Raw genomic sequence first — 116,452 nt, forward strand, 5'->3', positions numbered from 1 at the left:
AACAGATGGAGAGGTGGGACCAGCCCAAGGCAAGGGGTGGGGATGGGGGGTTTTTGAGGACCCTTCCAACCCAACCATTCTATGGTTCTATGATCTTTAAAGTCCCTTCCAACACAACAATCCTCTGGATCTATGATTCTATGATTCTGTGATATGGTTGGATCATTAAGGTCCCATCCAATCCAAACTATTCTATAGTTCTATGACATCTGTATTCTTAAAGCTGTTCACTTCACCCTGCAGAGGGAGAAAGATGGAGGTCTAGCTAAAATGAGATCAACTTTAATTTCTCTGTCCACTGTGTCAATGAAAGGATTTGGTGATTTCCTAAACAAACATCATTTATCATTACTATCTTAGCTGAGCCTAAGGGACTTCCATTGCTGCTTAGGGGTGTGTTATGGAAAATGATTTTTCAGATGACAGAGGATTCTTTGCCCCATCCAGGCTCAGATTTCCCTGTGAGCTGTTCTGCAGCTGAGAAAAACAAACCCACGTAAAGGAGCCACCCTACTTCCTCCCGCTGAAAAATGACTTATTCATGATCCATAAAGGTTCCCAAGTACTTAGAGAGCTCTTTAATCTAGAAGTGAAAGGCATGATAAGTACTCGTGGTTAGAGCTTCAATCAGATGCATTCAAATGAGCTCTTGGATGGAGCTTTCAGCACTGGGAGAGCTCGTTCCTGGAATCAGCTTGTCAGAGCAGGAAGGGATCCTTCCTCAGTAGTGCTTTGCTCAAACAGATCATTGGGTTCCACATGGAGCAAGCATGCGGGCGTTGTTCAGCCCTGGGCTGGGAGATGATGCCCTTAGCACTCAGGCTGCCGGGAAATCAGCCCTTAACCACTTGCCTTTTAGTTTTTTTCTTATGTTCTGCAAGCAGAGGAACCAAAGTGCCTTTGCCCAAGATAAGAGAGGCCAGGTGACTTTCACATCTCTCCCTTCTGCAGGTCCGGCTGCTGGAGCAGCAGAACAAGGTGCTGACCACCAAGTGGGAGCTGCTGCAGCAGTACGTCCTGCCGGCATCCCGGCGCAACCTGGAGCCCGTCTTCGAGAATTTCATCTGCAACCTGAGGAAGCAGCTGGAATGCGTGCTGGGGGAGCGAGAGAGGCTGGAGAACGAGGAGCGTTGCCTGCGGGACCTGGTGCAGGAATACAAGTGCAAGTAAGCAGAGTGCAAAGGGGAGGCGGAGGGTGCTGGTTGCTTTTCAGAGCATGAAGCCAATGCATCTGTCCATGAGTCTAAAAACTTGGGCATAGAACAGGTCTCTGTGCTGGAGTCCCATTGCCTCACACCCAAGACTTGCAATGTACCCATAGGAGGGGACAGGGAGCTCCTTTCCTCACCCTGATACTCCTGTACACAGCAGTTTGCCATATCAATCTTCCCACTTCACCAAACTCTGTGCCTCTGGTGCTGCCCCTGCCCACAGAACCCTTCATCCACATCATCCCCACTGGGTTCATTCATTCGTCTCAGAGGAAATGTGGGAGCAGCTTTTTGATCTACGATGCAGATGTTCCTTAATTGCTCCCTGTGTGCTATGCTCAGCCATAACCAGGACGCTTGGTGGCTGGTTATGCGTAGCCAGGATGAAAGAGTCTTCTCCAAAGAGCTTACAGCCAAGCTCTCAGAAGTTTTCTCTCACTCAATGAGGTCAGACTCATTCTGTGAAAGTTCTTCTCAGACCCAATTACTCGGGCATTACGCACTGTCTCTGCTCTCATTGCAAATGGGAATTGCATGGCTTGCTCAAGCTCCTGACCCCCCCTGGAGCATTTTGGCCACATTCTGCCCATAAACTCTCAGAGTAGAGTCCTGGATGCTTTCAAAAAACCTCACAGGGTTAGAAGGAGCACACCCAGCCTTCAGCTCAGTGCACAGTTTTGCACCTCTTGTGGTTTCGCCTGTCTTGCTGCCACCTCACACCAGCCACCGATACTGCTGGTGTGGGCTATTTAGAAGTGCTGAACATAGCCAAGCAGGGAGGAAAAATAACAACAAAGCAAAAAACAAATTTGAGATGCAAAGTCAACAGGGAGAGGTCCTGGCTTTAATCATGCTGGGCTGTGGAGATGGGACCCCCAGCACTCAGCAGCCCCCTCCCTCTGTTTTCCAACACAGGTATGAAGATGAGATCAACAAGCGCACAGCAGCGGAGAATGAGTTCGTGGTGCTGAAGAAGGTGAGCAAAACCTGGGGGAGAAATGCAAAGCCACAGCACTGCCTGAGCAGGGGAAGCCCAACATAGAGGTGACCCAAGGAATGTGCAGAACCTCATCAGGTTTTAAGCACGGATAATGCAAATCCAGGTAGAGTGAGGGGTTGGCCACAGCGAGAGTCCTGCAAAGCTAACTGAAAATGAGCTTGGGCACAGCCCTTGGTTCTTTTCCCTCTTTTGACCCAACACATGGTTTCTCTTCAGGATGTGGACTGCCTCTACCTGACCAAGGAAGAGTTGGAGGTGCGGGTCGGTCTCCTGCGGCAGCAGCTGGAGTTCCTCAAGTGCATCTATGCTGAGGTAAGAGCTGCTCACCCACTGCCCCAGGCTCTGAGAGCAAAACCAACATGAGGAAAGGCGTCTTCTCCTAAAATCCTAGAACCACAGCCCCCCCAAAAGTCCCTATTGCTATGTATGGGCCTGGTAATGACACTTAGATGCTTTGGTTGTCTGCCACACTGCTGGCTGCAAAGGGAGAGATCTTTTGCATGAAAAAAAGCCCCCCAAATTTGCATCCAATCCATGACTAGGAGCCACTGAAAAGCCTTGATCTTGAAAACCCAGATTATTTTTAGCATTTCACTTTTTTAGCTGGATATGTCAACATCTTTTAGTGGAAGTAATGCTTTCACCTAAAATGCTTTCACCTACCAAAACACAGGGGATGCTTGGTGCTTGCTCTCCACCTTTTCTAACCAACACTTCCCAGCAGCCTGCAGGCATTGGGCCCAAAGCACTTACCCCAGGGGATGCCCAGCCCAAACATCTCTGGCACAGTCACAATGCTGAGCTGCAACCCAGCGAGTCACTCCAGCTGGATTGCTTTGCTCCTTCAGGCAATCCCATGTCGTGCTACCACAGCAAGTCTCAGCTGTTGGGAACCAGTCAGCTGCCTGAAGGATCCTGTGTCCCAGTTGGGCATCCATAGGACAACTGTCCCTAGTTGTCCCCAATGCTCCTTCTTCCCTTCAGACCCTTTAGCTGAGGTGCGGCCCTGTAACTGGCATGGGAAAGGGAATGACCTGTGGTGGATCTTGCAGGAAAGAGCACAGATGGACTGCCAGCTGTGTGACACTTCGGTCATTGTGCAAATGGACAACAGCCGGGACCTGGACATGGAGGGCATCATCAAAAGCGTGGAGTGCTGCTATGAGGAGATTGCCCAGAAGAGCAAGGCTGAAGTGGAGGCTTTCTACCAGACCAGAGTGAGTACTGCACAGGTGGCTATGAAACCCTCCACCAACAAAACACTGAGGGGCACTTCTGTCCTGCACGACACAGCTCAAACCCATCCCTTGGTATTCAGGCACTGTAGTTTGATAAAGAAAAATGTGTCAAAAAGACCCAATCAACATAACACCATAACTATTGCATCTGAAGAATTTCCCACAAAAACAGAACATCATGATCTCCTCTTGCACACCCATCAGGAGCACTGTCCCCTTCCCAAAGTGCCCACATAAGGTCCCATCTCAGTGCTACCTTGGAGCATTGCTGCAGCTCCAGAGAGTCGTCCCCTTCCCTGCAAGGAGTGATTCCCAGTGTAATGTTGTCCCCTTCCCATGCACAGCTGGAAGAGCTCCACAGCAGCCGGGGCAAGTTCTGTGATGACCTACGGAACAACCAGAGTGAGATAGCTGAACTGAACCGCATGATCCAGAAGCTGCAGTGTGAATCAGATAATGTGAAGAAACAGGTGGGTGAAGAGCTGAGCGTTGCACAGGAGGTAGGGTGCAAAGGAACCCCAAGCCCCAGCTCCAGCCTGGATGTGTCATCATGCTTCTCTAGGTGGCCACCTAGCAGAATCCAGTTGGTTTGTCTCTACCAGAAATAATGGTGTCTGTATATTTACTACAGCGCAGTCAACACATCCATTCCCTTCATCCTCCAGTGCATGGCCACTGCAGGTGCCCAATCAAAATCTAGGTTTCTCCACAAGTTTCTAGCTGGGAAACAAGGGGGAAAACTTGCAGCCCTGTGTTGCTATCTCAGCCACTTGTTGCCATTCACAGATCGCAGCCCTGCAGACAGCCATCTGTGATGCCGAGCAGCGCGGTGACTGCGCCCTCAAAGATGCACGGCAGAAGCTGGTGGACCTGCAGACAGCTCTGCAGCAGGCCAAGGACAAGATGGCGTGTCTGCTGAGGGACTACCAGGAGCTGCTGAACGTCAAGCTGGCCCTGGACATCGAGATTGCGACCTATAGGACTCTGTTGGAAGGAGAAGAGAGCAGGTGGGAGTATGCCCAGCTGCAGCTTGCAGCAAAACCCAAGAGGAGAGGGAGTGGGGAATGCTGGGTGGCTGCAGTTCCCCGTGAGTGCAAAGAAGAGCTCCTTCCCATCTCCTTGTGGGTACAAAGAGGAGCATTGCTCCTTCCCGTCTCCCCATGGTGTAAAGAGGAGCATTGCTCCCATCCCCCTCTCTCCCACTCAATGCAGCTGCATCGCACTGCTGGAGGACAGACAGACAGGAATGTGACATTCCACCACCTGTGGGTTTTCGGGTCCAATCCGCAGCAGTTCAGTGCCAATACAGACAACCCCTGGGAACGCAGACAAGCTGAAGTACCCCCAGGATTTCTAAGACTGGGCAGCATCTCCATGTGCATGCATGTCTGGGGAGCATCCCCTTAAGCACATCTCTGAGACGTTGCTTTGTTTTTTACAGGATATGCACTGGCAACCCTGTGAGCGTAGGTAAGCCGACCAAGCACCTCCCTTTGTAAGCCCGTAACCCCTTTCATTCCCTTTTACACTTCACACAACCTACCTGTGTGCTGCTCAGCAGTGACCAGACCCTTCTTTTCCTGCAGCCGTGGTCAGCGGCGGCGGCACGGTCGGTGAGTGCCGATCCCTATCCGGAATCGGCGGCAAATGCTCTGTGAAGACCGGAGCCAGCTCGGGGCTGGGTGGGGTGGTCTCATCCTTTGGGGTCAGCGGTGCTGGGTTCAGTGCTCGCAGCGTGGACTGCGTCCCCAGAGTGGGGGGTGGCTTTGGGGCCCGGAGTGCAGCCAGCTGTGTGGGGCGCGAGGTGCTGCCCGGTGCCGATGGGCTGCAGTGTGCAGCCGGTGTGGGCAACCTGGTGTGTGCTGGAGTGGAGCAGTGCAGCCCTGGGGCTGTCATCATCCCAGGGGCGGGGGTGTGTGGAGGGGGCAGCCGGTACAGCACGGCCGTGCGCGTGGTCAGAACGAGCCGGTAGGTGGGCAGAACCGCATTGTATTGAGAAAGAATCAGCATTTCTGCAGTAAAACAGTATTCCCCTTCCTTCTCACAGCTGAATCACACAAGCATGCATTGCACACGCAGTAAGGTCGGTAGTTCTGCCAGAAACATGGTGGTTTTTTTGAATGGTCACCACCCACCTTCTCTCACATGGTGCTCTGGGGGTCAGCGGACCCCCAGGTCTCAGGCAGGCGAGATTTGCATTTCAGTCTGCTGCCTTCGTGGCTCTTTCTGCTCAGCCCCTTTTCCAAGGGATTTCCTGTCCCCTCACACAGCAATTGCAAAAGAACAAAAAATTTGCTCATCAGAAAGAGCAGCCACATCTTACACTGCCCCAGATGAAGCCGCATCTATTATTTGGCTCCTTTAATGACACCTGAAAATCCAATTTTTCCTGTTTACGAGAGGGTTGGTAATGGTTATGTAAATGGGCCCAAGTTGCTACACCAGGTTTGGTAGAGCAGATTTTAATTACACGCCGACGAGCACCTTATATTTCTGTAGTTAAATGCATGCATTGTTTTTCCTGTGTGTGTACCAGATAGACGGATTTAACGCTTTTAATGTGTAAGTGAACAGTTGATTACCCTTCGCTTACTCCAGACTTTCAGCTGTACCTTCAATAAACTACATGCATTATTCAAGCCGCACTCCACAGGTTTCATTTCCCTCCCAGCATTACCAAAGCAGTGATGTCTTCTCAGACATGAACCTCCAAATGGGTGGAGTTTGTAGTTTGCAAAGTGTTAACTAAGTCCTTAGACGCTGCCTGCTCTCCTTCCCCACGCATTTTTGCATAGCCCTGTTCCACCAGAGGTGAGCAAATGCACAGCTTCACTCGGGACATTGGGATCTCACACGCTGCAGGCAGAACACAAGGCAGGCAGAACCTTGTTTAAAACAATTGGCGCAAAAAAAAAAAAAAAAAATCCCACACCCCACCCCTGAAACCCTCTCACAAGAGCAGGTTGATTTCTAAATGAAACAGATGTCTGTCTTTGCAAAACACAGCACCAGTGGTGTCCTCAAGCACCACGCCTTTAAAGCACAGCCTGCACCAGGGTCTGCAGGATGCACAGGGAAGGATGAGCCCTCAGTGCCCTTTTAGGCAGTTGAGATTGGGTGATTTCAGGCTCCCCAACCCTTTGCTCTGTGCTGGGCTCCTGTTCCCAAGGCACCGTACCCCTGGAAGGTCCCCACATCACAGCTGGATGGACAGCTGGATGTGGGGAAAACTGCCATCCCCACGGGTGCAGAGGGATTGCACTGTTCCTTCCCATCTTCCCATCAGTTAATAGAGGAGCATTGCTTCTTCCTATCTCCCATGGGTGCACAGAGGGGCTTTGTTCCTTCCCATCTCCCAGAGGTGTGGAGGGAACATCGCTTCTTCCCATCTCCCCATTCTCAAATGCATGGTGCCTCCTGGAAAATCTCACAGGACAGCTGGTATAGTTTGCTGTGTGGGTGCTTGGCACAGCTGGATGCATACCTGGATGAGGACAGATCAGCCATCACCATGGCCCCCTCCTTCCCCCCACTCTCCTGGGTTCCACCAAACCCCCCCAGGACATCTCTGCTTTGAGTTCCCCTTTGGAGAAATCCATTTGGAAGCAGATCAGGGTGCAGGCAGGTTAATTTACCTTTATATTGCAAACTGAAGAGGAGTGAGTGTTGCAATTTATTTCCTGATCCACTTCCTTGGCTTCACTGCTGACTCACGGCTTGTCTGCCCCATCTTTCCTGCATCTCGCTCCACAGATGGGGAAGCAAAACCATCCAGGCTTGGTCTGCCCATAGTTTCCACCAGGGGTAACCACCTCTGCTGCCCTCATGTTGCATTTGCGCTTGCTGTGTCTTGCAGGGATTTTCTGCTGGAAAGCAGGGAGGTTCTATGGGATGTGTTCACCTTGGAGCTGATGGCTGACTAATTTTTAGTGAACTGCATGGCTTAGCAGAAATCTGGGCTGTGGAGTGGTGGAATCCAAAATAATTATCCCTTGCAGAAAAGACAAAACCCACCCAGCTAAAGACAGTATCTTCCCAAATGGTTATCTATGGCTGTTCTGATTCAGTGTTCACAACTTGGACTCCATCTTGTTCGTATGTAAAACATCCAAACAAGGTGCTGGTGCCCCCAGCAGCTCATAGTTTATGTCGATCACTTCCCTGCAAAGAAAAACTGCACCACCAACCAGTTGCTCCCCATGGTACCAAAGCAGCCTGGCATCTCTCACATTTCTGGGTAAAAACCTTTCATCAACTCTGCCCTTCTCAACTCTATCTATTGCAAAACCCATGGCTGCTTTCCTGAAGGAGAAGAAAAGGTCAGGAGTCCAGGTGTAGGATTTTGGGGGCTATTTTGGGGCTAAATCTTGCAGGATGTCACTCCTGCAAAGGATGTGAACCTTTGTGGGAGCTGATCTGAAAGGACAGATGTGAAAAGCCACATCTGGGTGTGGAGCCCACGACCAACAAGAAATGGGGCCTTTCTTCCAGCCCTCGCATTGCTCGCATGCCTTACAGACAGTGGGCTGAAGGGAGAAGAGTGTGGGAGCCCCAGCTGACAATTCCCTCTTTCTTCTGGCGGCCGCACCCTTAATGCCATTATATTCATTCAGCTATAATATCTGATCCGAACCCGTTTGTCAGCTTCAGGACAATCAGCCTTCGCTGGGGTCAAGCCAGTATGAAGACAATCTAATTTTCCCATCACACGGAGGCTTTGAATTTTATGCAAATAATGAAGGCAATGGGTGTTTGTGGATTTCAGTAGTATCTCAGGTTGCTTCAGCCCAGTGAGCAGCCCAATGTGCTCCAGCCCAAGAATTTCAGTGGGAAATTCAGTGTGAGCAACCAACTCCCTTGGTCAGAGCCCAACTGGCAGCATTTCTCCAGGGATAATTGCCGATGTGGTCTCATGTATGCAGCAGAACACCAAGCACCTGCTTAATTTCTCTTCCAGTGGGACCTCAGCTCATGCTTAACAGCTCTGCAGTTCTGGGGCACATGAGCATATTGCACAGAGCATGTGGAATCCTGTCCTGCAAATGCAGAAGCAGATGTTTAAGCACCAGTCATGCACACAGCATGGGATATCCACCAGAACAACAAGCTGAAAACTTAAATTTGAAGAATAAAATATTGTAAACACCACAGTTCCCTAAAAACTGAGAGGCCAGAAAGTGCCACCACACCCCGCCGGCTTTGCTCTTTTTTCCCAAGGACTTCAGAAAGTAAAATAACCAGAATTTGTGGGAGGATTCTTTTCATGCCAGTTAAATCTTTGCTTTTGGCAGCATTTTGAAAGGTTCAAAGATCTTTCAAAGCAATTGCAGCCTGTAAGAGAGCTAGAAACTCAAGACCGATTGCTCCTAGTGCTAAGCATGCAAATCACGCAGTTCCACAAATTTGGGCAAAATATTTTTTCAGAAAATTTGCCTCTTTCATTGGCACGTTTTTAGGTTGAGGTGCAAATGCATCACAACAACATCACCTGTAGGCTGGGAGCAGTGCAATGGGCACCGCTGGGTGGATGGAGCTGTCTGATGGATTTGCTAGTATCGCCAGAAATGCATTGCAGAAAACTTGCCACAGATGAAATACCTGGCATTAAATGACCAAAATGTGAGATGACACTGAAATGCAGCAACTCAAAGGCAAATGATGGATTGGATCTCTCTGTGCTTGGGTCTGGATCAGCTCAGATTGGGTCTCTGCCTGACGAGTGTGAACAAAGACGACAGGAGAAGTCAGAGCCCTGAGGAGGTGTCAGTCCTCATGAACATCACTCCCTCACTGTGCTTTCATGCAGCAAAGTCCCATGCAATATTTATCTTCAGCTTTACTCATTTTAATTTCAGTGCCTTTCACTTGAGCTACTTTGGAGGAATCTCCACTAAGCTCTTTGGTGATCTACTGCATCTTAAATAAGGCAGGGGTATCTGGGTAGATATTTCTCTTCTTCGTCTTTTTTTTTGTTTCCTTTCTTTTGCTTCGTAGGGATGAAATAAAACAAGGCATCTGTGCAAGCATGCTTTGCAGTAAGGTTGAGTGATTCTTGCCAGAAATCAGTTAGGTAATGCTTCTAGCTGAGCAGCTTCATGCTGTCTCCAAGAGGTGTTTTTGGGTGCAATCAGTTTAACAAGTTTCAATCAGACAGCTGGCTGCCTGGCACGTCAAAACCATGAAGGCTCTGAGTTGATCTCTGGACTTCCATGCAACCAAGCCCAGATCCTCAGGGGGATAAAAAGGGCCTCCCCCTGCTTGCTCCTCTCACAGAGCTGCCCACTCACAGATTGCTGTTCTTTATTGTGATCAGCTGCTGCCATGAGCCGGCAGACGTACAGCACCAGAGCTGGGGGTGGAGGGCGGTCATACAGCGCTGCTTCAGCCATCGTTCCTGGGGGCAGCAGGGCTGGCTTTAGCTCGGTGTCAGTGTCACGATCTGGAGGAGGTGGTGGTGGCTTTGGAAGGCTCCTTGGAGGAGGAGGAGGTGGCGGAGGTGGTGGAGGTTTTGGCAGCAGGAGCCTCTACAGCCTCGGTGGTTCCAAGAGGATTTCCTTCGGTGTTGGAAGCAGCTTCCGGAGTGCTTTTGGAGGTGGTGGATCTGGCCTGGGAGGTGGCAGCGGTGGTGGCTTTGGTCTTGGTGGTGGTGGAGGGGGTGGTGGCCTTGGACTTGGTCTTGGTGGTGGCGGAGGTGGCGGTGGCCTTGGACTTGGTCTTGGTGGAGGCGGAGGCGGAGGTGGCGGTGGTGGCTATGGCTTTGGTGGAGGTCCTGGCGGGCTTGGCTTTGGTGGAGCAGGAGGCATGGGGGGACTTGGAGGGATGGGTGGTGGCAGGGCTCCCTTGGGTTTTGGTGGCCCTCCTGGCATGGGCACCATCCAAGAAGTGACAGTCAACCAGAGCCTGCTGGCACCCCTCAACCTGGAGATCGACCCCAACATCCAGCAGGTGCGCAAGGAGGAGAAGGAGCAGATCAAGACCCTCAACAACAAGTTTGCTTCCTTCATTGACAAGGTGAGGTGTCATCAAGTGCTATGGAACTGTAAGAGGGAGAAAGACAGAGCTGTATCTACAAAAATACGGCTTCAGGAATCTTCAGTCTCTTGCATGTTTCCTAAATATATGTCAAAAAGTGATATACTTCTCGACAGCTATAAGGCAGAAAATGAGATACTGAAAACTAGAGGCTTAGATTCAGGTTTTGTTCCTTGAAAATAAAACATGCTAGTTCAAATATTAGTAAGCCAGTTGCTTAAGCAAGCTGTCTCTGTGAGGTATTATAGCAGAAGTGTGGGTCCTTATGTCCAGTTTTATTGCCTGCAAGCTAAAGCCCTTTTTGCATAAGTTCAAGTCCTTTCTTGGCTTTTCCTTGGATAAGTACCTTATATATAGTGTAAATGAGCAAGAGGCAAGGCAACTTAACTGCCTTTGACTTGTCTTGTAGTGCTCAGATCTTAGCTTTAATGAAGGAAGATAAATATCACCTACAAAGAAGGAAAAAAAGATTTTAAAGCAAGCAAGTGGTGAAGGAGCTGAACCCACATTTTGTGATGATTGCTCACCAGCTTGCTGAATTACACTGTCTCTCATTAGAACTGTCCATCAATGGAAAGTTTGCTTAGCTACTGGATAGGCTAACATAGCCCTAGATAGTCCAGGTGATATTGATAACTGGACTTAATGCTCCTGGTTTGGGATTTACTGTGTCTGTGCTGTGCATCAGTCCCAGTTACTGACTCTTGGCCATCGGCATTTATCTTCTGCTAACCCCTTTTACTTCCCAATGCCCAGGTTCGCTTCCTGGAGCAGCAGAACAAGGTGCTCGAGACAAAATGGACCCTCCTGCAGGACCAGAGTCAGAAAAACAGCACAGGCAAGAACAACCTGGACCCACTCTTTGAGGCTTACATCAATAACCTGAAGCGGCAGCTGGCCAACCTGCTGAGCGAGAGAGGACGCATGGACGGGGAGCTGAAGAACATGCAAGACCTTGTTGAGGATTTCAAGAACAAGTGAGTGCCTGTTTGGTGGCACATCCCCGCAGCCTGGGGTGAAATGTGATGCAAATTGTTCAGCTTAGCATTAGGCAGTAGGATTAGTCTCACTTAGAACTAGTTTTCTCAAGGACAAACATCTAGCCTGAGATATTCATCAAACTTTCTATGAGAAAGGGGAAAAAAGTGCTTTAGTCCATAACATGAGACCGGATGAACCTCCCTGTAAAGCATGGCTCTCATGCCGTGCCTCTCCCTTCAAAGCCCTTGCTGCCTGGCATGGCAGAAGAGTGCTCCAGCAACATTTCTCCAAGCAGAAAATGCAGGTTCCGCCAGGACGTGGCAACTTGCAAATGAAAATCATCTCAAGCTGCTTTATGTAAAATGTCACTCTCAACCCAAATCATCTTGCAGTCCCACCTGTACAGCTGCTGTGCTTGCCGAGGTGTGACCTAGCACAGCTGTCTCTTTATCCCTGTAGGTATGAAGAGGAAATCAATCGACGCACAGCAGCAGAGAATGAATTTGTGGTGCTGAAGAAGGTGGGTGAGATGAATTGTATGGATGCCGAGCCATCCCAAAAAGTGCAGTAACAGATAGGAGATCTCATAGAGATGCATCCTCATCTTTTAAAGTGGTGTTATAGTTTTAGGAGAAAGGAAGGAAAGGAGCTGAAGGAGGATGAAAGTCAACTCTTGACACCAAACTATGCATTCATGCTTACTTGAGCAGAATAGATCATGTAGATATAAAGATGCTGAGCAATGCTGGGAAATGCATGTCCCAAGGCCAGATGGACTGCATGCTGTCCTTATCCTCTAGCAAGGTAACACCCAGCACTTCTCTTGGCCAAGAGATGTTCTCATGGTGGCCTTCCAGGAGCTTGTGCCAACCACAGCTTCTCCAGTCATGCATTACCACTGCAGCAGCCTGTCCCTGAGACCGACAAAATCTTGGTAGAGCCAAAGAAGAGATAACAGGCACTGCAGATGTCCCACAGCTGTTCTTTTCCAGGATGTGGATGCTGCTTACATGAATAAGGTGGAGCTGGAGGCCAAGGTGGATGCTCTGACTGATGAACTCAACTTCCTCCGAGCCCTCTACGAGGCGGTACAGACACCCTCCTCCCCTGACTGTTCTGTCATCACTCCCAGGCAGTGACAGCCACTACAGATGGCATTTTCAAGGTAAGTGTAGCTGGGTTCCCATGTGCTTCCCCACAGGAGCTGGCTCAGCTCAGCACACAAACGTCTGACACCGCTGTCATCCTGTCCATGGACAACAACCGGGACCTGGACCTCAGCAGCATCATAGCTGAAGTCAAAGCACAGTATGAGGACATTGCCAACCGCAGCCGGGCTGAGGCAGAGGCTTGGTACCAAACCAAGGTGAGCATGCTTGTAGGTGTACTTGTGGGAAGAATTATTGCTGTCCCTGCGTGAGGTTGTCTGAGCCACCTGGACATCTCTGAATGTTTCCTCTTCTGAACCCCAGTATGAAGAGCTGCAGGCCACGGCTGGGAAGCATGGGGATGACTTGCGCAACACAAAGGGGGAGATTTCTGAGCTCAACCGGCTCATCCAGAGGATCCGAGCAGAGATAGAGAACACAAGGAACCAGGTAGGAATGGAAAAAGAGCCCTATTCTGGTGTCCCTAAGCATTACAGCTCTGCTCTCTGCCACCATGTGCTGAACAGAGAAATCAGCAGCCACAGAGCATGATGTACCTGGAAGGGTATTGCTGTGTCATGCATCAAGCCAGGCTGGCTTTGCAACTGCAGGACTGTCACATATGGCTGACTGACCTCAGCCATAACCATTGTTCATGAAGACCCCAGCCAGAACGGTTTTCTTCCTTCACTGAATCATAGAATCACAGAATGTCTTGGGTTGGAAGGGACCTTAAAGATCACAGAACCATAGAATGGTTGGGTTGGAAGGGACCTCAAAATCCCCTGTCCCACCCCCAGCCATGTACTGGTGCCACTCCTCCCTCCATCAGCGGCCCAGGGACTCATCCATGGTTTTAAGCACCTCCAGGGAAGGAACACCCACAGCTTCTCCAGGAATTGTGTTGTCTTACTCTTACCCAAACAGAAAAGCAGAAGTCAGGATTCTCTGTTGTCCTCTTGCAGTGTGCCACCCTGCAAACAGCCATCGGAGACTCTGAGGAGCGTGGGGAGCTGGCTCTCAAGGATGCCAAGGCAAAGATGATGGAGCTGGAGGATGCCCTGCAGAAAGCCAAAGCAGATATGGCCCGGCAGCTGCGTGAGTACCAGGAGCTGATGAATGTCAAGCTGGCCCTGGACATTGAGATCGCGACCTACAGAAAGCTGCTGGAAGGCGAGGAGAGCAGGTGGGAGCAGAATCCCTGCAGAAATAAATAGCAAATGTCACTTTTCCACTCTGAGAGTGTTGGCCCCCTTGCCTGCATCTGCATTTTGCTCTAATGTCCCCTTTATTTGCTCTCCAACAGGCTGAGTGGAGAAGGACTCAACCCCATCGGCTACTGTAAGTAACACAGCGCATGTCTTCTTTGGGCCCATTGAGAGTAAAGGAAAAGAGAGGTTTTACCCAACTGCTCCATATAAGACATTCAGAATCTACCAGAACCCTTAGTGACTTGGGGACAGAAGTTGGGTTCAGGCCCTATGGGTCCAAGCCTTGATGGTGGTGCTTTCTGGAACTGGCTGACCACCAGATTAGATGTCCAACATTCTGTCTGTTTTTCCCTTGCAGCAGTGATCAGCTCCAGCTCTGGCACAGCTGGTGGAGGAGGAGGATTTGGTGGACTGAGCCTAAGTGGAGGTGGCGGTGGAAGTGGATTTGGTCTTGGAGGTGGCGGTGGAAGTGGATTTGGTCTTGGAGGAGGCGGTGGAAGCGGATACAGTCTTGGAGGAGGTGGTGGAAGCGGATACAGTCTTGGAGGAGGTGGTGGAAGCGGATACAGTCTTGGAGGAGGTGGTGGAGGCTACAGCTTTGGAAGCGGAGGAGGACTTGGACTTGGAGGTGGGGGTGGTCTCGGAGGTGGGTATGGAGGTGGCAGCGGGCTTGGGCTTGGAGGAGGCAGCAGCGGAATTGGGCTGAGTTCTGCAGGAGGGAATTTCAGCTCTGGGAGCGCAAAAGGCACCAATCCAGGTGTGAAAATCGTCTCCAAAACTTCCTCCAGCAAAAAGAGCATAAAGAGCCAAAGCCTGAAGAATGCCTCACAACCCGAGTAAAGTGATGCTGCCAGACCCCTTCCCCCAAAGCCATCGCTGCTGCATCACTCCTGTACCGCTCCCGCACCCATCACCTCTCTGCTGTAGTTCTTAAGCATTTGGGTTCCACCTCAGGAAAGCAGCGAGCACAAGCTAACTTGAAGCACCAAAACAGGTTTCAAAGGAAAACACAGGTCTACAAGATTTTTGGAATGGGGAATTTTTTTATTATTGTTTTTTTTTTAATGAGGGTGAGCAGCCTGTAATTGCGGCTAGCTGATGGCCCTCAGCAGCACAGATCAAATAGCAACTCAGACGCAATAACTGGGTTTTACATTCATTGTTCTGGCCTGCAGAAGCCCAGGGACGGGCTGGGAACATGGCTTCCATCCAGGCTGCTTCTCCCTTCTCCCATGGCTTCTCCCAGGCTGCTGGAACAAATCAAACTCGTCCCTTCAAGTCAAGTAACTCATCTTCACACATTTCCATACATCTGTGAGGGGTTTTTCTGCTAAGCAGAAACACTCTGGGAGGCTTCTGAAAGATCCCAGGCAGTGGTTTGCAAGCTCAGTGCTCCTCTTAAGACACCCTCTTCTAATGGCAACACATGAGGAGACACTTCTAAGTTACTGAGTTTGATGGAAAATATCCCTCTTTTCCCCACCTGTGGCTGAGCTTTGAAAAGTGCATTGCTTCCAGATGTGCTGAGCAACCACACAGCATCTGGAAAGATCCCTGAGATGTCCACAGAACCCTGAACCACTCTCACTTCTGTCCTTTCTCTTCCTAAATAAATGTTTGTCCCATAGCAGCACCTTGCATGTAACCTTGCAAGTGCATTTTGTCTCCTCTGATGGATCCCAAGCAGGTGAGAAAGACCTTGTTCCCTAAATTATCAGATTTTTGGGATTGTTTTAAAAAATAACCAGAACACAGAGGTTTTCAGCAGATCAGCCTTTGCAGTTACATTGGGTTATTGTCTTGCTTCATGCTAGGTTTTGTGGAAATGGCTTTAAAAGTGCTGAGATCACCCCAACGCCCAAACCTCACTGACTTCCCCCATGGTGTCAGCAGCAGCAATCAAGGTAAAAGCCTGCTGAGACAAAAGATCCCTGCAAAAATTCACACAGAGGGCCACGTCCATGCTGCTCCAGGGGGACCTCATCCGCTCCATGGGGTATGCGTTTCTGGGCCAAAAGAGATGCATTTGGATAAAAAAATGCATTCATATCTCAGCCCAACGCATGGAAAATGTGGCAATCAGGAGCAGGTGCCAAAGGTGCCCCTTTCTGATGGGATCTGCCCCTGTAGTGCTCCACTCTGCCTTTATTTTGATGAAAATACCAAAGAAATTTGCAGCTTTTTATACTTCAACGGTAGCAAAACAATGCTATGTTTTCCTTCCTCTCTCTTTTGGGAACGTGTCCAATAAAACAACTGTAATGTATTTGTTCCTGAGTGCTTTTCTTCCAAAGCAGAACCAGCAGAATGAGCCTGCAGAAAACTGAATGGGGTGAGGATTTGGTTTCACTTTAGGGAAAAAGTTTCAAAACTGAAAAAGAAAATGCAATTAAATGCTTGAAATCAGGTGCGTGCTGTCTGAAACTGAATCGAGGTGTATGGGAAAAGGGGAGGAAGGGGGACAAAAAAAAAAAAATCAGGCATTGTTTTCTTCTTGGATCATTAGGATTAACTCAAAAGCCTTTCTTCCATAAAAGAGGGTTTGGGACAGCTCTAAAAGCTCAGGCAAAAGTGAAAACAGGAGAAATAAAGGTCACACAGTGTTTAATTTTGGCTTTCTCAAGGGACACAGAGTGCAGGGCTCTGGGGGAGGATGTCATCAGGACAATCTGCGCTGAGGGTGGTTTTGGTGATGGAGCAGAGCAGCCTATGATGCCTGCAGGTTTGGTGATTGTAAAAGGGGAAGGAGAAAAAAATAAGAAGAGAAAAGAAAAAAAGAACCCTCAGACAAACCCTCACAGCTTATTGCATTTCAAAGGGCCAGATGCTTCACTCTGCCCCCTCCATCCCCAGGGCAGGCGCGTGCGCCCAAAACCTCGCCAGGAGCCGGCAGCACCGAGTGAAGAAGCACCACCCAAAAATCAAAGGAGCTGCAGTGAAAGAGACCAAAATCTGGAGGAAAATCCCCTCTTCTCAGCCGTCACAGAGGACGGTGTTTGGGGCAAAGAGACCAAAAATGAACAAAGGTTAAAAATAAATGGTGAGTCATCTCGGGTTGTGCGCCCTGTGCTAAGGATAGAATCTGCAGAGATTCTGCAGAGCGTGGTAGGAGTTAATGCAGCTAAGGATGACCTAACCTCAGCTCACCTTACACTGCGAGCGTCTTTTATGCCAAGGAGAATAAAAAAAGCAAAAAAAAAAAAAAAAAAAAAAAAGGAAGAAAAAACAGATAGGGCCCAAAAGGGAGGAAAGGAGGTGGGGATGCCCAAAGGGAGCAAACGCAGAAGCCCTGGGCAGCTACAGAGAGAGCAAGGAGTGAGACACTGCAAGAATTCTCCTCGAGTTCTGTGCCTAACCAGCTCACTGAGCCCTTTGTAATATTCCACTTAATTACCACTGTCTGCAGCAACAGGCTTTCCTAGAAGAGCTGGGAGGTAATGAGTGCCTTGCCTTGCCATGAAGCCTTTTTCTCTTTGTGTTAATTACAACACTGTGCTTGGTTCCCAGGTGTGACTTTGCATAGCTCTAGGAGCCAAAGGCATGCTCCCCGCACTGCTGCTTGGCCCCTGTCCATGGCTCCATCTGCAGCGATGGACCCATCCACCAGGAACCCAACCTCTGCACACGTGCTGTTCTCCCAGCACGATTTATTTCATGTCAATAGCCCCGGCAGCATTCCTGGAATTGGCGTTAGGACTGGGTTCTACAGTCGCTGTGCATCGCTGTGAAATCAGAGCTCCTTCAGCTTCGGGATAGGTGGGTGTGGGCTAGGTTTTCCTGCAAAGATTTGGTGTTTTCAGTGCCTCCATTCCTGAGCTGAGAGCACCCCCTCGCTACAGCCTGGCCCCACTCCTTTTGCTCACCCCAGTGCGCTCCATGCCCATGACTCACATCTTTGGCATCATGCAGTGGATGGCATGGATGAGGGTTGGGAGAGCTTTTATGATTGCAGCAAGGAAATAAATAAAACAAAACAAAACAAAATAAAATAAATAAATCAAAAATCCCTTCTGCTCAGGTTCTTTCAAGTTCCCAGACAGAACAAACGGCAGCTGGAAACACATCAACAGAAACAAGCCATGAGATGCCGCAGATACCCTGGAGCGACTCATCCTGGATTATGTTCCGTACTTATTGCTCACGTAGCCAATTTTTTAAAATCTCTTTGATTCAGCTTTATCTCTCTGCTGTGTGCTGTTGGTTTATCTGGCACACGGATGGCAGCTGGGCTGGGTCTGCGTTGCAGATGGGTTTGGGTGGGTGGGGGATGTGCAACTCATCCCTTTGGGGTCACAAGAAGAGATGCCATCCAGTGCTCCTGCACCATCCCAAAGCCCCACTGCAGGGCAGATTCAACCTGAGCTCAGGATCAAGGAGAAAACCATCACAGATGATCTCAGCAGAGCGAGGGAGGGGTGGGAGGGAGATGGGGGAGAAAGTGGTAAGTTCCCCTCTGCTGAGCGCAGTGACGTGGAAATGGCGGGTTTGAGGGCCAAAATGGGGGGAGCAATACAAAACAGCTTCCTAGGGAACTTCTGAGCCCTCAGTTGGCTGGAAGGCTCGGAACAAGAACAACTCCCCAGTAGCTCTGTAATATCCTCTTTAGAGGGGTCAGCACACAATTTAATGCAGTTTCATGTTATTTTGGAAAGGTGAGTCCCTTGCTGTCTTTGAAAACAACAACAGTTGATTTCTCTGTTCCTCCTGCAATGGAGAGACAGATTTTTACTAAAACAACCAGCAGACACCTCCCACTCAGCCCCTTATCCTTCAGAGCTCTTTTCCAAGAGGAACCAAAAGTACAGAGCTGGGAAGGAGATCCTCCTCTCCCGCTGCCAGCTCTCCCTAGGGCACAAAACCCCAAATCAGGCAGTACTGGGGACATCAGCCCCCATTTTTTTCACTATGTAACACAACACAGCCCTAAATCAGGTGGTCTGTGGGACATCAGCCCCCATTTGGTCACCATGTAACACAACACAACCCCATACCAGGTGGTCCTGGGGACATCAGCCTCTGTTATTTTTATTTTTTTGCATTCAGTGTGCTCAATCCCAAATTTCCTCTCACTTCAGAGCAGGGAAGCTTGCTGCAACGGGTGAGCTTGGCATAGAGAACAGGATCTCCTGGGGCTCTGGGAGCTTCGTGCCGCGTCCTGCTCGTACCGATCCCGTCCAGTTCTCCTTCGGTGACTCAGGGCTCTGGGGGTGGGGGGAGCTCCCTTGCTCCGTTACTTTCTTGCCTGCAAACAATGCATTTTTCAGCGCCTCGCCGTAGCCTAGGTGTGTTTGACAAGGCAAGTTGCTGCAAGGCACGTCAAGTTCTGAATCCCCGTGCCAAGTTTTCCAAGCAGATAAAAGAGGAGGCTCCCAGGCTCTCCCATCACAGGGGTTTCTGTCTCCGTTGCCCTCTGCTGCTCTGCTGCTGCTCAGCTTCTATCACCAGCTCTTTCCCTCGTTCCTGCTCTTTGTGTTTCCAACTGCACGAGCCATGAGCCGGATCTCATACAGATCTTCCACCGGAGGGGGCATGAGGGGCTTTAGCTCAGGTTCTGCTATCGTGGGAGGTGGCAGTGGTACGCGGAGCAGCTTCAGCTCCGTCTCTGTCTCCAGAGTTGGAGGAGGAAGAGCTGGAGGCGGAGGAGGCTTCGGAGCCGGTGGCGGCTTTGGCAGCAGAAGTCTCTATAACCTGGGTGGAAGCAAGAGAATCTCCCTTGGCGGAGGGCTGCGGAGTGGAGCTGGATACGGCTTTGGTGGAGGATCTGGCTTTGGTCTGGGCTATGGTGGAGGAGCAGGCGCTGCTTTGGGCTTAGGAGGAGCTGGTGGTGGTGGTGGCTATGGGCTGGGAGGATTTGGGATGGGAGGTACTGGATTTGGTGGTCGTGGCGGCCCCGGGTTCCCCGTTTGCCCACCCGGTGGCATCCACGAAGTGACTGTCAACCAGAGCCTGCTGGCACCCCTCAAGCTGGACATTGACCCTGAGATCCAGAAGGTGCGGACACATGAGCGGGAGCAGATCAAGACCCTCAACAACAAATTCGCCTCCTTCATCGACAAGGTGAGAGCTGTGTCTCAGCCTGGGCACATTCCCTTTTGCCTCAGGAAAGAACAGCAGGAAGCTCTTTCTTTGGATTCAGGGCTTGCCTGAACTAATCCGTGCTTGGCTGAATGTTAAGAATTGTCCTATGCTCTTTGCAAGGACAAGATCTCCAGAGCCTCGTTTTGCTGACATAGCAAATCCCCCTTTGCCTAAAAAACTGCCCAGGCACTGCGTGGATCCTCCATGGATTGTGAAGGGGCAAAGTTCCTCCACAAGATACCACCAGTTTAAACCATTAAGGAGGGCTGAGCATCCAGCGCAGAGAGAAACACGTAGAATTGCAAACGCGGATGCTTGGCAGCTTGATAACTCTTGAAAATTCTCCCTAAGCTGTTTATGCTTCTTTGGAGAATTCAGTGCCCTGAATTCCTGTGGGAAGATCCTCATTCCATGCTCTCCCTCTTCTCTTTCTGGTGGGTTACAGTCATTTTTTGTTTCCCTAGGTGCGTTTCCTGGAGCAGCAGAACAAAGTGCTGGAGACCAAATGGAGCCTCCTGCAAGAGCAGGGCCACACGGTCACCAGGAAGTCCCTGGAGCCCCTCTTCGAGTCCTACATCAACAACCTGAGGCGGCAGCTGGACAGCCTGATGGGGGAGAGGGGACGGCTGGACTCGGAGCTGCGGAGCATGCAAGACATGGTGGAGGACTTCAAGAACAAGTAAGAGATTGCGCTCTGTAGGTCAACAGACAAGAAAATTGATTTCAGAGGGGCTGGGCTCTGTGGTGCATGCCTTGTGCTCGCACTGGGCTCTTCTTGCAGTTTGCAAAATGAACACAGAGCAGCAAAATTTGATCTTGGTTACCTCTATTCACGTTGGGTTTCTTGCACACAGGTTTGGCATTTAGCACAGGACACGCTCATGCACTGTCATGGAGCCATGATCTGAACTCTTGGGCTTCCCAAAATATCACCTGTAAATAGTAAAAAGTGTAGCTCATGACCGCACTAGACATGAAAACAGGGATAAAACATGGCCAGCTCCCCAAATCCCTAATTTTCTGTTGTAGCAAAGGAAATCTCAACCTTTCCAAAGGGGCCCAGGCAACCGCACATGCTCAGCCTCGCTTAGTTCCAATCACATGGAAGATGCTCAGCTCTTTTCTTTGCCCATTGCCTCAGCTCCCCTTAAAGTAAACCTCTGGGGAAGGCTGTCAGCTTCATCACGCAGCAGAGGGGGATGAATCATTTCTGGGACGTGTTGGTGGGTGCCCACTGGCTCTGAGGACATTTAGGTGCTTTTTTTAGGCACGGCAATCTGTTTTCCAGCGGTGAGAACAGTTTCTCTCTCATGCAATGAGATCTGGTCAACTGTAAGTTTGAGTAAAACATCCTGAAGTACAGGGACATGGTAATATTAGAGAGCTAAGTGTGTGAATAGCGTGTGATTTTGGGGATGGGAGCTAGTTAGATCTGACAGGACGGGCTGACACAAACCAGCTCCTGGTATGTTGTCCTTGGGTGCATTTCAGGTCTTGGTATGAGTTAGAGCCTTTTGCAAGCATCAGCTAATACCACAAAGGGCATTGTCTGGATCTTGGAGTACTGCCTGGGCAAGAGAACATGTTTTATTTCAAGTCTGGATCTGGTTCCTCATCCTCAGGCTCATTTTGACCTTGCCTGCCGTCCACCCAAGCTCCAACTGCAGGAGATGCTCACCAGCATTAGCTGGAGGACTGGCACAAACCTGCCTTTCAAAGCCAGCTCTTTGCCACAGCAGCCCACATGCTTTGTCGGCTTTCTAGCTAAGCCCTGCCCTGATTATCTGATGAGAGGATGTTGCTCAGAGACATAAAAAGTTCCTCATAGACATAATCTGAGGCTTACTTAACGATCTGCCCTTGCACAACCGTGGTTAAAGAATCACAGACTTCTCCTTTTTTTTTTCTTTTTTAGTAAATTAAATGCTGTGGTGGGTTATTCAGGGCCATTAGCATTATTATTACATCAAATATCAAACGGTCGCGTTGCTAGGTATTACAGTCCAGCTTCACTGAAAGCTTTTGCACATCTTTGCTTTGGGCAAACGTCTCTACGAGCGCCATGCCACGCAACCCTGCATGAGCTTGGATCTAAAGGCAGCAATTGGATTCTTTAGATTTCAGCCAGGTCTTCTCACACATGGAGTCCTTGAAGGTTCAGCCTCAGTGTCCATTTGCTCTATATCTGCTCTGTAAAGAAGCGGGATGCAGGATGAATCCACGAGCCACATTGAGTGACGTGGGACCCATCTCTGCACTCTGTGGGGTTCTTTGCTGCTGCCCAAAACCTCTCTTATCTCTGCAGGTATGAGGATGAGATCAACCGGCGCACGGGTGCAGAGAATGAGTTCGTGGTGCTCAAGAAGGTGAGTAAAGAGGGAGTGAGGGAAGGGGGAATGGAATAAAAGGGCTGAGCCCAAGCAGAGCTGCTGGGAGATGGGGTCCTGCGGCATCACAGCAGGGTCAGGCAGTGAAATACAGCGTAAGCACAACCAGGAGTGGGTAATGGGCTGAGTATTGCTCCGATACCCACAGTAAGGGAGCAATTCTGACTCCAGTCAGATCCCCATGAATCTGAGCTTTGCTGTGGGTTTGCACCTGAAGCTTTGCTTTGCTTTTCTTTAGGATGTGGATGGTGCTTACATGAACAAGGTGGAACTGCAGGCCAAAGCAGATGGGCTGGCAGATGAGATCAACTTCCTGAGGGCTCTGTACGAAGCGGTGAGCAGTCAGTTCTCTGCACGACGTCCCTTGGCTCTACACTCAGTTCTGCACGGCAGTGAAGGAGGAAGCATCGCTGCCTGTTAGAAATCACAGTGCAGCCATAAGATAGAAAACTGTGGATAAGTAGAATCAGAGAAGAATTGTAGACTCATAGGATCATTATGGTCGAGAAAGACCTCTAAGATCATCCAGTCCAACCCCAATCCATCTCACCATGCCCCCTAACCTTGTACCCGAGTGCCACATCTCCACGTTTCTTGAACACCTCCAGGATGATGACCTGTGCCAAGAGAGATAGAGAGAAATGCAAGAAATTGCATCTCTTGGAAGAGCTCTGAAGCCATCTTATGGTTTCCACTGCAGAAAGCAGACAATTAACTCATTTTTTTCTATCTTCTGCAGGAATTGTCCCAGATGCAGCAGCAAGTGTCTGACACCTCCGTGGTGCTGTCTATGGACAACAACCGCAGCCTGGACCTCAACAGCATCATCGCAGAGGTGAAGGCACAGTATGAGGACATCGCCAACCGCAGCCGAGCTGAGGCAGAGGCTTGGTACCAGAACAAGGTGGGTGACAGGGACCACAGATGCTACATTATATTAGCTGAAGGGAACCAAGGAAGGACCTCAGCGCTGCACAAGAAATTGAGTAACGTTCTGTGCACGTTGCAATGGGTTCTTGCATACAGATTGCCATCGCTTGCTGGTGGACCGCTGCACAAGACAGCAGACTTTCCCTGCTGTGAACCCAACCCACCTTGATTCTGGGCTCACAGAGCTGCTGGTAGACCTGGCCTTAAAAACAGGGCACTGCTCTTTCCCTTCCAGGCTCCTAAAGCAGGTGACAACACATAGGCGCTCTATGCAAGGCACAGTTTGCCAACTCTGGACTAAGCAATGTGCTCAGAGGTCGCCCTCAACCTGCACCCAGACTTGGTACACACCATTCCCAGCCCCATGGTCCCTCACCACTGCTTTCCTCCTTTCTGCCCACCAGTATGAAGAGCTGCAGGTCTCAGCTGGGCGCCACGGCGATGACCTCAGAAACACCAAGATGGAGATCTCAGAGATCAACCGGATGGTGCAGCGGCTGCGCAACGAGATTGAGAGTGTGAAGAAACAGGTAGGGGGGATGCTCCTAGCTTTGGGCAGGGATGGAAGCCCATGTCCTGTATTGGCAGGCATGGCCATCTCTTTTCCCTACTGGAGAATGTCCCCTGATGTGAGGATGTGCTGTGATTGCTGTTTTCTTGCTGGGGAAGCAAGCTGTGAGCTATTGCATCATGCCAGCAAAACAAAGAGATGCAGATTCTGCTCATTTTCACGTGGAACAGGACTGTGGCTCTTCAGTCACCCACCCTCTGACACCTGTCTGATAGCTCCACAAATCCCAGTGCTATGCTGGAGCCCCCCGGTAGCACCAACAGTACCACAGGACTGCAGATTTGGGTAGCCCAACTTAAACAGCTATCTGCTTCCCTCTGTTTTAGTGTGCCAGTCTCCAAGCAGCCATCGCTGAGGCAGAGGAGCGTGGGGAGATGGCCCTGAAAGATGCCAAATCCAAACTGGCCGAGCTGGAGGATGCCCTGCAGAAAGCCAAGGCAGACCTGGCCCGGCAGCTGCGTGAGTACCAGGAGCTGATGAATGTCAAGCTGGCCCTGGACATTGAGATTGCAACCTACAGGAAGCTACTGGAGGGCGAGGAGAGCAGGTGAGTGAAGAATCCCTGCAGACATATCAGCAAATTTCACTTTTCCCTGCATGCTGCATCTCTCTTTGGGCCCAAAGCCTCAGCTCACCCCAAGGATCTGGAGCATAAAGGAACATAAAAAAAGAGGGAGGAGATGGGTGTTTTGAAATGTGAGGTTTCTAGGAAAAGTTGGGTTCCTTCAGTTGTTGGCATTTGTTGCACTAAGAAAAATGAGAATTGCCACTTCCACATGTGATGCAGAGATAGCCCAGCAGTGGAAGGACCCTATTGAAGGACAGGAAAGTCTAATTAGACAGGCCTCCAGACAGAAATCGTCCCCAAACTAGACGACTCCCCATTTAGATGGTCCTCCAACTGAGTGGTCTCCTAGATGAATGATTCCCCAATTGCATGTTCTCCTAATTAGATGGTCTTCCAGTTTGAAGGCCCTGCAATTGGATGGCCCCTCAGTTGGATAGTCTCCCATTCAGATGGTCCCCCCATTGGATAGTTCCCCAACTGAATGCTCCTGCAGTGAGACCCTCCCAGGTACCACTGCATCTTGCCTGTGTTACCTCCTCCTTTCCTCTTTTCCACCAGGCTCGCCGGAGAGGGCGTTGGAGCCGTGAGTGTCTGTAAGTATCTCCCCCTTTCCCAGCCTTGTTTGCTGGGGTTTGTCCCCCCACCCTGGGGATCTGCAAGACGCTGAGGTGGTCTCACTCATCCCTGTTCTCTCACAGCTGTAGTGAGCAGCTCCAGCGGGATGGGCTACGGCAGCGGCATGGGAGGAGGTCTTGGAATGGGCAGTGGTCTCGGCATGGGTGGAGGTCTCGGCATGAGCAGTGGTCTCGGCATGAGCAGTGGTCTCGGCATGAGCAGTGGTCTCAGCATGGGAGGTGGTGGCAGCTACACCATGAGCAGCAGTGGCGGCGGTGGAGGATTCGGGGGCGGGAGTGGAAGCTACAGCTATGGTGGAGGCAGCAACTTCAGCTCCAGCAGCAGCCGAGGGGTCAGCTCCAGCACGGGAGGCAGCGTGCGGATCGTTTCCAAGACCACTACCAGCAAAAAGACCATCAGATAAGGATGGTTCCGGCCAACGGTGTGTTTCCTGCCTTCCAAAAGCAACGTGCTGCCTTACCAATCAGTGCTGTACATAGCTGCGCTGCGCCCTCTCCTTCCTCCGTCCTTCGCCAGCCTCTCTCGGGGTACTGGGGGGAGACCAGGACCCCACTGCGAGAATCTGGAGCACCTTTGGCCAAAGCACAGGTTGTAGCGGGTCACCAATGGGGCTTTGGGAACTGGCACGGTACCTGATGCCAGCCCTCCTCCATTCCTCCTCACGAGATCATGTATTTAATGCAAAGCATTTAAAGCACTTTGCTGAATGGGGGGAGGCCACATGCATTTGTTTCATTCGCCCCACAGCAAGGGGACAGCCCTGTGAAACCTCAGCCCCGGGTCCTTGGCAAGGACAGGAGCCCCAAGAGGCTCTGCAAGCCCCTAATCACATCACATGTTACAACCTCCAAACCTTTCAGCTGCAATTAAAAGAATTTTCCAGCCCCTTCTATTCTCTCAGGAACCCAGGGGAAATGTTACTGCTTTCTGCATACAAGAATTGCCACTGATCTCCAACTTCTTGATCCATGGCTATAGCCTCTTCATTTCCTACCATACTGTGTTGTCCAATAAAGAGCATCTGTCATTTTTAAAAACTGCTGCTTCTTGGCTTCATTCTCTGATGGGAATTGGTTTGGAGACAAAAAGGCTCCAAGGAGGCAGATATCGTTGCAGCCTTCCAGTACTCACATGGAGCTTGTAAACAGGAGAACAGCTTTATACAATGGCAGGCAGTGATAAGACAAGGGGGAATGGCTTTAAATTAAAAGATAGGAGATTTGGGTGAGATGTGGGGAGAATATTCTTTACTCAGAGCTGGTGAAGCCGTGGCACAGCTGCCTGGAGACGTGTGGGCGCCCCATCTCTAGACGTACTCATGGCCGTGGATAGGGATGGACAGCTGATGGGGGGGTGGGAGCAGCCCATAGAGGGAGAACTTTGGGGTTCCTTTCAACTCATCCATTCTATGATTCCGTGATCTTTGAAGTCTATTCCAACCCAATCATTGTGTGATTCTGTGATTCTAAGAGTACTACCTTGAGCTCGGGGCTAGGACTCATACTCCAGTGTGGTTCTGGGGAGAGTGGGCTGGGCAGAGAACTGAGACAGAGAGAGGACAAGCTGCTTCTGGGCAAGACAAAAGCTGGAGGAACCCCACCATGGGGCTGTCTTTTTTTCTCATCCCTGCAGGAGTGAGAAAACACAGGAGATGGGGAAAGGAAGGTGATTGTCAAAGTCTTGGCCAAGATCCTTGAGTTAGCGTAGGCATAGCATGGAGCAAACCTTACAGCAAAGGAGCCCAGTGCAAGCATGAGGACCACAGCCAGGACATCAAGAACTGCACTGAGGAGGAGGGGGCTCTGCACCGAGCCCCTGGGAAGGGAAATGTCACCCCCTAAAGGAAGGAGGACAGTACCAGCAAAGAGCAGAAAATCCCCACAGCCCTTTGGAGGGATGTCCTAAGGTGAGCATTTCACTCCTTCCCAGTATCCACCCACCATCCCACATGCCCTACCAGCTCCAACCATGGGTACCCCAAAGGAGGGGGGAGGAGAAGGAGCAGCCCCACTGCCAAAAAGCCAGAGGTGTGCAGGCACCCGACAACCCAGCCTGCTGTCTCCAGTAGGTGGGGACCCAGAGCAAGGGAAAGGCACAGAGCTGGCTGACAGGCTGGAAGTGTTGGTCCTACCATGCAGGGTCCCCTCCAGACAAGGTTTTCTCCTAACAAAATTATTATTTTTAAAAAAACTTGCAAATGCATGCAGCCTGGAAATGAAGCAAGACACAAAATGGCTTCAGGGAAGGTGACGGAGGACTCAGTAAATCCAGCAGAGGAACAACACCCCTGCTACAATTCACAAGGATCAGTCAATTGTTTGGAGAGCAAAACCCCGCTCGGAGACACCTCCTAGAATATGTGAATAATACTTGTTGATTTTACCTGCTCAGAGAATGGTATTGTTTGTTTTAATTGGGAGAAATTAAATTTTGCACAAGCGCTAGGTCTGTCTGCAAGAAACCCTGAGCTGGAAGCGGTGCTGGTGCAGGATGCTAATCTGAAATCATGAGGTATCCAGCAACTTCACTTTCACTGCAGCTTTAGAATGAGAGAAGATTCACCCTAGGGCCATGAGAAAGGAGATTACAGAATCATAATCATAGGATGGTTGGGTTGGAAGGGTATTTACAGACCATAGAACCATAGGATGGCTGGGGTGGAAGGGTCCTTACAGACCATAGAACCATAGGATGGCTGGAGTGGAAGGGTCCTTACAGACCATAGGACCATAGGATGTTTGACTTGGAAGGGTCGCAGAACCATAGAATGGTTGGGTTGGAAGGGCTCTTTATGATCATAGAACCGTGGAATGGGTTAGAAGGTCATGGCTTGGGTTAGAAGGGTCACAGAGCCCTATCCAGGGCATTAAAGGTGCTCGGAAGGAGCAACAGAATAATTTGGGGGTATTTGGGATTATTTATTTGGGTATTATTTATTCTATATTATTTGGGTACCTCCATGCAAGCAGCTGTGTTGAATGCAAAGCAGGATAAGGATATATACCCACCAAGGTCAGAGGCTCTTTTGGGATGCAACAAGCCACGGGCTGAAAGGAGACCTCCTCAATCTGCAACAACAGCAAAAATAAAAGCAAAGTTACTCCAAAACCCTGAGCTGCACTGGTGTCTCTGTACTAACACAAAAACCAATTATCTGGAGAAAGCTGGTCACACCTACACTTCAAAGTCCTGCACTACTTCCAGCTGACTGGCCTCCAGATACTGCTGGGAACAGGCTCAAAGGACTGCAACGCCCAGCATGGGGCAACACCTATGGGAACGCTCAGGAGCAGCTCATCCCAATTCATTCCTTGGGGAAATGAGATTCAGGGAGGTGAATCCCAGCTCCCTCTCCGCTCCTGGAGGTCTCTGCCATGCCATGCAGCGACCATGGGGTGCAGCGTGGAGAAAGCTCAGGGTGATGATTGGGACTGCGTTAGGTTGGGATGATACGGTAAATTACAGCCAAAACGAGCAGGGTTTGAATTTAGGTTAGCAGCCCAAGTTTAACCCAAAGGCTTTAATTTAAGCAATTAACGTAAATTATAGCCTTGACTTTACTGATAATTAAACTGAGATTAGTTAGTGAACCAACACGAGTCAGTAGGACATGCTCTTATTTTATAAATGTCTATTTTTGCAAAGAAATCACATTAAGCCACTGCTAAAAGGTTCCAACCTTGTCTGAGAACAGACATCCATCGTGAAACGAAGGCTCCCATGGCAAATGCATCCGTGGAATCATCTCACGGTGGATGCTGGGCAGGTGTTGGGGGCAAGTTGTTGAAGCTGCCATCTTTCTCTCTGGTTGGGAAACAGCTCAAATTTCCCACTACAAGGACCTGAGTTGTAGCTACTGCCCTGATGCAGCCAGAATTCATTTTTCTACCCTCAAAGGAGTGTATTACCTCAATGTTAGCGTGATACCAGGCTGCACCTCAGGGATCTCCCACCTATCCCTGGAGGAGGAAAGGAGGGAGAGGGGTGGAAAAGGCTCCAGAGCTGCATTACGGGGCTCTCAGCCCCAGCACAGCTCTGTGATCTGATCAGGAGGAAAAAGCAGAGCACCACTCTGCTTTTTACACTCTGCCAGAGGAGAAGTCCGTATCAGGGTGAGCTATCTGCATTAGAGCAGCAATTTCATCCACATGCCTGGAGCTGCAGGGCACAGGGGAGACACTCCCCCGGGAGCTACCTGGAAACCCAATGTTTCATCAACAGGGCAGGGTGGGGACCCTCTGCCATCACCCATACCCCAGACCTGTAGCTGCAGCTCCTGGTGCTCCCAGTTCTGCCTTTTGTAATTACCTCTCAAATTCCTTCCAGATGAGTGACAACCGCATCACCTCCACCCTAGTGCAAATGTGAAATGGAAAGAAATTAATTTCTTTTTATTTGGTTGGAGGAGCTGTATTATTACTATTATTAACAATGGACTCCAACGCGGTTGGCGTATTCTTTGGCTAAAAAAGACGAGTTTCATATGTAAAATGGAGCCTGAGGGGGGAAAGGAAAGCACTGACTCATCACACTCGTTGGTAACCAAGGGTGGGATTCAGGCTCTGCGCACCCTGAGTCAGCCCTGTGGTGCTGCAGCTGTGCAAAGGACGGGGAATCCCTTTGGTGCTGATGCCCTCCTGAGCTGCACAGCAACGGGGAAAAGCTTTCAGGTGGAGCCACAAGGGATGGAGGGCACCCCAGGGAGCAATGCCCAAAGCATGACAGGGCTTTGGGTGTGCAAATGTGCACACCTGGCGAATAGCCCCACTGGGACTGCTGCAGTGTGGAAGGTGCAGCATCACAATGAAGGCTCAGCCCTTCATTGAAGGAGCTGAAGGAACAGCTACCAAAATAAACAAAGGATTGCTGCTCCAGAAACACGAGATGAAGCTGTTCGGGGGGATGCTTTTGCGAAGTCACCCTCTTGTGTAATTACATATGAGTCATCTTTTCCAGACCTGCCAGAAACAGAAAGGGCCAGATGCTCTTCTCCCCCCTCAAAATTGAGGCTTTATCACGATATCACAATTTGACTCATTACTTGATCTGCTTGTGATGCTCATGCAAAGCAAACGTTTTCATTGGCACACATGGATGGGAAAGGACAGGGCCAGGTATCTTTGTGCCCAGATTGCTAAGGATTTGGGCAAGAGATCCTGTGGAGCACTTTTCTCATGGATTCAGGTTGATGGGATCCCTCTTTCAGATGAGCAGAGAGCTGATTAAATCTTTGGGGAATGACATCATGTTTATAGACGGGGAGCTGGGAGCAGCCCTGGAGCACTCTATTTCCATAGAGCCAGTGGATTCAGAGCAGCTCCATTCCCACAGTCCTTCCTCCTCCTTAGTTATTTATTTTTTTTCTCATTGTTTTCGTTTCCATCCTCCTAAATGTCAAATTTGAAAGCCTGGAAGCTGGGGGAGCAGCACAGCCGTGACAGAACTCAATGGCAGCAGTGAATAGGGCGTCAAAGTCCAGGTGTGAACAAGAGACTGTGACAAAATGTTCCATTTTCATTCCTTCCTATCTCTCTCTCTCTATATATATATATATTATTTTTAAGAGTCACAGAAAGGTATGTCCACTGGAGCAGGATTTTCAGAAGACACCAGCTCAAGAAACAGCCTATATAGAGATAAAGTAGAGGTAGTTGTGTAGATGTACTGTAGAAGGGGACTATATGGCTTATTTCAAACTAAAAGAGGGGAGATTTGGGTCAGATGTGAGGGGGAAATTCTTCACCCAGAAAATAGTGAGGCCCTAACACTGCTGCCCAGAGAAGCATAGGTGCACCTTGGGCTGCTCAAGGCCATAAACAGACCCTGGGAAGCTGATGGAGGAATGGGATCAGCCCAAAGGCAAGGAGTGGGGATGGGGGGGCTTTGAAGTTCCCTTCTTGCTCAAGCCACACTGTGATTCCGTGATGCTGTGATCTTGAAGGACTCTTCCAACCCAAGCCACCAAAGGATTCTGCGATTCCATGACACCACAAAATCCTAGGATAAAGCAACGTGCAATGTTCTACAGGACTGCACAACGCTGCCCTGCCAACACATTCCTTTCCCTAAAACACCAGGGACTGCAACTTCTTAAAGCCCCATTCACAGAGATGGGCTGAGGAGAGCAGTCCCATGGTCTGAAGATCCCAAGAGCTGAGTGACAGCCACTCTAAACGGTGTTTCCCTCCCGTGACCAGGCTGATTCACTGCAGCTCCCAAACTCTTTGATATGGTGCAGAGTCTGCCCGTCTACAAAGACAGCAGAAGGCGACAGTTATTCCCAAACAATACCACTGTTGCTCAGAACTTGGCTGTATTATTTCAGAAGGGCGTGTGTGCGGAGTGAGTTCTCTCTCCAGAATGCTGTTGGACATGCCAAGCCTAATTAATCAGAAAGACGATCCACCTCATCAAACCCATCCCAGTCTCATAAATGCATAAAAGGGCTCTCCCGAGCCCGTGAGGAGCACAGGTTCATCTTTCTACTTTCCCTCCCACTCCTTGCTCCAGGCCAGCACCTCCACTGCTTCCCTCGTGCCGTAGCATCCACCCCATCCCAAACCAGCCATGTCTCGCCAGTCCACCGTCAGGATCCAGAGGGGGAGAAGTGGCTTCAGCGCTGCGTCGGCCATCGTGCCCGGCACGTGCCGCACCAGCTTCAGCTCACGCTCCGTCACCCGTGCTGGGGGCTGCAATGCTGGCAGTGGCTTTGCAAGGGTTGGAGGTGGCTTTGGAAGCAGAAGCCTCTACAATTTCGGTGGATGCAAGAGGATCTCTGCAGCTGGAAGGGGTGGGGGCTTCTATGGCCCCGCAGGGTTTGGTGGAGGTGCTGGGAGCATGCTGGGCTACGGATACGGGGCATTTGGAGGCCCTGGGTTCCCTGCTGGTGGTATCCAGGAGGTATCCATCAATCAGAGCCTTCTGAAGCCCCTCAACCTGGAGATCGACCCCAGCATCCAGAGGATCCGAAAGGAGGAGAAGGAGCAGATCAAAACCCTCAACAACAAATTTGCGTCCTTCATTGATAAGGTGAGCCATGAGCTTCCCTGCCCTCATGTTTTGATGGGGATTCTTATTGCATGATGAGCACATGAGCTGAGCAAGAAGGAACAGTGATCAGGAATGGGACTGGAAGATGCTTCTGTCCCTGGAACTCCAGGCAGTGGTACCTGCTGTGCAGTGGTTGCTATGAGTGCATCACCCAGCATCTGAGGTTCTCATTTGCTGTGAGGCAAATGGAGAGAGAAAACTCTCAAAGGCAATTCCACCCCTCTGCAGGTGTTGGGGTCTCTCCATTGAGCACTTCAGGATAACAGGTGTTGGGTAGTTAAAGTGAGATGCGAGCAATCCTGAAATGACTAGAAAAGGAAGAGCACAAGGGAAGATATAAGCCTCTCAGTGCTTGAATTTTCCTCAAAGGCATTTAAAGCTCATAATGAAACAGTACCAGCAAGTTGGGACTGCTCAAAATAGCAAAATCTGATCCGACACTTTCTGTCCACTTCATTTCCTCATTAAGCATATTAGATGCACAAGAGCACCTGCTTGATTTCTCTCCTGGTTGAGCAGCTCCTCTTGCTTCCAAGCAAAATGCTGCATTATTCTGCATTATTTCAGAGTTTTTTCAAAGTGGAGGAGCAATGCTGAGAGGGGGCTGAACTGGCACTTTTCTTAATAGGAGTTCCAATCCTGTTTACTCCTCATCTGATTTTCAACATGCTGTTTGCATCTTGCACGCTTATTCAAAGGGCAGAAGGGGAAAGGAAATTAGTTCCAGTGCTTGTTTGCAACACTGAGCAGGGAAATGGCAATCAAATTGCAAATTCCTGCTTCTATCAGAGATAAATTTATCTGTGAAAACCAGTTGGAAAGGGTACTGCAACCCCTCTCTGGTACTGGGACCCCACAAGTGCAAAGGAAGTTCACCTCAATCTCTGCCCTTTCCAAACATCTTCAACATATTTCTTCTCTCAGGTCCGATTCCTCGAGCAACAAAACAAAGTGCTGGAAACCAAGTGGAGCCTGCTGCAAGAGCAGGGGATGAAAACGGTCCGGAACAACCTGGAGCCACTTTTTGAGACGTACATCAACAACCTGAGGATGCAGCTGAACAGCCTGCTGAGCGACAAGGGGAGGCTGGAGGGAGAGCTCGTCAACACACAGTACCTGGTTGAGGACTTCAAGAAGAAGTAAGTCCATGGGAGGTGCTCTGCCCACCTGATGGGTTCAGCTTCCCCCATCCTACCGCCACCTGGGGGTCCAGGTGAGCCCTCCAGCACTGGGACATGGGAATCCCAACAGTGAAGGAATTCCCGACAGTGAAGGCTGTGCCACTTTCTCAAAATAAATGGTAACGGAGCAACAGATCCAAATGCACAAATATTCAGGGAATAATTTAGAATATGATCAAAGGCTTATTAACTAAATTACCTAGCACTGAGAAAAAATTACACGGTAGGTCTGAAAGTTTTGAGGCAGCATGCTTAATTTGCTTAAGAGAGGCTGAAGGGGAATGAGTAACGGCCAGAAAGAGGAGAAAAGGAATAGCAGAGATGCTTTCACTTTTTTTTTTCTTAATGTACTTGTTTTAACTAGTTCAGCCTAGGAAATCGCTCATGGTCTCTTATTCAGATGCAACGTAGGAGAAAAGAACATTGTATGCAAACTGCTGTTAAGGAAGTTCATTCCAGCAAAATAAAATCACCTCCGTCTGCTACCTGCCTAAACAATACTCCCTCTGCCTCCTCCATTAGGTACGAAGATGAAATCAACAGGCGCACCATTGCAGAGAATGAGTTTGTGACACTTAAGAAGGTGAGAGCGCATTGCGGCTCATCGGCTCATGACTCTTTCCATCCACTCTCCATCCACAAACCCATCCGTACTTCTTGATGCCCTCTTGACTTCTTCCCTGTCTTCTTCATGACTTCTTCTCTGCTCTGTTACTGCAGAGATACACACGTGAACAAGACTTTAAAACTCACTGTCCACTTCTCTCACCTTCCAGGACGTGGATGCTTCCTACATGAACAAGGTTGAGCTACAAGCCAAGGCAGATGCGTTGACCGAAGAAATCAATTTCCTGAGAGCCCTCTACGAAGCTGTAAGTACTATCACCCACCTCCCTCCAACAGCCCTTAATTCCTCCCCCCAGGAGATGCTGAACTCTTCACTCTTTAGAACCGTGCAGATAATGATCTGCAGCCTCTCCCAGTTTGGCGCGCTCATCCTTAGGGATGAGGAGGCACCACCGAGTGCAAGCTCACCCCGTTCCCATTGCAGGAGCTGTCCCAGATGCAGACCCAGATCTCCGACACCTCCGTGGTGCTGACCATGGACAACAATCGCAACCTGGACCTGGACAGCATCATTGCAGAGGTGAAGGCACAGTACGAGGACATCGCCAACCGCAGCCGGGCTGAAGCCGAGTCCTGGTACCAAACCAAGGTGAAGGAGATGGGGCTTTCCGTGCTTCTGTCTTCATGTCTTGTCTTGAATAGAGAAGGGCTGACTCTTCCAGGAAAATCTTCTCCTATGGAGAAGGGATGAGGGAGCTGGGGAAATTCAGCTGGAGATGGGAAGGCTTCAGAGAGACCTCACTGCAGTCTTTGCATCCATAAAGTGAGCTTAGAAACAGGAGGGAGACCTGTGGGTGCCCCATCTCTGGAGGTGCACAGATCCAGGCTCGATGAGGCCCTGGGCAGTTGATGGAGGAGTGGGACCAGCCCAGGGCAGGGAGTGGGGCTGGGGGAGCTGTAAGGACCTTTCCAACCCAAACACCCCATGGTTCTATGACCTTGAAGGACCCTCCCGACCCAAACATCCCGTGGTTCCATGATACTCACATGCTTCTTCACTCTACAATGCTGGATTCTGTCCTGACCTCTGCTCCTCTCCCTGGCAGTATGAAGAGCTGCAGGCTACCGCAGGCAGGCACGGGGACGACCTCCGCAGCACCAAGCAGGAGATCTCTGAGCTCAACCGCCACGTCCAGCGGCTGCGGGCTGAGATTGACAGCGTGAAGAAACAGGTACAGGGCAGGAAAATCCATGCTTTTAACAAATTTACCCCCCAGATTGGAAGAAAGGAAAGAAAATATCAGAAGCAATGTAGGCAAGTTCTGCTTAGCTGACACTTCTGTCAAAAACAAAAAACTCAGTAAAATTAGTTAAATTGGTGATGCTGGAATAAGACCTTGTGATTATAGGGTAGAAAAGGAACAAGTCAAATAGGGGAATGTGACCGAGATTTTCTCTCTCCTAGTGTGCAAATCTGAAAGCAGCCATTGCGGATGCTGAGGAGCGCGGGGAGATTGCCCTGAAGGATGCCAAAGCAAAACTGGCTGAGCTGGAGGATGCCCTGCAGCAGGCAAAGGCAGACCTGGCCCGGCAGCTGCGCGAGTACCAGGAGCTGATGAATGTCAAGCTGGCCCTGGATATCGAGATTGCAACCTACAGGAAGCTGCTGGAGGGCGAGGAGTGCAGGTGGGTAAAGAATCCCTGCAGACATATCAGCAAATTTCACTTTTCCCTGTGTGATCCTCCCTGGAGATGGACACATTCCATTGGGTTCAAAGAGCTGGAGTACGAAGCAGTATAAAATAAGGGAGGATCAATGTGGGGGGGTATTTTAAAACATGGGTGGGATGCTCCCTCATGAGGTACACGCATCGATTGGGGTACCCAGGAGCAGGGGGAGGTCGGGTGATGGAATATTGTGAGGAGCATCCATGGACAATACCAAATATTTACAGGAGTCCTATAAAATGGCCCATGTATTTTTCCCTGCTGTCGTCTGTATCCTTGTCCTCTTACGTTGCTGTTCTCTCCCCATACAGGCTGGCTGGAGATGGTGTCCCAGTGAATATCTGTAAGTCTAAAATCTATAAAATTACCTCGCCTGAGCGTTTTTATGCCCCTGCACTGAGAAGCCAATGCCTTATTACTTTTCTATCTCTTTTGCAGCCGTGACCAGAACCACTGTGGGATCGGGATATGGAGGAGGAAGCAACCTCAGCATGGGGGGTGGCATGTGCAGCATGGGGAACAACTACAGCTGCAGTGGGCCCGGGGGGACCAGTGCCCTGGGTGGGGGCAGCAGCTCCAGCATGAAGTTCTTCTCCTCCTCCTCCTCCCGGAGAAGTTACAGGAGCTAAAGCTCTCCCTCCCTCGCCAGAGAACACCACGACACGGGTCCTTCACCACAGCATAATCAGGGGAAGCAGAACAGGAGCCACCTGAACCCGATGTCCTGTGGCGCAGGAGCCTCACTGGAAGCCTCCTCTCTTGCACACATGCAGGGCTCTGCCGTGGATCGGAAATCCCTCTGTTTTAAATCTGCAACTCGCTTGTTACCGCTCAGCTTTTTGGTTTTTTGTTGTTTTGTTATTTTTTTTTCCAGCCAGATTTTGTATATAAAATGTGTCCCATGACTTTCTCTCTTTACTTTCTGGTGTTTGTCTAATAAAAATGCATATGTAATTTATTCTATTGCGTGGAGCTTTTAATTAAAGGCATGGAACAACAAATGCAAATACAGATAACGAGCACTTTTCATGGGGCCCTGCCCAGTTCAAGGTGCAGTTTTTTGCTCCCTGTTCATGTCTCCTCAATCTCCCCATGAGCAGCCAAATAAAGGCATGGTGCAGCAGCAAGGGGAGGGTGCCATGGGTTGCAATGCATTGCTTCTCCTCACTGAGCAAGGAAAACCCCCGGAAGCAAAACGCAGGGCACGCCAAGGCAAGAGTAAGGCACAGGGGAAAAGGTCTGGGATTCATTTAGCGTGCAGCTTGCAGCCAGCACAACAGCTCCCAGGGGGCACAAAGGGCTGTGCCAGGCGTGTGATGTACCTGCATGAACTTAGAACAATAGGGAACTAATTGGCAGGGGAGTCAGCACAACCACCCGACCTGTCCAAGGATGTAAGTCCATCTCGAAACTCTATTTACTGCGAGCTGTCTCACCTCAGTTCTTAGGTATCAGAAGAAATCTCTCTTCTAGAAGAGTCTGTTGGAGTCACAGTCCATGGAGGTGTTCAAAAACCATGGAGATGTGGCACTGAGGGAATATTAGTGGGCATGGTGGGATGGGTTGGGGTTGGACCAGATGGTCTCAGAGGTCTTGTCCTACCTCACTGATTCTGTGAGTATGCATGGTGGGGAAGGACTGATGGTTGGACTTGATGAACCTAGAGATCTTTCCCAACCTTACTGACTCCATGATTCTGTAAGTGTAAGAGCAGACATCTAGAAGAACTCCCCTTCTGCTCAGAGCTGTACTTGGGGTATTCCCTTTCTAGAAGACTGTAAGAGGTGGAGAGGCCCATCCACACACATCCATGTGCTGTGTTGAAGGGAGCTGTCTCCCATCCAACAGCTATAAAAAGTTATCCAAGAACCTGTCAGAAATAGCAAGTCTCCAACATCCACTGTTTCTTCTTGTTCCTAGAATGCACTGAAGACAAGATCTGATTTTGAGGAGGTGGAGGAGAATCAGGGGAGGTGCAGCAGTTTTAGATGTGGTTCTGTGACTAATCAGGAGAAATTAATTGAGAAGTGAAAGCAGAGCATTATCAGGCTGAAAGCTCCGAAGTAGTGACAGTTGCTGGAAGACAAGTGGGAAAGACACAGGATTTTCAAAAACGTCCCTGTTGCCTTTGTACATAAGGTCAGGAAATGGGTATAGCCACACTCTTGGGAAAATACTCAAAGAGTTGGGTTCATAGAGGAGAAAAGGCCCCTGAGTGGCAGAATATATTTAGGTTTTTCTTCAAAATCAGCAGTTTCCCATGCTTTTCTGGGATGCTCTGAACTCTTTCTGCTCCTCTCCACATCCCACAGGGAATCTCCCCTGCAGTGAGTTGCCAACAGGGTTGCAGCTCTGCTGCATCTCTGTGCCCCTCCTCCTCCATCTCTCCCTGCTGAGGGCTCCCAGTGCTGTGGGTTGCAACTCCCAGCCACCAGGACGCAGCAGTGCACGTAGCCACGGGCACAGCAGCGGTTGCATCACACCTGGGTCATAGCACTGAGATTACAAAGCTCTTCAACGAGCGTGGGAAAGACTGAGGTCAGAATTCCTTCTCCCCAGGCATTGCTTTTTATCAAGATAGCAAGAATGAAGCAAAGTTTCTCATCACACAACATGCAGCTGTCGTGCTGCAGAGCACAGTCTGCTCTCCATGCACAAATACAGACATAGAGCAGGACAGCCCTCAGTTAACACTGGCACAGACCAGAGACTCAAATTTGCAACGTGTGGAGGAAACTGTGACTCCAAACACCCATCACTGAGTGCTGCCTGTGATGGAGTTCTGCAGAGAGTTGAGACCAGTGCCTTAGGATTGGGTACTGAAGCCCTTCTTTGAGGGATGAGCTGCCTTGAAATCTGCTGAACGCTGTAGCTCACAGTGACAAAACACTACCAGGACAGTTACTTTATCTTCCTTGCAGGGTGTGTGATGGAAATACTAGGAAAGCAAGGAGAGAATAGAAGGGGTCAAAGGGGAGGAGAGGAAGGGGGAAAAGAGAAGGGAAAAAGCAGGGGAAAGGAGGGGAAGGGGGAGGGAGGAGAAGAAGGAGAAGAGAGAGGAGATAAACAGGAGGAAAAAGAAGAGGAAAAGGTGGGAAAGAAGGGTGAAAAGGGTGAAAAGAAGAGGAAAAGGAGAGAAAGGAGAGGAAAAAAGAGGAAAAAAGAAGAGGAAAGGAAGGGAGAAAGAAGGAGAGAAGAGGGAAGAAGAAAGGGAAAAGGAAGAAAAAAGAAGGGGAAGTGATAGAAAAAGAGAGAATAGGGAAAAATAAGAGGAAAAGGGGAAAAAAATAAGAAGAAAGGGGAGAAAAAGGGGAAATGGGAGAAGAAAAGAAGGGAAGAGTATGGCTGAAAAACAGAGATGATGAGCATCTGCAAATCATCCCCGGGGACATTCTGGCCAAAAGCACTTGACTTATTTCTGGCCCTGGAAATTGCTGGGCACAAAGAGCAGACACCAGGAGTGGCCTTGGAGCACCTCCGGGACAGGTTTCCACGCACACAGTGCCACAGTGCAGGGCACAGAGGACAGCGTGGATCGTTTAAAAAGTGCATTATTGGCATTTCCTGGGAACTCTGACAAATTGGAGTGGAGGGAGTTGGCTGAGAACAATGCCACAAAAGCAGATCCCCGGCACTGAAGTTCCTGGTGACTAAGAGTTATCGAAAGGGGAAGAGAAGAGATGTGGGGAGGAGAGCCTGGGAACAGGCTGGGTAAGGGCACGGTTGCTCATCAGTTAGGCTCAACATCTGTGAGGTGAAGCTGTGCAGAATCACCAGCTCAGGCTGTGCCGTCACTGCCGGCAGGAGCTCCCTCCCAGCTCATGCCGTAATATTTCATCATTTGTTGTCAGTCTGAATCAGCATGATTTGCAAATTCATTTCACAGAAAGAAAAGGTTTGAAGGTTTTGTTCACTAAGAAACTTGCATGTCCTGCCATTCTCCACATGGTTTTCCAAAGCTGATGGTCCAAGATTTCCATCAGTGCCCACTGACACATTGGCTTTGTCCACCACCTCTTTCTTCCTTTCTCCCATCATCTCAAGTTAAATGCCACATTCAGGCATGAGAAGAAAAGCCCAGAATACCCAACAAGTTGAGACCCGAGGTGCTGATGCTGATGGCTTTACTCAGAATCTCAGCAGCAGGAAAACACAGATCCACAATCAGAGATTTCCCACCCTTCGCAGAGAGGTGCAAAGTGAAAAAATGCGCTTTGACGCAAGGGAGGGACTGATTCACCCATGAAATAGAGATGAGCGAGCGCTTGCCCAACGCGGACAATGCGCTGCAGAAAGGAGTGGGGAAGGGGTGGCTGTGAGCAGCCTTTGGTGTTTTTACAGATATTTCAACAGCCAGACCATGACTGTCCCAAAAAATGCAACAGCTGCAACTTTGCGGGTGATTGGCATCGCGGCGAGGCGTGCCGAGCCTGGTTAATCAGTCTGCTGAGCAGCACACCAAACCCACCCCCAGCTCGTAAGGGGATAAAAGGGCCAACCCCAGGCCAGGGAGCACAACCTCATCTTGCTGCACTCCTCCTCATCCTCGCTGCTTTGCTCCTCCAATCTCTCCCGTTGGCTGCGATGTCTCGTCAGTGCACCGTGAGGAACCAGGGCCGGACTGGCTTCAGTGCTGCGTCTGCCTTCATCCCAAGTGCCTGTAGCACCGGGTTTGTCTCGCGCTCCATGGCTCAAGGTGGAAGCTGCGGCACTGCTGTGGGGTATGGAGGATTTGGAGGAGGTTTTGGGAGCAGAAGCCTCTACAGTGTTGGTGGATGCAAGAGGATCTCTATGGCTGGAAGGGGCAGTGGATTCTATGGACCTGCAGGGTTTGGTGCTGGCACTGGGATCTCCTGTGGGTTTGGTGGTGCTTTTGGGTTTGGTGGGGGCATGGGTGGCCCTGGATTCCTTGCTGTCCCCACTGGAGGCATCCAGGAGGTCTCCATCAACCAGAGCCTTCTGAAGCCCCTCAACCTGGCGATCGACCCCAGCATCCAGAGCATCCGTAAGGAAGAGAAGGAACAGATCCAAACCCTCAACAACAAATTTGCCTCCTTCATCGACAAGGTGAGTCATGAGATTTCTGGGCTGTGCCATGCTGATTTTTTAGTGGAGAAGCACAAAGAAGGGCAAGTTGTATTAGCCGTGCTGCTTTTGATGCAAAGCCATTTCTATCAGCAGCAGCCAGGGAATAAAACCCGAGGATTGTTTGGTTTGAGACCATTCTTTCATCCCACATAATGAGAGCAGTAGAGGGGAAATGGTGCTTTGGGATGTAGGGAAGCAGAGATAGGGAAAACCATCCTAAAGTCAAGCTACTTCTGAAGTAGCTGCTTTCTCATTCCAGGTCCGGTTCCTTGAGCAAGAAAACAAAGTCCTGGAGACCAAGTGGGCCCTTCTTCAAGAACAGGGGCACAAAACAGTCAGAAACAACGTTGAGCCCCTCTTTGAGGCTTACATCAACAACCTCAGGAGGCAGCTGAGCAACTTGCTGGCTGACAAGGAGAACCTGGGTGGGGAGCTGAGCAAGGTGCAGAGTCTGGCTGAGGACTTCAAGAGCAAGTAAGTCTTTGTTTGGGGTCTGCTTGGTGAGTAGGCTGGGCAGGGCTCCATTGCACAAACAAGGAAGTCCAACAAGGAAGAAAGGCCTTTTAAAATTATTCTTATTTTTCTGATATAAATGCCCAGGGTTAAGTTTGCATACGTGACGCATACAGCCCCATGGCAGAAACTCAGAGGCAGAAAGCTATAGGGCTAGGAGACCAAAGTACCAAGCTGTTCCTCTAAAGAAAATTGAGCCAGGTCCTACAAACACAAAACTTCTGCATAAGCCCATAGCAACCCTCCATGTCCATCCCACAGATATGAAGAGGAGATCAACAAGCGCACAGCTGCCGAGAATGAGTTTGTGATTCTGAAGAAGGTGGGTGCATGCATGCTGCACCTCCCGCTGCTGCTCAGCTGCTGCAAGAAACACTGCAGCTTCTCCTCTGGAAACAGCTCCATTCCTGTGCTGTGCTTCTTCCCCTAGGAGGTGGATTCTACCTATATGACCAAGACAGAGCTGCAAGCCAGGCGAGATGCCCTCTTGGAGGAGATAGACTTCCTCAGAGCCCTCTATGAAGCTGTAAGCACCTTCCCAGGACCTTCATGTCCTGCCCATTTTCGAACACCTTTGCTTCCTTTTCCCACCTCTGTAGCTCGGGATGGATTATTTTCCACTCTATTGTACTACATACCTCCACACTTATTCCATCTCGCCTGCTGTAGTAGCCCTTCCTAGAAGATTCATGGAAAAAAAATCACTTTGTAAACACAGCTCTGACCTTCACTGGGGCTTGGAACAAGAGATGTGCCCTGTAGTGACTCACACAACCCCCACTGCTTTGGCAGGAGCTGTCTCAGCTGCAGAGCCAGATCTCCGACACCTCAGTCATCCTGACCATGGACAACAACCGCAGGCTGGACATGGACAGCATCATTGCTGAGGTGAAGGCGCAGTATGAGGACATCGCCAAGCGCAGCCGGGAGGAGGCTGAGTCCTGGTACCAGTCCAGGGTGAGTGCCCAGGATGGGTTCTGCAAAGGGTAAACCATGCTGCCTCCCCCAGCTCTCCAACAGTAGGTTCTACTGGGACTTTTACAGCAGAGGATGCCTTTAGATTTAACAAACCCATAAAGCTCTAAGTGCTGGTTTGGGATTGAAAAGAGACACACACCTCCGAGCTGAAATACTACTTTATCTGATAGTGACAGGACAAGGGAAATTGGATTTAAGATAAAAGGGGGAAAGTGAGGTTTAAGATAAAAGGGGGAAAGTGGGAAGGAAATTCTTTACTCAAAAGATGGTGAGACCCTAGCACTGATGCCCTGAGACGTGTGGGTGCCCCATGATTGGAGGTGCTCAAGTCCATGGATGGGGCCCTGGTCTGATGGAGGGGAGGGAGCAGCCCAGGGCAGGGGTGGGGTTTGGGGGGGTCCTTAGAGCCATGGGGTCCAACCCAAGCCATGCTATGATTACATGGCTCTACATGATCTTCAAGGGGTCTTCCAACCCTTCAATGGTTCTGTGATCTTTTAGGACCCCTCCAACTCAACCATCCTATGGTTTGATGACCTTGATGGACTCTTCCAACCCAAATGTCTTATGGTTCTATGATCTTTTAGGACCATGCTGTCCAATCCAATCATCCTATGGTTCCATGATCTTGAAGGTCCCTTCCAACCCAAACATCCCATGGTTCCATGACCTTGAAGGACCCTTCCAACCCAAATATCCCATGATTCTATGATATGATACTCACATGCTGCTTTAACCTCTACAATGCTGGATTCTGCCCTGACCTCTGCTCCTCTCCCTGGCAGTATGAAGAGCTGCAGGCTACCGCAGGCAGGCACGGGGACGACCTCCGCAGCACCAAGCAGGAGATCTCTGAGCTCAACCGCCACGTCCAGCGGCTGCGGGCTGAGATTGACAGCGTGAAGAAACAGGTACAGTTCTAATGCAAAGACTCAATCAAGTCCAGCAAATAACTATAAATGCACCTCAGTGTTGTGCTGGATTGAGAATTAATTAATTCAAAGCTTTCTGCACCTATGGCTATGCATCCTGACTGTAGGGTGAAACAGACTGCTCTATGCTCCAGATGGGGAATTCAGCCACTGTTTTTCCTTCCCAGTGTGCCAGCTTGCAGACAGCCATCGCAGATGCTGAGCAGCGTGGGGAGCTGGCCCTGAAGGATGCCAGGGACAAATTGGCTGAGCTGGAGGCAGCCCTGCAGCAAGCAAAGGCAGACCTGGCCCGGCAGCTGCGCGAGTACCAGGAGCTGATGAACGTCAAGCTGGCCCTGGACATTGAGATTGCAACCTACAGGAAGCTGCTGGAGGGCGAGGAGTGCAGGTGGGTGAAATCAAGCTGTGCAGTTGCAAGATCTGCATCTTCCCCCAGCAATATTTTACATATGTTCTGTTAGCTTTTCAAGCACATCTTGTTCATGGTCTCCCCTTAAATGCTTTAAATGTCTTCTTTTGCTCAATTCCAGGCTCTCTGGAGAAGGTGCTGGTGCAGTGAATATCTGTAAGTCCTTTCCAAAGGCAGTTTTGTGACTTTTCCATCTGTCTGCCAGCTGCTCTGTCCAACTGTTTGCGGGTGCCTCTGACGAGTGTGTTCTTTTTTTGCAGCTGTGACCAGAACTACTGTAGGGTCGGGATATGGAAGTGGGAGCTGCCAGAGCTTCAGAGGCAGCAGTGGGGCTGGAGCTGGGCTCTGTGCTGGAGGAATGAGCTTCAGCTCTGGGAGTGGACAAGGCACAGCTGGGTCATGTGTGGTCGGTGGAAGCAGCTCCAGCATGCAGTACATCAGCAGCTCTTCGACCAAGAGATGCTACTGAAGTCCAGCAGCCGCGTGCCACTCTGTCCCTCATGTTGTGTGCAGTCCTCACCCCATTACTTGCAAAAGGTTTGGAATTCCAAGTTGTCTGCCCTTATTTATGCAAATGCCTTGCTCCTGTTTGTTCTTACATGCTCCAAAAGCCTCACCTCCCAGTGTTTGTCTAATAAAAGGCATATGAAATTCATTCCGTTGCATTCTCCTTGTAATTTCAATGACTTTACACAGCCATGGTGGCACTATCATCTCTTTAGCAGAAGGTGAACACAAGTCACACACATAACAGTGGTGATCTCTCCTTCCATGGCAGTCACTTATATTCAGCAGGGAACAAGGACTGGGGATGCCCCATTCCCATTTGTGTAGCAAGATTTTTTGGCATCAGCCTCCAAGGGAAAGGGAAATTTCTAGCTCTTGCCTCCATACACCAGAGAAAACATTCCTCTATCCTAATTTATGTCATCCCTCTATCCTAATTTCTGTTGTGACATCTCACCAGTGTCATGCCAGCTTGATCACCCCCAAAACCCTGTAATTTTTCAGGTTTTTATGTGATGACTCATGCAGGGACATAATTCAGTTTTCCCAAGAAGTTCAACCCGTGTGTTCTGTACACGCAATAGCTGCAGGGATTAATAAAATGCTGTCATTGGTACCACCATAATCAGAAACTGCAAAAACTCAAAAGCCCCAGACAACCTTTTAGGGAAGAGCCATGTCCAGTGTGACCCAGCTACGCTGGGTAAGCAAAGTGCTGGAGGCAAACGTGACTCAATGATCAACTCCTGGCCAAGAGAAAGTGATAGAAAACCCAGTTTCTCATTAATCCTCCAGATGTGAGCACAACAGTGCTCTACCACAAGGAAATGGCCCGTTCTCTAACGCCCGCCATTCCGTCTTCTCTGGACATGATTTCACTAACACTCACAGAACAGAATTCGGCTTGCTGGAGGCCATGCAAACGCTATCCAGCAGCAAAAAGGCACCTGATAGCTGCATTTCTACAGTCAGCACGTTTTTTAAATGTAGATACCTCAGCATCCAGCAAGCAAAGCACCCAGGCTTCTCCTATAGCAAGCAGAAGGGCAGAAGTGCCTCCCGAATTATCCCCTTCATCACAAGAAGTCATGTTTGCAAAGTAGAGGATCAAACCATCACCTCCAGCTGCCCCTTGCCTCGACCACATGTTACTCCTGGGAGCAAAGCCAGGTTTCCCTTAGCAAAGCCATCAAATTGGTGTTTTCAACATTTTCACCACTCCCCTAGTGGCAGCTTCAGTTCCATCTGCTTTGAACCAAACAGGCAGTGACACCAAGCTAAAAGCAAGCCTAAAGGGAACAATCAGAGATACAGATACATATTTTCCCAGCAGACATCAGCACCCTGAAAAATACAGGCTGGAAAATTTGGGTAATTTTATGAGCCTGGAGGTTGCCAACATGGTACACCAGAGAGTTGGGTGATTAATGAGCTGGAAATGCGGCCAGGTGCAGCGCGGAGAGCTGATACACTTCGAGTGGCACTGAGCTACATGGGTCAGTGGGCACAGTGCTGATGGCTTGATGGTTGGACTTGATGATCTTAGTGGTCTTTTCCAGTCTTAATGATTCCATGATTTCACCACCCAGCCCTTTGCACAAGCCCAGAACACAGAAGGATTTAAGGCAGGGATCATTCCAGAGCCAAACCTGGAGATCTTTGTCCCTCTGCCATCTCATCCCTCTGCAGCCACACTGAAGTCAGCCAGCCAAGGTCAGGACCACTGAGAGATTTGATGTCATTTCCACACTGTGCCCATTGCTCAAAGCATCTTCAGCTCCATCTCCGTGTCCCACAGCAATGGGGGAAGTGTGGGATGGATCTGCAGTGGATTTGGCAGCAGGAGCCTGCCTAGACCAAGGGGAAGCAAGCAAGAGGATTTCCAGGAGCAGAGGGCACTGCTCTGCCAGGTCAGGATGCAACCATAGTGTGAGCGATGGAGGGTTTGGGTTTGGAAGATGTGGCCCCGCAGGTATTCAAGGGATTGTGGTCAACCCAAACCTCCTGGTCAGTATTAACTTGCAGATCAGCCCCAGTGCAGTGAGTGCACTGGGAGAAGAAGGATCAGATCAAAGCCCTCACCAGCAGATTTGCCTCCTTCATTAGCAAGGTGAGGCTCATTTCATTCATCCATCCTGGCATAGTTGTCATTATCTGTAGAGGGGGATCAGGACTGCTCTCCACGTCAGACACTCACTTCCGAATCCCTGATAAAGAGGTCAGGAGCTTAGTAAGTAGGGCTGGGTAAGGAACACACTATTTCTCCAGATTTCTTCGCAACTGAACACTGCTCCTCCTATCCAAACTTCTCTACCAATGAGCCATCACTGATGCTGAAGGCCACATGGGATAGTGCAGACCATGCACAAGGCAAACACGTCAAGATCATGTAAACAACAACACACAACAGAAGGAAAGAACCCCATCCACTATTTTCTCCATTCTGTCTTCTTTCTAGAAGAGTTTAATATGCAAGGCAACCCAGAACTGTGAGACCTCAGCAAGGACTAACCTGGCCCTGCATTCTTCAGCTGCTGTATAAATAGCAGCACTCTGTATGACATCTGCCTTTTTATTATTATTATTATTATTTCTACTGCTTTTTTTTTTAAGCTAGGAGCACACTGAACACTTCTTACTGATGTGGGTTCCTCTCCAGGAGAGAAAATTTGCCAAAAAAACAAGGATTAATTTTAAGAGCGATCTTAAGTGCTCCTTTCTCTCTCTAAAATAATAGCACCCCTCACTCCTGATGGTTGGGTTCCAGCACTGCTGGAAGCCAGGAGGTAATTTCCACCCCATGGAAAGTCTCTGAAGGTTTCAGCTCAGCTCATTAACTCTTTAGGAGGAGCTGCTCCTTCTCATCCACTCCATGCACTTTGGAAAAACTTCTGTCAAGCCTCAGAGTCTGCTACCATACCCCCGGGGGATGTACTGCGTAATGGATTTTAGTAAGTAAGGAGCTTAAATAGTTGGTGTGGAACCAGAAAAACAAGAGAGGAGAGTAAGGAGCAACTCAGCACCCTCTGCTCTGCCCTTCTGGGGAGGGAGATCATGGTCTGACACCTCTGTCACCTTCAGCAGCAGGACAGCTGAAGACATTTTCGCACAGGATTCATCTCTTTCTCCTTTAGCTTCAGCAGGAAGCCCCAAATCCTCCGTTTGCAGGAAGATGAATGAGGGTGAATCCTGGCTGTAAGCCCAACCCCACCAGTCAAATTGGAGGCAGTAACATCAGCAGGGTTAAAAACACAAGGAAATCAACCCTGGTTCAGTGCCATTGTCCTTAGCTCCCCCCAGCCTTTGTATGGAAGAGGGAGAGAGGCAAAAAAGAGTTCAGTTTGGATTCTTCTATTTGTACACATTAAACAACGCTTCTTTCTACAGCCCGGTGTCCTGCAAACATCAAATGATTGGTTCTGCTTCTCTCTTTCATGGTCACTATAAAAAAGGGAGGTTTGCAAATGCAATTGTTATGGGGCCAAGGATTCCCTCCCATTCAAATTAGAAACACAGCCCAGAACCCAGTGACAGATATGTGCTTAAAGGCAGCTCAAGTTGCTCTTCAGCAAAGGAGAAGAGTGGGATATTACCAGATACCCCAAGCTCATGAATGTGGTTTAAAATGACCATTTGGGGATGGTTGTGCAGCAAAAGCCCATTTTGGGGGGAGAAAAGAGGGTGAAAGCTCTGCTCCTCATTCCAGAGTTTCCAGCAAGGCCATCATTCATGCATTGCCTACTCCTCCCTCCACCTTCGCTCCCCTTCAAGGCAGCCACGATGGCTTTGCCAACCCCACCTAAAGCAGGAGGAGTTTCAGCTTCTGCTCTGCTGGGATCCTCAGGAGCAGGAGGAGATCCTCCACTGATTCTTGTGCCATGGAGCTAGTGGCAGAGGGTGCCCAGGACTGAGGTGTGTCAGCAGCATGAGCCTGGGTGGCAATGCAGAGATATGGCCACGGCTCCTCTGGCACAGGGTTCGGCTATGGAGGCACTGGCTTTGGTTATGGGGTCAATGGACCCCAGGGGGTCTGCACATCCATTGCCCAGATCCCCATCAAGCTCAAGCTCCCCATCAAGCCCCAAGAAGCTCAGGATGGAGATGGAACCAGTTTTGCTACCTGCAGACAAGTTGGTTCTTTAAGCCTCATTTTTTTTACATCCTTTGAATCCTAACCTGAAGCAGAATTACCCCTGCTTTATCCCATCTCAGTTATGAGTGACTTAGGGCTTTTCATATAACAGCAGAGACATTTTTCAGAACAGCCTTCTCACGAGATGTCACTTGACAGATTTCGGCTGTCTGCTTTCTGCATTCACCCACTACTATCCTGAACAATACTGATTTCATCTCTCAGTTTGCCACTTCTGGGACTGTAACTGTCCCCTTCTGTATCACTGGTAACAAATCTTTACACTTTGAATTTCAGGTCCCACTGCTGGAGCAGTGCAACAAGGGGCTGGAGACCATATGGGGATTTCTGTGGGAGCAGAAGTGTTACAACAGCAATGCTGAGCTAACATTGGGAACTTCTATTGCCAACTGGGAGAGGCAGCAGGATGTTCTGGGAAAGGAAAGAGCCAAGCTGGCAACAGAACTGAGCAATATGCAAGGTATCGCGAAAGACTGATAAATACAAGAAAAAGGAAGTTCATTTGAAAACAAAAGCTCCAAAGCTCGAGCTGGAATGGATCTGGTTCATTTTAAGTCAGCAGAGTTGCACAAGATGCAACGCCACCAGTGATGTCCATCTGTATGATTTGTGTTGGCAGCTGTGTCCATGCTGGGGTTGGGCATTTGGAGATGAGGCAAGAGGAAGAGATCAAATTCTTGCCTAGGTTGAATAAAGAGGAGCAAAATTATGTTTTCTCTTCTCCTCACAGGCAAGGAGAGGAAAGGTGTGTAGGAAAGGAGTTTGTTCTGCTCCAAGAGCTGAGGGCATTTCAGACCTACTCAAACGCTTCTTTGGTGTTTGATAGGAACAGCAGTGAAAATTGCTGGAGAGACAGCAGTGAGAATGCATCTCGCTCTTTTGATACTCTAGAGGGACCTGCAGGCCAACTTTAGGGAAGATTTAATTAAAAGAGTTGCATCCCACCTTCGGTCAGTTGTTTGCAGCTCAACGTGGCCCTTTGGGACATTTGTGTACCTCAGTTGGTCAAACCCTTCTCTGCTCTGCCCAGCAGTGTTCCTCTCATGCCTAAGAGGATGAGAGAGGAAATCCATTTAATAACACAGTAAAACTCATGTCCTTGAAAGGAGCAGCGCTGGGAGCTGTAATCCCATTGCATGTGGCATTAAGCAGAATGCTCCTTCATTGCATAAACCCTTCTGATGTGCTTGGGGACATGGATAGTGTCTCCATGAGCAAAGCCGAGCTGGAAGCTGAGGTGGAGTCCCTCACCCATAGTCAGCCTCCAGAGGAGCCCATAAGCAGAATAATGACTTCTTTTACTCTTCCTCCAACTTCCTCCTCTTGGGGAGGCCCACAGAGTTCAGCTCTTACAGCCCATCACTTAAGGTCAGGAAGACTTTTTGTGTTCCATGCATACATCAGACCAGTCCTCCACATTTCAAAGGCACTACTGCTGCATTGCATGGGCAAGATCCTAAGGAATCTGTTTCTGCAATAGAAATGGACAATTGCTCACCTTGCTGCTGTTCCCAGGGAATCACTCAGATCCAGGCACCCACTGTGGGCAAATCTGTAGGAATTTTCAAATAATATGTGAAGACAAAGCCTGAAGATGGGTGGCAGCACTGCTGTCATCCAAAGCTTTTCGATGTCCAAAGCTTCTGGACACTGCTAAAAGAAGCTGGGCTGACAGAGTCTTACAACAACAAGGGACATTCACAGAAGGATTTATGCCCTACTTTTGCTTCTTCCGATCTCCCAAGTTGGGCTGAAGATGCTCTTTAAAGGTCTCTTGTCCCAGCCATGTGTTGTTTGGGACATTCTCTGCTAACACATAGCTGCTATGGTGTAAATGAGTCAGCTGTGACACCAGTGTTGAAGATCTCAGCCTTATAGCTTGAGACTGGGGGCTGCTACCCCAGCACCCCACAGCAGTTCTCATCACTGACATCTGGTATTTATTTTCCTTGCGTTTTCTCTCTCCAGAGTATGAGGAACTGAGAGAAGCTGCTGGCAAACATAGCTTGCGTAACACAAAAACCCAAAATTACGGAGCTGAATTGGGTGATTCAGAGGCAACTGGAGAACATGAAAACACCAAAGCCCAGGGAAGGATGACTCAAATTCAGTAATGTGCCAGTGGTAATTCCCAGGCTGTGGATTTCCAACTCCTCCACGAGAGAAAGGGAGCAATTAAGGTCGTTTTGATCATAGAATCACAGAACCATTTGAGCTGGAAGGGACCTTTAAAGGCCATCCAGCCCAACTCCCCTGCAATGAACAGGGACATCCACGGGCTGATGAAACACACATCAGCTGCTCGACTCTTGCACTTGCCGATAATCCAAAGTAGAGAGCAAAACGCTCTGTGGATGCTGGTCCAGCCTGCAGGAGGTTTACATGGGGGAATCAGCAATGCACCCAAGCCCATCAGCTCCTTTTACAGCCACCACCTCTGTAAGTGTAACCACAGGAGGCACCGGGGACAAGAGCACCATCACTCCAGATGCTGCTTGTACCACTGCACGGTGCTGTGAGTAGGAAAGAGCTCCAATATCCAAGGTGCATCCTCTACAGCCTCCTGCAGATCAAAATACTCAAAAAAAAAAAAAAAAAAAAAAAAGGGGGGGGGATCACTGCATGTCTCATCCCACACACACTTCTTCCATTTTCACCACTCACCCAAGCATACTACTCCAATTCTGCTCAAGACAATTGGCACTATTTGGTTTAACTGAGCTAGCTCAAAACATCTTGGTGGGTTTTCTTGGAGTCCAACATCATGCTCTGCTGCTTTGCCCCAATCAACCAGAGGATGTGAAGATTCATTCAGGGACCCCTCTCCTTTTGGGATAGGAACACTGCATGGCCACCCACCCCTTACAACCCTTCCCCTCAAATTTCTGTCCAAAAGTGCTGTACAGTCGCACTCAGTGTTACTTGCCTCAATAACATGAGAAAGTGTTTTGCAAAATGAAGGAAAAAACGGCATTTAGAGGATGTGGAAGGAGGAGATGCACTCACTGAGCCATGAAATGCAGCCAGAGCCCAAACTGGAACAAGGTGACCTGGCACAGGAGGATGAAGGACACTGTGGAATCACCAAATTTGCTCCATCCTCTCATGCACCATCCCTGGAAAGTCTTTGAGGGCCCTGGAGCCGAGGAGTCCAGTGAGGCTACTAATTTGGGCTTGCAATCAACCACTGAACAAGGAAGGGGAAAAATGCAGTAAACAAAACCCAACCATTAGCTTGGAACTTCCACCCTGCCCCTAGAAAGCATGCTGCCCTCCCACACAGCGACGCGGGCTCCAATGCCGTTCCCATCTCTCCAAGCCGTGGACACACACATGTGAATATCAAAGGTGGAAGGAATGGAGCCCCGATGCCTCAGTGAGGGCACTCACCCAACGTGGGAGGCAAAGGAGTCAGCCCCAGGCAATGAAGGAGCCTTAGAGCTGAGGGACAAGGAGACAGCATTTTTTTCTGAGAATTTGGCCAATTTGGAACACCCACAAGAGGCACCACGTTCCAAATGCACATCTCTGTTTCAACTGATACCCCATAAAATGTTACGATGGAAAACACTCTCACCAGTAATATACAGACAAAAACCCTTGACAAATAGACCTGGTCCCTGGTCCCAGGACGTTTGCCTTCAAGGATGTTGCCTTTCCATAGTCAAAGCCAACACGAAGCTGTCATCTATTGCTAACCTGCACACAAGGCTTCATTTGCTAGCTCTCAATGAATTCACCTTTAGTACTGATGCTATTTATTGAACATCTGGTTGTGTCGTGGACTCATTCAGGTTGGAAAAGACCTCCAAGACCTCCCAGCCCAACCCCAACCCACACCACCATGCCCACTGACCATGTCCCCAAGTGCCACATTTCCATGGTTCTTGAACCCCTCCAGGGATGCTGACCCCACCACCACCCTGGGCAGCCTGCACCAATGCATCACCGCTCTTCCAGAGAAGAAATAATTCCTAATATCCAGCCACATTCTCCCTCAGAGCGCTTACTCACAAGCTGATGTAGCAGCAAAATGTAAAGCAAGGGAAGCACTTTGATGAGTGAGAACTCGACATCTTTATCCAACCCATAACAAAGCAAAATCTTTTACATTCCTGAAAACAAGGAGCACCAGCACAAGCCATGATTTTCACTGTGATTACACAAGACTTCAATATGACCCCACTGACTTAACAGCGGTCCTCCATTGCGTTATGGGGCAAATCTGCTTTCTCCATTGGTGAGCACAATGTATGCTAAGCAGCTCCTACTCTGCATCGTAAACATCTTGTGGAAGTTTCATGCAGCCTCGCCCCGTTTTCCACAAATAAAAGGAAGAAGGTTCTGCACTGGAGGCAGAGGGAACTGCACTGGGGCCCAGCACACCACCTGCACCCAGCCCTCCTCACCAGCAGCCATGTCCTGCTCCTATGGCACCAACGTTGCTCGCATTGGCAATTTCAGCTCATCCTCTCTTGCTCTTCCCAGGAATGGGCAAAGCTTTGGTAGAGTCTTGTGTCGCCAACGTGGGTTGGGTTCCTTCAGCACCAGGAGCCTCAGCGGTGTAGCATCTTCCAGGCCCAGAATAGCTGTAGGAAGGTGTCCTCCTACAAGATGTGGATATGGTTTTGGTGCTGCTGGAGCTGGATTTGGCTGCAGAGGTGCTGGTTTTGGTTACAGGGTTGGTGGATCCTCCGGGCTGTGCACCATTGTACCCATCACTGTCAATGAGAAACTGCTACAACCACTCCAACTGGAGCTCGATCCCAACGTGCAGACCGTGAAGTACCAAGAAAAGGAGCAGATCAAGACCCTCAACAACAAATTTGCTTCTTTCATTGAGAAGGTGAGCAGAGAAACCCTCCCCAGCTCCAGGCCCAGGGAGGTCTAGCACGGAAAGGGCGAGGAATCTGGGTTATACAGCTCTGTTTCAGACACTGAGGATAACTTTAGAATGTCAGTTGAGCACCGAGGTGTTCTTTTCTAGAGGTGTTATGAGTTTGATTTCCACAAGGCTTACCCACAAAAACCATATGCACAAAAGAACAGTAGAGTAGGAAACATTGCATTCAGGTGCACCAAGAGCTGCATTTTAGGGCTGTTGCGTAGACATCACCTCTCACAACCACTTAACCCTCATCTTATTTCCTATTTTGCTCTCTGGGATTCAGGTGCGATTACTGGAGCAGCAGAACGAGGTGCTGGAGACCAAGTGGAACTTTCTGCAGGATCAGAAACATTGCAGGAACACCATCGTGCCCATGTTGGAGGCTTGCATCGGGAACTTGAAGAAGCAGCTGGAAGCGCTGGGGTGCAACAGAGCCCAGTTAGAAACATGCCTGAAAGCAGCCCAAGAGGCTGTGGAAACCAACAAGAAAATGTAAGTGAGAACATTTTGATATAATAAATTGTCCCCAGAGAACAGGATCATAAAACCACGTCACAGTTTACAGTGGACCAAACAGAGGACACATCTCTTCTAGATTCTCTCATTCTTTCCTAACTCGAGGAATTAATGCAGCAATTTCAAGTGTTCCTCTGTTCTCTGGAGCAGAAGTCAAATCACAACAGTTCTGCTGCAAATATGTAAGAACACCAAAACCTCTGTGAAAGCAAGCGTGCTTTCCCATGGGCTGTGAAACAGAACAAAACATCCCCAAATATCATCTGGGGAAAAGGGGGGGGAAAAAAATAGGAAGGGTTCCATTTCTTGAAGTAAGCCTGCAGAATCCCAAACAAAGATGTAATTGTGCTGAGCTTGAAGTCTCCCATTTTCCCACGCAGGTATGAGGATGAATGCAGCCAACGGAGTTGCACTGAGAAGGAGTTCATTGCCCTGAAGAAGGTGAGCAAAGGCCATTTGAACCCTCTTGTTGTGTCCAGGTCTTTGGGGTGCATGCAGGCAGTGATTTCTTTCCCCCAAAGCATTGCACAGAACAAGTAGCAGCAGGAGCTGGTGCTCAGGTGTGCTTGAACTCAGACCAGCAGTAGTTGTGCAAGTGGGAGCTGGCGTGCAGCCACGCTACCTGCACCCAGTCCCCCACCCCAAGGGCAGCCCTGAGTCGGCTCTCACTAATCAGCTTCCACTAATCAGCTTCCTTCTTCTCTCCCCACTGCCACTTCAGGACGTGGACTGCTTTTTCTTAAGCAAAGCAGAGCTGGGGGCCAAGGTGGGAAGGATGGAAGGAGAGTTTGACTTCCTCAGGTTGCTCTATGAGGAGGTAAGCAGCTCCCCGTTGCTTCAGCTCTGCGATTCTCAGGCAGATCTGGGAGGTCTATCCTGAAGGACAGGGGAAGAATGGGTAATGTGGGGCAATGGTCAGCCCTTATGGTGAATGGGGAGCAAGAATCCACCTGTGTGGTCACTGAAAAGCGGGGAGCAAGAGTACGAATGGGGTTGGATGGGACCACAGCAGTGCCAGCATCTCATTGTCACCTCCAGGAGAGCCACCAGCTGCAAGTCCACATCTCAGACACGGCAGTGGTTGTGCAGATGGACAACAGCCGGGATCCTGATCTGGATGGCGTTGTTGCCAACGTCAAGGCTCACTATGAGGACACTGCCTGCAGGAGCAGGGCAGAAACTGAAGCTTGGTGTAAAGGCAAGGTGAGAAAAGCAGCCAGGAGGAGGGTGTGGGTGCATCTTTCCTCTGAAAACCCAGAGTTGCTCTGATTTAACTCAAAGCACGTGCTTTTGGGAATACACAACCCACATCTTTGGGGCTTTTGCAGTTTGAGGAGCTGCGAGTTACTGCAGGCAAAAATGCTGATAGTCTGCAAGAGAAGAAAAGAGAGGCGGCCGAGCTGACACGGGTGGTCAAGAAACTGAGTGGAGAAGTCAGGAGTGCCAAGGAGCAGGTGAGTACCACCAGGTCTGCTGGAACCATCAGGGCAGAGTAAAGCTGAATTGTTGTTCCAAACATGTCACATTTACAAATACCAAGAGACGTTTAAGGCTGACCACATCTTTGTAGTGCTGCAAACTGGAAATGGCCGTGGCTGATGCTGAGCAGCACAAGGAAACGTCCATCAAGGATGCAAAGAGCAAACTTATCAAGCTGCAGGCGGCTCTGCAGAAGGCGAAGCAGGACCTGGCCCGGCAGCTGCGCGAGTACCAGGAGCTGATGAACATCAAGCTGGCCCTGGACATCGAGATCACAACCTACAGAAAGCTGCTGGAGGGTGAGGAGAGCAGGTGGGTGGCAGATACCAACACAAGACCCTTCAGATCCATGTGCCAACTGGGCAGTGCTTTTCAGAGCTGCCCTGTGGTAAATCCACCTCACAGATCAGCTCTTCCCATCAGTCCCACCACACCTCCACTGGTGCAAACAGAGGCTGTCCTGCTGCCTGCAAACGTTTGAGGCTCACAGGGCTCTGCATGTGAACACACATAACCAAGTGCAACCTTCCCTTTACAGGCTCTGTGCAGAAGGAGGCATCCCTGTCAACATCTGTAAGTTGGAGCATAAAACTTCTTCCAAGCTTGGTCATCTCCTGCCTTTTCTCCCAGCAACTCCCTAAGCTGAAACTCAGCTTTGCCTTCCACAGCTGTCTGCCATTCCCAAGGACGTCTCGCCTACAGCCCAGAACCCAGCTTTGCTGGGTCGGCCAATGGAAGCTCACGCATTAGGAGTGGGAGCACCCACATGAAGGTTGTGTCTGTGGGCAAGTCAACTGTGTAAAGAGCTGCAGATGAATGGCAAGGCTGGAAACGAAGCACAATGCACACCCTTCTGCCTACACACAGCAAGAGCCTGGCTGCTACAGGAGCACATGCACCCAGCTGCCCTACACTGCACACCTATTTTCCATGCAAAGGGATACAACAGGCAAAGAGGGGTATTTCTGTCAAAGAGATTTGCTGTTTCTGCTAGGGAATTCTAAGAGCAAACCCCAAAACTTCTTCACAATCCCCTTCTTACATGCAATTCACATAAGAGGCCCTTGGTGTAATTCCTTCTCTTTCTGTTCCTACAGACTGAAGGATCAGGATGAGGTGTAGGACAGAACAGCTGCCACCCATGAGCTTCTAATTAGGCCTTCATTCAGCCCTCTTGTGTTAGCAGCTCCCATACATAACCTATTGCTATAACCTAGTTATATCAGCCATCCTGATTTACAGATACACCTCTGCCATCAGCAGAACTCACCCAAAATTGCCTAGTTTCCCTACACATACCAATTTCACATCCCAAGGAGTGGATTTCAATGGCTGTTGCTGTTTGGAGGCAGTTTGCTTTTTGTTTGCATTACCTGTTTGGAAACCAATCCTAGACTTTCCCTTTTTCTTCAGGGTTTGTAATGGCCCAGCTCATCTGATGCCGTAAATACCATCTTAAATTAAGGATCTTGGGGCCTAAGCCCACTGTCAAAAGTGACAGGGGCTGATCCATCAATAATCCTGGCCACAGGTCACAAAAGTCCTCTGCTGTCGTGCTCAAGGGATCCAGACCCAGCCTTAAACACCTGGCATCAACATCAATCACCTTTTCAATTCGCCAGTACCTATTAAGCTGAGCTGCTGGTGTAAATGCATTTATACTATCTGAGGTCTGGGAAGGGGAGAGGATGCGGTGATTTATTTCTAATGACTTCACATTTTGTCCGCAATGCTTGTCAATGGCTTTCATCCCACTTACAGTCTTGCATCTCCAATAAATCTTCAGAGCAATTCAGTTACCCAGTGACTTCTTTTTGGGGAGAAGGAGGGTTGGTTTTGTCTTTGCTCCAGGATCTTGAATGCCAACACTCACAGGGGTCTGACAGGCGGGTCCAAGCCCCACATCCCCTGACAAAGCCCTCCCATTAGTGGTCTCCCATATCCCTCAATCTAACGACATTCTGCGTGCAAGGAGCTTACAAACCTCCCTCCAAAGCACCAAACCTCTCTCCAAGGCACAGCTCTCTTCTTGCATGCACGGGGCAGGAGCCAACTCATGGGGTTAAACATCTTTATTAAGGCAGGGTGGAGCTCCAAATAATTTTCCTCCCAGGAAAAAAAAGAAACCAAAACAAAACACCATTTAGAGGGCACTGACTAAGCAAAGATGCTCTCGCAGTTTGCATAAAGCTAACTGAAACTTCTCATTACCACCATCAATGCCTAAATCCCCTGAGAACAGCACTGACTGCCCCAACTTGCCCAGGATCTCTTTGCATCCTGATGGCAGGAGCTGCTGGGTGGTTTGGGGCCAATTTGTCCTCTCTGTGCTCTGGTACCAGCTCTCAGTCCACACTATACTGCAAACACTCCAGCACCAGAGCACAGAGCATCCTCTTCCCCCAGTAGAGCCAGGGGAACCTCTTTTCCTCTTCACCAGATGGAAGGTTGGCTTTAGAACCTCATCAAGCCAATTAGGCTCCCCTGGTGTATCCCATCTTCCCAAGAGATGTGCTTCCACCTCGCTCTTCTGTGCCTGGTAGAGCTCAGACCCAGCCCAACCCATAACAAACACAAGCTGACAACCTCAGTCAAGCCCAGAGCAGGATTTTGGCCTTTGTAGCTGGTGAAAAACTGATGGAAAACACAAAACAAATGCAATTGGAATGCAGGGGAGCTGCAGAAAGCCCCAGCACCCAAAGCTTTCCTCCCAGTCATTGTTGCCCCCAAGTCCTCACTGCTCTTCTGCCTCAGTTTCCCCATAGACAATAACAGAACTTACCTCCTTTGTAAAACCCTCTGCTGTCTGGGGACAGCATGCATCTCCAAAGCTCTCAGTCCCGTTGTTACAGCAACACACATCCACAGCCACATCCTGGTGTCTGCTGCTGGAGAGAGAGCATCAGAGGAGGGGAGAAACAGAAGGGCTGAGAGCAAGCAGAGCAGCAGAAACACTCAAAGGAGAACTGGCTTAGAGAATCAGATAAATTGCATTATAAAATATACTTAAATATTATAAATGCACATAAATGTTATGTATTTTATCCCACAGAAAGCAGGAGGAAGAGGTTGAAGCGCCCTGAGCTGCAGCAGATAGCCTGGATGTACACTTGCACAGACACCAGCAAAGCTGGAAGAAGGAAAAAAACCATTTCGCTGCTTTATGTTCAGAAAGCAGCCAGATTTTATTGTATTCCAGTTGGTAGGGAAAAAAGCAAACCCTACTGACCATGAAATCAGCTGGAAGTCTTTAAGATGTGTAAGGCATTTGCATGGAGTATCCTGTCCAGCCATTAATGTGCTGGCATGGGGGCAGAGGCATTGATGTCTGATTTTAAGAGCAGCAAAGGGCTTTGAGCTGTACTGTGGGAGGCTGTAATTAATCACACAGCTGTGTGCAGAGAGATGGATGTGATCCTGCCTTGTATCCCTGCCCTGATCACAATGGCAGGGACAAACAGGCTGGGAGGGGAAACTTGGCATCACCCTTCCCCGGGGGGTGAACAAAGAGGTGCCTCTATTTGGATCAGAGGACTCACACATCCAAAGAGGGATTCCCTCTGCAATTCTTTTGCTCCCTGTTGGGCTCCATCTTCCCCTTGACTCCTCTCTTTGCAGAACTCAACAGCCTGCAGTGCTCCACGTCCTCTGAGTCCCAGTTCACAGCTCCTCCAGTATCTATAGCAGCTGCTGGGGCTGCTCCAGCACTTGCACCAGGCATGTTCCCAGCTCTCAGCTCCCAGGAACACCCTTAGCTCGACTGATGCCCATTTCAGGCGCTCATTATTCATCTTAATCACTGCTGCAAAACAAGAGGCCAAAACAAAATCCTTCTCGGTGCTGCGGTGGGCGCTGGGTCACACCTGTCTCCTTCTGGAAATGCAAACACCTCACCCACTGCAAAACTGTTCCTGAATTACAGCTCCTGAATGCAACAGGAGGCTCAGGACACACCTGGCTTTGCACTAATTTAATAAATAGAGGTTACATTCCGACCAGACCCAGACCAGACCCAAGGAATGAGCCAAAAACATGAGGTGCATCCATCCCCGTGGCCTCGCAGAGACACGAAGCACCTGAAGGGTGCAGATCCCCATCTCCCCAGCAGTGAGCATTGTTCTGCGATGTGGGAGAGCAGCAGCCACATCTCCCATATCCCGGTTCCCAGATCATCGCTGCACACAATTCTACAGCAGAGACAGAGCTTCCATTCCCAATTGGGCATCACAGAGCCATTGCAAATGACAGCAAGCAGCAGCCTCCGCTGCCCAAAAACCATCTGGGCAAGGCCTTTCTTTGCACCCTTTGTTTCCATTCACTCCAGGGGATTCCTTTTTGCATTTCACTCCCTTGGTTGTGCCATAAAAGAGGTGAGCTGGGTGTGCCAGGCTGATAGCAAGGCTCTGCTGGGCACAGGGGGAGCTCCCCTCCCTGCATTAATGCCACGTGTGCTGTAGAATCACACACCCAGCCTGAGCACTGCACTCATACAGGGGGCTGGGATGACAGGGTAGGGTTTGCCATGGGCACAGCATCTCCCAGGCTTTAATGGTCTCAGCCACCGTGGTGCTGCAGGAAACAGCTTTTCTCACTGACTACAGGAATTTCAGCCTGGCCCCATTTCCATCCCATGGAATGACACCTTCAGCACTGGGGACTCACCCCACATCTGCACACACTGCTCACCTGTGCTGCCCCAAAAGGAGCAGCAAGGAGCTGTGTGAGCCCTTGTGCAGATTTATTTTGCTGAGCTTTGGCTGCTTGCAAGCAAAGCGTTTCTCCCAAAGTTTGGCTCCCCTCTGCTCAGCATACGGTGCTCAGAGGGGGGTCAGTGCCAACTGGCTCCAGTTGTGCTGAGGGCTGGGCTGAGCCAAGTTGAGGGAACAAAACCAGTCCCATCACCCAAACCCAGTGCAAAGCAGGGGAATAAATTCACCCATGGGTGAGACTGCAGGCAGCAAACCCCAAATCCTCATCCTGACCACAGAGTGGCACTGCTCCAAGGGACACAGCCTGCAGGGAGGTGAGGACGGCGATGGTTCTCCAGGCTCTTGAGCAGCAACACACGAGGAAATCAGCTGGGACTGAAGAAGCATACAGCAGGGCAACTTTATTAACGGCCTCATGGCAAACTCCCAGACCACAAAGGTATAAAACATCGACCAGAGATACGCTGCTGGGACACGGCAGAGCAACAAATCCCATGCAGTTTCTTTGACTTGTTTATTTAAAAATCCTTCCCACCGCAGTAACAAACTATTTCCCTGGCGTGTTTAGGTTGAAGACTCATTTTGGCAGGAACAAGGAGTTATTGTAATGAAGCATCAACAAAACACGCTTTTTTCCCACTGGTAGGAGAGACCCTGGATATCACTAGCAATGCTCTGCAATATAGGGTAGTAAACAGAGGCACCCAAGAATGGGGAGTGCTATCTCCCATTTCAGTGTGCTGCTTGTAATTTTAAGCAATTTCCATACCCTTTAGGCTTCAGACTTCTGTTAAGAAGACAGAAAGGATGAGTTTGTGAGTTATTTTGTTATACAGAACCTATAAAAGAGATCTGTCTGCATTGCCTTCAATAAGAAATTAGCTTTCATTAGACCAGAATTGTCCAATTCCATTTCTGAGCCAATTTCTAAAGAACATAAGGAGAAACCCAAAGCAGTTCCACCATTTTCTTCCTGGTATATTTTAAGAAAACAACCCCAGACTGAAATCTCAGTCAGGTCTGGCACTTTCTGAGCAGCCCAAGGGAATGAAGTCTTCCAAATCATATTCAGAGGGAGATAATCTTCTGGTCTCTTTTGTAAAGCCACAGCAGAAATGTGGAAAAGCTTGCCACAATGATTGTTTTGCCCTTCAAAGGGTGAAAGCCAGCCCTGAACAGGGGTACCAAGCATACAAGCAACAAAAGCATTAACCTGCCTGCTTCCCTGAAGGAATTTCACCCTACAGGCTTGAACCTGTTCTCAGTGGGATGGCTCCCACTGAGTTCAACAGTACAGGATCAAGCCTTAGGTGTGACGCAGCAGGGTCAGGTACTCTGGTATATCTTATTCCAATTCATTCATCACTGCAGAAATTTTGCAGCCAATTTGTCCTACGAAAGGCAACCAAACTTCTCTTTCTGTGTTCTCCCTCCTCCTGTTTCGTGGGTACCGCTGGGTTCCGTTCCTGCCTTTACTTCCTGAAGCTTCTGGTGGAGGAGGTCGTGGTGACGGTGTAGGATTTGCTGGAGCCCCCCGAGGAGAAGCCGAGCGCCCCGCTGCCCATCCCTGCTCCCAGGGCAAGGCCTCCACGGACCCCTCCTCCCAGGAATCCACTGGATCCACCGCCGCTGGAGGTGACCATGGCTGCGGCGCAGAGGGAAGCAAAGCAACCGTAAGCATTGGGGAACAGCAAAACCCAGCCTGGCAACCTTCTCAGAAAGGGCGTTTTTAAATCACAGAATCACAGAATCACAAGGTTGAAAACGACCTGCAAGATCATCCAGTCCAACCACCCTCCCATTCCTATCAGTACCACAAGCACTAAACCATCTCTCATAGCTCCTCATCCAGGCGCCTCTTGAACACTGCCAGGGACGGCGACTTCACCACCTCCCTGGGCAGCCATTGCAGTGCCTGACCACCCTTTGAGAGAAGAAGTTTCTCCTAATATCCAACCTAAACCTCCTCTGGTACAACTTCTGGCCATTTCTTCAGGTCCTACTATTTGCCTGGGAGAAGAGGCCAGACCCTTTTGCACCACAGCCTCCCTTCAGGAAGTTGTAGAGTGCAATGAGGTCTCCCCTGAGCCTCCTCTTCTCCAGACTGAACAATCCCAGCTCCCTCAGCCGCTCCTCATCAGCCTTGTGCTCCAGACCCCTCACCAGTTTCGTTGCCCTTCTCTGGACACGTTCCAGGGCCTCAATGTCTTTCTTGTAGTGAGGGGCCCAAAACTGAACACAGCACTCGAGGTGCGGCCTCAATCTCAGCAAGCAGATGAGAGCTTTCTAAGACCACCTGCTAAACACAACGCCCAGGACACAAATATCTTGCTCCAGTTTGGCGCAGAGCATGTACCAGCTGTGTGTGCAGGGGGAGTTGCACACAGCCCCCACCCCTCCCTCAATGGCTCAGGGCCTCCTGCAGAATGGGGAACCCAGTCCCACAAACACAGTATCAGAAATACATTCTGCTCATCTCGTGGTGCACCAGGCATGTCCACAGCCATCAGCAGCAATGATAAGTAGACGAATGGATGAAAAGTAGAGTCTGGTTAAGAGCAGTGTCTCCAAAACACCTGCTTGTGTCCAACACCCAGGTAAGGCAAGTGACCAGTGCTTCCCAAGGTGGAAAGACACCCTCTAACATCACCTTTGAGCTGCCTTCTAATGCAGGTTCTTATCTTTCTCTCAACTTTTCTTTTTAGTGCACTTTTCTCCATACAAAAATGGGAGGAGGAAGGGGACAGGGCAAGGGGGAGTCAGCATTCCCCCATTTTAACACTCACACATTCATTCATTCATTCCCCCATTTGTACAGATGAGTTAGAACTGAAATCTGCCATGGAGCCAACAGCACTATCAACATTTGGCCCGGGGGGCTTCCATTTAAGAAGGGGTTAATTAAGGCAGGGCACTACAAGGCTCCTGCTTGCAGACCAAGCTGATCCCATCTGCATTTCCCATAGAAACTATAAGAGTAAATGTTATAAATAATAAAATCAACTCACAGATGTTGACGCTGCCAACCCCATCGCCAGCCAACCTGTTGGAGCAGAAAAACACAAAGGCAAAAGGGAAGAGAATGGGTTAGACTCTGCATTACTCAGTGTTCCCCCAGGGCCTCAGTGCTGGGGATGAAGACAATGGCAGTGAGTTATTACTGCTGCTGTAAATAATTCAGACAAGATAAGTGTGCCATCCAGCGCTTTGTTCTGGCCCTACATTTACAAGCTCTGTTATCACCTGGAGGGGAGGTGCTGAAAGAGCACAAGGAACTGTGGCTTAATTCTATGGGGATTTAGGCCACTTGGAAATCTTCTTCCACGTCCTCAAATGTACAACGGAAAGCAGCACTTATTTCCTTGTATGTTTTCATCAACCTATCCACTCTTCCCCAGAGCTTGACAGTTTGGCTCTATGGCCAAAGCATATTCAGAATCAAAAAATCAGTTTAAAACGCAAAGTTTTCTCTTCCATGCTTCCTTCCAGAAACTGGAACTGGGCCCTCATGATGTCACCACGATACAAAGGGTTGGATCCTTCATCATGTAAACTCCCCAGGCAGCACCCAACAGCCAACAGAACATCTGTAAAATACTGCTGGGGAAAGATGCAGATCTTGCAACTGCACAGCTTGATTTCACCCACCTGCTCTCCTCGCCCTCCAGCAGCTTCCTGTAGGTTGCAATCTCAATGTCCAGGGCCAGCTTGACGTTCATCAGCTCCTGGTACTCACGCAGCTGCCGGGCCATGTCCTGCTTTGCCTTTTGCAGAGCAGCCTCCAGCTCCTCCAGCTTTGTCCTGGCATCTTTGATAGCCAACTCACCACGTTCCTCAGCTTCAGCAATGGCAGCTTCCAGCTTGGCACGCTGCAGTGACAAAGCAGAGCATGTTAGAGGGCATCTCACCACCCATGGACTTCTGGCATCTACAGGCCAGTACATCTGTGGTTCTGCAGAGCTCAAAAAAACTCCTTCCAAAGCCATACAAACTCATGCCTCCACATTTTTTGGGTCACCAGAGGGAGATCAGCCTGTGAAGGAAGCTCACTTAATTCCAGGACATATTATTCTGAAAAGCAATTCATCAGATCCTATTTCTCTGCACCAATTACACTTTCAGAGGACTTTCAGTTGACCCTCAGTTTCTCAGCCCACCCACACCGCACACAACAACCCCACACTTAGGGTTGATGCAAGCTCTGGGTTTCTCTATGCCCCAGAGCTCGTTCACAGCCAGTTGATCTCCAGCAAGCTTTGATCTGAGGCAAGCATGGGCTGCAGCAGACCTGCAATTAACCGACAATGCACATACCCCAAAAAGCATCTCTATGGGGGTACATCAAGCTGACAGCCTAATGCACACCCACCAGTGTCCTCTGCACACCCAGAGAGCATGCTTGGCAGGAAGGGCTCACAGTGAACATATGTTTTATACTCTCATTCATTATTTAAGGAGCTGCACTGGGTCAGCCTTTTGCTTGTAAATGTATGTGGATGTATGTGGAAACATCCCTGCCCTGAAACCAAATAAACATGAATGGATGAATCACAATGGCTTATCTCCAGCCTGTGAGCTGCTGGTTTTTCACAGCCAGCCTTCAGCCCCAAAAATGGTCTGAGCCATGCACTGTTCTGGCTCTCACCAGCTCTACTGATAAAGCGATAACCGCTGCTGGAGAAAGCAAACAAAACTCCCATACGGCTAAAAAATCCTTTTGTGTGCTCAAACATGCTGTTCCCTTCTGCACAAAAGGGAGTGGACAAAGATCCCAGCAGCAAAAGGGCACAAGGAAGGTGTGCAGCTGAGCACAGCTGAGCAGGTTGCTGCATTCAGCGCTGCCCTTTGGAAAGGGCTCTGCATCTCCCCTCTTCTGCACTCCCAGGACTCTGTAGCTCAGCTCCACCATATCTGTGGTTTTTTCCCCCTCCTGCAGAACTGATGTCTTCCAGGATGATGGCTGCAGCTATCCCAAACTGCTTCTAACAGATGCTGCCTTAAGCTTTGTCCCCCTGTCCACCCGCTGCTGCTAAACCCACTGCTCTGCAGCAAGAGAACAAGGGCAGCTCCTCACCTGGGCCTTTGCATTTTCAATCTCGCCCTGCAGCCTCTGGATCACGCGGTTTATCTCTGTGATTTCATTCTTGGTGTTGCGCAGATCATCCCCGTGCTTCCCAGCAGTGACCTGCAGAGCTTCAAACTGCGACACAAGGAAGGTTGGAGTCAGACCAGCAGCCCACCGCAGGCTGAAACCTCTCCACACTCATTACATGTAGGAGAGATGGAATAATAGAAGCTGTTGCTGCCCTTCTCTCTCCCATAACTCACCTTGCTCTGGTACCAGGACTCAGCCTCTGCCCGGCTCCTGTTGGCGATATCCTCATACTGTGCTTTGACCTCTGCAATGATGCTGTCCAGGTCCAGGTTTCTGCTGTTATCCATGGACAGCACCACGGAGGTGTCAGAGATTTGGGCCTGCAGCTCACGAAGCTCCTGCCAGTCACAATAAAAACAATACTATTAATCATTGATAAGGGCCTCTCTTTTAGAAGCCATTTACAGAGAGAATCCGAGAAGAAAAGGGAAGCAGATAAAAGTTCGTTGAAACCACCACTAATTAAAAGGAAACCAACTGAGTCACATTAACCGTGCAGAGTGCAGCAGCAGAAAGGGAGCCACTTGTTATCACTCCCAGGTTAAGAGCAAGGTTAGCTGACTCCTCTCCTGAGATAAGACCTCGGCATGAAGTGCTGGCCTAAGAAGCCTGAGCATCAGCTCCTCAGCAAAGGGCCAAATTCCACCATCTTGCACAAGGGTGCAATGTGCCTGCTTGCATCAGTCTCTTATCTTGTAAACGCTGCCAAAGATAAATGAGTCTGGGGCAAGGAGCTTTCCTTTCTCTGTTCCTCAGACAGCACAGAAACACACACATCAGTGCTTCAGCACTGAGTATAATGTGTTGCTTTTCTTGCTTTCACACCAACTGCATAAATAACTAAAGCATGCCCTAGGTGTGTTTGCAACAAAACCAACTCACATCCCTGACAAGGAAAAACTACTGTGAGAGCTCACAGAACCTGGACTTCACGTGCAGCTCCGTTTTGCTTACTTGATCTCTCCACTGCCTTTCTTATCTCTGACAACAGCATAGTGATGCTCTCAGGCATCAACAGTGGTACTGCATTGTAGCACCCACAGGAAGCAGAAGGGCCTTACCGCTTCGTAGAGAGATCTCAGGAAGTTAATCTCATCCGTCAGCGCATCCACCTTGGCCTCCAACTCCACTTTGTTCATGTAGGCAGCATCCACATCCTAGAAGAGTGACAATCCAGTGAGGTTGATGGAGTTTTGGTGACCTACCCAACCAAACTTTGGCTTCAAAAGCAGCTGTGCACCCAGCAAGTTCCCCACATCACCTGCTCGCCATCCCTCAACCCCCTCAGTGTGCCCTGAAAGTTACCCACTGGTGCACTGAACTGCTGGTCCCTGTACGTTCTGCAGGGTTCATAGAATACCTCGAGTTGGAAGGATCCATAAGGATCATCCATTTCAACTCAGTGATCCCAGGACTGTGCCTGCACCTATGTTTGCACAGTGACAGTTTGGACCACACAAACCATACAAACTGGGCCTTATGGTCTCTCTGACTTTTTAGGTTTTGAGAGTCAAGGCAGAAAAAGATAACCTAGAGAAATATACAGCCATAATGTGTGAGATGCACAGGGGCTGCTCCTCCTTCCTTGTTCATACAGTGATCCTGGTGCTCAGATAGAAGCAGAAATGAGAGGTGAAGTTGGGTATTCAGGCAAAACAGCAGCAAAGGGATTGGAGGAGCAGAAGGGGGGAGAAGGGCTGCACCCAGGTTTGATCAGACCCATATTCAAGACTCGCACCTTCTTGAGCACCACAAACTCATTCTCTGCTGTCGTGCGCTTGTTGATCTCATCTTCATATCTACCAGGAGAGAAGGGAGCAGTTAGAGCCTGGGTAAAAGGAGGCAATGTCTCAGTGAAAAGTTACCCAATTCCACCCTCTCTCCCCATTTCTCCCTTTCTGAAGCACTTTGCCAGCCTGTGATTACCCAAACAAGCCAGTCACAGGCAGAGGTTTGCTGCACCACTGAGGAATGTGCATTGTTTGCACTGAAGGTGCCACGTTTGAAAGCTATTGTTTGGACAAACTGATGCCTGAAAGCTGCTCTGGTCCACACTGCCACCACCACTGAGCTGGAAGCACTTCCCTTTTTTTCCCATTGCACATAGGGAGTTCTCTGCTCCTTATCCCCACTCATGCACAGCCCAGTGCTGGCCTGCTGTGCTCTGTGTCCTGAGGTTCTCAGCTCCTTCCCTCAGCCACTGAGAACAAATAAAAATGCAGTAGAGATGCAAACATTCAGCACATTCATCTGCACTGATCAAGGGGCTGTTAAAAGCTCTGCTCACTCTGTACTTCCCTTACTCCAGGCATCTGAGCACACTGTGCAGGTGCCAGTCGCACCTAAGAGTTGAGTGCAATTATTCTGCACAGAGTGGCTCTGCTCTAAAGCCTCACAGACCTGTAATATTGGCCACATCCCTTCTCTAAGTGTCTGACTTGAGGTGCAATGACTTCAGTTCTCAGCAGACATAAATCATGCTGCATTGGCTTTATGGACTGGCCTCACAGATTTTCTACCACCTGCAAGCCTGGCTCTCAGAGTCTGCTTTTCAGAGCTGTGCACAGCCAACCTGCTGACCCTAAACAGCAAGAACCTGCTGTGTGGATCCTGCAAGTCATCTACAAAATAGAGCAGGAAGCATTTTAACCAGCTGCTTTGGAATGGCTGCTGACAAAGTTAGACTCTGTTCTATTGACACAGTCTATGGCTAGCACTGCAATTTGCCTTCCAAAGTTTGAGCTAGTTCAGTTTTAAGCCTTCCCGTAATGCTCCTAGTGCTTTGCACTGGACGCTTGCCCATCCATGCTGGTATAAGCAGGTGTTGTCCTTTTGGAGGTCAGTGAACTGCATCCGTTGCTATTGCAGAGCACTGCACAACACGGACGCTGCACATGCATAGTAGAAAGGAATCAGAGCTTGGCCTCTAGCAGAGGTAATCACAGAGGTGTACAAATAAAATAAAATAAAACCCAGCACCAATTGCATTTTTTACAAAATGGTTTGTTGAGCTCTATTTGCAACAAATCATTCAGTGCTCTCCATAACTCCCAAGAAAAGCCCAGCACAGCCCACACAGAGCCACGTGGGCAGCACTACCCAGAGCATTCCTACCCTTGCTTACTTTGAACCACACCCTGAGTCAAGGCAGTGACCAAATAAGAGACAGAATTGCATCCCTATCAACCTCCTCCCCTACCTGAGATATCGGTGGGGAATGGCTGTGTATGAAAATGAGGCAACAGGCACATAAGGGGCTACTCATGTTTTAGGTATTTGACTCAGGAGATGAGATTTTCTTCATACGAATGAGGAGAAACTGGTTCTGAATTCCAGTTACCAAATCCAGCACCTCAGGCTCCTAATTCCTGCTTCCCTCCCCATAGAAGGTTTTGCTCCCCAGCATGGACCCCTGGGTGGGAGGAATAAATAAGCACCTGTGCCCCTTGCGTTCACGTGATACGCAGCTGAAATTAGGGCTACAGCTCCTCTGGGTGCAAACCAGTTCCCTGCTGCTGCCGTGCAGAGAAACACGGTGCAACTGTGGATGAGCATGGAGTAACTGAGCAGGGCTGGGAGAACACCATTCCCATGCTCCTCCTTGGGAAGTGCTGGCTATTGACTTTCCCTAAACACACCCCGGGGATTATCAGATGTTTGCTTTCAGTTCCTGCTTGATCCAGTTTGCCAGCTCCCTCTTTTCTTTCCTTTCAGGCATTTCCCTGTAGGGCTGCACTGGGCACAAAGGCTACTTTCTCAATAGCACTCCTCACAAGCAACGTGATTTGGATAGAAAAACTGCTAAAAAAGAATGCAAGTCATCTGCTCCATTGCCTCCCCATGGAACAAGAAGCAGTTTACCCACTGCCTGCAACCTGCACAGCTCCTATGGGGCTCCTACAGACCCAGACAGTCCAGCCCAAAGTAGGAATCGATCCCTGAGGAGGCTGCAAAGCAAAGCCACGGGGATGGAGCACGTGGGAGCAAGGTGCCAGGAGCACCACGTAACCCAGGCGGCTTCCTTGGACAGACACCTAGCAAAAAACAAATCACCCTCCTTAGCAGAAAAGCTGGGGACACCTCTACCAATCTAACTGTTCAGCTATACCGTTAGATGGTTGGATTATACATTACTTGGCCTTGAAATCCTCAACAAGATCCTGCATGTTCCTCAGTTCGCCCTCCAAACGCCCTTTGTCATTTAACAACCCATCCAGCTGCCTCCTCAGGTTGGTGATGTACGCCTCAAACATGGGGACGATGTTACTCCGGGTGGTCTTCTGGTCCTGGAGCAGACTCCATTTGGTCTCCAGCATTTTGTTTTGTTGCTCCAGGAACCGGACCTGCCGAGAAACCAAGGTGTCATTTGTGAAAGGATGGGGAAGGGGGGGATCTGACACTGCAGAGCTGGGATGCTGGGGGATGCCTGTGCCGTGGATGGTATCTGAAGGATTCACTGTGTCTATGAAAAGCACCTACATTCTAAAGGGTGATAATGTCCAGAAGGAGCATGGCTGCTCTGGGGTTTGCCTTGCAGAATTGAGGCTTTGTTTGAATTAAAAGATAAGGAGATTCTGCTTGCCTGACGCATAAGAGAAACCATTCAGAGATCACAGTGTCAGCCAATTAAACTCAACTCCACAGCTGGATTCCTAACATTTTGAGGATGCCAGAGCTGGTTTACAATACAGGGTCCCCAGTCCATTGGTGGGAGATAACAGAGCTGCAGAGGTACAGGGCAGCGCAAACAAACACAGCAAGCCCTGACTTACATCAAAGGTCTGTTCTACCAGGTCAGCCCCTTTCAAAGACCCCCCTCCCTCTGATTTGCTGGTGCGTGTGGGGCTTTGCAATGCTAGCTAAGTAAAGGGGGTGCAAAGCTGGCCTAAACAGAGCAAAAACTTCTGCTGACAGCAGACATTTAATAACAGTTATTAGACTGCAGGAAAATCACATCAGGTTGGTGAAACCCCAACCCCATTCATGAACCCCCACCCCATTAAGTGAGTTTTGGGTCAGGGCTGCATTCAAGCCCAGTGCAGCCAGCCTCACCTTGTCAATGAAGGAAGCAAAGCGGTTGTTGAGGGTCTTGATCTGCTCCTTCTCCTCCTTGCGCACCCGCTGGATGTTGGGGTCGATCTCCAGGTTGAGGGGGGTCAGGAGGCTCTGGTTGACTGTGACCTCCTGGATGCCGGCCCCGGGGACGATGGCCCCACCGAACCCCATGCCTCCATAGCCTCCATAGCCATATCCAGAGCGAACGCTGTAGGAGCTGCTGCCTCCGATGGAGATCCGCTTGTTGGCAGAGCCCAGATTGTAGAGGCTGGAGCTGCCAAAGCCCCCTGCCTTGCCAAGGCCACTGCCTCCACGGACAGAGGAGACGGAGCTGACCCGTACCTGGCTGACCCCTGGGACGGCCACGGAGCGAGAGCTGAAGCTGATGGAGCGGGACATGGCTGCTGCGGGTCCGGCGGTATCCCCTGTCCTTAAACCTGAGGGTAGCTGTGCTGGGAGACCAGGGCAGGGAGCAAGTGAGCTCTCCTGCCTCGCTTCCCCTTTTATCCGTTAGGAGAGCTGGGCTTGGCTCGAGGGCAAAAGAGGGATCGTTTTACTGCCTGCAGATCTGGGTGTGCCTGGCAGCCCTCCCACCCTCCGTCAACCTGCTGAACCCGAAGGGAAGGGCCGGGGAAGGGGGACAGGACACACCTGGCGCCCGGTGCTGCGCTCAAAGCTTTTGTTCCGCAGCTCCCCATGTCCCTGCCACCAGCACAGCCGAGGGATGTGAAGCACTGGGTTCCTCCGAGCAGAGCAGAGGTGCAGCAGGACAGGGCTGGTCCCATTTCCTCGAAGCTTCTGTTCCTCCCTGCTTGTATGAGGGGATGCTGAAATGAGAAGAGGGGGGATATGCATTGATTTCGAACACACTGCATTGCAGGCAGCCCCCTGTGCAGCAGCAGAGAGGAGATAAGGGGCCTCAACTCAGTTTCAGGTACAGCCAAGTTTGATAAGAAGCAAAGCCAGCTCACGCCATACACTGCCCAGCCAGCCTGATCTGTGCAGAAGAACATGAGATGCCAGAGCTGCCCCTGGACACGGCATTTTTGCCATCTTTCCCCTGTTAACTCTGAAACAAAGGTGTTTTTTGGTGGGTTGCACCTTGCAGGTTTAAATACTCAACATGTCAGTGCAGACTGAAAAGGAATCATAGAGTCGTTTGGAAGGGATCCTTAAAGGCCATCTATTCCAACTCCCCTGCAATGAACAGGGAACCATCAGGCTGCTCAGAGCCTGGTCCAGCCTGACTGGAGGAAACAGGACAGATTCCTGCTTAAACTCCAGGGCTCCCACACAGAAGTGGCAGAGACACAAGAAATGGTTTTACAGGCTTTCTGCATTTTTTAATCGCCTTAAAGGATACACATCTTTACTGCCAGGTCATAAATCCTCCAGTCGGGCCAGAATGTGTCACCCTCAGATCTTCCTCTCATCCGGGTGCTGAGATAGCACTGGCTCCATTTCTGGCCACAGCCTTCTGCAAGTATGCGCTTCCTTCTTCATGGGGAGAATGCAAGCTGGCTGCATATCCCAGCTACCAAAAGGAAATTCCCTTTTCAAAATGAGAAATGGAGCCTGACAGAGACAGATGAGGTGAGATCACTCCCTGCGCCACGAGAGCTGCTTCAGCTTTCAGCAGCAAAAAATAAGATTCACTGAGTGCAAAGCAAACTTCTAAGTTCCACACACCAGCTCTGCCTTGACCTGATGGCTGATGCAGACAGGATAGGGTTTGTTGCATCTGTATGCAGCCACCTGCAAGGCAGAAGTCTCCAGCTGTGTTATGTGGCTTCAGGTCCTTGCAAGCACAAGGAGAGGCCACTTTCCTGCAACTCCTCTGGGTTGTTGTGAAAGGAAGGGAATTGGAGCTCAAAGTGCCGCTTAAGAGCCCTGCTTTGGCAGGAATAACCTGCAACAAAGCAAGCTCTAATTGTGCATTTTATCAGGTTGCTTTCCAGCCTCAGCTGCCCTGCATCAGCAGATGGGATTCTTGCACAAGGCAGCACACAAACCAGAAAGCAATCCAGACAGGTAAAATACAACTCCTCTGCCAGATAAACTGTCATAAAGGCAAACTTGTTCCCAGCAACCTCCGAGGAAACAACTGGTAGGCAACCAGAGAGCTGAACTTCACCTTGCTTTGTACTATTGAGGGCCAGACCCACAAAAAGCCATTTTTCTAATTGTAATTAATTACCACCACGCAACACGACTGATTGTAGGTGAAGATGAGTCTGTTGAGGTGGCCTTCCCAAGTTTCCACACACTGTTCTGTATCGTTTCCAACCCATGCAACAACCCCGATGGGATTGGGGTCTGGTGATACAGAAGACACCGTATGGAGTAGTTAAGCACCCTTTAGGGAACTGAGTGCTTGGACACTGTGACCATTCTGCTCAGGGTCACAACTTGACAACCCCTCCCACTCCAACCAACTCACTCTTATGCACTGACGCTCACAGAACCAACAAGAGCCACAGGTGATAAACCCCTCCACAAATCCTACATCAAATACACCGAGTTTTCAATTCCAGCCCTGAAAGCACAGGAGAACCCCATCAAATATGGCCACATCCTGACGGAAGAGGAAGAAATCTTTGCAGATGAGCAAAACCACTTTAAGAACGTGGGTCCGTTGTTTCCTCGCGCTCAGTTGGTATCCGTGGGCTATCTCTTGCTGTGTGTTTAGACTGCAGTGTTTGCTTTGAAAGTTTTCTGGAGCTGGGAGTGCCCTTATGTTTTGTGTTTGCACAGCACAGTCCCAGTTTGCGATTACTGCTCCAAAGTGCTTCAGCAGTGAGTCATTTATAAGTGAGCTTGCATCCTGACGACAAGCAGTGTTTTGGTGGTCTGATAAGTGGGGCTAATCATGCAAGAGCACAACATAGCACTCATGGGACCATCAGAGAATGACACTGTCAGGCTGTTATTCGTTATACCAATGCCAATGCTGGTGCTTGCAGCCATAGAGCTGCCATGCTGGTGGTGATACCTCCATGCTGCGAACACGGCTCATTCTCCTCCCAAAATCTGGCTCCTAGAGGAGCTCCTGCAATAAACATTTGCAGCTCCTCAGCTATTGCTATGAATACTGAGAGACCTCCAAAGGAAACCTGTGCGGCACCTGTGGTTTGGGGGCAGTAAGAGAACATCTACAGTGATGTCTGAACACACAGACACAAGCCACGTCAAGACAAAGTGGTTAATTCACATGAAGGATGATTCAGTTGTACTTCCTGTGTCACTGGGGCAATAAAGCTCGAAGCAATGACACAGCTCAGCAGCACAGAATCTCAATGACAGGAAAGCAGCTATTCCAGAAGGCTGCTGGTTCAAAGGATTCAGTGTTCCAGAGGTTGGTACCTCGGTACAGCACCTTCCTGCTGTAAATCAGGGCCCCACGCCTACCTGGAGGCTGTTTAATTCATGTCTTCAATATTCTGCCACTGCCCATTTCTGAAGAATTGAAGCGGTTCCCTTGAGCCTTGTATGACCTTCCTGTTAACGTTAACTCACACTCATTTGGTCTTATGTTGATAAACTGAACCCTCACACCTCTCAGAATCCAGAGGCTTTTTTGGAAACCTCGAATTCCTGCTGTGGCCTCTCTGTTCCAATTCTCATGGTGAGGTGCAGAGGCCACATGCTCATGCAATTTGCACTACGAACTCATGCAGTTTTACACATGGAAATTTTGCTCACCACTCTTACAGCCAGTGGCTCTAACAGCTTTATGTTTCCACAGCACTGGAAGCTGCTACAATGAGGCTCACTTTGCTACACTGCATCTCCCAGCTACACCTCTCCTTCTTGAAACAAAGCTGAGCAGACTTAGTGTTGACAGGGTCATCTTAAGACCAGCAGGAACAGAAAGATCACCTGCTTGCCCAGCGTGACAGCCAGCTGCCACAGAGCAGAGCTGACATCACATTAACAGCACAGCTTCCAAAAGCTGTTGCCTTCAGTGCAGGAGCTGCACTTCCCCATTCCTCCTTTTATCTGAAACACAGTGGCTCAAAGCCAGAAGCTTTTAGATCACAGAATGATGGGATGCTTGTGTTGGAAGAGTCCATAAAGATCAGAGAACCACAGGATAGTTGGGATGGAAGGGTCCTTCAAAAACAGAGAGCCAGAGGATGGTTGGGTTGGAAGGGTCCTTCAAGATCAGAGAAACATAGGATGGTTGGGTTGGAAGGGTCCTCCAAGATCAAAGAAGCACAGAATCACAGCATGGTTGGGGCAAGAGGGATGTCAAAGATCCTCCAGCTCCACCTCGTGCCCTGGGCTGGTCCCACCCCTCCATCAGCTACCCCGGGTCTCTCCCATGGCCTTGAGCAGCCCAAGGGCTGGGTCACCCCCAGCTCTCAGCCTGTCCCCACAACAGAGGCACTGTAGCCTCTCAGCATCCCTCATGTCCTCCCCTGGCCCCATTCCAACAGCTCTATCTTTCTCATGCTGGAGTCTCAGCATGATAACAGCACAAACCCACCCACTGCCATCTCCAGGATCACCTCAGACCACCATAAACAGCCCCTGCATTGCTTCCCCCCAGATATTTCCCATCCACTCAGCACAATGACACAGCTCCACACGGTGCAGCCCTGTGTACCTCCTGCCCCAGTTGCACCTGGAGCATTGCAGCTGCTGCTAAGGGAGCTGCGTTGCCATGAGCTCCAGGACAAACAAGCAAACCCAGCCCATGGGATCCGTCCTGGGGACACAGTGCAGCGCAGCTCCGGCTCCCCACGCCTGACGCACGATGCAAGCATTTGAGCTATGGACTTTCTTCTCTCTCCAGCCTCCTTAACATGCACTCAAAGCTGTTTTTTTCCCCTCTCCCCCAAATTACGAGATCTTATGATTACAAGAAATCATGAAGGAATAAGTATAAATATAGCTATAATTATGTATAATCATAATTACACGGATAATTTTTTTACATGAAAGTTGAGAGCTGCTCCCGCAGCTGAAGCCTGAAGGAAAACAAACAAACAAAACCACTGCAGCTCTCCAGCCTGGCAGTGCCAGGCTCAGCTTTTCTGGAGATGGCACACCTCAGGAGAGAATGGAAAACCCACATTTTGACCCCAGAAAATCACATGTGAGCTACGGGCCTGGCCCATTGCATCTCTAGGTCTGTTTCATTTCCCGGTGGTAGAGCTGAGCTGAGCTCTGTGCATAAACCCACAGCACAGAGGGGGGCTGGGGCAGATCAGAGTCACCTATCTCAGCCAGTAACACACGCTGGGCAGCACACAAACCCAAGGCAATTACAGCTATCCTCCCAGCCATACTCCTACAGCCATCAGCACTTAGCCCTTTCCAAATTGCATCTTGCCCAGCACATTGATCTGCTGCTTATGACCTCTCTCCCCACTGCTGGTCCATTCCTTGGGTCAACCCATTCCTGCCACCACAGCCTGTGGCAATGAGATTGCTCACAGTGTGAGATCTCCCTGTCTTCCTCTTTTAATTGACTCAATTGCAAAGCAAAGCACGCCATTCACAGTAGGAAACGCAGTGCAATGGCACTCTGCATTACTACGGGAATTGTGGGCCTGATTCATGTCTAGGTTAAAGGATAATGCCATCGTAACTGAAGCCAAGTGAATGGAGCGGGGATGGAGAGGAATGATTGTGCACAGTCATCAAGAAGAAATGCCCTTATCAAAATTGTGCTTCAGACACAGCTTGGGCAGAGCCAGTGGCACAACGCCAGCTGACACCAGCTTCCACCTCCAGGTTCAGGAGAGATTAAGGACTCCCAAAGCACTGAGCGCCCAACATGACAGCCATCCCCATGCACCCTTGTTTGTACAGCCCTTGGCACAACGTAATTAAGAACAACGACTGGGTGTCTTAATAGCAGCCGCAAGACAAACAGCCATCTGCACCCCTGTGGCTGCACGGAACAAAGCGGCTCGGCAGCCTCTGGCCCCAGTTACGAATTCCGAAACCTTTTGCAAAATCAAAGCTGTCCAAACAGACCTGTTGCCTAACGAACTCTCCTAAGGAAGAAAAATAATGAAGAGCAACACAAATCTGCGTGCAGTATTTTTCAGATAAGCCGTCCTGCAGGCAGGAAGTCCGTGGGAGAGGCAGAGCTGCACCACCTCCCTCTGTTCCCTAAGCACATCGCATAATCACATCAGCACTTGCTTAAATCTTTGGGACACAGGACTGCAAAAACCCCATCAGATCTGGGGCCAACTGTGCTGCTGCAGTGGGCAGTTTGCAGCAGTTGGGTTTTCAGAGGGAGCTGCTCCTGGAGGAGCTCTGGGGACATCTCCCACATCGAGCTGCAGCACTGCGCATAGCAGGAGCTTTCAGCCCAATTTTTGGAACATCAGAGCACTTTTGTGAAAGGCAGGCAGAGAAGCAGTCGGCAAAGGTGGGGAGGGGGTTGGGTGAAAGGGAGGGGTAGGATCTCCCCAAGGATGAGTCACAGCTGAAAGACAAAGGTAAATAACATTCAAATGATTGGATATGAGTGTTTTATTACGGCTGTAATCGCAGAGATGAAACGATAACCTTTGCCTACAGAGAGGCCAGTTCAGCTCTCAGAGGGATGTAAGTGCTTTTTCCTAGTATTGCACACACAGAAATTCCTAGTATTTAGGCTCAGTGCTTCCCACCTGCCATGTTGGGGAGGTATTTTATATATTTATCCTGCTGTTTATCCTCCAGACAGCAAAACCCCTGCATAATGACACTCCAGCCTCCGCTTTTAACCCACAACACCCAAGTGGCAGCTTCCCAGTGAACTCCAAAAGGAAGGTGCACCCCTTCTCCCTCCCTTCCTCTGGTTCTTTTGCAGCTGGTGGCCGGGTCTCATGTTTTCCAGTGAGAGCAAAGTGCAGGACTAGCAGCCTTGGACCCAACAGAGCCCAGCCCTGGTGCTGATGGCAGCAGAGGGTGGGGCAGGGCGTTGTGCAGCACCATGATCGATGCATTCGGCGGTGACAATAGTAATTAGGATCAGAATTACCTCCCCATGCCCACGCTGTCTCACACGAGGTCTGTAGGAGGGGAGGGAAGATCAGGACCAGCAGCGCTGTACAGATCCAGAGCTGCTGCTCAGAATGAGCTCCTCCAGACTCAAACCCACTTGGCCTCCTCCCTACACCCTCTGGCAAACCCCAAACCAGCCTCAACCATCAGCACATGATTGCCACGAGAGAGGAGAGCAGCTGAGCAGAAATGGGGCAAAAGGAAGAACTATTCTGCATGTGCTAGGAGTGAGATTGCTCCCCGTGATGCTGAAGATGCATTGCTCCTGCAGACACATGGGCTGCACGGTCCCTCAGCTGCAGCAAAGGGGTTGAGCAGAATTTCAGCCATTATAAAGACACCTTAGGGGCCGTGCAAGGCAGAGCCAGGCTCCCAGCTTCCTGCGTTCACCAGGCATGAATCAGCCAGGTAGAATTTAACCTCAGGAATTAAACTCGGGGTGAATCAGATCGGGTACCAGATTTCACCAGGATTACAGGCTTCCTCCTGGGCTTAGCACCAGCCCAGTCCTGACAAATGCAAACACGTGCAGATACACGGGGCTGCTGCACGTGCATCCTAAAGAATGTGTCCTCCTGAAGATGAGGCTGTGCTCACTTGGGTCTGTGCAGCATGCATGAGGATAGCGGGCGGCCCCTGACAGCATGCTGAAGTGCTAAGAGGAAAGCCCAAGGGGTAAGCCAGCACCAAAGCCATGCCTGCAGCAACTGCCCCTTGCAGCAATGCAGCACTGAGCTGCAGCTGAGCATGCTGTTGCTGTGCTGTGCAGCTCTCGTGCCGCGCAGGGTTGCATCATGCAGGGAGTGTGCAGCAGGACAAAGCGCCTCGAGGAAAGTTGCACTGAGGCTGAACACCTGCTGTGCATTGCTTCCAGAAAGGTGTTGGTGGCATGAGGTGGGAAGTGAGAGACTGAGTTTGGCTGGTAAAAAGCAAAAAGGGGCCTTTTTCCTGAGGTATTGGGCCCGGGGCCTCTGCCAAAGCACAAAGCAGCTGCAAGTGAGGGGGCAAAGAGGCACTGGGGAGGGAATATAAGCAGCTCCCACTGTGATCTTTTGGGGACCTGACAGCTGAGTGGCCCCTCACTGTGCTAACAGCCATGACACTATCCTCTTCTTCTGCCATGCTCTGATCCCAGCTTGAGGCTCCCACCTGAGAACACAAGGAGCAAGAGCCACAGCCCTTGCATAGAGACAAGGCTTCCCCAAAGCCATCCTGCCTCAGTGCCATCGGGTTATTTTGGCTTGCTTTGAATTTCCGAGCTCACTTCTGCAATGCTGATTTTAAGGGAGAAGCTGCAGCAGGCTGAAATTGTTCTGATCACAGCCACTGATCCCCATTTTTGGGCAAAACAGCAGATTTCTGCAATTCCCAATGCAGATGCCCACCTACCAGCTATTACCCTGATGCCTTAGGTGCCTTCTGTCTCCTAGTAAAGACCTCCGTGTATTTTAGCCTCAGAACCTAAATGCTGCAAAACAGGTACAGGGCCTCATAAATATCCTCACAACCTCATTACCTGCTGAAGGCCCGCAGTACCAACCGAAACACAATACATCATCATTCAATGCTGCGAACCATGTGAGAATGACACACAATGCAAAAACAAAATGCCTAATTAAAAGTGACACAAGAGCACAGAGCCAGATCGTAATCAGAATGGTGGATGCTGGGTGCTGCTTAAAAGGAACAAACTCACTTGCCCAAGTGTGGATTGAGAAACACTAAGCAGTAAATCCTTGCACTGTGTGTCTCATTCACATTCTTTTTACAAGCAGGGACAAAGAAAAGAGAGACCATTTGGCAAATAACAGGACGGGGTAACATAGAGCCAGGCAACCTTCTGGCTCCCAGTGCAGCTTATGAGTGGGCTGAAAGGCACTGGGACAAGGCTGGGTGCACAGCCAAGGAGACAAGCAGGTTCACAGACTTCACCTGATAGCAAAAGCAGCGGTTTCTAAGATTAAACCAAACCCCTTTATGCTGGAGATGACAGGATGCAGCTGCTTGGGGGAAAGCCCCGGGCACAGACACTATCATCCAACCGCTGTGGGAAGGGAAGAGGCTGCAGCACTGGAGCAGAAACGAATGATGTCACCACCTCTTAATTAGTCCTATTTTTTTTCTTTTTTTTTTTTCTCAATACCTGAAATTTCCTGGAAGCTACGTGAGCAGCAGATGGGCTGGAAACCTTCCTGAGCGCAAAGCAAACTGGGGCACGTCCCATCCTGCCTTCCAAACCCTTCTGTAAATTCTTTGCAGGTGACGTCTCTTCTGGGGGAAGCGATTTAGATGGCATCAAGAGCTTCTGCTCCTGCAATGAAGTCAGAAATCAGAGAGGAGATGAAAGGGGCAGCGGGCTGGAAGGAAGAAGGGGATGTGGACAGCTCTGGGCAGGCACAGAAAGGAGTGAAAAGAGATGGTGAGAATGGAAATGTAACACTGGACAGGCGGATAGAGGGGGAGGATAGGAGCTGGGTAAGGCTGAAGAGTAGCCCCAGCCATTACCAAGCCCCATTATGGGGTGTAATTCTCTCCCCAGCCTCAGCGCCTCATCCCAATGTGAGTGACACAGACGCAGCACTTCTCCTCAGCTTCATCTCCCAGGGAGATCAAAAACCCCCACCACCAAACCAGCTTCACTGTTGGCCTGCAGTGCCACATCCAGAGCCTCCTGCAGTCCCACATTTAACCTAAGAGCCTGCTGCAGCCCCACATCTACCTCGAGAGTCTGTTGCAGCCTCCAAGTAGCTCAGCTGGGACCCAGCAGCCAAATGTAACACAGGCAATTAGGGTCTCTCTTCTTTTTCTTCATTTTTTTTTTTTTTTTTCTATCTTGGTGGACCAACCCCAGCTCTGCAACCAGGAACTGCAGCTCCTCTGCCCCATGGCCGCAGTATCAGCCATTCCCCTGCAATGTGTCACTGGGCTGAACACACACAGCTCCCACTGCAGACGCTCCTCGCGTGCCTGGCGTGGCCCAAACGCGTCCTGCTGACCCACTCATTACCTCCAAAGCCCCAAAGCCCTGTCCCTGCCTTGCTTAACCCTAATCACTCTGATTCCTCAAGGCAAGCGCTGATTCGCTGCTTAATCTTCATACGTTAGCCATGCTTAATGAACAGCAATTACTTAGGGAGCTTTGATAAATGAATTATTCTTCTGTGCATATACTTATTGAGCCAGTAACCCTATAAGGTGCTTCTCCAAGCAGCTGGGATAAATCTCCATGCACCAAGGGAACTCCAGGTTTGTCTGCACAGAGGTTTAAGCATCCCCAAGTGACTCTTCTGTGGTTTAAGTCACCCCATTCCACTCCCAAACCTCAACCTACCAAACAACCACATTGCAGACTCCAGGAATTCATTGCCTTGCTCTAGATGTCCCCACAATGGGAGATCCTCAGACTGCTCGGCATCTTTGAATGGTGACTCCTGCGTGCCAATGGATCAGGAGATGAGCGGGACCAGGAATAACACCATGGGAGCAGGAGGACACAGCAGTTTGCCTGGAGGTGGCCGAAACTTTCATCACATCCTCCAGAGCTTTCTCCACTCTCCTCTCTTCTCCCACCCTTTTTCAGCTTGTTTTGCCATGCAGACAAGAAGGCTGGTGCCTAATCTCAAAGCTAGATTTTGGAGAGCAAGCCCACTCCAAACTGAACCAAATACCTGGCCAAGGAGGAGCATCAAGAACATCAGCAGGAAGAGGAGAAACAGCCTGACTCAGCACTGCCTCTCCCATAGGGCAGGGAGGACAGCAAGGGGGAGAAACATGCAGCAAGGCTTCTACTGCCACCATGCAAAGCATATCTCCATTCTCCATCCTTGGAAGGACAACAGAGGGTAGCAGGTTTCTGCATTAAGAGCACCCAAAATACCAAAAAGCAAGCAGCAGCATCTGAGAATCAGGACAGGCTGCTGAGCATTGCCTTTGTTAGACTGAAATTAAGGTTCCCTGGGACCCAGCACTGCCTCCCCATAAAGATGCAAGCTTGGGTCTCCATCTCACCCCACTGCCTAATGGGTGGGACAACAGGAGCTTGGCACCTAGAAAAGAGAGGTTAGAAAGCAAACATTTGCTGTAGAAGGTTATGGCAAACTCTACCCATCCTTCTGGAAGGAGGCAGAGCTATAATGCTCATCTCAGAATGGAGAGGCCCCATTGCTACCACTGGAAGATAGCTTTCCACCTCACCTTTTCCAAGCAGTAAAGTCAGCTTTAATCCTAAACCATCTTCCTTCAGCATCCTTCAGCACTTGAGCAACACCTGACAGAGGGGATAAGGGATACAGTACGTAACCCTATGCAGAAAGCAGGACTCAGAGGGCACTAAACAACATATTACAGTTAAATCTGGTCACAGTGTTTTGTTTGGGTTTCTAACCCTTCCATTCTGCACTGGGTGAAGCCATTTCAGCCAAAGTAGATACACTCTTAGGCTGGATCCGGAGTTACAAATGTCATTTCAAGGAAAAGATAATGGGGGAAAGAAAGAATTGATACATGGAGCAGAAAGCAGTAGGAACTGATGCTCAGGGAGATGTGGCTGCTGATGCAATGAGCAGCAGTGCTTTCCCTGCAGCAGTCCTTCCCGGGATATTGCAAAACAGAAGCATGCTAGCATCCAGCCCAGCTCCTAGCCGCTATTAGATGGAACCAGCAATGGAGCTATCTCCTTCCCTTGGACTGATCATTCCTAGGAGCCATCACAATGGTGCTCAGTAGCAGATGAAGCAAAGAACCTGCCAGGTGACCCTGTGGCCTGATGCTAATCAGGAACATCGAAGTGCCTGCAACCGCAAAGCCACAAGCAGCCTGTGATGAGGCAGATATCTCACCTCACCTTGCAAGAGCCATGAGCTTTGTCACCTCCCAGCCATAAACATCCTTCTAATCCTTAAAATCCTCAAGATTAAGCTGGGAAGTTTTGACAAGGATCCACCAAGTGAGGGACTCGATATTCAAATGGATCACCCAAGGAAGCGTCAGATGGGCAGAGGACGTTGTCCTTGGCCAAACACCAAAACTGTGCTTGAAGAAAGGTTAAATCCTACTGGAATGGGTCAGCTTCTTTAAGAAGTCTTCTACAAGACCGAAACTACACCCCCATCAGACACAGTTCTTGTTGGAGCAAGTCTGCGACAGACCCAAGCTTTCTCCCACTTCACTCGGTGGGGAAATTCCCAGCTCACCTTCCAACCAGCCCGTAAAGCAGCAGCTTTCCCACAGAATGGAAATTCCACCTTTTGGCCAGAGAAGACCATCCCCTTTTCTGAAAGCATCACACTGTTAATAAAGCAAAGGAAGCAGAAATAGGTGTTCTGTCCTCGTTTTTCACACGAGAAACTGCGTTAAAGCTGAAAAACACTTCCAACACTTTCAAGAGAGCAGTGTCCAATGCTGGTTTATTCCTAGGTCCAAACAAGTAGTTCAGGGCGTGCCACCTTGGCAGGCTAGAATTTATTAAAAGAGAGTGGTTTTTGGTGTCTCCAGAGTTTGCTTTTAAAGGGCTTTTGGGACACGCAGGTGTCAGAGGGGCACGGACACTTTTGGGATCCAATTTGGCATCTATTTTGAACGCCTACGTTTCTGTTGGACCAAATAACCTCAACTCACTAAGGGGTCCCAAAAGCAGACCCACCGTATCCAAACACTCAGAGCATCAGGAGTTTCTCTGCGGTCAACCACCAACACCTCTAACCCAATGAGCTCACAAAGCATTCTCCAAACACCCACCTTAGCAAACTCAGAGCCTTCCTTTATGATTTCCTCAGCTCTTTCATTCTATTAGCAAAAAAAAAAAAAAAAAAAAAAAAGCCACAATTCCTTTGGCTGGAAACCCAAGAGGGCTGAGCCCAGGCTCCATGACCCAGGTGCATGCTTGCAGCCCTACTCAGCGCTGCACTCCCTGCCTGCTGCAGCCCAGCTCCTTTGCTTGCTTTCTTCACCATTTAAGGACGAGGAAAGCAGCTGCTCAGGGCCCAGCGAATTACCTGGGAGTGATTTGTTTTTGCTGTGAATGCCTATGCCTTCACCACACAAACAAGCTCCTGAAGAAAGGAGGATACAGAGAGAGGGAAGAAGAAAAAAAAAAAAAAAGAGAAGCCAACAGGTTGATCTGGATTACATCAACGGTTACACCCTCCTCCGTTTAATGAACATAGGAGAACAGGTGCTTGTAATTTATTAGCCAACCCACGAGCTGAGGAGACAGGAATTAGCTGCCCAAGCTGCTCAGCGTGCCACTGCTCTCCTTCCCTTTGAGGCAGTAACAGCAAGAAAACTTCACCTCTTTTTTTTTTTTTTTTTTTTTTTCTTTCTTCTTTCTCTACCTCCTTTCTCCTCCCCTTCAGCTGCAGAACCACGAGCTGAGCATGACTAACCCCTGCAAAGCCTTCAGCAGTGGCTCCCTCTGCTCCTGGGAGGCATCAGGGGGAATGAGCCAAGGCAGAGCAGGCAGCACGTCCCCGGAGAGCCTGGGCCGCTGCAGTCCCAGCAGTGTGAGCAGCCCCAGCTGTGGGGCCCTTCATGGAGATGGTGGGTACCAGAGTTCCTCTTACCTCTCCATTGATGGCAGGCTCCTGCCTCCCGTGCATCTTGACATCGACACCAACTTTCATGCTGTGCGAGAGCAGGAGAAGGAGGACATCAAGCTGCTCAACAACCAGTTTGTGACCCTGATTGAGAAGGTAAGGGGAGCTGCTGTGGGGATGGGGATGCTGGTGGTGGCGGTGGGGAAGTGGATGCAGACACTGCCATGAGGCTCATGAAGGCCTCCAGTGAACCACTGCCAGGCTCCGAATGTGAGACTAATTACCCAATTAGATATTTCTTCAGTGCTATCTCTTAGTACAAGGGCTACTATCACCTCTAGGTGAAGTTGGGCCACGGCTGTGGTCAGCAGCCCGTGCCTCTCCTGTGCTGTGCTGGTCAGCACAGCAGGGACAGGGACCTTCCTGCCTGGGCAGCAGGGACATGGATGAAGGCCTTGGTGTGCAATGGACTTATGGCCATGGGCAGTAATGCTGACTACAGTGGCTGCTCAAATTCCTCCCTGGCTGCAGAGAGACAGCTGGAAATTCATCTTTGTAGCTCCGTGGTGGGCAAGGGATACCCCCCACCCACCTCCCTCCTCTGCGGTTTGCACTACGAGGGGTTGCACGCTCAGCCAAGAAAGTGTCGCTTTCATCTCTTAAAAGAGCCATGAGAAGGCAGAAGATTTTTCTCAAAGGAAAACAACTCATCCAGCAAAGGCAGGTTTCTGCAAAGCCCTGGTGCTCTGTAAACAGATGGTAATCTCCTAGGATTGCTTCACTGCAGTCTACAATACCAGCACTCAATGCCAAGCTACTACAGCTTGGGATTTTATTATTTTTTTTTTCAGTACTATTTTCTTTAAGTCAATCTCTAAAAGGACCTGACCTCGTGCTGGAAAGGAGGGGGTGGGGATCCACCTCTCCCAGTATCCATCCCAATGAAGAGCTGTGCACCCACCACATCTCCACATGCCAACGATGTACAGCAGTGCCAGCGGCTGACCCTGCACGGAGGACCATAGCAGCCTTTGCAGCTCTGCTTTCCTAAGCTCTGATCTTGGCCTGGATTTGGAGAACAAGTGGTTTGGAAATCACCTGGAGAGTGATGTGTTGCATGTGCTACAGCCCTGGTCCTTCAACCACCCAGAACACGAGGCTGAGGGGTGTGTGTGTGTACTGAGCCCTGCTCAGAAACCAGACCTTGGGTGAGAGGATGGGGGCAGGGGAGATGAGAGAAGCCCACACAGTAACAGAATGTACGTGAGCCTGACCACAGGCACCAGCCTGTTCCACAGATGGAGATGGAAGAAGTGACAGCCTCTAGATTTCCTGATAAACCCAACCTGGTGACCTGCTGATAAGTGTGCATTACAGGGCCTGATGGACAGAAGATACAAATAAGCCTCCTTAGTTAAGTGGCTTTGACTTCAGCACCTGCAGCTTCTGCAGTTAGCTTTGAAGGCTGCAGCTTCAAGTGGTACATAAGTGGGAAATTTCAGCCACCTGCCTCAGGCTTCCATTCCAGAAGAAAGTTAATGACACTTCCTCGTCACAGAGAATTTGTCTTTTTAATCAGGAATTCAGATGGTCTGAAGCCTGAGCTGCTAATTCCTCGGATAATTGACAACAATAACTGCAGGAGTTTGCTGTTAAGGGTTTCCAGCAGGCTGTTCCAGATCTGCTAGTATTGTCTTTTCATCTGATTCAGGTATGTGCAAGTGGGAGACAGTCAACAGCCAAGTGATGGAATCCCTGCCTGAAGCTCTACCTTCACCCTGAGCAGCTCAGATGCAGAGGTTTCCAAGGTCCAAGCTTTGGTCACTTCTGTGTTTGTTCTTCCAGGAAATGAGGCTCGATTTGAGCGATTCTTCTGCTACAAAGCTCACATTTCATGACTTTACAAAGGATTTCTGCTGAAGCGGGATGCCACGCAAGATGACAGGATGAAAGCAGTTCAGCCTGGTGGGTGGGTGTGGTTTGGGAAGAGGGTAAAAACTAAAGATTTAGGTAGAGAAAAAAGAGCAACAAACCATCAGGAGCGAAGTCAGGAACCAAGACTTCATCTGAGGGTCAGGGAGAGACTTGGAACAGCAGCCAATGCAAACATTGACTATTCTAGCAGCAAATGGGAAAGCTGCCATAAAATGAGAGGCTGTTCTCTACATCCAACCCCACAGTTTGATCTCAGCCCCACTGACCACAGTCCCGCTGTGCAATCCTGAAGATGCCTCAGATGGAGAGAACAAATGGCCCAATTGGTTACTGGTAGCCCCAGTGGCCACTTCCTCATGCCACTGAGCTGCGTGGCCTCACGCATGCGTACGCACACAGCATGATGCTGTTTTTGTGCCAGGACAAAGCAGCCAGTCACCAAACTCCCAACTTGATGTCTATGGACACATGTTATGCTGTAAGGAAGGAGTAGGTCTCCAACAGCAAGACTTAGAAGACCTTAACACACACACACACTCAACTGTAAGCATCCGAGCACTGCTGCTTTGCTTGGCTGCCCTCTGCTCAGATGAGAAGCTGGGAATCCCCTCCATATTTGTGCAGTGCTCAGACCTGAGCACTCTGTCTCACCGATTCACTGCTGTTCTCCTGGCCAAAACTGAAGTCCAAGGAGGAGATCGAGGCCTGATAGCCCTTGTACCCCATTTCTCACTATATAGTGTACTGGTGATGCTGCATCTTCCTCATAGCACAGATGAACTCATATCAGCATTGAATCATCTCCAGGACAGAGTTAAGGCAATTGACAGCCTGGAGCTCACAGCCAAAACATGTCGGAGGGAGTTTGGTTTCCCTCACAGAGCAATGAGGAGAGGTGATGATTAAATAATTAATTAACGTTAGTCAAGAGCTTTGAACGTGAAAACTGTTGAACGCTCAGCATGATTCTTCAGAATGGAGAGCACCAGGAAAGAAGAGCGTCAGATTTGGACAGTGGGTGGATGAGAATGCAACGTATCCTCTCTTAGCAGATAGGCACTCTGAGACCTCACACAGAGCCTCATTATTTCAGTTATTCTGTAGAGCTCCCATAGTTCTCGTCTACACTGCTTTGCAATACAAACCAAGACTGTGATTCATTGCTCAGGCTTCACCATGGTGCAATCCTACAGATTAGAGGGGAGTGATTTGTGCCACCCTGAGACAGTAAATCAGAATTCAATTCACCCCAGACATCTGGGCATGAGCCATAGTGGGTTTTCAGCCTTTATCTCAATATGTTTGGAGGCAAAGGGGACCAGTGTAGATCAGCTTTTATTTTTTCAGTGACTTAACAAGAGATGCTTCTTCATTTTCACATGAATGTGATCTGTTAAGAAATTAAGCAGCATGAAATGCATAAAACCTTTGTAGCCCCTGTATTCATCCTCTGCTCTGGATCTTCAGGGGATTTTTTGCTCTTACCTGGAGATCTCAGCTGAGCTCAGCAACATTTCATTGCTGCAGAGGTCTCCAGACCAGAGGCATTTTGCTGAGCTGTCAGAATTACTGAGGTCTCTGCAATCTCTTTATCAGGTCCAATGCTTGGAGCAACAGAACAAGATCCTGACGACACGGTGGAACTTCCTGAAGGATCAAGACAATTCCCACTCCGAATCAGACATGAAGGCCATTTACGATCAGTACATGAGCAAAATGAATCAAGAGATGCAGGCACTCAACTATGAGCAGGAAAATCTCGAGTCGGAGTTGACAGAGGTCCTGAGCACCATGGATAACTTCCGAAGCAAGTAGGTGTCCAACGTGGCTCCATGTATGAGGGGGGAATGTTTGCAAGATGCTGGTTAAGCTGTGGGACCAGAAGCAGTGTGGCACTGATTGAAAGCAGTGAGTGCTGTTCCCAGAGAAAAAGAGGACAGCATGTTTGAGAAGTTGGTTTCCTACCCTCTTCCTAACTAGAGATGAAAGTAACCTATAGAATGGGTAACCTATAGTATGGGGGCATCTGAGGTCAGAGCACAGGAAACAATACTACCAGGAATAATAGCCAATAAAACAAAGAATTAGTAATCCCCCACACTGTTATCACAAACCAAAGCTTTCTCCCCAGACCAATCTATGGATTTGGGCCCCTTAGAATTAACAAACTGCCTCTCTTTTCCTCCTCCTCCCCCCAGAAATTAAAGCAAAGTTCTGTTTTCACCAAGAGGTTAAATTCTAACCCAATCCTAACCTAAACCTCTAGACAGAACTTATTGAGGCAGATGATAGTTTGAGAGGACTGGCTGCAGAGGGCTTCTTGCTGCTTTTGTCAACAGCTTTGAGATCCTCAGATAACATCTGAGATGCACCACGGCTCATTTAAGAAAACAATGCTTTCCTTATTATCGGTGTTATTTGCATACCACACAGATGAATCCACAATTAGATACTTTCCCTTCCAGTTACACCCATTTGCCTACACAGGATCTCTGGTACTTTCATGCTGATTTGCAGTGAGGAGGACCCACCTGTGGGCACTGTCAAAACAGAACAACAAAGCTAAGGGCCAACCCCTCTGCTGGCATTGACAGACATCTGAAATAACAGCCCACACCTCTTCCTGATGCATGATGTGATGTGTGAATAATGACAGCACCCTTCTCCAGAGAGCTTAGCCCAAGGATCTCAGTGATCTTTGCAGGCTTTGATTAAACCAGCTGCTCAACACGTCTGCAGATCAGGGGAAAGACTGATACCTCCATAAAGGTATCCAGAAGGACCTTATGGACAGATAGAACAGGGCAGCACTTAAATTTACTCAAGCTGATGGCAGAGCAGGACATGGAATTAGGAGTTTGCTTCCTGACCTTATGCTGAAAGCGCTTATGCTCAGCCTCCTTCTAGAAATGATGCACTGCAAATCCCTAAATTCCTTGTGGTGAGTGCTCCTGCTTTGAGATGCTGGTTTCACTTAAAGACCTGGAATCACTGATGCTTGCTTTGCTGACAGACAGCAACCCTGAACTTGGATCAAAGACCTTATAGGCACTGTACCATTTACTCCCTGTCCTAAAAGGTTTTAAGACCTCCATACCTCTGTGGAGCTCCTGCTTCTCCTTGCACATCCCCAGGAAGCAATGGCTCTGTACTTACAGAAGACACTTCTTGGTTTATTCTGTAAGTCAGAAAAACAGGCAGGCTTGTGGAGAGACATCAGATCAGCCAAATCCATCTGCTCTCCCAGTTTGTCCTTCTATTTGTACTCAAATTAACTTACTAATTGCCCACATCTGGCACTTATTATTGTTATTTCTCAACCTGATTTCTTAAGGGTAGAGGTATTTATGCAAACAGGCTGTGTATTTCCCCCTTATGTTCAATCTTGGACAGTTTAAGCCTAGCTGGACAGAGGAGCAGAAGAGGCAGAGATGCTACGCTGCTAGAAATTCAGAAATCATAACTGCTTTGAGGAACAGGGCCCACGTCCCACCCAGCACACTGGGGATAAAAACACAGCATGCAAACACGCACAGTATTATCAGGCAGCAGAAATCCAGGTGGATTTCTGCCACAGCAAAAGCCCACCGCGCTGCCTTCAGCCATTGGTGATCCATGGGGAGAGCACTGCTACTTCTGCTGAGCTTCCCAGGGCAATGCTCCAGCCCCATGCTAACCCACACCAGCTCTTTGAGTCCTGCAAGTCAAGAAGACTGCCTCTGCCCGGTTGTTTTTTTCTGTGGAGTAAATGGGCTGCTTAATCCATGCAAATTTTGGAGGTTTCCAGCTCCTGCAGAGGTTTGTTTTCCCAGGGGAAATATTTTGGGAAAAGCAAAAGGCAGAAATTCCACTACCAGTTTTAAATGGGTATCCACTTGTCCTTGCTGTGGCACCTCCATAGAGCACTGTGCACTCAGTAGCCAGGCAAGCAAGCTGCTGCCCAACAGCTCACGTGTAAAATCTGCCTGTCAGCATCCTCAGAAAGACTCCAATTTGTCTTTTTTCCCCCTCTGTTCAGGTACAGCTTTGCAAAAAACTCACAGGAGACTTAGCTAGGTGGGATGCTTCCACTTCTTCCAACCTCCTTTGGTTGCCATTGAGCAGTGCTGCTATCTGTTGTCATGGTTCCAAAGACAGAAGAGGATGGAGAGGGGACAAGGGAGAGGGTTAAAGTCTGACACAGGGTCTCAAATGCTGCTTCTTTAGGAAATCGTGCCAAAACTGAAACATACTCGGTAGGGGTGACTGCCCAGAGTTTGCTTCAGCTCCCCATGGGCAATTTGCACATGCAAAAATCCATTTGAATGAGAAGGCACAGAGTTTTTGCATGCTGAGCAACTCTGGGATGGGACTGGAGAAATACTGCAGGAAAATACAGAGTTAACAACATTCAGAGGGGCCAGGTCTAAAAGTCAGAGTTTGTGATAATCAGGTTTTCCCCTTGAACGCTGTCAGTCAGCACTCCTCCACCTTCAATCTTTACAGCTGGTTTTCAGCTGCTCCCTACCCCATTTTCTTGCTCTGCAGGAGACACAGTGATGTAGCTCTATGCTGCTGGGCTCAGATCATCCCACCACTGTATCTTTACCCTAAGACAGCCTTGAAGGTACATCCAGAGAGACATGTAGCCTGCCTGAGGATTCAGCTCAACTCTGATTTTGTTCCACTGACTCCAGAAGGAGCCCAAGGCGACCAGACGCCCATCTCGAGTGCTGTTAAAGCGACATAGGATGGATTTATACCTTCATGCATGATTGCTTGAGGATTACCTTGAAGGAGATAAATGCTGTGATGTGTTTGTAGAAGGCTCCATCTCCATGTGAGTCACCTCCTGGCTGCCAGGTCCTTCTGGAGCCGTGCGGTGAGCGCGTCGGGCTGGCTTGGCCTGCTCCCCTTTCAGTCAGGAGCGTTGTTTGCTCCACATGGGAGATTATGTCAGCGCCTGGCAATGCGCTGAAGCTGCTTTGGCAGGCTGGGACAGACTGGGATTGGGCTGAGATGCAATGAGGATGAAGGAAGAGTGGCAGGCTGTAATTAAGCTCGGTACATAGTTACTGGCAACACAGCTAACATTCCAGCTATAGAGCAGAAAAACCAGACAGGTAAATCTTGCTAGCTGCCTAGCCTTATAAGAACAGGCAAAGAGAGGGTGAGTTTAACACCATGGGGTACCTAAGGGGAACCTCAGAAGTGCCCAACTGTAGGACCTGTGACAGTCAGATCCTTCTGTGACCTCACTGTCCCCTCTGTGGAGAAAGCAACAGTTCAAGGGAGATGTTTGTGACATTCCAGATCGGCTCCTGAACAGGATGTATCCCTTCTGCCCTGCAAATCTCCTGGCTGCATTCCCAGTGCTTGTTCCTCTCTCTGCCCCTACGCTCAGCCCCTCTTTCTGGTAAGAAAGCAGCACAGAAGGCTCACTTCTAATTGGAGTGATGCACACCTGACTGCCAAAGAACAGAATCAAGCATAGAATCATAGAGTGGTTTGGGTTGGAAGGGACTCTAAGCCTCCCCCAGCCACACTCCCTGCCCTGGGCTGCTCCCACCCCTCCATCCATGGCACTGAGCCCCTTCAGGGGCACCCCCACTTCTCAGGGCAGCACTGCCAGGGCCTTAGCCTCTTTTGAGTAAAGAATTTGCCCCTTATATCCTGTCTCATCCTCCCCTCTTTTAGTTTAAAGCTATTCCCACCTCGTCCCATCTCTGTCTGCCTATGGAATGGCTGCCATTCCTGATTTCATTATCATCTCTCTGTTAGGAGATGCCATTTCACCTGATTCCTAAATGTCTCAGCCTTCCCCATACCAATTTGATGACATCTGTAAGTAGCACTCAAAGATTTAATTCCCAGCCTGGAAACGCTCTGAGCACATCTGAGTAAGAGGAGCTGGAGATGTCACAGAAGAGCAGGGAAGGTAGGGCTTCTCTAAGAGAACCACCTCCTCCATTCTCAGCAGAACCAGCATTCCTATAGTGCACCCTGCACCCATCACACAAAATTCCTGGTATCTGCACAGCCAGTCAACCAACCTGCTGGTCACAGATCTAGCCCAAAAGAGACTCTGTGTCCCAATGGGCTGGTGTATTCCCTAAACTGTCCTCCTGGCTCTGTTGCCAACCTTCAGGAAACATGCTTGCCCTTGGACCAAGTCTTTGCTGTCCTAGTCCTTATCAAACCTGTTTCTAAACACCTTCAGGGTTGGTTCCTTTGCTGGATATTAGCACTCCACCCTGTCCCATCTGGTTTTTGTTACCTTTTGCTCTGCAGGCAATGTTTTCAATGAAATGCTTTATCACAACCTCTGTTCCTCCATAAATTGTGCTTACATTTAAGATAGGCCATGATGCAGTCTGTTTTCTTGGTTTGTTTGTTTTCTTGATTTTACACATTCCAAAGCTTCCTCCTTTGAGAAGCTTTTCAGACATTGAAAACTAAATGCTGAGGATGTCTGAAAGAGACAAAAAGAATTGGGGTGAGAATCTGGGCTTCACAGAGAACAATTCACCATACCTCAATTCACAGTGCCTGCTCTCTCTCTGTGGTGACTGTGAGGTATCCTGAGGTTGCTTAGCCCTCAAATTAAATTTGTGTTAAAGCTACCTGCTCTGTACTCTGGGGTTTTTCAGGCTGAAGGTGCTAATGGTGTTAGCTGGCATGTGGGAGCTTGTTGCCCTCTCTCCTGTCCAGATGTTCACATCTAAGATATCTCGCACCTTCTGAAGGAAATAGGATGAGATGGTAAGAGCAGAAAGCCTATATTCCAATGCTTTTTTGGGGGCCAACGAGACAATCTGAAGCATCTGACCGGCTTGTGCAATTTCTGTCTGCTTTTTTCCCTCCCCTCTTTAGATATGAGGATGAGATTCGCCTCTGCAGCGGCATGGAATACACCTTCATGGAGCTCAAGAAGGTGAGTGACAAGAGAAGCTTTGCATCTGTATGGTCTGTACACCAGCCCTGCAGTCACAGAACAGCCTGAGAGAGGCAGCGTGGTCCAGGCTCAGCCAGGAGAGTCCAGAGCTGCCCAGAACCACGAGAGCCCTCAAACCACAGAGGTTTTGTAGGGCAGTAAGGCCTTGAGGAAGACAGCAGCGTGGTAAACAAGGTCACCATTTCAACAGGGAGAGTATAAGGGAATCCGGGCCACTTGCGGTTACAGAAAAGCCCCACGGCTCATGGCAGGAGCACAGGGGTCAGGCAGAGCCACACTGCACCTCAGAACCCTGCAAGGCAATGCCTCTCCTCCTTTGTGCACTGCCTCTGAATGACAGCACGGGTTGGGAAAGGCTGGAAATTGATAAATGTGTTTGCTTTTGTTTCCACAAAACATTGCATGGCCACACCCTGCACAAACATCCCGTCCCAGGAGGAGCTGCATTTGAATATCAGCTCAAATGGAAGGCTTTGTGCACGGTCGTTGTATTAAAAAAAAATAATAATCCAAGGTGTAGGAATGCAGGATATTATTAGGCAGAGGAAACATTCTCCACAAATGATCATTATGGCTAATTGCATGTTTTCCCTGACGCAGCCATCAGCCAGTAGGGGCAGTTCTGGTGACTTCTGTGGACAGCATCAGTTTTCAATAACCCCTGCTTTCTGTGGTGAACAAAAGATGAGTGGGTATGGACCAGCCCTGCCTGTTTCCTTCTCCACCCTTCCATTGCAGACTTGCACCTAAGCTCTCACCTAAGGGGAAAAAGAAGGAAAAAAAAAAAAAAAGAAAAAGCAAAAACAACCAGTGAAACAAAGAGTGCAGAGCTGAAATCACACAGGAGCTTCTGTGCTCGTAGAGCAGCTCCATGTGTGCCAGGCACAACACAGCAGGCAGAACGTTGCTGAAGATGATGGGGCAGCAGCAAGGACTTCTCCAGTTATTCATTAACACACTCAAGATGTTTGTTAATACATCTTTTGCAGGATTTAGATGCCAGTACCTTGCATAGAACGGAGCTGGAGGTGAAACTCAGCGGGCTCCAAGAGCTGATGGACCTGAAGAAAACCATCTATGAGCAGGTAGAAATGCAGCTGGGAGGGTGGCCTTGGCACACAGGCAAGGCCAAACAAAAAAAGACTTTTTTTCTTGCAGATAGCTCCAATACAGAGAGGGCTTTGTTCCCAATTTGCACCAAACTGAGATTACTTCACCAAGGGCAGGAAGGATACTGCATCTAAATAAGCCCACAGGGTGCAGCATGCCTGCATCTCCTCAAACACAGCGATGTGATTTCAGCCACTTACTCAGAGCCTGTAAAATGCTACCAAGCAGGCTTGGCAGTGTTTGGGGAATACTAATGGTTTGTCAGAATTCTACCAATACAAACAATTAGAATGCTTGGCAGAGGAGTGCTACTGCCTTTTGTGGGGAAACTGAGGCAGGAAGAAGCAGAATGACCTGCCCACTAACAGAACTGTGCTAGAACACCTCCAAGCACGAGGCCCGGATTTCTCTAAAATGATCACTCCTGGTGCAAAGCAGTTTTCAGGAGCAGTGGGATATCAGATCCTACACAGAATACCAGGATGCTTCCAGGTCTGATTTCTTCTAGGTCCAATATTGCTGTTCTTAGCAGCAGCCTGCACTATTTCTAAACACATCCTCCATGGAAAGAAATCACCTCCCGCCTCTCCCTCCCTCCCCTCCAAAGCTGATTTTCACATCAGTCATTTCCTCACCTGCATCAATTGCTTTGACTGCCATCAATGCATGGGCACGCATATCCAGGAGAGGGGCGAATGCAGGGGGAAGTGTGGGACAGATTTGCTCACAGCATGTCAGTATGAATCAGAAAAGCAACCCAGCTTCAGTCCTCTTTATCTTTTTTCCCCTTTTCTTTTTAGCAACACACGTGAGTTTTCTCACATAGCTACTGCCATGCTCAAACATTAACAAGGAAGCACAAGGATTTAACAGCTAGGAAAAAGTGCACTGATAATCCAATTCTCTGCAAAATTAGTGGGGTACCTTTTCCTCATGAATCACCACATCAGGGTGCTCTTTGTCTCCCAGTCAGGGGAAGGGAAGGCAAACAAGGCATACAGGTGTTTCTCTAAGAGATTAGAGGCAGCAGTACAAAAGGGAAGAACAAAAAACACTGAGATGAAAGCAAAGATGGGGAGAGATGTATGCTGCTCCCATTCACACTGGCGCAAATCAGAAGAAACTGAGGTGAAACTGATAGGAGTGAACCTTTGCTGGAGCAGTCTGAGGCTGGGGGAGCTGCCAAGTGAACGTGTACAGTACCTGCTTGGTGCAAGGCATCAGGTCCTGTCTTGTCAGGATACAAACTACCCAGCAGTGCAGTTTATGGGCATAGATGAAGGGTCTTTTTTAGGTTCACTGCATTCATCACTGTCTGACTCCTTTTGTGACCGAGTCAACTATCAAGAGTAAATACTCGAGTCAGTGATAGCACAGCTTGTGCATGCCTGTTTGTCACCCCCCAGGGCTGGTTTGAGTTTCTCCAGCATACAGAAGCAGCTCTGCCCACTATGGATGTGTTTAGAGAAGGGTCTTCATTCTCCCTTATCTTCCTAGACACAAAGCAGACAGTAACAACAGAAGTGGCAGTATCTGCCTCCATAGATACTGAAGCAGAGCTGAGTAAAGGCATCTTTCTGGAAGCACTAGGAGCAGAACCACTAACAACACCCTATTTCTTGCCCTGCACAGACATGCTCACCATCTGAACAGCAATAGATACTGAAGCATCACCTGCAATTAACCTGCTTTTGATGAAGTGCAAATACACCATTTTGTTGGACAAGTAACATATGTTACCCAAAGGTCCTAAATCCATACCATAGCCTGAGCCTGAATTTAAGGGGAAAAAAATACCAGATTCAGAATTTAAGAGAATAAAAACCTGCAAAGTCTCCCCATCCACATACTGCATATCAGGAAGGCACTTTGCCTGGCTCAGAACATCAGATCTGCCAGAGTTCAGCTCTCTTGTGGCAAGTAGCTTTGTTCAACACTTGATATCTCTATTCTCTGCTATTCAGGAACTCGAGGAGCTGCTGACAGAAATTAAGGACATTTCTGTTGTACTGGGAATTGACAACACATGCAAGCTTGACCTGAGCAGGATTGTGGAAGAAGTGAGGTCTCAGTACGAAGCCCTGGCTCTTCGGAGCTGGGAGGAGGCTGAAGCACTTACCAGGAGGAAGGTATGTCCCTTATCTGATTGGTATGGGGAGAGGAGGGAGAGAAGAGGGAAAAAGAAACTACAAGACTCAGCAAGATGTGGAGAGACATACACCTGGGAATGGAAGGAGGGACAGGGTGCTAACCTAGATCAATCCCTTCTAACTCGTGTGTGTAAATCAGGAGTTTCACAGCCTGAGGCTCTCCACACTGCCAACTGAGGAAGGCAAGATCATTGTCTAGTGGTAACTTGGCCCACTTAGGATGCAAATGTTTTTTCTCTGGTACCTCCTCCAAACAGAGCAAGAATGTGGTGAACACTAATGGACAGTGTGTTCCTACAGTACTAGAAGACACTATGAGTCCTAAATCCTTCCACATACCAGCTATTTCTTCCCGTTTAGGCATTTCTCCCCAGGGGCAGTGGGAAGCTTACTAGATTCCTTTGCTACAGCAAAGGAGCAAGAGATAACACGTGCTTTCATCTTCCCTGCAGCTGAAAGAAGGGAACACCCAGTCAGCCACCTATGGGGGTCACCTCCTTGACAGCCGACGGGAGATTGCAGACCTGAACATCCAAATCCAGAAGCTGAGGTCCTGCATCGTGTCCCAAAAAAGCCAGGTGTGTCCTGGGGTGAGTGACAAAGCTCTGACAGGCAGATCTGAAACTACAACACACCTAACGCTTCTGTTACTTTCTCCCCTTCTGTAACACCAGTGCTTGTACTTAGAGGAGAACATCAGAGAAGCAGGAGAGCATGGTGAGACGGCCCTCAAGGATGCCAAAGCCAAACTGGTCAAGCTAGAAGAAGCCCTACAGAAGAGCAAGGAGGATATGGCTCACCTGGTGAAAGAGTATCAGGAGCTGATGAACATCAAGCTGGCCCTGGATTTGGAGATCCTCACTTACAGGAAGCTGGTGGAAGGAGAGGAAAGCAGGTGAGGTGGGCTTCTCTGCGCCGGAGCAGTGGGAGGGATGCACGCAAACACCTAGGGAGAAAGCAGACACCCCATGCTTTGAGTCTGCTGTTGAAGGATTGATTAAAGAAAGAGCAAATCCCAGAAGTCCCCATAAACTCAGCCCTGTCTTTTGCTCTGAACTTTTCCTTAAACCCTTCAGACTGAAAAGCACCAGCACTTCTCTAACACTGCTTTGCCCAGATGCTGTTGAGTCAGCCTTCCCAACCATGCTTTTAGCTCTGCCCATGCAGCCCAGCTCTCATGAGCCAAACTCCAGCCCTCTACACCTTTCTGGAACTGCAGATGTTAACACACATCTTCACATTCTCTCCTTATGTTCACAGCATGGAGTCACCGATACCCACAGTCATCAGCACCGTCCACTCCAGACCAAAACACCGTAAGTGGTTTTATTCACACAAAATGGTAAAATGAAGCATAAATAAAACATTCCTAAGCTCATCCCCTCTTATCTTCCCTCACCCAGCAGTTTCTGCCAGCACCTTAAGGAACTCCAAGCTGTTTGCCAGGGGAAAAGGCAGTGCCAATGGTGAGATGAAGCTGAACGGAGGCTGCACAAAATCTCTGCTCTCCAGAAGCCACAGTGACAACCTGGCAGCACCTGAAGAAGATCCCTACACCCGCAGTGCCCGGTCAAAGCTCAGCTCCCTGCTCACTGAACAATGCTCCTAGGAGAAATGGAGCCCCGCAGCACAAACCAGACCCAATGGCACCTGGAGGCAAATGAGGCCAGAGCACTTTTTCCCAAACTCAAGCCAATGTCCAAGGGCTGAAGGATGGGATTCCACTCCATGCTGTCCCTTTTATCTTCACAGCATCCCAGTTAACATCTCTGTTACTAGTTACAAGCAGAAATCATCCCAGGATTTTAGAACCTCTCCTGTATGAAACCACACTGACATCTTCTTCCTCTCTAGGTCTGTTTCCAGAGAGGACCTGCATTCATAACCGTTGAGATCTATCTATAGAAGTTTGCCAGGAGGGGAAAGTATTATTACACAAGCTCTTAACACAGTAGCCATCAGCCCAACCTCTTTACCAGTATTACAAAACCATTCTTTTTGATCTGTCTCTGTTCTGTACATGTCCAAGAGGTGCTCACTGATGTGGCTTTCAATGGAAGGCAGCTCCAAGTCTTCCAAGCAGAGCTGGGGGAGATGTGGGCAATCAACCTGAGCCAGGTGAATTTGTGACATCTGTATTTGCATGTCTGCTGACAAACATGCTGGCTCTATTTGGGAATCCTTGCCTACTTCAGAGCGTTTAGCCAATTTAACTGCCTTTTGGGTGGCCCCTCATTCTTTCCCATACCACTAAAGCTAAAACTCCTTCAGCTTTTATTTTGATAAGCCACCTCTTTCTAAGAGAGAGCATCTCTGCCTGTTGCCCCTAAAGGCACTCCAGACTTCACACGTAATGGTGCTAGGTCCTAGAAATGGGATGGTCTCTGGTTCCCATCTAACTAAAACAAGCAGGACTTGTCTTTGTATTTATTGCACTTCTGTAGTGGCTTTCATCTTACCTGGCTGACTCCAGCTCATGCACACCAGCTACGTTGCACCAAAGCTTCTGGGGCCAACTCTATAGCTGCAGTCCTGGCCTCAGTACAGGCACTGCTGTGTCCCTCTTATACACTGACACAGGCAGAGCCCTGCAGTATTTTCCTTCATGAGGCCAGGCTCTGACCTCAATCACTGCCATGTAGCCCCACCTGAGTTCACAGGAGTTCATCAGTCTCATGGTGCATCTCCATTGAGTGCATCGCAGCGTTTCCATGTTTCTGTAGGGTAGACAATGACTGTAGCATCTACGTAACCAGCACACCTGCTCTCCAGAGTTATAATAAAGTACTGAGTGACACATGGACAGCTTGCATTCATGGTTTTCTCTGCATTTCCTACCATAACCCACCTGAAATGGCAATTCCTTCCTCAGCTGCCAGGGTTGAGAACTCTGGTTAATCCCTCACAGCCACTCAAAGCTGAAATCGCTCCCCAGACACTTTGCTTGGCCCAGATCCTCAGGGAGATGAACATGGGGCTGGAATGGCAAATATGAAGCCACAGTTTTGGGGAGCTCCCCACTGGGCACAGAGCATTTTCAGGACATGATGCGTTTCTGCAAGGGGCACCAAGCTGCTCCTCCAACCCTGCTCTGAGCTCCTCCTTGCTCAGTTCCCCCTGCAACTCTGCAAAGAACCTTTGCACAGCTGGGGCCAAGTTCTACACCAGGGAACCACACTTCCATGCAGCCCCTCACTTCAGAGGTGCTCTTTCAGAGCACAGTGGTTTTGTGCTGCTCCTTGCTCAAGAACATAACAGCTGAGGGGGATGAGGCCCCGGCACTGCTGCTCAGAGAAGCTGAGGGATGCCTCATCCCTGGAGGTGCTCAAGGCCATGGATGGGGACCTGAGCAGCTGGTAGAGGGGAAAGTCATGCCAACAGCAAAAAGGTTGGAACTGCATGATCTTTAAGGTCCCCAGGCATTCTATGATTCTATGGCTCACATGGGATATCCACAACACACAAGCCCCCAGAGGACGAGAGGACCTGAGATGGACAACATCTCTGCTCTGCCCTTTGCTGCCTAACAAAAAGAACTGCACTGCTTCCAGGGTCAGCGTATCAGAGGAAGGGAAGATGCTCCAGACTAACAGCTAAAGCTCCCAGTTGTTACACCAGCTGATGGCACAGGCAAGGGCTCTTAATTTCTCAGGCTGGTAGGGGTGGGGAGAGGGGAAAGCCACGGTAGGGTGAGCTTGCCAGCTCAGGAGGAGATGGAACTTGAGCACAGAGCTTCCCCTGGAGGCAGAACCCAGCACAGACCTTCCAAGAGAAGGAACAATGCTGGGTTTGTGCAAGAGCGTGCGACAGCAAAGCTGCACAGAGCCCAGGAGAGGAATGAATGAGAGCTCTGAGCAGCCTAGGGCTGTGGGAAGGCAGGGTGGGGTTGAGGCACGGGGAGCACGGCTGGAAGGAGACAGAGCTGGTGTTGTTCAGGGTGAAACCTGAGCAGAAGGGAGCTCAGCACTCTCACTGCAGGAGAACTGGAGGGTGGAGTGTTTGGGACCGTGCTCATAGCAAGGCTGGGGAGGGCAGGAGCTCAGCAGCAGCTCAGTCGTGTACAGGGAGTGTTTGTAGCTGCTTTCTCTCCTTTTCATGTTTCTTGGTCGCAGATTTTTTTATTTTATTTTATTTTTTCTCCAGTTTCTGAGCTCTCCACTGCCCAGGAGATTGAGAAAGAACCCTACGACCAGAGCATCAGGCTAAAAGTAGGACTACTTGAGTTGGAAAGGGACAGCTGTTAGGACAGCCCCAGCTTAACATCTCACAGTCTCACTTACTTCACTGCTGTGTGCCTCAGTTTCCCCCTGACAATGGGAAAAGTGACATCAAGCTATCGAGCACTGAGGCAACGATTCTAAGCAGCAGGATAATTCCTGTACTCCACTGACAGGACCCGAGCTATGCCCAAGATGGCCCCATACCTTTGGGACACCCCTATCTGTGCATCTACCAGTCCTACTCCTCCACCATACTATCCCTTAAGTGCTGATTTTATCTAAAGGACCAGTCCCTTCCTTAGGGCTAAACAGCAGAGAAATGGCCTGCACCCCAAAAGCAGCTGTTAAATTCCATGGGGAAGTTCTGCTAGCTTTTTTTCCCCAGTGAAGGACAACACAACTCTTGAATACTGCAGGAATACAGGGCAGTACCACCAACTCAGGATCTCACAATTCCCTTTGGGGTGGCAGCAGACAGCCCTAAAAGGGGAATAAAGCTGAGCTAGCACAGCAGTCAGTGCTGTGGCCACTGGATTTAGCTGCTGCTGAAAAAAAGGCAAGCTCAACCTCATTAGTTGGCCAGCTGTATGCACAATCCAAAGCACAGCTGATCCAGGTAAAGCCACATCACTTCAACAGCACGAGGTTTCCCAAAGATGATCTCAAACTCTCTCTGGGGCCAAAGATCGAAGTGCCTACTCCAGCACAGGGGAAGGAGACATCAGATGTCCAGGACATGGCCCAGTTGTGAGACAAAGCCCAGGGGCAAAACCCAGGCACTGATAAAGCCGTGTGCTGAAAGCAGGAGCAGAGCCAGTGCTGGTGGTGCAGACTTTGGCAGGGAGGATCAGCAGGCAAATATCTGCATCTGCACAACAGCAATTGGGACAGAGTCCAGGAGACAAGCTGGAGCAGACAGAGGGAAGAAACAGGGCTCCTCTGCTGTTTTCCACCCGGGCAGTGCCTGAGCCCCAGACCACATCTAAGGGCACCGCGTGCCTGAGCCGCTGCCTCCCGGGCTGGGGAGCACCCAAGTGTGAGCTCCAGGCTCCCTCTCCTGGGCAGGTGATACCATTGCAAGAGCTTCCAAAGGACTCGGAGGCTTCCAAGCACTGCAACAGCCAAACAACCCTCTCCTTTTTTTCCTTCCAGCAAGCCCAGCCTCCCAGGGGAAGAACAACAGCTCTCAGGTTGCAAGAAACAGTACAAAGCGTGGTGAACATCTCTCCCTGGACACTTCGTGGGGGGATCACAGTGGTTATGAAGGGAAATTGAGCCACTGAGGTCTGCCATGGGGCTAAACCTTGCCAGTAATCACCAAAATGACTTTTTATAAAGAGTTAAAGCAAGATTTCCATGGGACGTGCAACCTTCAGCCCACCTGCTTTGCAGGAACCAGGCTCCCACCTGCAGCTGGACAGCTGTCTGCTCCTTCTCACACATTTCTACCCCCTCCAGATTCAGCCACCTTCCTTCAGGAGAAGCAAAGAGAGCCTTATGAGGCTCCAATAAAGATATCACAGACATGGACTCAATGGAGGACACTAAGCAGCCAGGCTCAGAGGTACAAGGAAATTTAGACGAGGGACATCAGTGCAAGTGAGGTTCATGCTTTGTACCAGAGGGATGGCAAAGTCTTTAACACGTTCCATAATATTAAATGTGTGGGAATTGAGATGGAAACATGTTCCTGGGGTGGATAAGAGATGCCCCCAGAGTTCTACAGACTTTCCACTGCATCTTGTCCCCTGTTCCACTGCAGTAGGTCCCCCCACTGCACCCACCCCTAAGCACCCTCCAGCCCACTTTAATCTGCCCGTCCCACTTCACCCATAACTGCTCCTCCTGGTTCCAGCTCACATCTGGAGCAACTCCAAGACATAGGGTGCAAGATAAGGGGAGAACGACAGATCCCTCAGGCTCACCTCCCAGCCTGCCATTGCCACAGTCATTGCCAGGGCTGGAAGTGGCTCAGCCCAAGAACCCAGCCACTGGGAAATAGAACTCCCTCAATCCTGTGCAAAGAGAAGAGCTGTGATAGATATTTCTTCCTATATTATCTTGGACCGTGCCTCAGTTTCTCCCATGCATCTTCGCCTGCAACCTAAGACAGGATCAAGCCTTTCTGTGGTTTCTTTTTGGGGAAGGGGGCTGTGCTATAGTTTAGCTTTCCTAACCAGACACTCCCGCAGGCAATTAAACAAGCAGGAAAGAGGTTTAACCAGCAGAGAGGCAATGATTTGTACCACTACTACCATCTTCCCAGATACCCGAGCTTCATGAAATACTCAACCCTGACCACAGGCACCATTTTGTGCCCATCCATCACCCCTCAGCTCTTGGGGGCACACAAAACCAGCAGCACCCGCTGAGGGAAGCGGCCTTTTTGCAAGCCCCAGCAATCAGCCACGTTTGGGCTGCAAACCAAATGCCATAATTGTCTCCAGGGTATCTGGAGAAGGGAGGGGAGGGCAGGGGAGGATGGAGGAAAACACGCCCGACCCCATCGGCCCATCCACACCTCTCCACGTGTCTCTTCACAGGGAGGAGCACCGCCGGCATAGGCTTTTTTTTGACCATATAAGGCCAAGTTCTTCTCCCCGTGGCCAATCCAGGAGGAAGGCAAACACCCGAACCGTGCCCAGTTTGCCAAGGCCCAACCTTCCCTGCCCAACGCCCTGCCTCCTCAGGCAGGCATGCCAAGCTCTACCTGCAGCAGGGCAAGGAGACAGAGTTCTCATAGTCTTGCTCCAAACTGGCACAAGACAGGGAAATTCTGGCCCGTAGGAATCGACCATTGGGCACAGAGCACAGTTGGGGCTTTCCTCTCCTGCAGCCCTTCAGACTCCTTGTGAATGAGCTCAGTTTGACTGCTGCAAGGGAGGGCTGCCACACAACGCAGTTGTTGCATCTCACAAATCCCACCTTTCTTCCAACTATTTCCAGTCATTCACTGTCCCAGACATGTGAAAAACCTCTTGTTCTGTACTGCTGCCAGCCTGGCTGTTTTGTTTCCACCTCCACCTGTACCTTGCTTGCACAGGGCAGCCCTAGGGTCTCTACCTCCTAAATAGTACCTGGGAGACAGTAGTACCTGTGCAGACCTGCTAAAGGAGCTACAGCTTTGGGATGCCCTCAGCCTACCTTTGGGTTAGGGGAACAGGAGCCAGAGGGAGCCCCACGCATTTCCCAGTCACTGGTGGGATTCCCAGCACTGCCAGAACTGGTGTAATGGGGCTGACAGCCTACTAGCCCAGTGGCTCCCAGTCCTGGCACGGCACCTCATCCCTGAGAGGAAAAATGAAGGACAAAGTTGGACCACCGCTTATAGATTAGTGACGAAATTAAGAACATCCAAAAACCCCCAATCCAGACCCAAAACTGCTACCAGCTGAGAGGGATGCAGGAGAGACCCTGAGCTGACAGCCCTCAGTCCATTTCCAGGCCCCACTGCTCTGCTGCAGCCACGCACGTGCCAACTCTTCCCTGGCTCTGCATGCCAGCACCCTGACCAAACGAGCCCAGGAATTTCAGAGAAACCAGCATTCTCTTGTTGTGCTGCCAAGATTCGGTACCCGCCTGCCAACAATCCTGGTTAGAGCGGGACAGATTCCAGGAGAGTTGTGTCAGCTCACTGCCCTTGGGCTTATGGGGTGGGAGTGCCCATAGGTCCCACGCCTCCACCTCCAGGCATACCAGGGACTCACAGCAGCTGCTGCTTCAACGCACTCCCCACCCAAATACCTGCATTTCCACAAGGCTGCCACGGGTCTGAAAGAAGCCTTACCTGAAACAAAATGGAAATTGGGTTGGCCTTCTGGTGTTTGCCCATATATAATCCTCCACAGCCCTCCAAGAGGACAGAGGACTGATGTGGGGGCAGAGAGGATGGGGATCAGCACATGGGGGAGAGCAACGTTTTGTTCCACAGAAGGCACAAATCCAAACGATGGTGCTGCTCATTTCCCAGCACCTCCTGACCTATTCTCCCCACTGCACACACACACACCATTCATGTCATAGAGCAACATCACCTGCTGGCAGTGGGAGCCTGTGGGAACCTAGAGCATGAAGCAAAAGGGCAATGGGAGAAGCAGAAGCTCTGCCCAAAGCTGGGGACGCAAACAAGGCACCTCCAGGCAGGCAGGAGGAGTGTGTGAGCTGTGTTCTATGGCTGTGCTAACCTCCAGCTGGTCTCAGCAGAGAGGGGGGACGTTCCTCTTTCCAGCATGGGAGGTTATCTCTGAGGCTTGGAAAGGTGAGCTTGTCCAGACCACAGCCACAATGCCACAGGCAGATGTCTGAGCTGGTGGCTGAACAAACACGGGAAAATAGAAAAAAGGTCACATCAGTGATTGAGACTGAGACTTCAAAGCTCAGATGAGGCCCTGTTTGTACCAGGATTCACATGCTGCAAGCACAGATGGTAGCCAGCCCTTTAAGACAGGGTTCAGCCAAGGAGCCCTGCTGCAAACTTGCTCTGGTGGCTCAGCTGGGCAAGCAGGCACTACCAGCAGGAAGACCAGCTCCTGTGAGACTTTGCAGACATCAGCAACCGGAGCTTGTGTCTGGGCTTCAGTTTTGAATCTGCTTGAGAGGTCATGCATAGTCTCAGCCAGTGCCCCTTCTCTACTACCTTAAGCATTCAAACATCTCATACCCCTCAAAATCCTCATTAGAAACAATCAAGTGCTCATGGTGACATTTGAGCAGCGCAAGGAGCCGCACAAACAGCGCGCATTCACCCTGTGTCAGTGATGGCAGTTTGGGCCCTGAGCACCCAGCTGTGCTCCCTCCCAGCCTGACAGATGTCTGCAACGCACAGATACACCAGGCAGCCTCCAATCCTGATGCAGCAGATTGAGCTGAGAGACACGGAGGGGCCTGGGTGAGCTGGGGCAGTGCCCAGCGTGTAGGGCAGGGTAACAGAAAGTATTTGAGATTGCACATCGGCCGAGATGAGTCATAGAGCAGGATGGGCAGTCCGGAGCTGCCTGCTCAACTCTCCACCCCTACCTGCACGCTACCCTGGGAAGAAGCAAACCGTGGGAACTGGGATATCACAGCAGGCCAAGCAAGTACAAGAACATGGCTGTTGCTGAGAAGAGATTAAAACTGTCCATCTCTGCAAAGCAGTGACTTAGCGAGAGGAGCAAAACCCCAGAGCTCAGCAGGTCTAGGTGCTGGAGATTGGCTGCTCAGCCTGGCACCGTCCCCGTGGCAATCGGCCAGGTATTCATAGCATAATGGGAACAGTGCTCACCCATTCCTGCCAGGGCCTGCGTGTGTTTGTGAGATTTCATAGACACACCCTTCAATTCAAGGCTTTGGAAAAAAAGCTCAGCACCTGGGGAGGAGAAAAGGAGGGAGGGGGAAAAGAAAGGAGAAGGAACCACTTCAGAGCTGAGGAATCCCAGCTGTGACTCACCGGGAGCTCTGACGCAGGAAGAGGGTTGGGAACGCCGGGAGGGGGGCAGGATGTGTGGGGCCAGGCAGCCCCTCTGCATGGAGGGTCCCTCCGCTGGGCTTGCTCAGGATGCAGCCTCCTCCTGCGAAGGTGACCCTGGGCTGGAGTTTTGCTCATGAGAATGCACCCGGATCATTTTTCAGCATTGCCAAACCTGTCTGCTCGCTGCCTGGCTCCTCGTTGCCCACATGTCCAGCTTACTCTCACTAATAGCACTGGAATTGACACCAACAGTGCAACAAACCTCCTCATTTCAAATATTCCCACCCTGGTGGTGCCCCAGTGCAACACCAGGACCCTTCCTAGCCAGTAGCTTCAGCCTCCCAGCAAACACGTGCCTCCTTAAGCTGCCCCAACCAACATGCAGGGAAGGGATTCACACCTCAAGGGAAAAGAGAGAACCTGGGTTCTGTTTCCAGCTCTTTCAGCATACCCCAAAGTACCCACTGTGATCTACCCAGTGCAGGGTAACTGCAGCAGGGCCAAATGTCATAGAACACCACAAGTTGGAAGGGAAGAAGGGGATGCCTGAATCCCACCCCTGGCCCTATGGAGCATTAATCAAACCCCACACCTGAGAGCAGTGTCCCAGTGCCCTATGGGCTCCATCAGCTTGGGGCCGTGCCCACTACGCTGCTGAGCCTGGTCCATTCCACCAGGAGCTTTCTGCATACAAAACAGGGATGAGAAACACAAGTCAAGAAGCAAGGTCACATCAGATAGGTCCAGAACCACTCTGGGTTTATGCCTGCCTTGTCTCATTGGCCTCAAGGTATAAATCCAGGACTCCCTTAGCACTTTACTAGCTAGAAACCTGCCTGGCTCCACTGAAGCCAGTGTCACCAGCTCACCTGCTCAGTGCCAGCTCTCCCACCAGGTCAGATCAAGTCCCAGGTTTTGACATCAGGGGAACATGGTGGAACCATTGCTGGCTCAAAACTCACAAACTTGTAGTGAATATGTATAACCTAGACAAGGAAGAACCAATGCAAAACATCTTTTTCTTTTAGAATTCTGGACTGCAGCGTGCTAAAAACCTCTGAAATTCACTCATTTAGCTTTGGATTTGCTCAGAAACCTGAAACTTTGGGGCAGACAGCACATTTTCCCCTCTCAACAGCCAGACCACAGCTGGCTACTCTGGCCTTTATGTCAGAGCTTTCTCCATCTAATTCTGTACTGTGCAGTCCCGTTCTGATGGAGCAGAAGCCTCCATCCATGCCCTCCTGGCAGCTTCCCAGACAGCCAGCTCACACTCACAACAAACACCCATGGGACATGTTTTGACCTGAGCACTGAATTCAGTTCTCCCTGGAGGATTCGCTCACATTCATATCTGGAGCTTGCTCTGCAGATTATACAACACGTATTATTTAGGGCATCAATGCCAAGAGGACCTGGAGAAGGAGCCTCCACTTTAGAAGGTCCTGAGGGATCCTAGTGGGACCAAGGAAAAGGACTCAGTGGTTGGGAGGACTGAAGCTTCATAGAAAAACCAGAACCATGACCTTCAAACTTGTTCAGTGCTTCTCAGTCTTTGTTGAGACCTTAAGTAGAGCAAGAAGAAACTCAAGACAGTAGCTTTGAGTGTATAAACCAAGCCTTGATTGCAGCCGAGCCCCAGTCTGCTGTGCTGCGGCTCACAACTGGAACTGCCTCCTGGCTGCATCTCCACTCACTTTGGGGAAGGGTCAGCATTTCAATCTCCCCTACCTACAGTGGGGCTGACCCATTCCAATTCCATTGCCACTCCAGCCTGGGAAGACCCCATTTCTTCACCATCCAGGTGTCCATCCAGGTCCTCTAGCTGCACAAGGAAGAGGCAGTGTCAGCATGGGAAGACCCACGATGCTCCCAAGCTTTATAAAACCATGCTGAAGTCACAGCTCCATTCTGAAGTCAATTTACAGCAGGTAACGGACAGCACTAACAGGACAGAATTATTGGGACCAGCCTGAAACCTTATTGAAGGTTATTATGTTGTGGATGCCCCATCCCTTGAGGTGTTCAGAGCCAGGCTGGATATGGCTCTGGGCAGCCTGGTCTGGTGGTTGGCGACCCTGCACATAGCAGAGGGGTTGAAATTAAATGTTCATTATGGTCCTTTTCAACCCAGGTCATTCTATGAGGATGCTTCTTTCGACAAGCAGCAGAGCTGGTAGATTAAGTAGAACTTCAGCCTGATTATTCTCACCTTGCTCCTGATTTATGCAGCTAAAAACAGGCACTGGCATCTGTCCCTTCTCTGCCAGCTTAATCCCAAGAGGAACAGGAGAAATCTCAGTGAGCCTCAACTACAGCAGCACGGCAGGCCTGGCTCCCTGCAGAGCTCATGGGAGCTGGAATAGGCCTTCTGAGAGCTGCTTTTGTACCAACTTCTCTACCATTTACTGAGAAGTTGGAGTTTTTTGCAAACCATCCCAGCCATGCAAGGAATGGGGTGGGGATGTTTTGACACAGTCTTGGATCATTTACAGATCCCACCCAGCTGTGTCTGTGCTCACCTAATGCTCTCGCTGTCCTCTTGTTTCTCAGGAACATCCAACAGAGAGCAATTCAGATAAGCATAATGCTTCACAGAAGCTGCTATAGAAACATTGATTTCCACTGTAAAACCTGCTTACCAATTGCTGCTTGGAAAGGAGGGAGAACATAAAGCCTTAAGCAGGGGGGGAGTAGGTCCTACTTAGGTAAATTAAAGGACAGAAAGGCCCCAAGTCAGCCAAGAGTGAATCTCCCTTAGCAGCATTAAACGTCCTTCACACTTCCAGCTGCTAAACTGAAGTGAGAGAAATATTTCCCCTTACCAAAAAGCAACCCTAGCAGATGCAGAATGCATGCCATCTAACCAGAGATATTAGTAGATACTCCATAGGTTAACCCTCACCCCAGGTACAGCTCTGCTAAAGCAATTGCTCATCTTGCTGTGGCAGCTCAGATCCAACTCCCATTACTCCCATCACCTCCTCTGCTTCAAGTTGGCTGCAAATGGTCAGGACCAAGGCTGACAACATCCTTTGCTCTTCTGTTAAATCCTACCCTGTAAGACAAAAAAATGCAAGGTCCTCACACATCCACAGCTGCTTTCTGCAGAGCAGAGCAGACGTGTCTAGTGCATATGTACATAACTGCCCCCATTCTCAGTGTTTATCATCTGAGAAGACTTGCAGAATCACATTTGTTTAGATTTGTTTAGTCTGGGGTGAGATCCAAATCCAGTTTCAGATGCAGATCTGTGTTTCACAACCAGCCTTTATTCCTCACGTGCACAAAACCAACTGCACTGAGAAACCTGCAAACCTTCAGTGGAGCCTTACAGCCAGAGCTCACCTGCTAGAGCTGGCGAGGTGTCTGCAGCCCTGCAGAGCAGTGTTTCCTTCGGTTCTCAGACACTTGGGGAGAGTTTCCCTGACTTCACAGGACCGTATTGGTACACAGCAGTAGCCAAATACTCTAGATAACCACATAAAGCAGGAACAGAAAGGCCAAGAGTGACTTTGGCACAACTAAAAGAGTGGTGACAGGCATAGGTAGGGATGCTTAAGAACAAGGAGCCCCCCATCCTTCACACAAACATACACACTCGTGTCCCCCATCCGTGCAAACACTGCTCTGAAACCAGGAGAGCAATCATGGCAGGCAGACAGCCCCTGGGCTGGGGAACCTCAGGAGACACAGCTCAGGCTTCTCTTTCCACCTGGCTGGGAAAGGACAATCCCAGGCTGGGCCACCCAGCCCTGCAGGGCTCTGTCAGCATTGTTTGCAGCGGGGTGCAAGGCTGCCTGCCCCACCTGGCGCTCCCCTTTGTGCATTTGCTGAGCTCTGATCTGACGGCGTCCATCGCCCTGGGGAGGGAACTGCTCACAAACAGAGCAGGAACTGCTCACAAACAGGGCAGACGGCTCCAACCTACTTTCGCTGGGTTTTGCACAGAAGACAAACATCAGAGGCTTCAAAGCTCCCACATCAGCAAATTGTCTGGCAAGCATCTTGGCAAAGAAATGCCAGAGGGAGGGAAGTGAGGGGATTCTCTCCTGTGGGGCTGCTCTGCCTGTGGGCTACATTCAGGAACAGCTCACCTGCTGCTCCTTTCCTTTCCCCAACCCCCCCCTCCCCAGGCACAGATCAACCTGCTCCTGCCATCTCCTCTGCCCCTCATCCCTGTTTTGCCATCGTGCAACCACAATGCAGGTGCCTCTACCCCACAGCAGGTGCACATGCAAAGCAGTTCCTGTGCTGGGGGAAAAGGAGCCATTCTCCTGACTTATCACAAAGCCAGTCTGTATTTCTGCTATATGACATCCATAGACATATCACGGGGAGAGGAATTAGGATGAGCTTCTCCCTGTGGTCTCCCTCTACAAGACCTCAAGTTGAGCATCTCTGCTCTGTGGTCTGCAAGCCCACCTTTGTATGACATTACACCGAGGCTTCAGGAGGAGCTGCTGGGCTCAGCACTCACCTGCCCTGGGCTCAGCAGTCAGAGCAGGGAACCTGGTTCTGCCCCAACCAGTTGCTCTGCTGGAGATAACTGACTGTCACCAACCCACTCCTATGGAACAGCAGGCCCTCTGTTATCCCCCCATGCACAGTCTGGTATGCAGCTTCTCTCCTCCCTATCTCTACATGCACCCACACCCACGCATACACAGCATTAACAGCTTTACTCCTGGCTTTACGAGCATTTACACACTCAATAAAGCATTCTTTTTGCCTTGCAGTTGTGCCAGCTCTTTGTAAACCCTCAGCACTCTTCCTTTTGAAGCTGGAAGAGAACCAGGCCACCTCTACCAACTCTCTTCACAGCAGCTTTCAGCTCGCAACTCCTTAAAAAGACTTTCCTCCCTTTCCCCAAACCTCTGCCCTTCTGAGTCACGCTCTGTGCAATGCCTGAAGTCAGCACTTCACACGAACCAGCTGAAGCTGGTCTCTGGAAAAATGCAGACACATCCATGCAGAGCACAGGGCAGTGACCAGCCAGGACCTGCAGACCTGGCAAGGAGCAGAGCAGGTTTGCTGGTGACAACACCAGCTAGAAATGCAGATCAAGAGAGAACACAGAGGAGCAGAGCAGCTTTCCTCCCCACCTCCCCCCAAGGCAAAGCTCAGTGTTTGGGACACCGACTGCTCACCTGGGAAAATGGCTGCGGGGAGAGAAAAGCCTGACACAGGCTGCTCTTCCTTTGCGTTGTTCCTCAACCCAGAGCTCAGGTAAATGGGTCGTTTGGCCTTACCCAGCCTGGGCTGGAATCCCCCCTCCCAAATCCATTTTATACAGAAGGCTAAAGGGGACCAAGCCACAAGCCCTCCTAATTTCAGCATCGATAGCACAATGCTCAGGAGCACAGATCTTCCCATGCAGAGGTGCCCCAGGAGCACTCAACCCCATTCCCAAGTATCCTCTGCATTTCCTCTCCTTTTCTCCCTCCTATCTCCAAAGCAGTGACACATCTCACCGCCTCTGTGAGCTCCCTGCTTCCTTCCACTGAGCCATAGCCCTTCGGGACAGCATCTTTCCCCACTTGAAACCAAATGCTTTATTTTTGCACATTTCCACGCTTTGCTCTCACGTGGCTCCTCCATGAAGGCCAGGCTTACCCTGAGCACCACGCAGAGCATTACAGAAGCAGCCACACCATTTTGGAAAGTCCCACAGAAAGTCCTGAGAAGCAGGAAGGTAGGAAAGGGGTTTTCACAGCTCAGTGTGACTGCCCTGATCCAAAGGCAAGGTCAGCCACAGAGGTGATCTGCAATGGGATCAGAAGTTATCGAGGGCAAACAAAAAAAGCAGATCTCTTCTTAGGTATTTGTCCTGTTTAACAATTGCTGGTATTTGAGGAAAAGACTAAGCAGCACCTTCTTAAGTAATGGTCAAAAAAAAGGCAGAGTTAAAATTCAATCTGAGTCAGTGAGGAATGCACTGCAGGCCCCGCTCTAGGGGCTGGAAGGCAATAAATAATTCAGCATCTGCCCTACTTTGGCCACCCCAGACAAGAGGAGTCAACACTGGGAATGTCCAGAACACAGCAAATCAGTCCCAGGAGACTGAAGAGCCCTGGATAATAGCCACCAGCACACACATTCCTGAAAATCTCTGGCTATTTTCACATAGTGCCCTGCTAATCCACTTGCTTCCATGCACCAGCAATAATTAGGCTCCATTGCAATGCAGCAGGAGGGGACTGAGGTTCTCTATGCAGGGCTGGGGGTGGATGGACTCCAGACCCCACACGGAGGGTCCAGCTCCCCTGCACCTCTGTATGCATATTTAAGATGATGCATCTATCAGAAGGGTTTATGAAAGCCTTCCCTCTCCTATATGCTTTCCTCATGGAGGATAAGAGAATTCTCAGCGTGCAACCAAGGATCCCTTCCTTTGCACCTTTGCACTCACAGAAGTGCCACTTCATTTTCTCACCACCATCTCCCATGCCTGAAACATGGATCTTTGAGGAGTTAAAGGAGATTAAAGGGACACAGAAAGAGTCGAGCAGCCTTGAAGGGCCAGCCAGGAGAGGAGCCGCCCTGCTTCTCCCTTTTGATCTCCGCGTGAGCGCCACGGAGCTGCCCTTGGCTTTTGATGTGTCACCCTGCAGATTGTTCTCTCGCAGCAGGACAGGCCTGTTGCAGCATGACTGCTCCTGGATTTCAGCTGCTGGGGGAACAAAGCCGTACTCCAGCAGCTTCTACACATTTCAGAGCTGTCAGAGTCTGGGCTGACCCCAGGGGTGGAGGGGAACTGAGAAGGCCAAGGAGGGACACCACCCTCAAATTCAGCTCTAACTAAATCCCTGCCAGTCATATGGAAGGTGCAGAAACTGCTACTGCAACACTAAAATAGAGTGACTTAATCTGGCATCACAAAGCACTTCACAGATGGAAACAGGGCAGGGGATCTGCAGTGCCGTGCCCAGTCTTTGGCCCACTGTACACGATGAAGGGAGTTTAACCAATTGCACTTTAAATACAGTGCATTCTGCCATGGAAAAACGAGTAAGACCCCTTCCTTACCCCTCCTTTCAGAGAAGTACAGAGAGCTCTGCTGCTCTGAAAACATCGTCCCTCAAAACAAAACTGTGCCCTGTTAAAGGCCCATGGATTTAGTGGCTTTGTTGCAAGTGAGAACAAAAATCCAAGCAGCTGATAATATGCATTTTGTAAGCTTGATCTACAACTGACCCATTCTCTGTTCAGCTCAGTTGTGCACATCACTTTGTATTCACTGAGCTCGAGGGCTTAGCTTAACACGTCAGGTTATCCCTCCTTGTGAAATAAAGAGCACAAGGTGAGCAGCCTGATGAAAGCAGCAGCTTGCCCCAGTCCCACAGGCAGCTGGGGACAAGGCTCAGAAAGGAACCCACATTTCCCACCCTACAATCAAGTTCTTTGAGACCTGAGCACCTACCAGTCTTACCAAAGGGTTGTAAGCATATCCTGAGCCCAGATCACAACTCCAGCTTTTTTATCCAAACTGGAGACTCCTTTGGACTCCAAGACCAGTGGTTGACCCAACTGTAAGGTAAAAAGGACACTCCTACATCAACTAAACACAAAAAACTCAGGAGGCAAGGCTTCTGCCTGTAAGGCTACAAGAGATCAGTGTGCAAAGGCCTGTGGGAAACCAAACCTGCCCACATTAACACAAGCAAACCTAATGAAAAAGTTGAGGTGCCAGGAGTGAAACCCTAAATACTAAGAAGAGCAAGCCCAGTGGCAGACCAGACTGCCCACACACCACTCATCTACCTATATACTACTCCATTGGGTCCAGACAGACTGCACCAAAGCCTTGGAGACTCCAGGAGTCCACTCTCACTTAGTCATCAAATCTAAGGGTACAAAGCTACACTGCACCCGTTTCCATAACCAAGAGGACACATGGAAGTCAACAGGCAATCGTTTTGTCTCCCTCTGGCTTGCTCTGACATACCCAGTGCTCTCATTTGCAACTTGGCCGAACAGGACAGCTTTCAGCACAAGTCTGGAGTGAAGACAAGGGAAGCCCTCTCCCATAAGCCCCCCCCCCCCAGCACTGAGGAAGGGGATCAGGTTCTTCACCCCACCAGCTAACCTGACAAACCAGAACTTTGCAAGAGGACTGGCTCACACCCGGTACAGAACAGGCATCGTGTGTTTGATGCATAGCTGTTCTTCTTTCAGTTCCCCAGCATGCCAGGAACAGATGCCCGTACTTCACGGGGCTGACACCTCTCACTTTTCTCCTTTAATTCACAGGCTGCAAAGTTCCAGGAAGAACAAGAACAAACGTGCCCTCAGCTGAGCAAAGGAAATCCGAAAATCTGCAGCTCCTAACATACACACTTGTAGTGGCAAGCTGCCGGGTTTCCAGCTAGAGGAAGCTGCTTATGGGAGCAGACACTGCTGCCAACTCTCAGTTCCTAAGCTTGATTCCTCCGCTCCTGAGCTGCTCAGACATTCTGGGGAAAGTGGAGTGAGACCATAAATTCTGCTGCCATTTAGAAAGGCCAACGAACCAGCGCTTGCAAGGCTGTCAGTATGTGCGTGTGCAGGAATGGAGGCAGACAGCAGGGTGACAGGAGTTTACAGCACTCGTTTGATCTGGCAGCTGTTAATGTTACACTGATAAAGCGGCCGCTGTTGCACCACGTTTGCACACTACATTCTTCCCCACTCAGTGCATTCCTTGCTCTCATCCAGCCCAAGACCCTAAGAGACAGAGAACTGCTCCTTAGCATAAGAGTTAAAATGAAAAAGTTAATTAAAAAAATACAGAAGGAAAAAAAAAAAAAAAAAAAGGGATTTCTCATCAACTCAATTTAATTTACTTCCTACAAAGGCTGGAAACCACAGCAGAATCACACAGAAATTGGAACTCAGCCCCAGCTTCAATAGTGACTTGCTCAGCTTCAGCTATTTGGTCTAGATTTTTCTACCCAAGGAAGGAGGATAATTACACACAACTCGCTACACAGCAGTGGTGCGAGACTTAATTAGTCAGAACACTTTGAAGGTACGGCACCTAATTAATATCTGAAGCGGCTGCAGTGATCATTATGTACAATGGCATAGCTCACAGCTGATGATACAGCTCAGCTCATCAGGACTTTTTCATCCTCAAAAGTGCTGCGCAAACATCCAGCCCGTATTCCACATCAGAAATCTCCACGATGGTGGGTGGATGCCAAACTCCTTTCATGGATGGAAAAACTGAGGCAAGGTCTGACGGGGCCCAGCAACAAACCACAGAGCCTGAGAACTCAACAAGGCACTCGCATGGGAACTCCCAGTTTGGTGCTGGGTGGAACAGGGCAGCACCTTGCTGTGAATTCTGTAGGCTCCTGCAGACAACTGTGGAGCCATGGAGATGGAGGGAGCAAGCAGGATTTCCTTACTACCCTTCCAACATGCAGGAGAAAAACATGACACAAAACGAGTGGACCAGGATGGCAAAGAAGGTCAGCACAGGCAGCAGAGTAGTGTGAGCACGCTCCCATTTCCTTTGTTTTAGCAACAGCACCGTCCCTGTATTGCAAAGATGAGCACAGAGGCTTCTGCACCAGCTTTGCCATCCCTCATCATTACACAGCTATCCTCAAACAAGCAGGGACATCCCTCTGCTTCCCCAGCTGCACAAAGAACAATGACCACCCAGCTCTGCACAGCGAGAAGGAGAACAGGTGTCAGTCTTAACCCTCACCTTTACTTTCCTTATCTCCTGCCACCAGGAGACCTGTGAATACCTCTTAACCACACTGCAAAATTGAAAGAGCACAGAGTATATAAAAGAAATATTCTCCAGAGCCTCACATAAGCACAGCAGATGAGATCCACAGGCTTTCTTCTGTTGCTGTGTCATGGAGCTGTGCTCCCAGCTGTCTCCTCTCATGACACCTTCCTGGAGAACAAAAGCAGAGAGATGGAAAGAAAGGAGATTCTTATTATTTTAACACTGTCTGCTAAAGGACTGACTTCATTCCATTCCACCTGGTATCTCAAGAACCACACAGGGATTTATGTTGACATTAATTTAAGCTGTGTTTGTGGCAATATCCAAAGGAAGAGAAACAAAACACGCTGCTGTGCCAAAGTCAGAGTAGTTTTGGAGCTGAGCCATTTCTGAGTGGGATATATTGATATTAGCAATTTAGAAGTCCAGACTTGAGACAGATAAGAAGTCACTGTACTGTTACATACACACTGGGCTGGTTTGCAGGTCTGCACGCAGCCAGCACATAAAGGCTGCAAAAGAAAGAAATGAGGAAATAAGAAAACAGAATCTTTCAACAACGAGCAGACCAAAGGAATCACCCAGGCAGATGCTATCAGTGCAGAAAGAACATAAAACAGGCCCTCTTTGAAGAGGAATGCCATTCCAGGTGGGTGCAGGGAAGGTCTCCTGTAATTCTTTGGGTTGTTTACCTTCCTAGCAACGATTTATTAAGCTTTTCAGACAGCTGTGCAAATTCCCACGCAGAACTGAAAGGCAGAAAACCCTGCTCACCCCTTTACAACAGACATCTTCAAATATTTCAAAGAGAACAGCAAGGAATGTTGACACAACCCAACAGCTGTAGGCTGCACGATACTCCAGTGCCACCAGCTGCACAGTGCAGGGAACAGCAGTGGCTCAGCCACCACCACTGAGTCATTGCAGCTCACCCAGAGATTGCAGCCGAGCTCATAGGTGCTTCGTTATCAAAGAGATAAGTGGGATTCATTTATAACCTGAAAGAGAGAGAGATTGGGCACTTGGGTGAACCCTTAAGAAAATGCAGGATGAAGTTTTGCTGCGCTCTCCCACAAGGATAAGGGAAACAGCCCTGATTTGAAAGCCTTCTGTAACAAAACTAACAGCTATCACTGCTGACACCTTGGTCTGCAGCTGAGAAAGCAGACTCTGAGAGCTCCTCTTTCTGTGGCCCCTCTCAGTTCCTATAAACACTCTCACCCCATAACCACCCTTTTTTCACTCTCACTGATCTATCCACAGGTCCCATCAGCTCCTCAACCACAAGCCCAGGGCAGCCCAGCAGAGCACACACCCCCTTCACTCTTTAATCTGAGCTCATTACAAAGGAAACTAAAACTTTCCCATTTCCTGCCGCTGCCCCAGCAAACAACCAGGAAGTCCCAGCCACAACATCAACTAGAACAGCCTGCTCATGCACAAGAAGTGCTAGACAAGAGCACCTCCTGGAGGAGATTCCCTTT

The 116,452-nt window shown here is 49.7% G+C and overlaps 7 protein-coding genes and 2 long non-coding RNA genes across 11 annotated transcripts in view; 6 read left to right on the forward strand and 3 right to left on the reverse strand.

The window, feature by feature from the left end:
- The window catches only part of LOC128090485 (keratin, type II cytoskeletal 6B-like), a 6,248-nt gene extending 827 nt beyond the window's left edge, over window positions 1-5,421 (forward strand). Inside the window, exons 2-9 of the mRNA XM_052702876.1 lie at window positions 952-1,166; window positions 2,127-2,187; window positions 2,428-2,523; window positions 3,264-3,428; window positions 3,794-3,919; window positions 4,236-4,456; window positions 4,891-4,919; window positions 5,036-5,421. Coding sequence (XP_052558836.1) covers window positions 952-1,166; window positions 2,127-2,187; window positions 2,428-2,523; window positions 3,264-3,428; window positions 3,794-3,919; window positions 4,236-4,456; window positions 4,891-4,919; window positions 5,036-5,421 — 1,299 coding nt within the window. The remainder of the gene's footprint in view (window positions 1-951; window positions 1,167-2,126; window positions 2,188-2,427; window positions 2,524-3,263; window positions 3,429-3,793; window positions 3,920-4,235; window positions 4,457-4,890; window positions 4,920-5,035) is intronic.
- A 4,349-nt stretch (window positions 5,422-9,770) lies between these two features.
- LOC128090478 (keratin, type II cytoskeletal 5-like) lies at window positions 9,771-16,058 on the forward strand. Its single transcript, XM_052702860.1, has 9 exons — window positions 9,771-10,460; window positions 11,238-11,458; window positions 11,922-11,982; window positions 12,455-12,550; window positions 12,664-12,828; window positions 12,935-13,060; window positions 13,576-13,796; window positions 13,917-13,951; window positions 14,180-16,058. The coding sequence occupies exons 1-9, from the start codon at window positions 9,771-9,773 to the stop codon at window positions 14,659-14,661; spliced, it is 2,097 nt and encodes a 698-aa protein (XP_052558820.1). The 3' UTR covers window positions 14,662-16,058.
- A 3,288-nt stretch (window positions 16,059-19,346) lies between these two features.
- LOC128090530 (uncharacterized) lies at window positions 19,347-42,921 on the reverse strand. Of its 2 annotated transcripts, XR_008210965.1 has the most exons (10): window positions 42,834-42,921; window positions 34,837-34,847; window positions 34,258-34,523; window positions 28,000-29,344; window positions 25,452-25,562; window positions 23,618-25,368; window positions 22,837-22,903; window positions 22,543-22,736; window positions 20,724-20,832; window positions 19,347-20,593 (listed from the first exon to the last, which is right to left on the reverse strand). It is a non-coding gene; the product is annotated as an uncharacterized LOC128090530 (long non-coding RNA). The 2 variants fall into 2 exon arrangements; XR_008210964.1 differs by lacking the exon at window positions 42,834-42,921 and having other exon boundaries at window positions 34,837-34,935.
- On the forward strand, window positions 31,559-36,412 carry LOC128090526 (keratin, type II cytoskeletal 75-like). Its single transcript, XM_052702932.1, has 9 exons — window positions 31,559-32,020; window positions 32,966-33,180; window positions 33,745-33,805; window positions 33,999-34,094; window positions 34,274-34,438; window positions 34,896-35,021; window positions 35,255-35,475; window positions 35,829-35,860; window positions 35,956-36,412. The coding sequence occupies exons 1-9, from the start codon at window positions 31,559-31,561 to the stop codon at window positions 36,144-36,146; spliced, it is 1,569 nt and encodes a 522-aa protein (XP_052558892.1). The 3' UTR covers window positions 36,147-36,412.
- On the forward strand, window positions 40,072-44,053 carry LOC128090525 (keratin, type II cytoskeletal 5-like). The gene is made up of 9 exons (XM_052702931.1): window positions 40,072-40,584; window positions 40,865-41,079; window positions 41,380-41,440; window positions 41,549-41,644; window positions 41,911-42,075; window positions 42,882-43,007; window positions 43,196-43,416; window positions 43,559-43,593; window positions 43,698-44,053. Exons 1-9 carry the CDS (start codon window positions 40,102-40,104, stop codon window positions 43,904-43,906), a joined length of 1,611 nt encoding a protein of 536 aa, XP_052558891.1. The 5' UTR covers window positions 40,072-40,101; the 3' UTR covers window positions 43,907-44,053.
- Window positions 44,054-49,292: 5,239 nt separating this feature from the next.
- LOC128090469 (keratin, type II cytoskeletal cochleal-like) lies at window positions 49,293-55,782 on the forward strand. The gene is made up of 10 exons (XM_052702834.1): window positions 49,293-49,334; window positions 52,875-52,943; window positions 53,269-53,477; window positions 53,882-53,942; window positions 54,223-54,318; window positions 54,540-54,704; window positions 54,830-54,955; window positions 55,072-55,292; window positions 55,519-55,553; window positions 55,634-55,782. Exons 1-10 carry the CDS (start codon window positions 49,293-49,295, stop codon window positions 55,780-55,782), a joined length of 1,173 nt encoding a protein of 390 aa, XP_052558794.1.
- A 4,283-nt stretch (window positions 55,783-60,065) lies between these two features.
- Window positions 60,066-70,394, reverse strand: LOC128090495 (keratin, type II cytoskeletal cochleal). The gene is made up of 9 exons (XM_052702890.1): window positions 69,897-70,394; window positions 68,979-69,187; window positions 66,583-66,643; window positions 65,906-66,001; window positions 65,018-65,182; window positions 64,764-64,889; window positions 63,338-63,558; window positions 62,698-62,732; window positions 60,066-61,334 (listed from the first exon to the last, which is right to left on the reverse strand). Exons 1-9 carry the CDS (start codon window positions 70,296-70,298, stop codon window positions 61,162-61,164), a joined length of 1,488 nt encoding a protein of 495 aa, XP_052558850.1. The 5' UTR covers window positions 70,299-70,394; the 3' UTR covers window positions 60,066-61,161.
- A 12,716-nt stretch (window positions 70,395-83,110) lies between these two features.
- LOC128090498 (keratin, type II cytoskeletal 80-like) lies at window positions 83,111-98,375 on the forward strand. 2 transcript variants are annotated; one of them, XM_052702894.1, is made up of 9 exons: window positions 83,111-83,599; window positions 86,975-87,189; window positions 92,231-92,291; window positions 93,302-93,397; window positions 95,387-95,551; window positions 96,025-96,150; window positions 96,247-96,467; window positions 96,833-96,888; window positions 96,976-98,375. In XM_052702894.1, the coding sequence occupies exons 1-9, from the start codon at window positions 83,285-83,287 to the stop codon at window positions 97,179-97,181; spliced, it is 1,461 nt and encodes a 486-aa protein (XP_052558854.1). In that variant the 5' UTR covers window positions 83,111-83,284; the 3' UTR covers window positions 97,182-98,375. The 2 variants fall into 2 exon arrangements, with proteins under 2 accessions (XP_052558854.1, XP_052558855.1); XM_052702895.1 differs by having other exon boundaries at window positions 96,979-98,375.
- Window positions 87,137-96,485, reverse strand: LOC128090531 (uncharacterized). Its single transcript, XR_008210966.1, has 3 exons — window positions 96,373-96,485; window positions 90,148-91,829; window positions 87,137-87,248 (listed from the first exon to the last, which is right to left on the reverse strand). It is a non-coding gene; the product is annotated as an uncharacterized LOC128090531 (long non-coding RNA).
- Window positions 98,376-116,452: the final 18,077 nt, after the last annotated feature.

This window comes from Tympanuchus pallidicinctus, unplaced genomic scaffold (genome assembly GCF_026119805.1).
Source record: "Tympanuchus pallidicinctus isolate F22 unplaced genomic scaffold, pur_lepc_1.0 scaffold47, whole genome shotgun sequence".
NCBI classification, from domain to species: domain Eukaryota; kingdom Metazoa; phylum Chordata; class Aves; order Galliformes; family Phasianidae; genus Tympanuchus; species Tympanuchus pallidicinctus.

Excerpts from the sequence above, each read along its gene's own strand:
- LOC128090478 (XM_052702860.1), top strand. The coding sequence starts at position 9,771 with ATGAGCCGGCAGACGTACAGCACCAGAGCTGGGGGTGGAGGGCGGTCA. Across the intron at positions 10,461-11,237 it reads TTGCTTCCTTCATTGACAAG|GTTCGCTTCCTGGAGCAGCA; the intron begins GTGAGGTGTCAT and ends CCCAATGCCCAG. Across the intron at positions 12,551-12,663 it reads TCCGAGCCCTCTACGAGGCG|GAGCTGGCTCAGCTCAGCAC; the intron begins GTACAGACACCC and ends GCTTCCCCACAG.
- LOC128090526 (XM_052702932.1), top strand. The coding sequence starts at position 31,559 with ATGTCTCGCCAGTCCACCGTCAGGATCCAGAGGGGGAGAAGTGGCTTC. Across the intron at positions 32,021-32,965 it reads TTGCGTCCTTCATTGATAAG|GTCCGATTCCTCGAGCAACA; the intron begins GTGAGCCATGAG and ends TTCTTCTCTCAG. Across the intron at positions 34,095-34,273 it reads TGAGAGCCCTCTACGAAGCT|GAGCTGTCCCAGATGCAGAC; the intron begins GTAAGTACTATC and ends TTCCCATTGCAG.
- LOC128090495 (XM_052702890.1), bottom strand. The coding sequence starts at position 70,298 with ATGTCCCGCTCCATCAGCTTCAGCTCTCGCTCCGTGGCCGTCCCAGGG. Across the intron at positions 66,644-68,978 it reads GTTGAGGATTTCAAGGCCAA|ATATGAAGATGAGATCAACA; the intron begins GTAATGTATAAT and ends CTCTCCTGGTAG. Across the intron at positions 62,733-63,337 it reads CTGGAGGGCGAGGAGAGCAG|GTTGGCTGGCGATGGGGTTG; the intron begins GTGGGTGAAATC and ends CTGCTCCAACAG.
- LOC128090498 (XM_052702894.1), top strand. The coding sequence starts at position 83,285 with ATGACTAACCCCTGCAAAGCCTTCAGCAGTGGCTCCCTCTGCTCCTGG. Across the intron at positions 87,190-92,230 it reads ATGGATAACTTCCGAAGCAA|ATATGAGGATGAGATTCGCC; the intron begins GTAGGTGTCCAA and ends TCCCCTCTTTAG. Across the intron at positions 96,151-96,246 it reads TCGTGTCCCAAAAAAGCCAG|TGCTTGTACTTAGAGGAGAA; the intron begins GTGTGTCCTGGG and ends CTGTAACACCAG.
- LOC128090469 (XM_052702834.1), top strand. The coding sequence starts at position 49,293 with ATGGATAGTGTCTCCATGAGCAAAGCCGAGCTGGAAGCTGAG. Across the intron at positions 49,335-52,874 it reads AAGCCGAGCTGGAAGCTGAG|ACCGTGAAGTACCAAGAAAA; the intron begins GTGGAGTCCCTC and ends CCCAACGTGCAG. Across the intron at positions 52,944-53,268 it reads TTGCTTCTTTCATTGAGAAG|GTGCGATTACTGGAGCAGCA; the intron begins GTGAGCAGAGAA and ends TCTGGGATTCAG.
- LOC128090525 (XM_052702931.1), top strand. The coding sequence starts at position 40,102 with ATGTCTCGTCAGTGCACCGTGAGGAACCAGGGCCGGACTGGCTTCAGT. Across the intron at positions 41,080-41,379 it reads GCTGAGGACTTCAAGAGCAA|ATATGAAGAGGAGATCAACA; the intron begins GTAAGTCTTTGT and ends TCCATCCCACAG. Across the intron at positions 43,008-43,195 it reads TTGACAGCGTGAAGAAACAG|TGTGCCAGCTTGCAGACAGC; the intron begins GTACAGTTCTAA and ends TTTCCTTCCCAG.